This window comes from Balaenoptera acutorostrata, chromosome X, assembly GCF_949987535.1.
Source record: "Balaenoptera acutorostrata chromosome X, mBalAcu1.1, whole genome shotgun sequence".
NCBI classification, from domain to species: domain Eukaryota; kingdom Metazoa; phylum Chordata; class Mammalia; order Artiodactyla; family Balaenopteridae; genus Balaenoptera; species Balaenoptera acutorostrata.
This window is the reverse complement of record NC_080085.1, coordinates 66,171,414-66,315,592: the sequence shown is the minus strand read 5'-3', so window position 1 is coordinate 66,315,592 and position 144,179 is coordinate 66,171,414. Positions and strand designations below refer to the sequence as shown.

Genomic DNA, 144,179 nt, shown 5'->3' with positions numbered 1-144,179 from the left:
GAAGTGGGTCTCTTGTAGACAGCATGTATACGGGTCTTGTTTGTGTATCCATTGAGCCAGTCTGTGTCTTTTGGTTGGAGCCTTTAATCCATTTACATTTAAAGTAATTATCAATATGTATGTTCCTATTACCATTTTCTTAATTGTTTTGGGTTTATTATTGTAGGTCTTTTTCTCCTCTTGTGTTTCCTGCCTAGAGAAGTTCCTTTAGCATTTGTTGTAAAGCTGGTTTGGTGGTGCTGTATTCTCTTAGCTTTTGCTTGTCTGTAAAGATTTTAATTTCTCAGTCGAGTCTGAATGAGATCCTTGCTGGGTAGAGTAATCTTGGTTGTAGATTTTTCTCTTTCATCACTTTAAATATGTCTTGCCACTTCCTTCTGGCTTGCAGAGTTTCTGCTGAAAGATCAGCTGTTAACCTTATGGGCCTTCCCTTGTATGTTATTTGTTGTTTTTCGTTTGCTCCTTTTAATATATTTTCTTTGTATTTAATTTTTGATAGTTTGATTAATATGTGTCTTGGCGTGTTTCTTCTAGGATTTATCCTGTATGGGACGCCCTGCACTTTCTGGACTTGATTGACTATTTCCTTTCCCTTTTAGGGAAGTTTTCAATTCTAATCTCTTCAAATATTTTCTCAGTCCCTTTCTTTTTCTCTTCTTCTTCTGGGACCACTATAATTTGAATGCTGATGTGTTTAATATTGTCCCAGAGGTCTCTGAGACTGTCTCAATTCTTTTCATTCTTTTTTCTTTATTCTGCTCTGCAGTAGTTATTTCCACTATTTTATCTTCCAGGTCACTTATCCATTCTTCTGCCTCAGGTATTCTGCTGTTGATTCCTTCTAGAGAATTTTTAATTTCATTTATTGTGTTGTTCATCATTGTTTGTTTGCTCTTTAGTTCTTCTAGGTCCTTGTTAAACGCTTCTTGTATTTTCTCCATTCTATTTCCAAGATTTTGGATCACCTTTACTATCATTATTCTGAATTCTTTTTCAGGTAGACTGCCTGTTTCCTCTTCATTTGTTTGGTGTGGTGGGTTTTTACCTTGCTCCTTCATCTGCTGTGTGTTTCTCTGTCTTCTCATTTTGCTTAACTTACTGTGTTTGGGGTCTCCTTTTCACAGGCTGCAAGTTCATAGTTCCCGTTGTTTTTGGTGTCTGCCCCCAGTAGCTAAGGTTGGTTCAGTGGGTTGTGTAGGCTTTCTGGTGGAGGGGACTAGTGCCTGTGTTCTGGTGGATGAGGCTGGATCTTGTCTTTCTGGTGGGCAGGTCCACGTCTGGTGGTGTGTTTTGGGGTGTCTGTGGCCTTATTATGATTTTAGGCAGCCTATCTGCTAATGGATGGGGTTGTGTTCCTGTCTTGTTAGTTGTTTGGCATAGGGTGCCCAGCACTGTAACTTGTTGGTTTTTGAGTGAAGCTGGGTCTTAGCATTGAGATGGAGATCTCTGGGAGAGCTTTCGCCATTTCATATTACTTGGAGATGGTTCTCTGGTGTACCAATGCCCTGAACTCAGCTCTCACACCTCAGAGGCACAGGCCTGACACCCCTCTGGAGCACCAAGACCCTGTCAGCCACATGGCTCAGAGGAACAGGGAGAAAGAAAGAAAGAAAGAATCAAATAAAAAGAAATAAAGTTATTAAAATAAAAAATTATTAAAAATTTAAAAAACTTAAAAAGTAATTCAAAAAAAGAAAAGACAAAGAAAGAAGAGAGCAACCAAACCAATAAACAAATCCACCAATGCTAACAAGCGCTAAAAACTATACTAAAAAAAAAACAAACGGACAGACAGAACCCTTGGACAAATGGTAAAAACAAAGCTGTACAGACAAAATCACACAAAGAAGCATGCACATACACATTCAAAAATAGAGCAAAAGGAAAAATATATATATATCTTTCGGGAAGTCTGAGGTCTTCTGCCAGTGTTCAGTAGGTGTTTTGTAGGAGTTGTTCCACATGTCGATATATTTCTGATGTATTTGTGTGGAGGAAGTTGATCGCCACACGTTACTCCTCCACCATCCTGAAGGTCTCCTCCTCATTATTTTATATGACAGTGTTTTAGCCGTCTTTTTTTTTTAGCTTTAATTATTTTTGGCTGTGTTGGGTCTTCATTGCTGCGCGTGGGCTTTCTCTAGCTGCAGCGAGTGGGGGCTACTCTTTGTTGAGGTGCGCAGGCTTCTCGTTGCTGTGGCTTATTTTGTTGCGTAGCATGGGCTCTAGGCGCGCGAGCTTCAGTAGTTTCAGCACGCGGGCTTCAGTAGTTGCGGCGCGTGGGCTTAGTAGTTGTGGCACATGGGCTTAGTTGCTCTGCGTCATGTGGGATCTTCCCAGACCAGGGATTGAACCCATGTCCCCTGCATTAGCAGGTGAATTCTTAACCAGTGAGCCACCAGGGGAGTCCCAGTTTAGCATTTTAAAAAATCTGTATGTAGGTGACTTGGATTCAGACTCCAGCTTAAGAAAACTGTTTTGATTTGCTAAAATAGAGAGCTAACTTGGGCTAAAAAGGGTATGGACCCATCTTTTAGACTTTGGTCTGTCTCAGAATTCTGCCACGTAGTCTTGTGTTGTCTGTTTCCCTTATCATAAAGACAGTATGTTTAATAAAAGGTTATTAAATTTTCAAACCAGAAGAATATGATGTATACTCATGTACCCATCACCTAGATTTAGTAATTGTTAATATTGTGCCATATTTGCCTCTATTTTTCTGAAATATTTAAATTATAAGAATATGATATTTCATTTGTAACTATTTGAATATAAATCTCTAAATTATAGACATTTCTTATATAACCACAATACCATAAAATTAATGACTTCTTAATTTCCTAACAGCATCTAATACCACATCCATATTAATATTCAAATTATCCCACTTGTCTCAAAAAGTTTCTTACAGTTTCTTTGTTGAAACCAGATCCACTCAAGGTGCACACACTGCATTTGGTTGTTGCGTCTCTTCATATATTTCTTTTAATTTAGTGCAGTCACCTCCCCTCCCTTCATTCTGGATTTGTTTATTTCCTGGTGGTGAATTTGAATTTCCATATCTTATACATCCTCTAAACTGGAAATTCGATCCAAAAGTTTGATTAGATTTATGGCAGATATCTGTGGCAAGGATGTTTTGTAGATGATGTGTAAAAAGAGATTAATATTCTTTAAAAAACAGGAGAAGTCAGGTTATATGGAAAAAGGAGTAATAAATATCAAGTGCTTGTGCTATGTTCCTTTTAAATACATTATCTCTTTTAATCCTTACAATAGTCCTATTAGTTACAGGTGGTATTACCCCTTTGTAGTAAGGGAATTGGTTCTGAGAGATTACCCAATTATTAAGGAGCAAAGTTAGAATTCCAAAAAGGGTTTCTCAGAAAACTAAAAATAGAACTACCATATGACCCAGCAATTCTACTTCTGGGTGTATATCTGAAAAAAATGAAAATACTAATTCAAAAAGATACGTGCGGGACTTCCCTGGTGGCGCAGTGGTTGAGAATCTGCCTGCCAATGCAGGGGACACAGGTTCGAGCCCTGGTCTGGGAAGATCCCACATGCCGCGGAGCAACTAGGCCCGTGAGCCACAACTACTGAGCCTGTGCGGCTGGAGCCTGTGCTCTGCAACGGGAGAGGCCACGACAGTGAGAGGCCCGCGCACCGCAATGAAGAGTGGCCCCCGCTTGCCACAGCTGGAGAAAGCCCTCGCACAGAAACGAAGACCCAACACAGCCAAAAATAAATAAATAAATAAATTTATTTAAAAAAAAAAGATACGTGCACCCCAATGTTCATAGCAGCATTACTTACAATAGCCAAGATATGGAAGCAACCTAAGTGTCCTTCAACAGGTGAATGTATAAAGGAGATGTGGTAATATATGCACAATGGAAAACTACTCAGCCATAAAAAAGAATGAAATTTTGCCAGTTGCAACAACATGGATGGACTTGGAGGGTATTATGCTTAGTGAAATAAGTCAGCCAGAGAAAGACAAATACTGTATGATGCCACTTATATGTGGAGTCTAAAAAATACAACAAACTAGTGAATATAACAAAAAAGAAACAGACTCACAGATATACAGAACCAAGTAGTGGTTACCAGTGGGGAGAGGGAAGTGGGGAGGAGCAAGATAAGGGTAGGGGATTAAGAGGTACAAACTACTATGTATAAAATAAAAAAGCTACAAGGATATATTGTATAGCACAGAGAATATAGCCAATATTTTATAATAAGTAAAAGTGGAGTATAACCTTTAAAAATTGTGAATCGCTATGTTGCACACTTGAAACTTATATTGTATATCAGCTATACCTCAATTAAATATAATAAGATACAAATTCTTTAAAAGAGAGAAGGGGAAAAAAGTCAAACAAGGCACTTTATCTTTACATAGACAAAAAATTTTACTAATTTTACTGCTCTTTGTGCTTCAGTCTCTGGTAAAATATTGGGTGTGCCAAAAGATTCGTTAGGTTTTTTTCCATAAGATGGCTCTAGTAGTGCTTAGTTGTCTTTAACTTCATTTGAAACAATTTTGTTAGATTGTATAGTGACAGCTGTCATATCAGCTCAAATTTTTAAAAAACTTATCAAAATTGGTGAATTTTTGTGTAGCCATTTTTTTGTTTTTGTTTTTTTGTTTTGTTTTGGGGTTTTTGGTTTTAATTTATTTATTTTTAAAATTTTATTTGTTTTTGGCTGTGTTGGCTCTTCGCTGCTGCATGCGGGCTTTCTCTAGCTGTGGCAAGCGGGGGCTCCTCTTCATTGCGGTGTGCGGGCTTCTCATTGCAGTGGCTTCTCTTGTTGCAGAGCATGGGCTCTAGGCGTGCGGGCTTCAGTAGTTGCGGCATGCAGACCCTAGAGCATGCAGGCTTCAGTAGTTGTGGTGTGTGGGCTCAGTGTTTGTGGCTCACGGTCTCTAGAGTGCAGGCTCAGTAGTTGTGGCGCACGGGCTTAGTTGCTCTGCAGCATGTGGGATCTTCCCAGACCAGGGCTCGAACCCATGTCCCTTGCATTGGCAGGTGGATTCTTAACCACTGCGCCACCAGGGGAGTCCCTGTGTAGCCATTTTAATATTGAAGATGGAAGAAAAATAGCAACATTTTCAGCATACTATGCTTTAATATTTCAAGAAAGGTAAAAACGCAACTGAAACGCAAAAAAGATTTGTGTAGTGTATGGAGAAGGTGCTGTGACTGATCGAATATGTCAGAAGTGGTTTGTGAAATTTCGTGCTGTAGATTTCTCACTGGACGATGCTCCACGGTCGAGTAGACCAGTTGAAGTTGATAGCGATCAAATTGCGACATTAATTGAGAACAATCAATGTTATACCATATGGGAGATAGCTGACATACTCAAAATGTCCAAATCAAGCGTTGAAAATCTTTGCACCAGCTTGGTTATGTTAATTGCTTTGATGTTTGGGTTCCACATAAGTTAAGTGAAAAAAACTTGCTTGACCATATTTTTGTGTGCGATTCTCTACTTAAACATAACGAAAACGTTCCATTTTTAAAACAAATTGTGATGAGCGATGAAAAGTAAATACTGTACAATAATGTGGAATGGAAGAGATCATGGGGCAAGCAAAATGAACCACCACCAACCACACCAAAGACCCGTCTTCATCCAGAGAAGGTGATGTTGTGTATATGGTGGAATTGGAAGATAGTCCTCTATTATGAGCTCCTTCCGGCAAACCAAACGATTCATTCCAACAAGTACTGCTCCCAGTTAGACCAACTGAAAACAGCACTTGATGAAAAGCATCTGGAATTAGTCAACAGAAAACGTATAATCTTCTATCAGGATAACGCAAGACGGCATGTTTTTTTGATGACCAGGCAAAAACTGTTACAGCTTGGCTGGGAAGTTCTGATTCACCTGCTGTATTCACCAGACGTTGCACCTTCGGATTTCCATTTATTTCAGTCTTTACAACATTCTCATAATGGAAAAAAATTTCAATTCCCTGGAAGACTGTAAAAGGCATGTGGAACAGTTCTTTGCTCAAAAGACAGAAAGTTTTGGGAAGATGGAATTATGAAGTTGCCTGAAAAATGGCAGAAGGTAGTGGAACAAAATGGTGACTATGTTGTTCAATAGAGTTCTTGGTGAAAATGAAAAATATGTCTTTTATTTTTACTTAAAAACCGAAGGAACTTTTTGGTCAACCCAATAAGAGCAACAAATTGATCTTCACATATATAAATTGCTTTGGCTTATCATGCTTTCATTTTAGGTAATGAGAGGTATCCTTTGAGCATCAGCTAAAATTTTTTTTAAATACGTACATTCTCAGGACAAGTAATAACTTATTGGTCCTTCTATAATTATGACGGCCATATATCTAGAATTTTCTAGGACAATTCTGATATCAGATAATTTGTCCTGTCAAATTTGTCTTATGAATTTTTCAATAGGAAGACTTGGTTAAGGTATAAAAACTACTCTCTCTGTATGGGAATACATTGTGTTTTAAAGTGAGGGTCTGCTTTAGACCTTTAGAAAAGGTGTTGGAAGTAAGAGTAAGTGGTAAATTAACACCTAGTAGAGTCTTTTCTTGGTCCCAGTTAGCTGTCCAAGAGAAGAAAATATTTTGGTGAAGAAAGTGATTAAATGCTGTTAGATGTTACTGGTAGATGGATTGGATCAGGTCTGAGAAGTGACCATTAGATTTAGCAATGCAAAGGTCATTGGTAAACCAGGCACTTTGCTAAATACTTCCTGTGTAATATTTAGTCTCCATAGTAATCCTGTGAAGTAGATACTTATTAGGCCCATTTTGCAGACCAGGAAACTTAGATCCAGAGAGATAACTTGCTCAAGGACATAGGACTAATAAGTGTTAGAGCTAGGATTTAAACCCAGTAAGACTCTAGATCTGCACTGCTCAGTACAAGAGCCACTAGCTACATGTGGCTATTTACATTTAAATAAATTAAATTAAAGTTTTAGTTCATCAGTCACACTAGTCACATTTCAAGTGCTCAGTAGCTACCATATTGGATAGTGCAGACTCAACATTTCCATCATTGCCCAGAGTACTGTTGGAGCAGTACTCTAGAGCCTGTGATTTTAACCACTGTGATTTTAATATATATATATATATATATATATATATATTCTTTCATTTAAATTCTGCCAGTAAACTTTCCTCTGAAATTCAAAAGGCTGGCACAGGTCTTCTTTTGTTATCAAATCAGTTGATTCCCACAAAATTATACTGATGTTTATATTTCAAGCAGTCTGGTCATACATAAAATTGTTGTCAAGAGAAACATGGTAAGCATGGCTATATGTCCTTTCAGTTTTTTCCATTTTCATTTAGGGGAGTTCAGAGGACATAACTAATATGTTGAAGTGACAGTGATTCTGAATTAGTATAGGTACTTGAATGCCACAGTATCTGTGTATTAATATCCTAAAGTGTGTAACTGAGGTTGGCTGGTTCAAATATGTCTTGTAACACTTCCAGGAATAGGGACAGTGGAAAATTGAAGCTGTGATGCTTTTAGGGGAATTAAGTAGGTGAATGTCTCACTTCTGTCTCTTCAATTACTAATGTTTTCATGACTGAGCTTTTTACATCAAATTTATTACTTTGGACTCTTCAAGGAATATAAATTGTGGGAGAGATTTGGTCAATATAAGAATCATTAGGTGGCCTTATTTATGTCATTTTTTAAACCATTTTATATTTTAATGTTTTCTTTCTCTTTTTATCAATCATACTTTTTTTTTAAACATTCATTTATTTATTTACTTTATTACTTATTTGGCTGCACCAGGTCGGGTCTTAGTTGTGGCACACGGGATCTTTAGTTGCAGCATGCGGACTCCTAGTTGCAGCATGTAGGATCTAGTTCCCTGACCAGGAATCGAACCCAGGCCCCCTGCATTGGGAGCGTGGAGTCTTAGCCACTGGACCACCAGGGAAGTCCCTGATGTTTTCTTTCTTTAAATGTAATTTGAACTGCTAAATAACTGCTTTCCCTCTTATTTTCATATATTTTTTAGAGCACACCTATGGTTGAGTTAGAGGATGTAACAGTGTTAATAAATTAAAGAGATGATGTGAACTCCAGATTGTATAGCATAAGAATTGAGTTGAATTCAGGCTCTACTTGGAAAGCTGCAACCTCTAGAAAGTCACTACAGTCATATAAAATACAGAGTGACACTCTTTACCTCGCAGTGAATGGCATATGTCATGTATAAGAATTGTAATGGATCACCAGTTTTTAAAGGTTAAATGCTAAATATAGTATCTAGTTCTTTAAATGTTAAATTGAGTATAAAACATTTTTATCAAAGGAGATTCTGGCTTTTACCCTCCACCAGTGTCAGTTTGGCAGGCCTGCCTTTTCTTTCCTTGAAAGTTACAAGTTCTGTAGTTATCACTATCTTATTCATACCTACAATTTGAGAATCTGGATATATTTATAAATGCTCTTTGGCAAGGGTTATGTGCTCTTGACCTAAAAATCTGATATGAGGTGGTATGTGAACTTCATTCAATAGCTCTCTAGTTACTTATCAAATATGTTGCATTTTTTTCTTGTGTAGTTTGGGAAGAAAGAGGCTTTAAATTTGAAAGTAGAAACTTTTTTGACCAGGAATATTGTTTCTTTATTAAGAATCTAGACTTATTTAAGTAATAAAAGGAATTTTTTTCATAGCTTTTTGAGTGGGTCCTGTGGCACTTAAGTATTCTAGTGACATTTTATTTCCAGATATTATGAAACTCAAATTCAAAGTGATGGCAAGCAAAATATTTTGAAATATGGCAAACCCCTGCCCCCAGCTCTAGGCAAAGTCTTGATTGTTTTTTAAAAATTTTATTTTCAAGGTTGAATTTCAGAATTAATTAAACGGAAATTTTTGTCAGCTTGCCAAATACTTTAAACTTCTAAATAAATTAACTTAAACTTGTAGTTTATCATTAATTTTATTTTATTAATTGAACTAGTCATTTTGAAGCTCAAACTAATTTAGGTTGTTAGCTAGAATATAGACCATGCTTTTCCCAGCTTGTAAGCTTTTTCACTTATTTAAGGAAAAATAAAGTTTAGACAAAGAAAAGTAAAGGTACACATTTGGATGTAATTTAAACCTCATTTTGATGACTGTTGGCCTAGTGATTATAGATTCTGTTCCAGTATTGTTTTCAATAATAGTGTTACTATAGCAACTAATATAAATGCATGCTTCAAGGGGATAAAACAAAAAACCTCTCCACGATTATATTGTATATTGGGATGAAATTTTTCTTTAATAACTTTTATAACTTGCTCTAGACTTTGCAAAACTTTTTCCCAAAGAAATATTCTGAAGATCTTGTTACAAATACTTTTTTGCCCTCTTAATCTCATCATGTTTCTTGTATTGACAGTATGCTGCAATTAATTTAAATGGGAAAGATGTAGAAACAGTTTGTATCAGAAATCCTGTATCTTCTTTCTGTTATTTGTGTCTTACACAACACTCTGGAAGAAAGAAAGATTTCTGCTTTCATGCTTCTGAAATGTATAAATGAATCTTGTTCCTACAAAAGTCAGTTAACTTTTATGTAATGTCTTTTCTTTGTTAAAATGAAGATAGTGGTAAACATACTCGTCTGAGTCCTTGAGTATTGTCGGCATATTATTGTATGAACGTATAATAATACATTAAAATTTTTTAAATTAATTAATTAATTTATTTTTGGCTGCATTGGGTCTTTGCTGCTGTGGCGGGATTTTCTCTAGTTGCGGTGAGCGGAGGCTACTCTTCGTTGCAATGCACGGGCTTCTTTCTGTGGTGGCTTCTCTTGTCGTGGAGCACGGGCTCTAGGCGCGCAGGCTTCAGTAGTTGTGGTTCGTGGGCTCTAGAGCGTAGGGTCAGTAGTTGTGGCGCACGGGCTTAGTTGCTCCACGGCATGTGGGATCTTCCTGGACCAGGGCTTGAACCTGTGTCCCCTGCATTGGCAGGCAGATTCTTAACCACTGTGCCACCAGGGAAGTCCCTAAAATTTATCCATTAACCTATTTCATTGAAGATTTGGTAATAATTAAAAACTAGAAGTGGCATAAATGTCTTGATAAACTCTGAAGAGAATAATTAAATAGATGATAAAGTGTATCTATATAATGTACACACCTTGCAGCCATTAAAAACAATGAAAGTTTGTATTTAATGTAAAATAATGTTCATGGAAAGATATTAAGGCAGAAAAGTAGGTTTTAAATATAGTACAATCCCATTTTTATGTGAAAATGTGTGCACACACGTGTGTTAAGTGTAAATGTGTGGAGAGATATACAACAAATGTTACCAGTAGTTATCTCTAGTTTTTATAATAGATATTAACATCGTTTCCATTAAAATTTTTAAAAATTCTTTGAAAAGAAGGGAGTGCTGTAGCCAGTAGAAGCAATATGATTGATTTTTTGGCTTGATGTTAGCAGGGAGGTAATGTTTTAGGAAAAGGGTCCAAAATTTTTTAATGATAAAAAACTAAGTCACATGCACTTTTCCTCTGACTTGTTGACATTTTAGTTGACTGTGGGTAAAAATGAAAGTTATTGCACGGGCAGAAACTGAACCTCTATCATAATCTGACCTTAAAATTAGGCAATCATGTTTGACTTGATAGCATAGATCTTAAATCTGGAATTGGTGGGGAGAAGATATTTAAAGGTTTTAGAATGGGATTTCCTGAAATGAATATCTCCTGAAGATGAAAATGGTAAAAATAGTTCATGTCAGGTTCAGGCTAAGCATGAACTGGCCTTTCACAAGTTTTTGTCTAAGAATTGTGTTTGTTTCAGTTTTTATATTTTCTTTTATTAAAAAATTAACACATACTTGTTTTTAAAAACTTCAGAAAGAACAAAAGTGTTAAAAAGTGAGAAAAAATAGACCTACTTAAGTTTTTCCTTCCCCTGGAATCCTTTAGGGAATTTTCTTTTTTTAAGAGAATAGATCTGGGAAATGGAGGCACTATACCTCAAGAAAACAGTCATTCTTTACAGTGTGATAGAATGATCACTGGATAGGAGTCAGGAAATTTATCTTCTAGTCCCAGCTAGTCCTTAGCTCTGTGATTGGAAAAAGGTTACTTTGCCTCTCTGGACATCAGTTTCTACCAATTTCAAGATGATAAGTTTGGACTTTGAAATTACAGGATGCTAAGGACTAACTTGATAAAGCTCCCTGAAATCACAGACACTTTTTAAAAGGGTGTATATGGGTGTGTTTGTGTGTATGTGTGTGCATGTATGCACATTGCATACATGCATTTCTGGAAAGGCTTTTTCTCTAACCATAAAAAGTAGTTAATGTATGGATCGTGGTATTTATAATTGAGAAATAAACGTTACACTTGATTGACATAGTGTTTGGAAATCCAAAGAATTGGGTATTTCATTTATTCCTGCTATTCTTATCTCGTCCTGTTACATATGTGATGGTAGAATATTTCATCCATGTTTAACTTATAGTCACAACTAGATTAAGTTATTATCCAGTATTACGGAGAAACCACACAGCTGAAAAATAAATTCAGTTCCTAGCACACAGTTCTCCTGGTCTTTCCCTTAGGTTGCTGTCTTAGAGAAATGAAGTGATTTTTGACTATGGTTAAGAACATCACCTATTGTCAGACAGAAGTAAAATTAGGGACTATCTATAGAACATTTCTACCTTGTAATTTATTTGGTATTTTGTAGAACAGCTGACTTTCCTAATTGTACTTGGCATGGTCACTTGCTAAAAATATTAGTCAGTGTTATCTGGTTTTATTACATACCTCTCTCCTGAGTCATGCTTGGGGGGTAAGCATGGGAGACAACACATCTAAGGAAGCATTATCTTTTAACAGAATTTAATTCAGACTGCCCTATCTCCCTGCCTGCCTGGTCAGTAACTCTGAACTTTGGAGATCTATCTAGTGATGATAAACCTGTTCTATATGTCATAGGCCAGAGAAGTCAGCTTTGATGGCAGACTTCTACACTGGTGCAGGAGAGAAATGTTTTCTTAACATTTTAAAAGAGCTAAACTTATTAACATATATGTGTTCCACCAGTAGACTTTCTTGAGCCCTCTTGCTTGTATGGTCTTTTAATGTTTTCAACAAAAGAAATAGCACATGCCTTCAAAGTGAATTATAAAATCTCAATTACAGCTGTATCCATTAAGAAAATCAGTTCCTTTTCTTTCGTGAAATTATGAAGTGATTATTTATTGAGGTAGCAAGATAAAAAGTTTGTTAACATGATACCAAATATCAGAATGTTTGGAATTGGTGTCAGCATTTGCTGTTTTACAGAAAAAAACTTAGGGCCTCATGAGCTGAATTTTTCATCTTGAGTTATTTAACAAATATTTGAGCCCCTGCCCTGTGTTGGACGCTATACTCTAGGTATGGTTGAAGATGTAAAGACAAAATTCTTTTCAAGTGTGGGCTTTGTCTATGCTAAACTTATGGAGGCATTAAGCATTATTAGATGCAGATTAAATTTAAATTTAATGTGCTATATACCTCGCTGTACCTTCCTTTGGCCAGTCAAATATTATTTACGTTCTTTCACTAAGTTCACACTCAATTTAGAAAGTGTGTTCTAAGGAAACTTGCTGTTAGAAGCTATGGAAAATCCTTTTGTAAAGTGAATTAATTTGCCTTTTATATATCCAGGTTTTCATCTTTTATTTCTTAATAAACAACTTGTGAATATTTTAATTTTTTATTAGCAAGTAACATACCCATGGTTCACTTTAACCCCCTGCCCCCCAAATCTCCATTTGTGTGTGTCTCTCTCATAATCATAATCACACAGAGCAGGAGTTTGGTGTTCTTACTGAGTATATAAATGATCCCAATTTTTAAGCTTTTAGTTTTTTTAACCTTAAAAGACTGGCTTAAGACATTATGACTTTAAAAAAAGACACTATGATAATAAATTGATAAACGGTGTATATCAGTTTAAATTTGAACCATGGGTCCTTACAGTGTAATTTATATTTGACCTTCTTACAATTGAAATATAAGGATTGTGTGTTCCAGTTAAACTGTTCTGTAGCTGTTTTGATTAATTTAGATTTGGTTTTTGTTAGTATAGTGGTTGGTAGCTAAAGTGATTATGAAAATAAAGTTGTTAAACATGTATGAACAGGAGTAGCCATGATTTTTAGCACAGTCATTCATTCAGTGTAATCTCTGAGTTAAGCAGATTTCTGTTAGCATTTTTTTTATCAACTCAGAACAAAGCACAAAACAAAATGATATGAAAAAATTAGAAAAAGTTGGAGGAAAAAACCTTGAAAGATGAAAAGTAGTCATTAAAAAATTGAGCCCCTAAAACATGCTATATAAACATAACATTCTTACGTAAGAGGCTGGTGTTGCATGTATTGTGAATGTTTTCTAGGTAATTTATCATATATATCAGAAAAATGTATAGCAGCCAGTTTCTAGCTTCTAGTCTAACAGTGGACCAAAGAACTATGGAGATACGATCCAGAGGGAGAAAATAATTATTATTTCAACCCCTCTAAACAGGACACCATACTTGCAGAACTTCTTCAGATACATAAAGAACACATTGTAGGATATCATGAACATGATTCTCTTTTGGACCACAAAGAAGAAGAAGAGTTGACTGAAGAAGAAAGAAAAGCAGCTTGGGCTGAGTATGAAGCAGAGAAGAAGGTAGTTCATTTGAAATGCTTTTTTTTTTCTATGTTAGTCATTTAAAAGAACAATGGGGGAAGAAAAGCGTCACATTTGGAACAGGTAGTAATGTAGTGAATCTTCAGGAACAGAGTCTCCAAGTATGAGAGTCTGTTTATGGGCTTTTCGGTACCTTTGGTGATAGAGTGGGAGGAGATGAGAGAAGAAAATATTTTCCCCTTAAAGAGTAGTAACCTCATTTCTGATTAGCACTTGCTAAATTGAGAGATTAGTGGGAAGCTATATATTTAGCATCACTTAACTTCCATCAACACCCTCACAGTAGTAACAGACATATAGGAGCTTAGAGTTTGGAGGTAGGAGTAAATGTTGCTTTAGCATGTGTACCATGAAATCTAAGTTTTGACTGATTATCAGAACACAAAAATACTCCATTATTAGACATTAGTGTCAATCTCCAGCAGCAACTTTATTTAAAATAGTTCCACATCTGTTTTAAACACCACCCCCACTTGAGCAACAATATGCCTGAGCATATGGGAAACCTTATCCTAATGCCTGAATCCTTTTTAAACTCCTAACTCATTGTACCAAACTTCTTTAACGTTGTGATTTTAGTAGTCTCATCAGAATTCTCTGAGTTGCCCCATTCTGTGGGAATTATCAGAAAAAGGGTACACCTTTAGGGGTTAAAGCTTTCTATGTAAGAAGATCTTGGTTTCGGGTGAAAAGGGTGTTTTGTTTGTGTGTGAAAGAGTGTTAATAATTTCCTAGATCTGAGAATGTGGATTTTTTTCTAAACCAGTAGGTGATGTAGAATTTCAAGTTTTAAATCACAATGTGGAAAGTGCATAATTTTTTGTTTTTAGGGACTGACCATGCGTTTCAACATACCAACTGGGACCAATTTACCCCCTGTCAGTTTCAACTCTCAAACTCCTTATATTCCTTTCAATTTGGGAGCCCTGTCAGCAATGAGTAATCAACAGCTGGAGGTAAGTTGTGAAGTACAAAAGTAGTTTAACTTGAATTAAAGGCAATTTCAAGTGCCCTGTTGTTGAAGGTTCCCTATGCTGGAATATCACATTCTCCAAAAGATTACCTCTGAATAGACCAAGAAATTTTTCTTTTATTTGTTGACCTTTTTGAACCAGCATAGTATAATAAAATGTGGTTTGTTCAGAGCACAAGGGCATCAGGCCTTGAATTAATGTAGTTTGAATAATTTTAATTAAGGAACAATAGGGCATCTGACTGGCTAGGGAAATAGCATTTTCTTCAGTTATAAAATATTTTGAATAAACAGGATAAATACACACATTGATTTATATTCTAATGCAGTGTAGATGCAACATTAAGTATACGATAATGCACAGTATTATGAAATAAGTAATTTAAAACTAGAATCAGTTATGATTTAAATAAGAAGGACTAGGTTTTAATATACCAATAATTTAATAATTTAATCTGTGGTTTTCTTTTTAAAATGTGCTTATGGAGTCATTTAAATTATTAAAATATTGGTGCAATAGAACCCAAACTTTTATCTTCCTAACAAGACCCTCACTGATGAGTTTTACTCCATTTTATTGATGCTGAATTTTGCTGTTCTTTTCAATTATTTAAAGAGTTTTAAGACCAAGTGCTATAATTTGGCAAGAGAAAGGATCCCTATACTTTATAACTATGCTGACTTTTACATGCCCTTATAAAGTTATTTCTTGCATTCTTCTAGGACCTCATTAATCAAGGAAGAGAAAAAGTTGTGGAAGCAACAAACAGTGTGACAGCAGTGAGGATTCAGCCTCTTGATGATATAATTTCAGCTGTAGTAAGTTAATTGGCAATTGTTTATTCCAACTTGCAGTTTGTGTTCTTCCCCCCACCATTTGTTTTAATTTTTAATTGTTGTTTGATTCACTACTTCCGTGGGGAAAAGAGCGTAATCCTTATAACTTGATTTGCAACAGTAAAATACTAATAAACTGGATAATAGTGCCAAGCTATATATAATTCAGTTTTACCTGGATGTTGGCACAAAAGAGAAATGTAAAATCTAAGAATTGGGAAATCAGTTAATCATAGAAATGTATGCATTGTTTACATAAATGTACTTTAATTACCAGTTGCATGAATTAAATCCAAATAGGTTTATTCCAGACATAGGTAACCCTTGTGCAACAGTGGTCAACTTAGTACCCTGCTTTTACATCATTGTCTTCTTTAGAAAAGAGTAAAGGAAAAGGAAAAAAAAAACTTTAAAAATCCTCAATATCTTTAAGTACTTTAATTATTTTTTCTCAATTCTACTGCAATAAGGAGTAAATAGAAACTTTTCTTTTAGTGGAAGGAAAACATGAATCTCTCGGACGCCCAGGTACAGGCGTTAGCATTAAGTAGACAAGCCAGCCAGGAGCTTGATGTTAAACGAAGAGAAGCAATCTACAATGACGTATTGACAAAACAACAGATGGTAAGAATTTGGACTATCTCTAGGTTATGTTTAACTTCCTTGAATTTATAATAATCGGTTTGTGTGACATCTGTGTCAATAACCATTCCCTCATATGGACGGATGGATGGTCATTGGTTATTCCCAGAGAAACTTTATCCAAAAACCTAGTAATGTCAAATAAAGGTAATGTCTTTTGTTGCAAAGGAGCAACAACTTCCCAAATGGGTCTCCTTGAAGTTTACATAGACTCTCTTCCATATAATTTTATTTTTGTATATTCTGGACATCTAAAAAGGAATTTTTGCCAGACTTTTTACCACATTTACTATTTTTAAACAACTTCCACAAATATGTATACTTTTTAATATATTTAATTTGAGATAAAAAGTGGAGCTATATATGATACATGACACAGGTTCCTACTAAATTATGCAATTCTTTAAAAGACTAGCATATTCCAGGATCCTTGATCATCTTTCCTAGCATGGTCTTTGCCAGCCATCTGCCTTGCACTGGGAAATTTCAACTCTTGACACCAGGGAATCAATTTCTGTGGCATGAATTTTACTTAGAAAGCACTGTAGAATTATGTGGTTTTAAATTATCTTAGGAAATTTGAGCCATTCCAAGTAGGAGTTATTCCCACTGCAAGTGCCTTTTCCCTTGGGTGTTTGTCACTAAAAATGTTTGTCTGTCATCAGGTGAAATATTCAAAAGAATGACAAAGAAAGGAGACTTGACAAAAAAGTGCTGTAACTAATACTTGAGACTAATCACAGTGCAGGATGGGTTACTATGGCAACTAACCTAAATGCTGCTTGCACTACAATAGTCAAGTCATTAAGAGAATTTAGCCCTAAATGGTGTTACTAACCGGTTTCTACAGTAATGGTCCTGTGAATGCCATCAAATTAGTAATGGTGATAACAATAATGTGTTTTCCTTTTGGTATGGTACCCCCTTAACAAATTGATTTTAACTCAAAACTTGATACTGCCTCTTTGAGACAGGTCATGCACTTGTAACAGCTCTCTTTTCTCTCTTTAGTTAATCAGCTGTGTTCAGCGAATACTTATGAACCGAAGGCTCCAGCAGCAGTACAATCAGCAGCAACAGCAGCAAATGACTTATCAACAAGCAACACTGGGTCACCTCATGATGCCAAAGCCTCCAAATTTAATCATGAATCCTTCTAACTACCAGCAGATTGATATGAGAGGAATGTATCAGTCAGTGGCTGGTGGTATGCAGCCACCACCATTACAGCGTGCACCACCCCCAATGAGAAGCAAAAATCCAGGACCTTCCCAAGGGAAATCAATGTGATTTTGCACTAAAAGCTTAAAAGATTGCTAAAATCATAGAAAGATCTTTTATTTTTTTAGGAATCAATGACTTAACAGAACTCAACTGTATAAATAGTTTGGTCCCCTTAAATGGCAATTTTCCATATTAGTTTTAAATTTTTTTTAATAGGGCATACCATTTCTTCCTGACATTTGTCAGTGATGTTGCCTAGAATCTTCTTACACACACTGAGTACAGAAGATCTTTCAAATTGTTTTCAGTGAAAACAAGTCCTTCCATAACAGTAACAACTCCACAGATTTCCTCTCTAAATTTTTATGCCTGCTTTTAGTGACCATAAAATTGTCATAAAATGAATGAATTTATGAAAGAATACAGATTTATATATTCATTCTTTACATATAAAAACACACAGCTGAGTTCTTAGAGTTGATTCCTCAAGTTATAAAATACTTTTGTATGTATTAATCCATTTCTTGATTGAAGTGATTGAAATGGTTTTAATGTTCTTTTGACTGAAGTCTGAAACTGGGCTCCTGCTTTATCATGTATGTATGTGACTGAAAATTAGAAACTAAGGGTTATCTTTGACACAGAATTGTGTGCAATATTCTTAAATACTACTGCTCTAAAACTTGGAGGAGTCTTGCAGTTATCTTAGCATTGTATAAACAGCCTTAAGTACAGCTTAAGAAGAGAATTCCTTTTTCTTCTGTAGTCTTTCTGCCATTTTTTTTTTCAGTTATATGTGCTGAAATAATTACTGGTAAAATTTCAGGGTTGTGGATTATTTTCCACACAAGAATTTTCTCTCTCCTGGCACTAATATAAAGCACATCTCTTAACTGCTTGGTGTCAGTGCTAGTGCTTCATCCTGTTGCTGGCAGTGGGATGTGGACTAACAAAATCAAGTTCTAGCATTTTAGGAGGTTAAGGATGATGTTGTGGTTGTTAGCTTCACACCCTGTTTTATAAACAACATCAAAATGGCAGAACCATTGCTGACTTTAAGTTCACATGAGGAATGTGCTTTAAAACAATTCCCAGTACTGTCAGTATTGTGAAATAATTCCTCCTAAAGATAAGGTTCACTGGCTTCTATGCTCTTCTTCTTTTCTCTCATCAGTATGTTCTTTTTTCCCAACTAGGTTTTCTTACGTAAATTATGTTTCAAAGCTCGATTTTCTTTTTTTTTTTTAGTTTAGATCTGTGAGGCAATTTTCTGATCAAAATTAATCATCTCTAATGCCCTTTTTTAAGGTTTTACTAGAAAGTCATTACATTGTCGTTTTTCTTAGTCCAGGCCTGTAAAAATGACTTATAGGGCTTCCCTGGTGGCGCAGTGGTTGAGAGTCTGCCTGCCAGTGCAGGGGACACGGGTTCGGGCCCTGGTCTGGGAAGATCCCACATGCCGCGGAGCAACTAAGCCCGTGAGCCACAACTACTGAGCCTGAGCGTCTGGAGCCTGTGCTCTGCAGCAGGAGAGGCCGCGATAGTGAGAGGCCCACGCACCGCGATGAAGAATGGCCCCCGCTTGCCGCAACTAGAGAAAGCCCTCGCACAGAAACGAACACCCAACACAGCCAAAAATAAATAAATAAGTTAAAAAAAATTACTTATAAGCTTATTCATGTACAATTTGGTTGCTTGAGTTTCTTAAAGAAAAAGATTGTTAGACTATGAGAGTCAGCTCAACATGGCGAAACCATTTTTGAGATGGTGACGTAACATGTAGTGGAAATAGCCAGCGAATTCCAAAAAAGAGAAAGCTGGGTGGAGGATTTGCTCTAGGTATCACTGGATTAGAATGAGGAATGAGTTTAACATTAGCTAAAACTGTTTTGAATTGTTAGGATGATTAAGAGATTTCCACTTTGATCATGAAAAACTAGTGGTAAACATCCAGGAGTACTTAGTTTGTCATATAGAATTTTGAGGTTTGGTGGATCCACCCTCCACCTTCCCGTGGTGAGTTATCACTAACGAATTCCATGTATTTGGATATTATGCCAGCCATATAATCAAGTTTATTCAGTTGATTTGGGGGGGTGTTTTTACTTTAGAAGAAATGAAAGAGACAAGATTTACGAGATAAATATTTGAAGACAGTATACTTTGGCCAACTGTTATCAGTTGGTATTTCTACAAGTCCAGAATACTTTAAACCTGATTTACTAGACCTGTACCTGTGAACATTCATCATGGTCTGATTGCTTGCTCAAAGACACAGGTGTCAGAATTTTAGGCAACCTTCTAAACCTTTTTCATCATGAATGAAACTATGGTTTAAAGAATAATACATAGAAGAATGAATGGGAAATAAGAGAGTTTGAGATAAAACTTGGACCACTTTGCATACTCTTCTTCACTTGACATTTTAGCCACATAATATGTACTTTGAGTATAACATCAAGCTTTAACAAATATTTAAAGACAAAATCACATCAATAAGATACTAAAAGGCTCATTTTTATATTTGTTTTAGATGTTTTAAATAGTTGCAATGGCTTAAAAAAATGACGATTTAAAATGTTGCTTGTAATACAGTTTTGCCTGCTAAATTCTCCACATTTTGTAACCTGTTTTATTTCTTTGGGTGTAAAGCGTTTTTGCTTAGTATTGTGATATTGTATATGTTTTGTCCCAGTTGTATAGTAATGTTTCAGTCCATCATCCAGCTTTGGCTGCTGAAATCATACAGCTGTGAAGACTTGCCTTTGTTTCTGTTAGACTGCTTTTCAGTTCCGTATTGAGTATCTTAAGTACTGTAGAAAAGATGTCACTTCTTCCTTTAAGGCTGTTTTGTAATATATATAAGGACTGGAATTGTGTTTTTAAAGAAAAGCATTCAAGTATGACAATAATACTATCTGTGTTTTCACCATTCAAAGTGCTGTTTAGTAGTTGAAACTTAAACTATTTAATGTCATTTAATAAAGTGACCAAAATGTGTTGTGCTCTTTATTGCATTTTTACAGCTTTGAAAATCTGTGCACATATTGTTTCATAGAAAATGTATAGCTTTTTATGTGCTATTTAATGGTGGTTCTTTTGCACATTTAGTTATTTAATATTGGGAGGTCAAGAAGTTTGGTTTTTAAATCTGTTATATACTAAATTCTGTAAAAGGAGATCTCAAACCTCAAAAATAATTTACATCCCAGGAAGTCTATGTGTGTTTGTGTTAGTTTTGGTTGTCTGTGTGTAATCCAGTACCATTTCCTGCTTCCTAACTGCTGCGTCACTCATTTAAGTCAAGGAGGGCTACAACTCCACACTTGATACAAAAGCTGCTTACTATCCCGGAGCAATAGCAGGTTGATGGAAACCTTGTTACCTGACCTCCAAAGAAGGTGAATATTTTGTAGTCTTCCTTTAGCTATGCCCATTCTCCCTCTAGTATCATAAAATCAGATACATATTTCTGTGCCCTAAACAAAACTTTAAAGACAATTATTTACATACCCCAGTAAAAATTGTTTCCTTTGAGGGTGGCATGTTGTGAGATATTTTAGCAGTAAAATAGGTCATCCTTTTACATGCTTATTTCACTAAAAATTATGTTCAGGTTATTCCCCACCTTAGTTCACCAGACTTAATCTCAAGTGACTTTTGGCTATCTCCAAATCAAATCTACCCTTAGAGATGAAAATTCTTCCACCGTTGATTTTTTTTTCAAAAGTATATAATCTTTGCCAATCTCAAAGGAGTTACCAAGTTTCAGAAATGCTTTTTGTGTGTGCAACATTTTATATATGCTGTTATATGGAAGTGAATAAAAATTTAAAATCCAAAATATATACTGTTTCTAAGCTCAATATCTGCCAGGTAACCAAACTGCCCACATCACTCATGTTGGATCTAGTAAGAGAATGGCCCTTGCGGCCCCTAGTTTTACTCCCCAGAGTATGTACTACCATAAAATTTCTTTACAATATATACTGCCACCCTCTCTTTGGAATAACCTTCCTGACACCATTGTGCCTACTTGGCTGACTATGGAAATCGCTCTTCCTCCCCCAACTCTACGGATCTGTCTTTCTGATAGCGACCACTGCATACCTTCACCAAGGGAGGTGTGACAAGGAAGGCAGCATATAAATTGACACCTTTATTAAAAACAATAAAGATAAAGCTTTAAAGGAATGAAAGGGTGAGACAAATCCTAAACTACAGCAGCTCCTCTTTTAATACTCAGAACTGCCACATTTTCCAAGCAGTCTCTACCCAGCAGCACTCTTCCACATTCTGCTCCTGAACATTATGCCCTCACTTCTCCCTGATAGAAACACGTTAAGGGAGGGGGAGCTTGGCTCCAATCTCCTTTGGGTAATCATATCAGATGACTACTGAGAGACTTCTACCTATTAAGTAGACTCAGCCCCCTGCCTATAGTTCTCACATCAAATATGTGCTGGTTTTCAAGAAAGGTGACGAGAGATGACTTATCAGATGCAAGGATGGGATTTGTTTCAGGTATATGAGGAGAAAGTGTAGTATTGAAAGAAAAAGAACAAAGGTAGAGAAGGATCGGGAAAGACAGACTAGATAGGAGTGGATTGATGGAGGACCTTGAAATCCTGAATGAGTAACTCAATACGGAGGATTACAAGGGTTTGTGAGGGAGCAGATGTGTTCAAAGTAGCAGGTAAAGGTAGTGATTTGGGCAGGGGTAATTTGAATGGTTAGGTGAAGAAAGATTGCAGACAGGAAGATGGATAATTAGGCATTCAGTGACCAGACTACTGACAATTTTAAGGACAAAAGGCACAGTCATCAGAGCTTGTATAGGATAGTGAACTTCTTAAATTGTAAGAAAAACCTTATTTCCTTTTACCCTTCCCCAAGGAGCCCACTTTGTTCAGGATTTCTGATTTTACATGCGAAACTTCACTTATGCTTTGTTTACCCTCTCAAACATAGTGATAAATGCATTAGTGGCATTCCTGTTCTTTCACAATTTTTCATTACTCCTAATTAACCCGTATACATTATTTGCAGAAAGTGAGTTTAGTCCGTTTAACTAAGTCGAGTGTAATTCTACATCTTTCTTCAAGGTAACTCTTCAAAGGGCTAAATCCATTCCTGTTACTTTTCCTTGAGACCCATCCATTCCAAGGGCTAGTATCTCAGTTGGTAATGTTATATTTACAAGCTTCCCTTGTTATTTTCAAAGTGCTTTGTGCTTATTACGTGTTAGCCTGTGTACAACATATCTGTGAGAAAAGTGAGGAGAATAGTTACATTTTCCTCGTGACAGTTAAGCTAAAAGACCAAAATCAAATCTATTGGCACTTAGGAGGCAGAAGACATATTCTAGTCAAATTATCTGAGCCTTTCATATCTCATTTGGAAAACGGGACTATAATAATACCTTACTTTCTTGAAGGCAGGAGGCTGGACCAGGTGATTTCTTGAGGTCCTTTTCAGCTCCAAGAGTTAGGGTTTAGCTGTGAGCAAAGCACAGTTTGAAGCCAAAAGGCAATGTTTGTCTAAAGTTACACAGTAAGTTTGTGAACAATTAGAAATCCCTTCCCTTTAGCTAACCCTCTCCCCTACTAAGCTATACCTTTTCTTTTCCTCTGCTTAGAAAAATGAGAGGTCTGACAGGCATTTTAATGACAAAGCAGGTAAGTCAAGTTGTAATTGGCTCTAATTACCACTTCCACAAGCTGTAACCTCCTTTATCTTTTGCCCAGGGGCACTCTCAGAGCTGTGTTTCTTACTGCTTCTGGAACTCTGCAGAAAATGAAAAAGCATGTTTAAGGATCTGATTCTTATAGCTTGGTCACCTGATTGGGTTATATATTATACATGACAAAACATCAAGGTAAATATAAATCCGCTTTTGTAAAGTCAGCTTTTAAGCAAATAATTGGTAACTTCCCATTTGATTGCTCATAACTGTAAAGCCCAAATTAGGCCGATATTTAAATTGGCTGGTCTGGACAAAGTTTATAGTGAGTAGGAGGCAATATTTGTTTATATTGACTCTTACGTAACAACGCATATGGCATACTTTTTGAGATGTAGGTTTTATAATAGTCAAATCTTGTGAAGAAAACTACAAAAACTAATAGAAGAGTGAAATAGTGATCTTTTTTTTCTGTAGCTGCTTGTCCCCACCTGCCAGTAGCAAAGCAGGTAGAAGCTTGTGTCTGGCCCGCTGAATACATTTCAATGAAAACAAAACCAAACAAACAAGAAAAAGAAACGTGGTTAATATAATCATTTGAGGTATTGTTCGTTCATTACCAGCTCTTGGTAGGTTTTCAATAATACAGCATGGAGGTTGGCCTTCAAAGGCTTTAGTGATACAGGCTTGCTTGGACCCTATCCTTAGCAAAGTAAACCTCTTTTTCTATTAGCAAGTGTTTCCGTCCTCTCTTCCCATATCTTGCACACTCTACTGTATGTGCTAAGCTCCAATGAAGTACCTGCCTGCAATTTTTTTCCCTTTCTCCAAACTATCATCTCCCCACACCTCACCACACACACATCCCTTTATATTCTAATACCTCAGTGTCTCTGTGTGTGTGTGTGTAGGGGAATTATAGAATTATAATTTATAAATTATCATTTAGAATTATAATTTATAATTGTAATTATAGAATATTCTATAATTGTAGAATAACTATGGGATAATTATTCTATAACTATAGAATTATAAATTATACTTTATTATAATAAATTATACTTTATTATAATAAATTATACATTAGAATTATAATTTATAATTCCATAATTATAGAATCATACAGTGCTAAAGATGGTAGGGGTCTTAGAGACCCTGTAGCCTATCCCTCTCCCTTTATAGTTGGGAAAAACAGAGGTCCAGAGAGGGGAAGAGACGCCCAAGGGCACCCATGTCTTCTAGCCTCTATTCCACTTCTCATTCCACTCTGTTCAGATGCCTCTTATTACACTTGTATTCCAATTCATTTTTTTTCAATCTGTCAGACAACGTTAAGCAAATTTTCAGAATAATTGGTACTGAACTAAACTTTAAAATGAGAACTGTTTGTGGGAAGTAGAGGGGTATGTGAACCAAGATGACGGAAACAAATTCCTGTGTGATAACTGTACAATGGGATATTTATTTGTTTCTTCTTTCACCACACTCAGCACAGTTTAGGCCAATAGGATCTGGAAGCATTGTTCTGCTTTCTGGATCTCAGTATCCTTCAGAGCCAAGGATGGAATAATTCAGCCTTCCTCAGATGAGGTAGATTGATGTACCAAGTACTTCAAAATCCTCTATTTCAAATGAGAAATGCTGCTGTATTCACAAGGAAACAAAACAGAAAGTTCTGTGTTAGTGTAGTGACATCTGTCAGGATAGGGGCAACTAACTATTCTTGAGTTATAGAGATGTGCCAGAAGGATCATGAATAGTCATATTTCCAAAGAACTAAGAGACAGCAAAATGATCTTAATATGCTAGAATTTGGAAGCCAGGTTCTATTTTTATAAACTTGGACAAGTTACTTCACCTCTCTGAATCTTCTCTCGCGTGGCAATATTTATTGAATGCCTATTATGTGTCAGGCACTATGACTAGTCACTTTTATAATTCCTGTTTTACAGATGAGGAAATAGGTTTAAAATAATTAAATTATTCACTCAGTGTCACATGACTAACTGGAAGAGGCAGGATTCTGTTTTTTGCCATTGAGCAAGCTTGTTTTCAGGGCACTTCCTTCTGTCTCTTCAGTGGTGCCTAGAGGGTTTGGCTTTATCCTTTCATTTCCTTCTGTGATCCAAATAGAAGTGTCTGAAAAATCCAGTGTGAGTACTTTGAAATACTTGTTTTAAGATATCAGAACTCATTTTTAATACAGTGCCTTCCTCACAAGTTCAATTAGGCACCAACTGAGAATCCTAAAGATAGAACTATTCTGAACTAAGTTTATTTTTCATTTTTCCACCTGGTAAAGTCTAGGTACCATTCAAGCAAGGCCTTAAAAGAGCTAGAATATGGACATGCAGAGATTGAGGAGAAGGGCATCTCAGAGGAAACAGCAAACACAAACACAAACACAAACACATGTAGGCAGCAAAGAATAGAACTCCGGATAGTTCTAGGAAATGCCATGCTTCTGTACTTGTGCACAGAAGGTCAAAGCCCCATTTAAGCCAATAGTTTCTGGAATACACAAATTGTAATTAAGTGGCGTGGTAGGCTGAATAATGATCCCCCAAAGATATCCATCTCCTAATCACAGAACCTGTGAATATGTTAAGTTACTTGGCAAAGGAGAATTAAGATTACAGGAATTAAGGTTGCTAATCAACTGATCTTGAAATGGGAGCGTCTCCTGGATTATCTGGTGGGCCCAGTGTAATCACAAGGGTCCTTAAAAGTGGAAGAGGGAGGCAGAGGTAGAGTTACAGGCAGGTGTGACTAGGAACAGGAGGTCCAAAGAGATGCAATGCTGCTGGCTTTGAAGGTGGTTGGAAAGGGTCACGAGGCAAGGAATGTGGGTGGCCTTTGCCCTGGTGGTGCTCAGAAAGGGCAAGGAGAAGAATTCTCACCTAGAATTTCCAAAAGGGAACGCAGCTCTGCCAACACCTTGATTTTAGCCCAGTGAGACCTGCATCAGACTTCTATCCTACCTGCCGAACTGTAAGATAATAAACAGGTGTTGTTGTAAGCCACTAAATTAGTGGTGATTTGTTACAACAGAAACAAGAAACTAATCAAATGGTTATTTGTGTGATTACTTGATTAATGTCTTGCTCCCCTGCTAGATATGTGAGCTCTTTAAGGGCAGAACCCTGTCTATTTTGCTCACTTTAATATCCTCAGCACCTGACACAGAAAAAGTATGAGATAGTTTGATGAATTGATGTGTGAATGTCTTGGTGGTCATACATTACCTGAGAAAATTATGGCAATGTCAATACCATCAACGTCTGTTTCTGTGTCCCTAAATGTATATGTATGTCTGTTTCTCTGCCTTTTTCTTCGGGTCTCTTTGTCTTTCTCCTTCCCCTTCTTTAGTCGCCCTTCTCTCTTCCTGACTTCTTTTTTTTTTTTTTATAAATTTATTTATTTATTTTTGGCTGCGTTGGGTCTTTGTTGCTGTGCGCGGGCTTTCTCTAGTTGCGGAGAGCAGGGGCTACTCTCCGTTGCGGTGCTTGGGCTTCTCTTGTTGCGGAGCCCGGGCTCTAGGCACACGGGCTTCAGTAGTTGTGGTGCGTGGGCTCAGTACTTGTGGCTCACGGGCTCTAGAGCGCAGGCTCAGTAGTTGTGGCGCACGGGCTTAGTTGCTCCACGGCATGTGGGATCTTCCCGGGCCAGGGCTCGAACCCGTGTCCCCTGCGTTGGCAGGCGGATTCTTAACCGCTGTGCCACCAGGGAAGCCCCTCTTCCTGACTTCTGTCCCTATTTCTTAATGGGCCATAACAAAGAACTGAAGTACATCTTGTAATTCTCTATTATGTTTATGGAATAAGGTCATATTTTCTGTTCATGGTTTTTAAAAAGAAATAAGTTATATAGTTCATTGCACTGAAAAAATTGCTTTCTACTCAAGGGCCCCTTCATTTATTACCTATTTAATCGACATCAGTGGGCGAGTGACCCTTGATAGAAGTTTCTCATTTCTGACTTAGGAGGGTGTATAGAAACCAGGGGCAGAAACATTCCACAGAAGCTATGCCTTTGTACCTGATGGTGGGAACTCGTTCCCTGATTGCATGGCCCACATTAGCCAGATAACGTAATTTCCTCTCTTCTGAGAGGAAATTGTTTGACCTTGTCTACTTAGAAGAAATTGGATCCCCCCTTAGGATCAGAATTATTTAGTCTTTTCCCTGGTTCCATCTGCTGGCTACTGAGTTTGATCATAAAGATGTTTAATGTTTGAATGGTATGCACTTGGAATCCTGAGGAAAGCATTGGGCCTATTGTTAATCCACAAAGCTCAGCCTGTTCCACGAAGTAGAATGGCCTAAGGAAAGGTAAAACTTTTGGTGGGAAAGTTCTTGAAATTTCTAGTGTTCAAGAACATTTAGGGAAATCTTCACTCCTAGAACTGAAAGGACCTGTGCTAGTCCAGTGCTTCTCAAATTTTAATGTATGTGCAAATCACCCAGGGAGCTCATTAAACTTTAGATTCTGATAGAGTAGATCTGAGGTAGGGTCCAAGAATTTGCATTTCTAACAAGCTATCAGGTGATGTTGATTCTTCTGGTCCAGGGACCACACTTTGAGGAGCAAGAGGACAGCGGATCTAGGACAATCAGAGCTAGAGTATCTGCATTCTTCACAGGGGAAGCGGAAGGTGGTCATTTCTAGAACCAGAGCCTCATAGAAGGTGTCTGAGCGCCCCTCTCCTTTCAAGCAGATGGAGGGCCTAGGTCTCTCATGTGCTGGGCCCCCAGAACCAGGGGCTGGGGCAGAGTACAGCGAGTCTGGCCTTCCCTGTGTGTGTGTAGGAGGTTAAGGAAAGTGAGGCAAGCACGCGTATTTGGGTAATTAACCCTAGCTGCCACAGAGACAAAGCTCAAAAGCTCAGCCAAAGTACTTGCCTGACCCCTTGCTGTATGCGGGCACACATACTGAAAGACAATTTGAAAACCATTATTGGATGAATAGAAAAATGTCCGGAATAATATACACCAGAATGTTAAAGATGATAGGGAATTTTGTTTTCTTATTTTTTGCTAATCTTTATTTTCTGATTTTTCTGTAGCAAAAAAAATTGTATAAATTTTCAAAAGCTACTTTTAAAAAAGGGCACATATATCACTTTTACAACAAGGAAAAAGGTTTGCCAAAAGCAAAACAAACCCAATCATATCCTGCATGTGCCTTTTGCTTAAATAATAATAATAATCTAATACTTATCAAGTACTTACTATACTCTAGTTACTGTTCTAAGAGTTTTAGAAATATTATCTCATTTATTACTTGCAAGAATCCTGAGGTAGGTACCGTAATTTTTCCCATTTTTCCATTGAGAAAATTGAGGCACAGAGAGGTTAAGTGACTTTAATTAATTTTTTTTTGACTTTAATTAATTTTAAGTAAAAATGGCAAAGCCAGAATTTGAACCCAGGCACTGATGGCTACAGAGCCTGTGCTCTTAAACACTTTATATGACCTCCATTAGAATACATACATAGCATCTTTTTTAGACCTCGAAGTCTCTGCTACCCTAAAAATAAACACAAAGTGTTCTTTATTTACTTCTTCCTCAAGCCATGGCCCTATCTCCCTTCTTCTCTTTTCTGCTAAACCTCTCGAAAGCGTGGTCTGTACTTGCTGCCTACAGTTCCCCTCACCCTTCTCATCATTCCTCAGGTCCAGCAATATGCCTTCTACTCCTACTCCTCCACAGAAGATATCAATACTTTCTTGACAGGAACCCATGATATCCTAATCACCATATAACTTTTTCTCAAAAAGAAAAGCCCACAACGCTATGGACTGGAGCCACGACAAAGTCATGATCTCTAAATTCAGCTGTCTAGAAACCCTTCTAAGTGTCCCTAATCAGCTGCCTACTACCTTCCTCTCCATGCTCAGGAGATGGCGTTGCCTCCCAGTTCACTTTGAATGACAAGAGCATCAAGTCAGAACTTCTCGACCACCTTTCCACCCAGTCTCCTTCAAAAACTTACCTTTCCTTTTCCCTTCTCTCGTGTTTCAGTGTCTCCCTTCTGTCAATAAATGAATTCTTCCACCTGTGCTATGGAGCCAAGTTCCTCCCTCCTCCTTAGAGATTTGGCTCCATCCATCATCCCCTCTTTCTCCTATACCTTCCTTCAACCTCCAGCTCCCCAACCCTGATCTCTTCCTGATGCGATAACTGCAGTAGCCTCTTAGTTGGTCTCCCCACCCATACAATCCATCTTCCACACTGCAGTCAGAATGATCTTATTAAAACACAAACCTGACCATGTTGCATTTCCTTAGGTTGCTTCCCACCATATAGCTCATATAGTACATTCACCACTAAACTCCTAAAAGTTATCAAAACAACTGCTAGAGGGCTCGGCCTCGTTAGCCTAGGAGTTCTGCCCTCCCCATCCAGATTTGCCTTGAGGAGCAGTGTGGGTGCGGGGTCGGGGGTGTGGGGCGGGGGTGGGGGGACTCGTGATTGTTTTCTCTGTCAGTTAGCTTCAGGGTTTTGAGTCATTACTGTGCAGTCAATCACCGTATTACACTACACTATTACACTGTAAGCCCCCATCCCGTCAAGTCAAGTCAAAGAAAATTTGTTAGCACCTACTCAGTACCCTGCACTGTGTTGGATATGATAAAAAGTTATAGAGAACTTGCTGGTCTGGATCCTGGCATTAAGAAGCCTATGTATGTGTGTGTTTATGCCCCGTTTGTGAAGTATCTTTGTGCCAGGCACTATCCTAGGTTACTTACACCCGTAATGTCATTTAGTCCTGTATTATTGCCACCTTTTTATAGATGAGGAAACGGAGCCTTGCCAAAGGTCACAGAAGAAGAACGTGGAACACACGGGTTTCAAATCCAAGTCTGCCACCTGCAAAGCCCCTTCTTTTTCTTTTATGGCACTTCTTGCAACCTGCTTGGAAAGACAGAGCTGATGATCTTGATATGAAGACAGCACACTGGAGCAGTATACGATCGGGTGGTAATGTGTGGTACAGGTAAAAACAAAATGATGTGATACAAAGAGTCTAGGATTGATGTTCAGTAAACTATGGAGCCAGTTTTGATTCTGTCACTAATTAGGTATGTGCCCTTAAATATATTACCCTCTTTGGGTGTCAGTCTCGCCATTTGAAGAAATGCAAATGCTTTTTAAACAAATAGAAAGATGCTTAATCTCAGTCATAAAATGCAAATGAGCTAAAACAAATACAATTTTCATCTATATTTCATTGGCAAAGATAAAACAATTGTTTATTTTGTTGACAAGATCATGGGGAAACAGGCACCCTCATAAATTATTGGTGGTCGTATAAATTGGTACAACCTCGCTGAAGGATAATTTGGCACTATCTACTGAAATTTAAAATGCTCATCACATTTGTCCCAGAACATTTCACTTTTAGAAACTTATCTTACAGATATACTCACATATGTGCACAAAGATATATGTTTAAGTATATTCACTTGAATGTTGGTCATAGTGACAGAAGACTAGAAACAACCTAAATGCCCATTGATGGGGGACTGATTAAATACTGTAATGGCCTCAAGGCACTATAGATAATTATACATGCCCACTGTAGAAAAGTTAGAAAAATATAGAAAAATATAGAAGATAAAGATCATAAAAACCTACTGCTCGGAGACAAGCGCTCAACATTTTGGCTCCTTTACCTCTATTATTTTTTCTATTCATATTATGTATGTATGGTATATTTACATAATTGAGATCATAGTGTAATACAATTCCATATTCTGCTTTTCCCTTCAAATTATCCTGAGAGGATGTCTCTATGTCATTAAAATATTTATCAACGTAGCTTTAAATGGACTGCAGAATGATTGATCACAATAATGTACTGTAATTTATAGCCATTCTTCTATTGTTGGAAAGTTAGTTTTCTTTTTCTTTTATAAATAATGTTGCAAAGAACATCGATTGCATTTTAGAAGTAGAATTACTGGGTCAAAAAACATGAGAAATGTAAAGTTCTGGATTTATATTATCAAGTTGCATCATCAGTGTTTTCTCAACAGCAGTATATGATTGAAACTAGTTCTCTGCACCCTTGTTGGTTTTAAGTATTATTATATTTTTAAAAACTTTCTTAGTTTCATAAGAAAAATATATTTCATTGTTTTGCATTTCATTAATTACTTGTGAGGTTGAAGTATGTTGCTTATGTTTTTTACAAGTTGTATATCTTCTTTTGTGAATTGTCTATATATTTTCTTTGCCCATATTCTATTGGAAGCTTAGTGTTTTTGTTATATATTTGTATGGGTCCTATAGTCAGTATGTTAATGATAATAACTTTTTAAAATTTTGTGGTAAATGTTTCCCCAGTTTTTTTAACCTTTTAATTTTATTAAATTTTTTAATATTTAGCAGTTTAAAAACTTCTTGATTTTGTCCTTAATGATTCCATCCTTTACTTGTATGTTTAGGAAGTTCTTTAAGAACTAGAGAAATTTGGACATATTGAAAGGGAAAGGCTATGTGGAGGAGTTGGGATCAAGCGTGCAGAGGAAGGACATAACTTTCAGAGATGGAGGAACACTATCTGAAAGAGGAAGAAAGGAAAAATGAGTCTAAAGCCTGCTTGAAAAAGATTAAAGGAGACCTAAATAAATGGAAAGACATCCCATGGTCAGGGACTGGAAGACTTAATATTGTTAAGATGGCAACACCCCCCCAAATGGATCTACAGATTCAGCACAATCTCTATCAAAATCCCAGATGGTTTCTTTGTAAAAAATTTACAAGCTGATCCTAAAATTCGTATGGAATTGCAAGGGACCCAGAATAGCCAAAACAGTCTTGAAAAAGAAGAGCAAAGTGGAGGACTCCTACATCATGATTTCAAAACTTACAACAAATCTACAGTAATTTTGATTGTGTGGTACTAGCATAAGGATAGACACATACATCAATGGATAGAATTGAGAATGGAGAAGTAAACCCATACATCTATGGTCAATTGATTATCCACAAGAGTGCCAAGACTGTTCAGTGGGGAAAGAATAGTCTTTTCAACATACGGTGCCATGACATTTAGTTTACACATGCAAAAGAATGAAGTTGGGTCTCTACCTCATACCATATACCTGTGTCCAGAATATATAAAGAAATCTTTTTTTTTCTTTTTAAGTCTTTTATTTGTTTCTATTTCATCTTATACTCTTTTTAAAAATTTATTTTACAAACCCTTGTGTTGAGGGCTGACTTTCAATAGATTGCGGCAAGGGAGCTGCTCTGCTACATACGAAACCCTGACCCAGAAGCAGGTTGTCTACGAATGGTTTAGCACCGGGTTCCCCACATATAAAGAAATTTTATAATTCAATAATAAAAAGACATAAAACTCTTTTATAGATGGACAGATAATCTGAATAGACATTTCTCCAAGAAAGATATACGAATGGCCAATAAGCACATGAAAAGATGCTCAACATCATTAGTCATAGGAAAATGCAAATCAAAACGACAGTGGGATGCCATTTCACATCCACTAGGATTGCTACAATAAAAAAAGATGGAAAACAACAAGTGATAGTGAAGATATGAAGAAATTGGAACCCTCTTACATTGTTGGTGGGAATGTAAAATGGCACAGCCTCTTTGAAAAAGTGTTCGGCAGTTTCTCAAATGGTTGACCATAGAGGTACCATATAACTCAGCAATTCTATTCCTAGCAATTCTATTCCTATAAAAAGAAATGCAGTATTAACACATGCTGCAATATGGATGAACCTTCAAAACATTATGTTACGTGAAAGAAGCCAGTCACAAAACACCACATATTCTATGATTCCATTTATATGAAATGTTCAAAATAGGAAAATCCATAGAGACAAAGTAGATTAGGGGGTCACCAGAGGCTGGGAGGAGGAAGTAATGAGGTTTCAGAGTTTTTGTTTGGGGTGATGAAAAATTTTGGAAATAGAAAGTGATGATGGTTACATAACACTGTGAATGTAATTAATGGCCCTGAATTGTACACTTAAAAATGGTTAAAATGGGGCTTCCCTGGTGGCGCAGTGGTTGAGAGTCTGCCTGCCAATGCAGGGGACACGGGTTCGAGCCCTGGTCTGGGAAGATCCCACATGCCACGGAGCAACTAAGCCCGTGAGCCACAACTACTGAGCCTGCGCTTCTGGAGCCTGTGCTCTGCAACAAGAGAGGCCACGACAGTGAGAGGCCCGCGCACCGCGATGAAGAGTGGCCCCTGCTCGCCACAACTAGAGAAAGCCCTCGCACAGAAACGAAGACCCAACGCAGCCAAAATAATAATAATAATAATAATAAATAAATAAATAAATAAATAATTTAAAAAAAAAAAAGATCTTTAAAAAAAAATGGTTAAAATGGCAAATTTTGTTATATATATTTTACCACCATAAAAAATTCAAAAAACTGTTTTCTTTAAAAGAAAAAGGCTGGGACTTCCCTGGTGGTCCAGTGGTTAAGAATCTACCTTCCAATGCAGGGGACGTGGGTTCAATCCCTGGTCAGGGAACTAAGATTCCACATGCCGTGGACAACTAAGCCTGCACGCCACAACTACTGAGCTCACGAACCTCAACAAGAGAGCCTACATGCCGCAAACTACAGAGCCCACGCGCTCTGGAGCCCTGCACCACAACTAGAGAGAGAAAACCCGCACGCCACAACTAGAGAGAAGCCCGTGTGCCACAGCGAAATATCCTGTGTGCCACAACTAAGGCCCAATGCGGCCAAAAGAATTAAGAAAATTAAAAAAAAAAAGAAAATATACATATGGCCAATAAAAGAAAGAAAGAAAGAAAGAAAGAGGCCAAACTAAACAATACCAAAAAATGAATGCTAGGAAGCCACTACTAGATGGCTTAGGTCTTAGTAAAACATGAGGGAGGTTTCATCTACAGAGAGAGACCAGAGAATGCCTGATCTGGAACAGTCTGGAGCTGAGAGCTAGAGACAAATGGAGATTTGTAATATCTCACATGAACTAATGCAGTGTTTGCCACCTAGTTTCTTGATAAGAATTCCTTGGGGACTTAAATATACAGATCAGTGATTCTCAAAGAGTAGTCTAAGGATTCTTGGGGGTCCATGAGGTCCTTTCTTTCCTAATTACAGATCTAGGAGAGGCCAGATTTTCTCCCCATATTTCAGCCAAAAGAACATATAGCAACAAATTGAATGCAGAAGCAGATATAAGAATTCAGCTGTCTGCTATTAAGGCAGACATCAAAAGGTTTGGAAAAATGGAAAATAATACCACTCATTAAATTTTTGAGACTAGAGTTACTTTTTTCATAAAAATGTAATTTATGTTAATGTTAATGGGTTTGTTGTTATTTTAAATGAATTATTAGATAATTAAAATTGCTGAATTTTAATTTCTCATATGTTAAATACCAATAGCTATAATCCAAATAAATAAAAGCTCTCTGAGGTCCTACATAGTTTTTAAGTTTGTAAGGGCTCCTCAGATCAAAAAGTTTGAGAAACATTGATATAGATAAACAAGCCTTTCAGCTGGAAATTCTGATTTAGGAAGTCCCAACAGAGCCCAGAGTCTATTTTTAGACAATTTTACCAGGTGCTTAGCAGAAAAGTTTGGTTAACACTAAGCCAATATAAAGCTGTTTAGATGTTAGGGATTTTTATGATAGGCTACGGTGAATGCCAGACAGAATCAAAACTAAATGAATAAAAGGCCTGTTAAGTGGGAAAAGGCTGGTCTGTTTGAGGTTGATGTGACTGTATTTGTAGTGGAGTCATTTGATGACCCAATTTTCATAGCTTTACCTAGCAATGTTGGCAATCCAGGAGCAGAAGCAGAGAAAGTGGGCACTTTAAACTGAGTTGGATGGAGCTTTGGGTGTGGGCTCTCCAAGTTATTCTGTCCTGTATATATACATGACATTCAGATTGTACATTGAGGAGGCTGTGCCCTGGGTTTATATTGGAGGAGAGTTGTGGGATCTATTGGGTGTGGGTATAATAGCTTAAGGGGCAAGCATGGAGAAACCTATAGGATATAGTGTTAGGTGAGGTTAGGATGGTATGATGGGTTTTGGAAACTTGGAGCATTTACAACTGGTGGGACACAGGGAAGTTGGAAACAGACAGGGCAAGCATGCATCTGCCACGACGAGTTTACTAGGAGTCTAGTGTGTGGCATGTTAAAGAGGACTGTGATGGGGCTCAGAGTGCATGACTATAAGGAAGAGAAATGAAGAAAGAGGGTTCTGGATATGTGGGACCCGGGTGGGGCTGTCTATTCATGGTGTGGTCATGGGAGCCTGCAGAAGGGAGGCTCCTGTGACCCTAGGATGCACTGCTAAAATATAACTAAAATAGAAGTTGGATGAGGGCTGACAGATTCTGTTGGTTTGCTTCATTAGGTACATTAGACAGTGGAGTTTCCAAGTGGGTACTCTCATTATGTGTTCTTAGTAAGAGGTTGGCATTTGTATGGCATGGCTGTCTCATGTACCACCTTACCTTCTGGCACCTGTCCTTTGTAAAACCCCAGCAGAATCATACGTATGGAGAGGGGGTGGAGTGATGCATATGTTCATTCAGAGATATGTCTTCAAAATTAATACTGCTACTAATAAATAATGAACTAAATGTAATAGCAATAGCAAACATTTATTGAGCGCTTACTATGCACCAGGAACTGTGCTAAGCACTTTACACTTTCAATACATTATCTTATTTAGTCTTCACAGCAGTTGCCCTTGAGGTAGGTTCTGTGTTTATTTTCATCTTACAGGTGAAGACCCTGTGGCTTACTACAACTGAGCCACATCACATTCTCGTAGTTTTTTGATCATGCCTAACTCCTTCCTGCCTCTGGACTTTTACATATTCCTGTTCTCTATCCCTGGAAAGCTATTCCTACCCTCCTAGTCACCCTTCAGGTCTCACCGTAAGAATCATTTTTTCAGGAAGCCTTCCCCTAATCCCCTTAAAAGGTTATGCCTGCCTTGCTATGTACTCTCATAGCACCTTGCACTCTTTCTTTACAGCACGTGTTACAATTTGTAGGTTTACTTGTTTATGTCTGTCTTCCTGACTAGACCATATCAGGAGGAGAGGAACTACACCTGTCTTATTTACTGTTATGTCTCTAAAGATGAAAAAGTGCTCAACAAACACTCGTTGAATTAATGAATGAATTAATGAATTTGTTCAGGGTCAAAGAGGAAGTAAAGGATTCTGCATATAAAACAAGGTTGGTCTGACTTCAGGACCTGAAGAACATGTTATCTGCATGTCTTGTGCTACATTGCAACGATAAGGAACAGAGCTGATTCCATACTTCGTCTGGGAATTGGAAAGAGATTTAGAGGAGCAACAGCCTGTGCTGGGTTGCAAGAGTTGGGTATCTCTGCAGTTGACACCAGAGCCCTGGTGTAGAGGCCTATTAGAAAGGTCTTCCATTTTCTCTTTTGAGAACAGAGGGACCTCTAGGAATGACAAACTAAATTATGTTCTGTTCCTCCTGCTGAGCAAGGAAGTTAGTTAGATGACTGACCGTGAACGTGTCTTTCCAAAAGAAAAAGTGTGCTTCCTCACTGATCCCTTTCTCCCTAACATCCCACATTCCTCCTCAGCAGCTCCCTGTTGAAGTGCTGGGAAAAGGCAATGCAGCTCCAACTACTCCAGAGAGAAGGAAAGCAGCAGTCCCCAAAGGTCAGCTGAAGAGTCAGGGAGAGGAAGGCTAAACCCGTGCTCTAGGCAACTTGGACGAAGCCTGTGTGACTTGTGGCCCCACTAGAGCCCTGAGCCTGATGGATTTCTGACTATGTAGCTAGGGATTCAGTGGCTGAGCACCACAGTGACTTGAAGGTAAGATAAACTTGGGTTCTTTTATTATCTTAAGTCTTTCATTAAAGTCCTCTGGGGAGGGAGTCTGCTCTGATGGCTCTGATAAGCTCCTTGTGTCTGGGCCTGGTGGGTTCAGCCTCTGATTGTTTTTTCAGCATGAACAACATTCGGCTGTGGCAGTGGGGGTAAAAAGAGGGCTGGTAGGGAGGGGAAGGGGAGTCTTGTTGCCATCAGAACTGCTGTCAGGGTTGGCCCTGGGTTGAGCTTTGTTCAGAACCACAGAGCAGTGAAGCCAGCCCAGCTCTTCCCTCCCCTCACTCCCACCTCCCTGTTGCCAAACTTAGAGCTATCTCTTAGATGATAGGAGTCAAAGGTTTCACACATAAAATCTATGTCTTTGAGAAAAACAAAACTAAACTAAAACTCTGTCAAGGTTTCACATAGGATCGCAGTGGCCACCAGTTCTTATGCCAGATGTTTTGAGGCTGCGGAAACTCCTAGGGTAGTGGTTCCTAACATTTTGGGGGATCCTCTGAGAACCAATGGAAGACCAAATGTACACACACATAAAAATTTGCATACTGTTTTGGGAGTTCAGGCCCAAAGGGCCTTCCATGGACCATTAAGGACCTCGTGAACCCCAAGTTTGGAAACTCTGGTGTACAGTGTTTTTCTTGGCCTGGAATAGCAGTTGTGTAGCATTCCTAGGTCTTATATCCTCTTTCTCCTAGGACATTATAGGTGCCCAGGAGAAATCTGGGGGTCCCGTGGAGTATGTAATTAGTAAATAATGCCACCACATTCGGTCACTTTTATTTAGCATTCACCCTGTTCCATCCAAATGATGCAATATCCTTCTCAAGACTTTGTCTAGCCTCTGCTTAAACACTTCCAGTGACAGGGTACTGAGTATCTTTCTTAAGATACAGCCTAGTTTGTCATTGTGCATATTTAAATGTACTGGGAACTTAATAGTTCAGATGATTCTCATATGTAATGCATTTGCTTTCTCTAGCCCGGCATTTGCACCATATACATATTTGCTAAAGGTGTCTATGTCTTTGTCCATTCATTCATTTACTCATTCATTCTTTCAACCAACCATTCATTTATTCAGCAACCATTTCCTAAGTGTTTGTTTTGTTCCAGGAACACCCTAAACACTGGGAGGGGATGAAAAGATGAATAGTAAACAGTCTCTGTGCATGTTTTCATTCAAAACCAGAGGTCCAGAGCTTACTACTTTACAATTTCCTCTAGGTTGGCACAAAATCCATTACTTTAGCACTTTGGGGATATGGTGTCAATCAGCTGCTGATTGCTCTAGTGGTAGTAGGTCATCCATCTTACATTTTAATTTCCAGAATTTATCTTTTCCCTCTTGTTGACCATGACAACAGATGCCCACTGACATTTGCTGGCAATGTGCCCCATTCATTGTTATTCCTAAAGCTCAGTACAAGAGTGCCTCCCCTATGAACCCCTTCTGCATCTTGGAACCCTTCTTCTGTTCTTTTTCCCTCTACTTCTACCCAGGGGAAAAGGGTAAGGCCTGACCCTAGGATACGGAATCTTTCCCTTTTCATTACATTGGCATTTTCATTGTAAATCCTACCCTGTGTAGTATGGTGCTTGTGGCATTGCCAGGCCCATGTCAACTGCCTCACTAGAGTAACACTGGCCCTACTCACAGGGAAGTGCCAGCTTCCTATTGGTTAAAACAGATCTCACTTATCTCACAAGTCCTCAGAAGTTGGGGCTGTGTATCAGAAGTTCTAGGTAGCTGACCATAGGGAATATAGGTAAAATTTTGGTTTTAAAATAAAGGTGTGATGCACATTCAAAATGTGATAAAAAATGTCACACAGCTGATTTTTACCCTCCTCCCAGAGACCTCTAGAGGTGGTGTTTCTTCCCTGTAGCCCAACACAGACATTGCCATCAGCCTCTTGGCTCTCTAAATCCTCCTGTTGGTTCACCGCAGCGGGCATTACCCCTTTCAGGAAACTTTCCCTGCTCACCCCAGCCCTGTGTGATCTCTGCTTTGGTGGTTCCGTGGGCAAGCATTCTAGTCTGTGATCACATACACTGTGCAACTTCGCACTTTCTATCAATCATACAGTCGTATTTGCTCTTTCATGTGTGTATGCCCATATGTGTGGTTTCTCTGTTGGGTACTTAGATTTGGACGAACTTCTTTTATAGAGTTTTTGGTTTTGATTTTTAAGTGAGCCGCTACCTAAGCTATTTGTTTTACCAATCAGTTGGGGAAGTAGTGGATGTGACTGAGGAGCACCAGGAGGAACGATCCTAAACCCAAAACCTTCTCCCACCAGTACTTCATGGTGCCTGAGTACGCAATGAGACTTTTATTCCTTTGGTTCTTGTTTCCAGACAGCATTTGCTTTGAAAATGCAAAAAACCCTATACTCCCACCTCAGGAAATATCAGTCAAGAGGCCAGGGATTTCAAAGCAAGATATCTCAGAGGCTGCTCTGGAGAAGAGGAAGCTCCAAGAATGCCTTCCCCACTTCAACTAGAGCCACTCTTATTTTATGGACTGAATTTATCCTAAAACTTTCCTTATAGACCATTCAGATGCAAAAAGAATTCTTCTTGAAAACCATTCTTTTAGGGCACTAGATTTCAAACTTTATTGTGCATAGGAATCCTCTGGAAGGCTTGTTAACATGCAGATTGTTGGGCCCCACACCCAGTGATTCTGATTTGGCAGGTCTGGGGTACGACCTGATCTCTTACATTTCTAACAAGTGCCCAGATGCTGCTGCTGGTGAAGAGACCATATACTCTAAGAACTGTTGCTCTCTAGGAGAAACACTGGCAGAGGAGGGGGCTGGGGGTTTGGAGAGGGAGTGGGAGAACACCTCCAGAAGGGAAGTTGACTGGTTCAAAAAGAATCATTCTCCCTATTGATTGTTGTTTTTTTTTGAATCCCGTCATCTTCATATGTGAAGTAAGAAGCCACCAATTAGGGTTTCTGACCTTCAGGCTTTGGGCCCTAACCAAATCCCAAAGGAGGGTTTCTCTATACTTAGTCCTAAGCACAAATGGGTGCTTCCATAAGGGCTGTTGGTCCGGGCCTTCCTGAAGCTTTGATTCACCACTAAATTTAAAGTCATAGAACCAGAAGGAACTTCAGATAGGGCCCCTAGATGATAATGCTAATATTGTAGATAGTGGGTCACCTAGCCTAGGCAGTGTGATGCCAACATCAAGAGATTCTAATGAGTAGCGAAAGAAGCTAACCAACCTTCTAATCCTAAGTGTACAAATGAATAGAATTAGACAGTGGTTACAATATAAAGACAATTTTATTGCCAATAAAAGCCTTTACTAACTCATTTATCCTGTTTCAGTAGGACCTTATTCTTTCTGATGAAAATCCAGTCATAGCATCTCTCATTAAAAATAAAATTATTTTGAAATAAATAAATATATAAAATAAATAGCATATACATTTCATAAATAGTTTGTCCTTATGCACAGTATCCATGCTTACATTTTAATATCATTTTCTTACAGCCTACCCCATCTCCCACTTCCAATGGCAGGGAAACTGCATGTCAGGACAGATGAGAAATCTGCAGAGCCAGTGCAGGGATGGCTTGCAGCAGGGCTGTAGCCCCAAGGATTTTCTTAATGAGACTTCTCCAAAGCTCTGTAGGTAGCATCTATGGCAGATTCCTTGGTCTTTCATTTACCCACTGTCAAGGTATTTGGGTAGATTGTGGGGCAAGACACCTCTGGCCCTTGGTGGGGGCCCCCATTCTTTCTTGTGCCACCTCAGGGGAAAGAACATGAGTAAAGAAAAAAGTATATACAAGATTCCCTCTAGACCTCCCCCTCCCCCCACATCCCTCCCCAAAATAACCCAACCTTGATATACACTTTGAACAACAAGGGAACAGCTGGGTCGAGTTGAACAGTAAGTGCTTCTCTGTTATCTAAATTGATAGGAAAGAAGATTGAAAAGCTATGAGTATAGTGCTTCCAGAGACAACTGTGGCCCCAGAGTATACAGGTCACAGAGGTCACACTAGGGGTCCGTTACCTATAGCGGAAAAGGTCTCTGGACATGGAGGGCAACTTAGAAGGATCTACTGGCCTGGGTAAAAAGTGAGTGAATTTCTGGTGTCGTTTAGTCCTGTATCCCTCCCGGGGTGAGCCGTCTTTATTCAGGGCCACATAATACTGTCTCTCCGAGTCCGAGTGTTTGTACAAGGTGGAGGCATAGGTGTTGTACCAATTTTCTTCAAACTGTTCCCGGAAAACACATTCACGTGTGAGTTTCTTCTGTGAGGGTGAGAAAATAAAGCAGAGCCCATTATATGACTATTTCTCCCATCCCAGCTTGCTGGTGGAGAAACTAAAATAGTAATAGCACATTGATATTAGAATATTTCAGTCCTATCTCCCGGTATTCCTGAGGCATCTTCTTTCCAAACAGCACAAAACAGCCCTGTCGGTATCACTTCCACCCTCTTTTGTGAGCCACGCAAAAATGTTTCCGGTGATATTTTTTCTGAAGGCAGGAGACTGAAAGAGATGGGCTCCCCTGGCACTTTGAGCCTGAGAATTTCTGCTATGGCCTCCCAATGCCCCACTGGCACCCTTGAGTTTTCTCCCTACTTAGGGCTAATGATGTTCAAATCCACTGAGATTGCAGTCAACCATGTCAACTGACAGGCAAAGGCCTCGGATCTATATAAAGCTCCATGGGAGGTGAGCTGTGATCTCTCCTAATGAAGGGTCTCAGGCCTGTCAGTTGGAAAGCTCAGAAAAGATCTCCTTGAAAAGTTCCTCCAATCTGGCTACTTCAAGCTGGCAGCTCCTGGGTCTCTTGCCTCTGTCCCTTCTCACACTTGATCCAACCACCATACTACTTGCTGGGGTTTTGCCGATACTGAGTGCTGGGGACAGGCCTATCTCTTAGGTGTCAGGGAAGAATGTGCTCTGATTTCATGGGGTGCCGGCAGCCAGAAAGTATGCTCTGTGACTCAAAAGCCAAAGCCAGGAGTTGGGATCCTCTGAAAGGGTTAAGATCAGCAAAGTCACCATTCCCCAGCTCTGGGCTGGCTTCCAAAATAGTGAACATGCACCGCAGCCAACCCAGTCCTAGCTGGGGACTTTAGGGCTGTCACCAGACCCTGGAACCCTCACTCTTCATTTGTTTGTTTATTTTGTTTGGCCTTTTGGATTCAGCTGAAGCAATCTGGACATCGAGGACTGTGTCGTTAATCTCAGAATCCTCAATCTGAAGGCCAGCTCTCCCACTGCCTATTTCTGTGCCAGCCAGTTGGCTACTCCTCTGGGTACCCATCACAAATCAGATGTGCTCCTTGGGAGAGTTAATGCCCCAAACCCTTACCATCTACTGACAAACCAGTACAGCTTCCTATTATTATCAGATGAGCTGGCCCTCTAATGGAGAAGGCGAAAGCAAATGTACTACAGAAAAGCTTCTGTTTTGATGGAGGCTGAATGAGTGAAAGTGTTATGTAGCAAGTTCCTGGGCAGTCAAGAACTGACTAGAAGACACTAATCCTGTAAAGTTGACAAAAGTGCTTTCAAGTGCTAGATGAATGTTTTGCCTTACATTGTCCAAACACTTGTGGTAACAGCTTCCGAGGACAAAAAAACCTTAAACTTACCGACCCATAGAGTTCTCCTCGCTCGTTCATTCCTAAATACAGGCCAGAGTCCACTCCCCGGATGCTGATCAGCCCCACAGCCAGGCTGATAAACTCCAGAATTCCTAGAGCAAAAAAGTGAATGCCATTTCCATCACTGATATGAAGCTAGGAGGAAACTGTTCAGGTGACATGAGCTACTAGTCCTTTATGCCCAACTGGAGGCCAGCTCTGTGTGCCTTTGGTGAATTACCTGATGAAACCATCTTTTGCAGTAAGAATGGAACCTAAGAGAAGGCACTGAGTCTCTCTGGGCCTCGGCTTGTCCATATGTAAAATGGGGGACACAATCTCTGCCTCTATTCAACACTCTTAGGCATATTATAAGGAAAAGACCATGAGAAGGCTTTGGCTACAGAAGCTCCATAATTACAAGGTACTATTGCTGTTAAATACCACCATTTCAAGAACTGGGAGGGCAGCTTTCAAAATGAAAGAACGTGGCCAGGTTTCTGTATCTTCCCAAAGGCACTTCCCTCCTCCCCAGAGCACACAGCATTACCTTGCTGTCCTCTAGGCTGAACTTGTTTTGCAGCCTCTTAGCTCTCATGTCCTTAAAGCCACATGAGGCTGTCAACTGCCTGTAACTGACTCTAACAAAGGCCACACAGGCCACTCACCAAGTTTGTTCCTCCAGCCTATGGCAGGAAGCAAAATTTGGCCTGGTGAGAGCTTTCTCCTCAAAAGTACTCTTGGCCAGTGCAGCCTCAGGCTGACAAGCCTGTCATTCTCCCCTTCCCTCTTGAGGATTTTAAATTTATCTATGGCAAAGAGTTGGCAGGTAGTATTAGACTTGATACTGATGTGAGATGTTGCAGCTTTAAGGGAAAAGGGAAGATATTCAGAAATGTCCCTCTAGCTGACAAAGTTAGAGGTGAGGATTTGAAAACGTTTTCATTTACCCAGCTGCAGTAGGGGGGAGAAGAGAAATCGACTACTAAGAGGGAAAAAAGAACCAGAGCTGAAATCCTGGTGATACTGAAGACTTCACAGTTTTGTTCTAAGATAGCACATCTATTATTTGGATACAGATGTAATGGTCAACTAGATTTCTCTTTGCTGTTCTCTAACCATGTTTTTCAACATACAGACCAAAACGTGATACTATTGACTCACACAGGCATCCAAAGGTATGAAATGAGCTCATATCTGGCTGTCTTTCTCATCCAAAAATGTAATTCTTAAGGGTAATAATATTCTATGTAATCTACACAGGGAGTGCGACTGATTCCTTAAAGATCGCTTTAAAAAATTAAGTGGGCAATTGTGAAATCAGGTTCAGAACTCCAGTGGGAAGTCTCCTGAAGAGCCCCAGTGACTTGGGCTGGTGGGTGGGCATTCAGGTATGGAAGCTTTTAGGGCACACTCGGACCTATTTGGAGAATGTTAACGCTCTTCTGCTGCCATTGTAGAGAACACTCAGAACGTGGCCTTTGGCCTCTAGCATTGACATCCTCCAAGTTTTAGTCTCAGTCTGGTTGTTACTAACTCTTGCAGTACGAAAAAAGAGTTTTGGGAAAGGATATTGACACAAGATGGTAGGAGGGGAAGGGAAAATACCTGATGCCAAGTAGGGCTTAAGCAGATACTGATTTTAGTGGACCAAAACCTTTAGTTACACTGCACAGGGTTCTGATTTTGGTTCTGCCCTGTTTAACATTTTAATAAATGACTTATAAGAGGACATAGGGGGACTGTTTACCCTAGTTCCAGAAGACATACAGCTGAGAGGGCGACAATAAAACTCCAAAGAGATTCCAAGAGAATGGAAAAATGGGCTGACTCCAACAAAATAAGCTTTAATTGGAATAAATGTAAAGTCCTGCACTTTGGTCCCCAAACCAGTTACCCAAGATGTTTTGTGTTGGGGGTTTTGTCGGGGGAGGGTGAGCCTCAAATACAGTATGAGTCTATCATACTCCTTATTTCATGGCCTATTATCATAATTGGTCTGCGTAAAGGCTTTTTTATTTATCTATCTCTTTCTTTTTATTTCCATACGCTTCTCCCCCTCGCCTCCCCCCTTCAGGCAACCACGTATATTTTCTTGAAAACATGGACTGTTCTTTTGTGTTTTCATGCATTTTTACTAAATGCAAGTCTGCTCAGCTTTGGAATGGGGAGACGTGGCTTAGCAAAACATGCACAACAATGGCGTACAGAATTTGATTGAACAAGGTAACCTCAGTATGGCTGATTCATGAGATTATTAAAAAGCTAATGTGAAGCTAGTCATGTAAAAATTAAAAATTGCTAAAAGCTAACGTAAAAAAAATAGAAAAAAAGAAAAAAAAACTAATGTGATCTAAGGCTGTATTGATCAAGATCTAGTAACTGGCATAAGGGAGGGGATTGTCCCATTCTGCTCTGCCTCAGATCACAGTGAGAGTGCCGTTTTTAGTTCTACTGTGTTTAAAGAGGGCTATGGAAACACAGGAGGGTGTTCAAAGGAGAGTGGCCAGTATGGCCAGGAAACAAGAAGCCAGGTCATGATTCAGTTCTGGGTGCTAAACTTTGAGGGATACCAACCCGCTGAAGCCTTCGGTTCTTTGCTTAGGCAGCTTACTTCTGAGCTTCTGAGTCTTAGTTCCCTCATTCGCTATCTCATGTCTCTGACCACCCTGAGCTCATTAAGTAGCAGAGGGCAGCTTGTGATCTCACCATCCAAAACCTGGTATGAGAACAAATCATGAAACCCAAGAGGTGGGGCCATTTGAGTCACCACCGTTTTTCTCCAGCTCTCTGTTAACCCTGATGCCAAAGGACAGATCATAGAGGAAGTCACTTGGGTTGTGTCCAGTAACAGGGGTCTCCAACAGCTGGAATCATCCCTGCCCAGCTGTCTTTGGGCATCATTTCCCTTTGCCAACTTTCCTATTAGCTGGATTCAAACTGTGGGAACCCAGTGGCAGATGATGATGGAACAGATATTCCTAAACCTTCTCCTGAATTCCAGCCAGCATGAAGGGAGACAGAAAACAAGCCATTTTCACATTTTCCCAACTACAGCTGGAGAGGGGTGTTAACAGCAAAACGTTGAAGCAAAGTATTAAGTAGACAAAGTTTGTCCTCAGTACTTTCACCCCCTTCAAGGCCCAGGACCTCCCTCTCCCCTGCCTCATTTGACCTGTCCACCTCAGGTTCTGGCCTGTGTTCGACAGTTTCCAGACTCTTCTCTTCTTACACCTTTTGCCCCATGGCTTCAGTGAAAACAGATCTGTTCTGGGTCCCACTGCTTCAGAACCTAGCTAGATGACTGGCCTCGTATGTCATTTAATCTGGCTCCATAACTCGCCCGAATGCCCTCAGCCATCCTTTCAGCCCTTCAGGGCCAAGACAGTGCTGTTTTGGCACCTTGCCAAATAAGAACCATATCGCTCACAAACCAAAGCAGCTGCACGAGCCTGTTCCATCCCACCTGGCGGGAGGCCTCTCCTCCAGCCTGGCTCCCAAGCTCCGCTCTGCCAGCCCACAGGTGCCCCTCAGGAATGTCAGGATCCCTGTGAACCTCATGTAAATGCCACCAGCCAGCCAGGCGGGGATTGAAATACTCCTGGCTACTGATTGCAGAATGGGGGGGTGGGGTGGGGGTGGAGGAGGGGAGGGGAGGGGGAGCATAGGCTGTGCCAACAGGTTATTATTTGGAGCCGAGGCTGCTCTTGGGCTCAGCCTGACTCATTCTGAACACATGGATTCCAGGGTAATCCTTGGGGGCCCTGCTCTCCAATTACAACAAATAGCTATTTACTTTACATGGCCTTTGGAGACTACCTCCTCCCCCCAAGCAGAAATCTATAATATTTTATATCTTAAGTCTGGCCTACTTTACCCTGCTGGAATGTTGACTGCTAAAGCACTTATGGAATGTTAAAGTTTCGATTTATTGAATACCCTGGCTGATTAACTCAAATGTGGAGGGAGGAGAGAGTTAGCAAACTCAAACGCCACCTCTTTCTTTGCCAAAAGCTAAACTGAGAAAGAGTAAATGTGTGCTTGCAAGTTGGCAGGGGACGTTACAAAGACACAGCTTTGACCAGTTATCATTTCCTTTACAGGAAATACACGGAACTGCCAGGAAGCCAGGGAAGGAGGAAAGGGAAAAGGTGATGCAGAGGTGGTCTCAGTCAGTATGTGTGTGTGTGTGTGCGCGCTGAAGGCAAAACCCAAAATGAAACAGTTAAGCAGCAATGAAAACACCCCTTCCTCCCGCCAGTTTTATTTCCTTTGGTTTCTCCTTAAACTTAACACCCTTAGCAGACCTGGGAGATGAAAAGAAATCAAGATGTGTCCTTAGGGAGGTAATTAAAGACCATATCCCAAGAGCCTATTACTGCTTTATGTTGACCTTGTAGGTTACTGGGCTCAGTTTAGGCACAGAGTCAGACGAACACTTGTAGCTGCTGGGAGTCAAGCTCACAGTTTCTCCACCTCTGCAGCCCCCACCTCACAGTTCTCCATCATTTCAGAATTTTTATTCTACATCTCAGGAATGAGCTACCCCAATATCTTTAGGCCATTTCTGGGAGCTTTGGGGGGCTCTGAGGCCAGGGTGGGAGTCCCATTCCTTCTGAAGAGGGACAAAAGGGGACTGCAAAGTCACTAGTGATGGAAGGGAAAGGAGCTAAGTTAACCCTCCCTCTCCCCTCACCCCACCCCACCCTGTCACCCTTTTGAGGACCTGCTGCAAGTTTATACAGACACCTGCACCCCTCCATTACCCCCACCCCACACACAACCTACTGTACTCCAGCTCTCCAAGTGCATTTTTCCAAGATGACATAGACCTCATTAGGGTTCCTGCTTGCTCCCAGCAAGGAAGACCGGCCCTGGCCCTAAGTTGTTTGCTAGACTTAGCCTTGCCCAGGAACAGGCCTCTGCCCTGCTCCCCATCCACGCTATACTTTTTATGGTGCACTGGGGTGCAGCTCTAGCAAGGCACGGGGAATAGGAAGATAGGGAGGTTTGGGGGAATTGAAGGAGGATGGGAAAAAGATGGGAAGAGTATCACGCCTGACGGTAGGCAAAGCCTCTCACTGGCTTAGATGGTGTCTTTGGCCCATAGGGTCCTTGGGAGGAAGTAGAGGGCATTGGGAGATGCGGGGACCCAAGGAAAGGTAGCTGTCAGAGCACCGGAATAACAGTTTAGTAGAGGATAGGAAATTGAAAATGAAAATGGCCAAATTATTGAGGAGTGAACACATTTGCTTAGAAACCCAATGATCTCTGTCCCAGGTCAAGGTTTATATTAACTGTGTTCTGTATGTGAGACAGGCAGCTGTGCCCTTTGAACAATCTGCAGAGTAGCAGGCAGAGAAAATCCTGGATGGAGGCGGGGTGTCTTCTGCCCTGGGCCCAGGAGACACCTGTCTTGGGGGCTGGGAGTGGGCCCAGAACGGTTTCCTCACTGAGGCAAGGAGTCCAGAGGTAGCTCCGGCAAAAGCTGCCCCAGGGCTTGTGCCCTTACACAGTGGCCACCGGGAGGCTTTCCTAGTTTCTCTAATACCCAGCTCCCGCCGTGCTGTCTGGGTTGGCCCTCAACACGGGCAGAGCAACACAGAGGCAGGCAGGTACCACGGCTGCCGCGTCCCCGCGGGCCAAAATCGACTTGGGCGCGGGCCGTCCACAAGCCGTATCCACGGCCCACGAAGGCTCCAGCTTCAGGTAATCTGCCGCGACAACCCAGCTGCCCTGGAGGCTCAGCCTCACGCTGTAGCCACGGTCCCCGACCTCCTCGGCGGATGCTCCTATCCCTCTCCCAGCTCCACCTGCTTTCCTCGGAAGCGCAGCGTCCAGGTCCCAGAACAATCCCCTAGCTCCCGGGGGAGGGAGGGTGGAGTGGGGAAAGGAGAAGCCGCACCTCAAGGCGCCCCCGCCTCCTCCCGAGGGTGTCTGAGGGTGTCAGGCGCCCCGACGCCGCTGCGCGGCTCAAGTCCGCACCGTCGCGTCCCGCCTGCCCCGCGTCCCCGGCGGCCTCCCGCCTCGAAGGGCTCAGACGGCGCCGAGCCGAGGGGCGGGGGGCGGGGGGCGGTCCGCGGGCCCCAAGCCGGAGCCTCGAGCCGTCGGCTCCCCAGCGCGCCGTCTGCTCGCCTCCCGTCCCTCCCGGCCGCGTCCTCACCGAAGCGGCTGTGGTCGTGGCGGGTGCCGTGCACCGTGCCGTTGGGGAAGATCTCCAGGTGGAAGCCGGTGCGGCAGTAGAGCTGGCGGCGTCGCAGGATCCCCTTCAAGTGGGCGAAGTCGGTGGGCGAGCCGCGCTGCAGCTTCCCCTCGATCTGGCCCAGGCGCTCGTTCAGGAAACCTGGGGAGTCAGCTAAAGGCACGTTCCCCAGAGACGAGGAGAAGCCGTGCAGATCCCAGTCCAAGGAAGCGAAGACCCCCCCCACCTCAGCCATGGCGGGGCGCGCGGGGCCGAGTCGGGGCCGCGGGGCGCGAACTGCCTCTCCCCGCCGCGGGCGCGGGCGACTCGGCGGCGCTCGCTTGCTAGCTCGCTCCGCGCTCTGCCGAGCTGCAGTCGACGTCTGTTCTTGTCCAAGGAACTTCTCAGCGGCGGGGAGCGTGGGGCAGCGCGCTCCTGACCTTGCGCTCAGTCAAAGTGCCGCTTCCCCTCCGCATCCATCTCCCCAGGCCTCTCATAGCTGGCTTCGTCGAGCTATCAGATGCAAACGGCACTTTATATACATACCCACTCCCCTTACATTGACATATTGGATATTTAAATACAAGCCACACCTCAATGGCATCCCCTCGGAGATTGGTGTGTGGGTTCTTTTTTTTTTTTTTTCCTCCTCGTATCCTTTTGGCTCTTTTTGGGAGAGGGGGGTGGAGTGGGAGAGAGAGCGAGCGAGCTTCACTCCCTCTTTTATTATGAAAAAATGGCAGGAAAAAGCTACACATTGCAGTGAGGCATAACTGCTTTTGGCAGGTTTTTCTGAAACTGCTGATGAAATAACGGAGCCCAGTGCGTGGAGGCTGTTGGCGTCCACTGCCACTCAGGCCTGTTGCGTGGAGGTCTGCCTGTTGCGCTGGGGCAGCACCCACCTCCCACGCGGCCTCCGGCTGCTCGCCTTTGGAAAGTGGCGTGAGACCCGGGCTGGGGGGTTCACGCGTTCGTGAGCCTCTCTTGTTCCCCGGCCGGTCGGAGGCTGCAGAAGGGGCGCCTGGCCTGGGTCAGTGGCTCCCTGGTTTCTTTGTTCTGTGGCCCCCTAGTCCCACTCCCCACCTGTAGGTCGGCAGGGGGCTGAGGAAGTGAAGAATCCGGAAACGCATGCAGTTGCAAAATGTGGGATTGGGGGTGTTGGCGGTTCCTGTAGGCACCCAGGCTGGGGGCCTTAAGGGGTCTGGGAGGAGCGGGAAGCCCCACGGAGGAAAGAAGGCTTTTTTTTTTTTAAAGGGACGTTACAGCTTAGGAAAAGGAGGGGGAAGTAAGAAATAGAAAGCGATCTTTTTGAAAAATGATCTCCTCTGGCTTTCTGGGCGCGCTTTTACAAGGCTCTCGAGAGCAAGCTTGATGAGAGACCATTGGAAGTCTGGTGGGGGTTTTCCCCCACCTCTTTTCTTGTTGGAAACAGGTGTTTCCTCGCTCTGTCCTGTGCCCTCCTCGGAGATATTCTATCAGGAAGAGCGGCAGTTGGGGCGGGAACTGGAGGCAGCCAGGGCAACGGGCAGCGTTGAGAAGACCTGGGGAGCAGGTGCCCGGCCTGCCCCGCGCCCCGCGCCCCTACCCGGCACCAGAACCCTGGGGCCCCTCTCAGGGCCTCGCGCTCAGCGTCCTGCTCGCCTGCCTATTAAACTGCGTTGTCTGCAGTTTGCACCCGCATGGGGGCTCTGGCTACCTTCCCTGGCTCCGGGTCCCGCAGGAGAAACTGAAAGAGCGAGCACCCCATCCCCGCCACTCCTTTGCAGCGCCTCCTGCTGGAGAACCCGTGTCTCGCGGCGAGTTGGAATTCAGTCTCCAGGAGAGGATAAAACCGACTCAGCTCAATTCAGTTAGTGCAATTTGAGGTCCTGCTCCTCGGCTCACACGGGCACCCTGTGCTCAGTCTCCAGAACTGTAGCAATTCTTGGTTTGGAACATCGTGGCTTGGTTCTGGTGTGCCTCCCTAGCTCAGACAGAACCTCCAGAGCCAAGCACAAGGTCTGGCACGTGGTAGGTGCTCAGAAATCATCTTCTGGTGTGCACCCAGTAGCGGGGAACACAGATGCAAGTAATCTTCCGACTCTACAGGACACAGAAATGCAAAAGATGGCGTCTGTATTGGAGTATTTATGGATGAAATGGCAGGCTATCAACGATTTGCTTTAAAATAATCTAGAGTGAGAAAGCAGGAGGAATGGGGGTTTAGATGAGGTAATAACATTTTTCATGTTACTAATTATTGAAGCTGGGTGATGGGTACATGGGTGTTCATTATATATTTCCTCTAATCTCTCTATAAACACACAAACGTGAAATTTCCGTAATAAAAGCTTTAAAAAAATGGGACCGACATGAAACAACAAAGAAATCCTTCTTTCCTTCTTCATTCTTCCCTTCAAAGAGTTTGTGGATTTAGTGAGGAGGTGGGGAAGGTGGCGCAGAGGTTAAGCTAAGTATATAAATGACTAGAATGCAGGCAGTTTAAGGTGCACAGTACTGTGTGGATTCAGAAAGCAGAGAGAAGGTTGATCTCGGGGTTTAGAGCCGGGTTCTGGACCAAAGTGGCCTGTGTGATGGATGGGCCTTGAAGGGAAGATGGGGAAGATCTTGCAAATTCAGATGGGCCACTTCCAGGAAGGGGAAAATAGTAACGAAGCAAGTGGACAAATTTTAATTGGTAAAGACTAATTCCTGGGGGTTTTGGTGAATGTCAAATGAAATAATGTTGATGAAACTGCTTTGAGAAGTATGTGATGTAAAGGAGTTAGATGTCTCTATGATTATATAAATCACACATTGATAATGGTCAAAGCCCATTTCTTCAACAGTCACTTCAGGGAATTTCTACATTCTTTGTCCCCCAATATTCCCAAAGTCACCAATTGCAGTTGCATATCTGGAGTCCTACTTGTCCAAATGTCAGAGATATAAGCATTCCATTGCCCTTCTTGGGTTCTTTTTTTTTTTCATTTTTTAAAACATGTTTATTGGAGTACAATTGCTTTACAATGGTGTGTCAGTTTCTGCTTTATAACAAAGTGAATCAGCTATACATATACATATGTTCCCATATCTCCTCCCTCTTGCCTCTCCCTCTTTTGAGATTAAGCTGACTGATAATTCTGTTTAAGTAATGTTTCCATGAAGTATCCCAATTGACAGAGCACTTTCATGAAAGTTATTTAATTTTCACAACCTTGTGGAGTAGGCAGTACCATTATCCCTATTTTAGAGGTGAAGTTAAGTGACTAGCACAGAATCATATAGCTAATAAGGAGCAGAGTCATCATTTAATCTCAGATCCACTGGGGACAATTTACTCTCAATTTATGGGCCTTGGGATTATGCAAAGATTGGCATGTGAAGGACAGTGAGATTTCAGAATATTTTTGTTTATCGAATATCCTCAGCAGGACACAACCTCAGGGCAGCATTGTGCTGGATGTATGGGATGAGAGGAAAATGTACATAAAAAAAGAAGCGACCCTCTCTGGATTCAGGATGTCACTTGTAAAGTGAAGATAACTGTACCCTTTCACAGTGGTATTATGAAGATGAAATAAAATAACTGATGGAAAGTGCCCAGCATTCTGTCCAGCACACGGAAGATAGCTCAACACATCTGAGGTTCCGTCCTCCTTTCCCAATATCTCACAGGGCTAATGTGAAAAATTAAGCAACCTATGTGGAAAGGACATGGAAAAATAAAACTCCATTAAAAAAATGGGAGTTCTGACTCAGGCTGTAAGTGACCAGAGGCTGAGGGCAGCCTGTTGGGATCTGTTCCTTGAGGAAGGAGATGGTGAAGCTAATACTTCTGATGCTCACCTCCCCCTCCCCCTGCCCCAACACACACCTCGGAGAGGGGAAAAGATGTCTGGAATTGTTGCTCTGCCCAGTTCTTCATTTTCCCGACAGCTTATAAATGTTTTTTCCTTCCTAGTACATTTTCCCTGATAACGGGCAGCAGGAGCTGTACTGCTTGGCAAATCCAGCAGGGAGTGCAGTTAACTCCATCACTTGCTCCAGTTTATTTAGTACTTACTTTGGGTTAAGCATTGCCCTGGGCGCTTTACATGCATTATCTCCCTAAGCCTTATCAAAACTCTAAGGAAGAGTTTTGTTTTTTGTTTTTTGGCCACACCATGCGGCTTGTGGGACCTTAGTTCCCCAAGGGATTGAACCTGGGCCCTCGGCAGTGAAAGCATGGAGTCCTAACCACTGGACCACCAGGGAATTCTCTAAGGCAACGGTCCCCAACCTTTTCGGCACCAGGAACCGGTTTCGTGGAAGACAATTTTTCCACGGACCGGGTGGGGGTGGGGAGAGATGGTTTTGGGATGGTTCAAGCGCATTACATTTATCGTGCACTTTATTTCTATTATTATTACACTGTAATATATACTGAAATAATTATACAACTCACCATAATGCAGAATCAGTGGGAGCCCTGAGCTTGTTTTCCTACAACTAGATGGTCCCATCTGGGGGTGATGGGAGACAGTGACACCCGAAGTGTGTTGCTTATGTCCAGTCTACTCCGTGATCTCGTTTTGGCTTCTGTCACTGCAGAAAACCCTGCTTCACAAAGAAAGGATGCTGGAAATAGAAGCAGGCTTTTCACTGCTTTTGCGGCAATCTCATGATATTCCGCCTTGACTTTAATCCAGAACGTATGGAGAATTGAAGTTGTCTCAAACATACTTTTAAGGCCACCGTCATTTGCGATCTCAAGCAGTTGATCCTCTTCTAGCACGGACAAAGTCGCTTCACCTGGCTTATTCACAAATGGGTCGCGGACCCATTCCTTCCCAGTTCGGGGGTCTTTTGTGGTTGGGAAGTAATGCTCAAACTCTTTTGAAAGCTGAGATAGGTGATCATGCACCAGCTGGGAGAAAGAAGGCCCTGGATCAGTCTCTTTCAAAATCTCTGCTCATGTTTGAAACATGTCAGAAATCCCAGTGTTCCCTCATCGTCCCCATAATTCCAGTTTGGCTTTGAATGCAGCCACTTTATCTGCCCACTTGAACACAGTTGTCGTTCTCCCCTGAAGTGACAGATTGAGTTCGTTGAGCAGATTGAATATGTCGCACAAGTAAGCAAATTTTGCGACCCATTCTGTGTCACTGAAATGTGCTGCCAGTGGTGACTGTTTTTCTAAAAGAAATCTCTGGAGCGGCTCTCATAACTCAAAAACTCTGACAAGTGATCTACCTTTAGAAAGCCATCTCACTTCTGTGTATAAGAGAAGACGTGTGTGCTCTGCATCCACCTCCTCACAGAGCTGCGTGAACAGATGTGAGTTAAGGGCATGTACTTTAATGTGGCTGATAATTTTAATCACATCCTGCAAAACGTTGTTAAGTTCAGTTGACATTTTTCGGCTAGCCAGCATTTCTCTATGGATGACACAGTGCTTAGACTCACATTCAGAAGAGACCTCTTTGACCCGAGTAGTGAAAACAGAAAGCTGTCCAGTCATGGCAGCCGCTCCGTCCGTGCATATACCAACACAAAATGACCAATTCAGTTTTCCTGATATGTAATCATTCAAATACTTGAATAGTTCTCCAGCTGTGGTGCTGGTTGGCAACAAAAGTGCCCATAACATATCCTCATGCACATCCTCCTGAAAAATATGTCACACTAAAACAAGCATTCTTACCTTGTTGTCAACATCAGTAGACTAGTCAACCTGGATTGCGTACCAAGGTGAGTCATTAACCCTCTCTAACAATTGTGCCTCAGTATCCTCTGCTATTTCATCAGTTCATCTAGTTATGGTGCTATCCGGAAGAGGAACACGTGCCACCTTTTGAACTGTAGCCTCTCCTAAAAGTTCACGACAAATGTCCTTAGCAGCAGGCAGGATCAACTCTTCACCAGTAGTAAAGGGCTTCTTAGCTTTAGCAATGCAGTTAGCCACTAAGAATGATGCTCTCAGTGCAGACACATTTGATGAAGTGGCGGCCTTCAATAATTGCTTCTGTTCTTCGTGTTTTTTCTTTGGAAAAACTCCAAAGGCTTGTCTTTTAATGCAGGGTTCCTGGTCTCCATGTGGCGAAGCAGTTATGAAGGTTTCATGGCTTTGTTGGATAGCCGGTCGCCACATATTATACAAAGTGGGCTTGGAGAATGTGAATCACCTGTTGCAATGGACCCGTAATTTAAGAAGGGCTCTTGGTATTTTCTTTTAAATGCAGCTTTCTTTTTGTTGGCAGTCTTAGAGTCTTCTGCTGTCTCATCATTTGGTCTTTCCCCCTTTTCAAAGAAGCTCTCCAGCGACGTCTATTTTTTACTCATTTTGGCTAGGGTTAGCTTGTGGGCTTACCAAGACTGACTGAGACAAGCGCGCAGTGCGGGAAAGAGGCGTGAACGGAAGTGGTAAATCAAATAATGGGCGGGGGGACAGGAGAGAAGATGGCGGAAGAGTAAGACGCAGAGATCACATTCCTTCCCACAGATACAGTAGAAATACACCTACACGTGGAACTGCTCCTACAGAACACCCACTGAACGCTGGCAGAAAACGTCCGACCTCCAAAAAGGCAAGAAACTCCCCCCGTACTTGGGTAGGGCAAAAGAAAAAAGAAATAACAGAGACAAAAGAATAGGGACGGCACCTGCACCAGTGGGAGGGAGCCGTGAAGGAGGAAAGGTTTCCACGCACTAGGAGCCCCTTCGCGGGCGGAGACTGCGGGGGGCGGAGGGGGGAAGCTTCAGAGCCACGGAGGAGAGCGCAGCCACAGAGGTGCGGAGGGCAAAGCGGAGAGGTTCCCGCACAGAGGCTCGGCGCCGAGCAGCACTCACCAGCCCGAGAGGCTTGTCTGCTTAGCCGCCGGGGCGGGCGGGGCTGTGAGCTGAGGCTCGGGCTTCGGTCGGATCGCAGGGAGAGGACTGGGGCTGGCAGCGTGAACACAGCCTGAAGGGGTTAGCGCACCACAGCTAGCCGGGAGGGAGTCCGGGGAAAAAGTCTGCAGCTGCCGAAGAGGCAAGAGACTTTTTCTTGCCTCTTTGTTTCGCGGCGGGCAAGGAGAGGGGATTCAGAGCGCCGCCTAAACGAACTCCAGAGAAGGGCGCGAGCCGCGGCTATCAGCGCGGATCCCACAGCAACAGGGGCACAGAGGGAAAATCGGAGAGACTCCCGCACAGAGGCTCGGCGCCGAGCGGCGCTCACCAGCCCGAGAGGCTTGTCTGCTCACCCGCCGGGGCGGGCGGGGCTGGGAGCTGAGGCTCGGGCTGCGGTCGGATCGCAGGGAGAGGACTGGGGCTGGCGGCGTGAACACAGCCTGAAGGGGTTAGCGCACCACAGCTAGCCCAGAAGAAGTCCGGGAAAAAGTCTGCAGGTGCCGAAGAGGCAAGAGACTTTTTCTTGCCTCTTTGATTCGCGGCGGGCAAGGAGAGGGGATTCAGAGCGCCGCCTAAACGAACTCCAGAGAAGGGCGCGAGCCGCGGCTATCAGCGCAGATCCCACAGCAACAGGGGCGCAGAGGGAAAATCGGAGAGACTCCCGCACAGAGGCTCGGCGCCCAGCGGCGCTCACCAGCCCGAGAGGCTTGTCTGCTCCCCCGCCGGGGCGGGCAGGGCTGGGAGCTGAGGCTCGGGCTGCGGTCGGATCGCAGGGAGAGGACTGGGGCTGGCGGCATGAACACAGCCTGAAGGGGTTGGCGCACCACAGCTAGCCGGGAGGGAGACCGGGAAAAGGTCTGCAGCTGCCGAAGAGGCAAGAGACTTTTTCTTGCCTCTTTGTTTCGCTGCGCGCAAGGAGAGGGGATTCAGAGCGCCGCCTAAACGAACTCCAGAGAAGGGCGCAAGCCACGGCGATCAGCGCGGACCCCAGAGACGGGCGTGAGACGCTGGGGCTGCTGCTGCCGCCTCCAAAAAGCCTGTGTGTGAGCACAGGTCACTCTCCACACCTCCCCTCCCGGGAGCCTGTGCAGCCCGCCACTGCCAGGGTCCCGGGATCCGGGGACAACATCCCCGGGAGAACGCACTGCGCGCCTCGAGCTGGTGCAACGTCACGCCGGCCTCGGCCGCCGCAGGCTCGCCCCGCCTCCTCCGTACCGCTCCCTCCCCGCGGCCTGGGTGAGCCAGAGCCCCCGAAGCAGCTGCTCCTTTAACCCCGTCCTGTCTGGGCGGGGAACAGACGCCCTCAGGCGACCTACACGCAGAGGCGGGTCCAAATCCAAAGCTGAACCCCAGGAGCTGTGCGAACAGGGAAGAGAAGGGGAAATCTCTCCCAGCAGCCTCAGAAGCAACGGATTAAAGCTCCACAAACAACTTGATGTGCCTGCATCTGCTGAATACCTGAATAGACAACGAATCATCCCAAGTTCAGGAGGTGGACTCTGGGAGCAGGAGATATTAATTTTTCCCCTTTTCCTTTTTTTTGTGAGTGTATATGTATATGCTTCTGGGTGAGATTTTGTCTGTATAGCTTTGCTTTACAATAGCTTTATTTTACTTCACTATATTATAGCCTCTTTCTTTCTTTCTTTCTTTCTATTTTTTCTCCCTTTTACTCTGAGCCGTGTGGACGAAAGGCTCTTGGTGCTCCAGCCAGGCATCAGGGCCGTGCCTCTGAGGTGGGAGAGCCAACTTCAGAACACTGGTCCACAAGAGACCTCCCAGCTCCACGTAATACCAAACGGCAAAAATCTCCCAGAGATCTCCATCTCAACATCAAGACCCAGCTTCACTCAACGACCAGCAAGCTACAGTGCTGGACACCCTATGCCAAACAACTAGCTAGACAGGAACACAACCCCATCCATTGGCAGAGAGGCTGCCTAAAATCATAATAAGGCCACAGACACCACAAAATACACCACCAGACGTGGACGTGCCCACCAGAAAGACAAGATCTAGCCTCATCCACCAGAACTCAGGCACTAGTTCCCTCCACCAGGAAGCCTACACAACCCACTGAACCAACCTTAGCTGCTGGGGACAGATACCCAAAACAACGGGAACTACGAACCTGCAGCCTGTGAAAAGGAGACCCCAAACACAGTAAGATAGGCAAAATGAGACGACAGAAAAACACACAGCAGGTGAAGGAGCAGGCTCAAAACACACTGGACTTAACAAATGAAGAGGAAATAGGTAGTCTACCTGAAAAAGAATTCAGAATAATGATAGTAAGGATGATCCAAAATCTTGGAAATAGAATAGACAAAATGCAAGAAACATTTAACAAGGATGTAGAAGAACTAAAGAGGAACCAAGCAATGATGAAAAACACAATAAATGAAATTAAAAATACTCTAGATGGGATCAATAGTAGAATAACTGAGGCAGAAGAAAGGATAAGTGACCTGGAAGATAAAATGGTGGAAATAACTACTACAGAGCAGGATAAAGAAAAAAGAATGAAAAGAACTGAGGACAGTCTCAGGGACCTCTGGGACAACATTAAACGTGCCAACATTCGAATTATAGGGGTACCAGAAGAAGAAGAGAAAAAGAAAGGGACTGAGAAAATTTTTGAAGAGATTATAGTTGAAAACTTCCCTAATATGGGAAAGGAAATAGTTAATCAAGTCCTGGAAGCACAGAGAGTCCCATACAGGATAAACCCAAGGAGGAACACGCCAAGACACATATTAATCAAACTGTCAAAAATTAAATATAAGGAAAGCATATTAAAGGCAGCAAGGGAAAAAAAACAAATAACACACAAGGGAATCCCCATAAGGTTAACATCTGATCTCTCAGCAGAAACTCTGCAAGCCAGAAGGGAGTGGCAGGATATACTTAAAGTCATGAAGGAGAAAAACCTACAACCAAGATTACTCTACCCAGCAAGGATCTCATTCAGATTCGATGGAGAAATTAAAACCTTTACAGACAAGCAAAAGCTGAGAGAGTTCAGCACCACCAAACCAGCTTTACAACAAATGCTAAAGGAACTTCTCTAGGCAAGAAACACAAGAGAAGGAAAACACCTACAATAACAAACCCAATACATTTAAGAAAATGGGAATAGGAACATACATATCGATAATTACCTTGAATGTAAATGGATTAAATGCTCCCACCAAAAGACACAGGCTGGCTGAATGGATACAAAAACAAGACCCATACATATGCTGTCTACAAGAGACCCACTTCAGACCTAGGGACACATACAGACTGAAAGTGAGGGGATGGAAAAAGATATTCCATGCAAATGGAAATCAAAAGAAAGCTGGAGTAGCAATTCTCATATCAGACAAAATAGACTTTAAAATAAACACTATTACAAGAGACAAAGAAGGACACTATATAATGATCAAGGGATCGATCCAAGAGGAAGGTATAACAATTGTAAATATTTATGCACCCAACATAGGAGCACCTCAATACATAAGGCAAATACTAACAGCCATGAAAGGGGAAATTGACAGCAACACAATCATAGTAGGGGACTTTAACACCCCACTTTCACCAATGGACAGATCATCCAAAATGAAAATAAATAAGGAAACACAAGCTTTAAATGATACATTAAACAATATGGACTTAATTGATATTTATAGGACATTCCACCCAAAAACAACAGAATACACATTTTTCTCAAGTGCTCATGGAACATTCTCCAGGATAGATCATATCTTGGGTCACAAATCAAGCCTTGGTAAATTTAAGAAAATTGAAATCGTATCAAGTATCTTTTCCGACCACAATGCTATGAGACTAGATATCAATTACAGGAAAAGATCTGTAAAAAATACAAACACATGGAGGCTACACAATACATTACTTAATAACGAAGTGATTACTGAAGAAATCAAAGGGGAAATCAAAAAATACCTAGAAACAAATGACAATGGAGACACGACGACCCAAAACCTATGGGACACAGCAAAAGCAGTGCTAAGAGGGAAGTTTATAGCAATACAAGCCTACCTCAAGAAACAGGAAACATCTCGAATAAACAACCTAACCTTGCACCTAAAGCAATTAGAGAAAGAAGAACAAAAAAACCCCAAAGCCAGCAGAAGGAAAGAAATTATAAAGATCAGGTCAGAAATAAATGAAAAAGAAATGAAGGAAACAATAGCAAAAATCAATGAAACTAAAAGCTGGTTCTTTGAGAAGATAAACAAAATTGATAAACCATTAGCCAGACTCATCAAGAGAAAAAGGGAGAAGACTCAGATCAATAGAATTAGAAATGAAAAAGGAGAAGTAACCACTGACACTGCAGAAATACAAAAGATCATGAGAGATTACTACAAGCAACTCTATGCCAATAAAATGGACAACCTGGAAGAAATGGACAGATTCTTAGAAATGCACAAACTGCCGAGACTGAACCAGGAAGAAATAGAAAATATGAACAGACCAATCACAAGCACTGAAATTGAAACTGTGATTAAAAACCTTCCAACAAACAAAAGCCCAGGACCAGATGGCTTCACAGGCGAATTCTATCAAACATTTAGAGAAGAGCTAACACCTATCCTTCTCAAACTCTTCCAAAATATTGCAGAGGGAGGAACACTCCCCAACTCATTCTACGAGGCCACCATCACCCTGATACCAAAACCAGACAAAGATGTCACAAAGAAAGAAAACTACAGGCCAATATCACTGATGAACATAGATGCAAAAATCCTCAACAAAATACTAGCAAACAGAATCCAACAGCACATTAAAAGGATCATACACCATGATCAAGTGGGGTTTATCCCAGGAATGCAAGGATTCTTCAATATACGCAAATCAATCAACCTGATACACCATATTAACAAATTGAAGGAGAAAAACCATATGATCATCTCAATAGATGCAGAGAAAGCTTTTGACAAAATTCAACACCCATTTATGATAAAAGCCCTGCAGAAAGTAGGCATAGAGGGAACTTTCCTCAACATAATAAAGGCCATATATGACAAACCCACAGCCAACATTGTCCTCAATGGTGAAAAACTGAAACCATTTCCACTAAGATCAGGAACAAGACAAGGTTGCCCACTCTCACCACTATTATTCAACATAGTTCTGGAAGTCCTAGCCACAGCAATCAGAGAAGACAAAGAAATAAAAGGAATCCAAATCGGAAAAGAAGAAGTAAAGCTGTCACTATTTGCAGATGACATGATACTATACATAGAGAATCCTAAAGATGCTACCAGAAAACTCCTAGAGCTAATCAATGAATTTGGTAAAGTAGCAGGATACAAAATTAATGCACAGAAATCTCTTGCATTTCTATACACTAATGACGAAAAATCTGAAAGTGAAATTAAGAAAACACTCCCATTTACCATTGCAGCAAAAAGAATAAAATATCTAGGAATAAACCTACCTAAGGAGACAAAAGACCTGTATGCAGAAAATTATAAGACACTGATGAAAGAAATTAAAGATGATACAAATAGATGGAGAGATATACCATGTTCCTGGATTGGAAGAATCAACATTGTGAAAATGTCTCTACTACCCAAAGCAATCTACAGATTCAATGCAATCCCTATCAAACTACCACTGGCATTTTTCACAGAACTAGAACAAAAAATTTCACAATTTGTATGGAAACACAAAAGACCCCGAATAGCCAAAGCAATCTTGAGAACGAAAAATGGAGCTGGGGGAATCAGGCTCCCTGACTTCAGACTATATTACAAAGCTTTAGTAATCAAGACAGTTTGGTATTGGCACAAAAACAGAAATATAGATCAATGGAACAGGATAGAAAGCCCAGAGATAAACCCACACACATATGGTCAACTTATCTTTGATAAAGGAGGCAAGCATATACAGTGGAGAAAAGACAGCCTCTTCAATAAGTGGTGCTGGGAAAATTGGACAGGAACATGTAAAAGTATGAAATTAGAACACTCCCTGACACCATGCACAAAAATAAACTCAAAATGGATTAAAGACCTAAGTGTAAGGGCAGACACTATCGAACTCTTAGAGGAAAACATAGGCAGAACACTCTATGACATACATCACAGCAAGATTCTTTTTGACCCAGCTCCCAGAGAAATGGAAATAAGTACACAAATAAACAAATGGGACCTAATGAAACTGAAAAGCTTTTGCACAGCAAAGGAAACCATAAACAAGACCAAAAGACAACCCTCAGAATGGGAGAAAATATTTGCAAATGAAGCAACTGACAAAGGATTAATCTCCAAGATTTACAAGCAGCTCATGCAGCTCAATAACAAAAAAACGAACAACCCAATCCAAAAATGGGCAGAAGATCTAAATAGACATTTCTCCAAAGAAGATATACAGATGGCCTACAGACACATGAAAGAATGCTCAACATCATTAATCATTAGAGAAATGCAAATCAAAACTACAATGAGATATCATCTCACACCGGTCAGAATGGCCATCATCAAAAAATCTAGAAACAATAAATGCTGGAGAGGGTGTGGAGGAAAGGGAACACTCTTGCACTGTTGGTGGGAATGTAAATTGATACAGCCACTATGGAGAACAGTATGGAGGTTCCTTAAAAAACTACAAATAGAACTACCATACGACCCAGCAATCCCACTACTGGGCATATACCCTGAGAAAACCATAGGTCAAAAAGAGTCATGTACCAAAATGTTCATTGCAGCTCTATTTACAATAGCCAGGACATGGAAGCAACCTAAATGTCCATCGACAGATGAATGGATAAAGAAGATGTGGCACATATATACAATGGAATATTACTCAGCCATAAAAAGAAATGAAATGGAGGTATTTGTAATGAGGTGGATGGAGTTAGAGTCTGTCATACAGAGTGAAGTAAGTCAGAAAGAGAAAAACAAATACAGTATGCTAACACATATATATGGAATCTAAGGGAAAAAAAAAAAAAAAAGGCCATGAAGAACCTAGTGGCAAGACGGGAATAAAGACACAGACCTACTAGAGAATGGACTTGAGGATATGGGGAGGGGGTGGGGTGAGATGTGACAGGGTAAGAGAGTGTCATGGACATATATACACTACCAAATGTAAAATAGATAGCTAGTGGGAAGCAGCCGCATAGCACAGGGAGATCAGCTCGGTGCTTTGTGACCACCTAGAGGGGTGGGATGGGGAGGGTGGGAGGGAGGGAGATGCAAGAGGGAAGAGAAATGGGAACATATTGTATATGTATAACAGATTCACTTTGTTATAAAGCAGATGCTAACACACTATTGTAAGGCAATTATACTTCAATAAAGATGTTTGAAAAAAAAAAAAAATAATGGGCGGGCCACGTGCGGACTAAATTTCTTTTTTTAAACAGCTTTATTGGAGTATAATTGCTTTACAATGCTGTGTTAGTTTCTGCTCTATAACAAAGTGAATCAGCTATACATATACATATATTCCCATATCTCATCCCTCTTGCGTCTCCTTCCCACCTTCCCTATCCCACCCGTCGAGGTGGTCACAAATCACCGAGCTGATCTCCCTGTGCTATGCAGCTGCTTCCCACTAGCTAGCTATTTTACATTTGGTAGTGTATATATGTCCGTGCCACTCTCTCACTTCGTCCCAGCTTACCCTTCCCCATCCCCGGGTCCTCAAGTCCATTCTCTATGTCTGTGTCTTTATTCCTGTCCTGCCCCTAGGTTCATTAGAACAATTTATTTTTAGATTCCATATATATGTGTTAGCATACGGTATTTATTTTTCTCTTTCTGACTTACTTAACTCTGTATGACAGACTCTAGGTCCATCCACCTCACTACAAATAACTCAATTTTGTTTCTTTTTCTGGCTGAGTAATATTCCATTGTATATATGTGCCACATCTTCTTTATCCATTCATCTGTCGATGGACACTTAGGTTGCTCCCATGTCCTGGCTATTGTAAATAGTGTTGCAATGAACATTGTGTTCCATGACTCTTTTTGAATTATGGTTTTCTCAGGGTATATGCCCAGTAGTGGGATTGCTGGGTCATATGGTCGTTCTATTTTTAGTTTTTTAAGGAACCTCCGTACTGTTCCCCATAGTGGCTGTATCAATTTACATTCCCACCAACAGTGCAAGAGGGTTCCCTTTTCTCCACACCGTCTCCAGCATTTATTGTTTGTAGATTTTTTTTTTTAAAGAAATTCACGTTCATTTATTTATTTATTTATGTATGACTGTGTTGCGTCTTCATTTCTGTGCGAGGGCTTTCTCTAGTTGTGGCAAGCGGGGACCACTCCTCATCGCGGTGCGCGGGCCTCTCACCATCGCAGCCTCTCTTGTTGCGGAGCACAGGCTCCAGACGCGCAGGCTCAGTAATTGTGGCTCACGGGCCCAGTTGCTCCGTGGCATGTGGGATCTTCCCAGACCAGGGCTCGAACCCGTGTCCCCTGCATTGGCAGGCAGATTCTCAACCACTGCGCCACCAGGGAAGCCCTGTTTGTAGATTTTTTGATGATGGCCATTCTGACCGGTGTGAGGTGATACCTCATTGTATTTTGATTTGCATTTCTCTAATGATTAGTGATGTTGAGCATCCTTTCATGTGTTTGTTGGCAATCTGTATATCTTCTTTGGAGAAATGTCTATTTAGGTCTTCTGCCCATTTTTAGATTGGGTTGTTTGTTTTTTGGATATTGAGCTGCATGAGCTGCTTGCAAATTTCGGAGATTAGTCCTTTGTCAGTTGCTTCGTTTGCAAATATTTTCTCCCATTCAGAGGGTTGTCTTTTCGTCTTGTTTATGGTTTCCTTTGTTGTGCAAAAGCTTTTAAGTTTCATTAGGTCCCATTTGTTTATTTTTGTTTTTATTTCCATTTCTCTAGGAGGTGGGTCAAAAAGGATCTTGCTGTGATTTATGTCATAGAGTGTTCTTCCTATGTTTTCCTCTAAGAGTTTGATAGTATCCAACCTTACATTTAGGTCTTTAATCCATTTTGAGTTTATTTTTGTGTATGGTGTTAGGAAGTGTTCTAATTTCATTCTTTTACATGTAACTGGCACAGACTAAATTAAGTGTTGGATTCTGACTTAAAGCCTGCCACCAGATGCAGCTGTATAATTGAAGTACATCAACTCACTTACCACTATAAAGCCTACCACCAGATGCAGTTTAATTGCCACTTGCTACTCACTGATAGAGTTTTGATATGCCTGCAAGCAATTGATTTATTACTGTCTCTGTGCAGTCAGACCTCTCTGCTAATGATAATCTGTATTTGCAGCCACTCCTCAGCACTAGCATCACCGCCTCAGCTCCACCTCAGATAATCAGGCATTAGATTCCCATAAGGAGCACGCAACCTAGATCCCGCACATGTGCAGTTCACAGTAGGGTCCACGCTCCTACGAGAGTCTAATGCCACCGCTAATCTGACAGGAGGCAGAGCTCAGGCGGTAATGCGAGCGATGGGGAGCGGCTGTAAATACAGATGAAGTTTCACTCACTCGCCCCGCCGCTCACCTCCTGCTGTGCGGCCCAGTTCTTAACGGGCCACGGACCAGTACCAGTTGGGGACCCCTGCTCTAAGGAGTAGTTTTCTTCCCATTTTACAAACGAGGAAACTGAGGCCCAGAGATATTCAATAACTAGTAGCAGAGGTAGGACCTCTGATCTTAAGGGATAAATCTTTGATCTCAAGTTCGAACCTAACCACGACACTACACTGCCTCAATCTATTTACTTCAAAAAGAATTTGTATTTCTCCTTTGTCTTTTGTTCCTGTCTCCCCTCTCCTGCTTTCCTTGTAGGCAGCAGTCTAATGCAGCAGTTGCACATTCCATCTCCGGTGTCAGACCACCTGGGTTCAAATCCCAGCTTAAAGCCATTCTAGTTGTTGGAGCCTCAGTTTCCTCTTCTGTACAATGCAGATGGTGATGGTCCTCATAACCTCATAGAGGTGCTATGAGGTTTGAGTGAAATAATACACAGAATATACTTAAAACTGTGCCTGGCACATATTAAGTGGTCATTGTTCTTAATATTATTTACATCCTATCTGGCCCCAGTCATATTTCCTCCCCAGGTTCCCTCAAACTATGCTCATTTTTTCCTAAGGGAGAAATGAACTGGATGAGAACACTGGCCTAGTCACCCCAAAGCAATCAATTCCAATCCTATTACTCTTTCTGTGTGATATTGGTCCAGTCTTGTTCTCTCTGGGTTTTAGAAGGCCTGTCTCAGAAATGGGGTCACCAAACTGTCACCTCTGTGTGGGCAAGCAGGTAGTCAGGGAGTGGAAGTCTGAGAAAAACAGGAAATTGCTCACCTGTAGAGTTTCATTTATTGAGCATCCTAAGTACCAGGCATTATCTGATTGCCTTACATTTAAATCACATCACACCCCACAAGGTAGATATTATCATTCCGATTTTTAACAGATGACAAAACTGAGGGCTTGAGAGGTTAAGTAACTTGCTTAAGGTCACACAGCTTGTATATGGTGGGGCTGAAATTCAAACCTGGAGAGTAACTCCAGAAACCATGCTGTTGGTCACTACACTACTCTGAAGAGCGTTGGGGCCTTGTTCAAAAGAGAAAGTATTATATCATGACACAATCCTCTTCTGGACAGGGAAAACCCAGGTTAAAAGAGCAATACCACCCCCACTCCCCGCCCAGGTGATTTGTAGCTGGAGTTTGAGAAATCTGCAAAAAGTCAGACCACCTTCCAATCTCCCCACCCCCGACTCTAGGGCCCAGAGAGGAAAGGCAATCTCTTTGGTTTGAATGAGCCCCCTTCTTACCTTTCCGGTCAGTCTCCTGCAGTGACACTGAGCCACAAGTCTCCTTTGTCTCTGCTGTCATTCTTCTCTGGGCCTACCTGTAATGGGGGTGGGTAATGGACCATTTATTCTGGCTGTAACTTGCCATTAGTCGGCAGGTGATGACATCTTTGTGAAATGATCTGTTAATTCTCTGAGAAGAATGGGACACTGTGGAATGTGGCTCTAACCCTGGCAATCTGGGTCACTTCTCAACCTGGTGTATGTGACTGTGAATGTGGGTACAATGGTGGCTGTGTGTGTCTGGGGCTGGGTGTTGGGGGAGAAGTATGGGCAGAGAGTATGACTGTACTGGTTTTCTCAATACAATTGTGTGCTTATGTTTGTGTTTGTGACTGGATGCAGAAGAGTTTGCATATGTCTGTGTAACAGCAAGAGTTGTGGGTTTAAGGTGTGAATAAGTGGATTTAAGTATGTGAATCTACAGGCAGCCCCTGCTAATTTGCACGAAGAAGATATATGGTGGCTGTGAAGCTGAGTTCATTTGAATCTAAAGTCGTTTCCTTTTTTTTTTTTTAAACCCAAGGTGATTGTTTTGGTCCCACAGCCTGAGGGCACATTCACATCAGGAGATAGGAAAGCCAGTTGGGGGAGTCCTCTGAGGGCCCAGTTTCCTTGGAGCCTTGTTGAGGTGGCCTTGTAGAATCTCTTTCTTACATAAACCAAGGAACAAAGCAGAGTCTTAAGATCAGCTCTTTGCTTCCTGGCCTCTGATTAGCAGGACCTCCTCCCTGCTTTTCCTCTTTCTCCCTAAAGCTGTGGACTTCATCTTGTTTCTGCGAGGGATTTGAATCTCATCAGTTACACTCTGATTTCTGGGAAATGGAGCATTATTCACTGCATTTGAAGATTTAGAAAGGGACTAACAGTCCTGTCCTGCTCTCAGAGCTGCTGGTGCCACAAGCACAGGTTACAGAACCCTTGGCAAATTAAAAAAAATGTTGACGGGTACAAAGCGTGGAACAGAGTTAGCAAGGAAGTGTAGTTCAGTCAGTAGTCACCTGAGCAAGTCACTAGGGAGAAATGTACATTCCGAGGGGGTGGATTGTGGTCCTCGCTCTCGCTCAACTCACTGTCTGGGGCTTTGGCCAGATTATTTCTCATCTGTGGGCCTCCGTTTTCCTAACTATGAAAAGAGGGAGCTGGATTAGATCCGTCTTCTCAAACTTTTGTTTATTTCTTAACTGAAGTAACCCTAATGGCAGAGGAGCATGGGTGGAGGAGAGGGGTGGATGGGGGTAATCCAAAGCAGCCTACTGCAAGGTCAAAGTGTCCTTGAAGTGTCATGTTTTATCCTAAAAATGTGTTCAAAATTTGCATTCCGTTCCATGATATAGCCATATTTGTTTTGATAAAGAAATGTTTTAAATTTCTTATACTCAAGTAAAATTGACACTCTAAGAACATGCCATGTTTATCCTGTGACTCTGTGGACCCCCTTGGCACACTGCCATGGACCCCCAGGGGTATGCATACTCCGGTTTAAAAGTTTGGAAGTAAATGATTAAGATTCCTTTCCGCTCTAACACTCTGGTTCAATGACCTGGGAATACCTGTGGTGTCTTTGGTAACTGCTCCCCAGGATGCTAGAGAGGTTTTTTTTTTTTTTTTTACAGCTCCATCTGAGCACTCCATTTTCTAGCCAGTTATGCAAAAAGAATGGAAACCTCTGGTTTTGTTTCCAGAACAAGCGTCTCCAGTATGTCTTTGCTGAGCCCCAAGTACAGGCTCAGGCTTATGCTAAGTTGTCCTGGGGATTCTTATGGCACTACTGTGGCGCTTAATCTAGCTTCCATGAAGCAATAGGGGTTAAGAGTTTGGTGAGTTAAGTAGTAAACTGTGGGCTGTGGATTTTAAGTGCAGCAAGAGTTTGAGAAGTAGAACATAGATGTGCTTCCTGGAGGAGGTGATAGGATGATAGTTCAGGTAAATGGGGTAGAGGGAGAGCGACGATCCAGCTGGGAGGAGGGCGAGAGTAAAGGTCTGGAGGCTGTCAGGATCGTGGCCTGCTTAGGCCGGGGCCAGAGTCTTGCTCAGTGGCAGGAGACACAGAAAGCTGAAATGGGGTCTTTCTCCCTCTAGGCATGAATTATTAGCTACTTATCAGTTCACTGTCTTCTTTTTAAGGAGGTTGTGACTAGGGCTGATCCCCTCTCCTGCAGGGAGTAGGAAATCCCTGGAACAAAACAAAACAACCTTCCAAAAGGGATTTGGGGGAGAGAGTGGAGGATAAAAAGATATCTACATGACCTCATATACTGTCATCCAATCCAATCTGTGATTAGATGTATGTTTATTCTGTAAGCCATTAGATTTCTGTTCTTTGGGGTGCATGCCATTTCCTCTGGTTTTCTTTAATTTACTGGTAAAAATTCCCTTCAGGGGAGCCTGGATAGTACCTGCACAGTGCATGTGGTTCAGGGCAGCCTAGGGCGCAGGGGAGCTCCCAGCCCCTGTCTGCACCACCTCAGAGCAGAGTGTGAGGGCCAGAGTGAAGGAACACACCTAGAACCTGCTGGTGGCTGGGGATGGTGATGCCAGCACTGCCTCAGAGCCTAAGGAGAAACACACCCAAGGAGAGCAGAGTTGGTGGCAAGGGGAGGTTTCAACAATAGGCCCAGGTAGAACAAGGTTGTAGGCCAGTGGTCACAGGTGGCCCTGCAGGGGGCAGAGCCAGCATCCTGGGAGCCTGGTGGTGGGGTTCAGATAAGGGTCTAGGGAGCGAGCTGGTGTCAAGCAAGTGCAGTTGCAAGTGTCAGGGACACATTACCAATAGGTTACAAATCCAGAAAAAGTAAAAATATTAACATGACTAACAGAATTAAGGAGGTGAAGGAAGAGAAAATAAGCAGAAATGAATAAGTGCTGATTTTTTAAAAATATTGAGGCATGATTGACATACAAAAACCTGTACATATGTAAATATATACAACTTTGATGTGTTTGGGGATAAATATATACCCATGAAACCATCACTACAATCTATGCAATAAACCTATCCATCGCCTGCAAAAGTGTCTTCCTATCCTCTTGATTTCTTTATTATTACCGCTATTATTTTTTTGTCATAAGGACACTTAACATAAGATCTACTCTCGTAACAGAATTTTAAGTATACAATATAGGATTATTAACCATAGGTGCTACCCTGTAGAGTAGCCCTCTAGGACTTATTCATCTAGCATAACTGAGTGTGGAGTCCTTAATCTTTCCTACCAGGGATCCGATTTATAACATCTAAAATTGAAATGTAAAAATTTTAAAATTCCAAAGTACTTCAATTGCCAGAAAGGACCCAGGTTGGGTAGGCATTGGAAGGACTGGCAAGAAAACCCCCTCTCCCCTCAGTGTTGGAAGAATTTGGAGACCTAGGGAAACTACAGGGCCTCGGATATAGAGGAAATAAGACAGCAGCCCAATCGCAGGAACTGGGTACAAGGCACGTACCTGTACAGAAAGGAAGGGACAAGACCCCTGTTACTGGAACTGAAATTATGAGATCAGAGCAGGGCCAAATGCCACTCATTTGAGCCTCAGCTGGTAAGGTATGGATGGAGATATCTTATATTTCCCCCTGGTTCAGGACAGGATGAATCCCAGAGTCCAGGTTTTGTAGAAATGGGGGAAAAACCTACCAGTGAGGGTTAGGCGGCCTTAGAAGGGCCATGGAGCTGCACAGCTCATCACAGTGCCACCCAGGCAAGCTCCCATAGCCATACTACTGCTCAAAATCTCTGCCGCAGGATCCAGAGACATATGTTTCCTCATCGCCCCCTGCCCCTGTCCCCCTTGACACCACCCCAAGAATGGAGCACCGAAATGTCGTTTCAGGGCGTTAACTTCATTGGCTCTTGACTGTCTGGACCCCCCCAAAACCAGGCCTTTCTTGATTAGCTTTTCAGGCCCACAGTGGAGGATGAGGTCACCCTGGTGTGAGATGAAATGACAGTATCATGACTTGGCTGGCCATAAAACAACTGCTTTTAAAGCTAAATTTTGTAATCTCATAGTTTACCCAAGGGGTTGTGTAATTCAAAGCAATGACCACGAAGCTATTTGTAAAATTCTGACTTTCTTGTGAACCAAGTGTGGATTAGGGGATGGTTATGGCGGTGTGGGGGATGGAAGAGCTGAGAGCTGGGGAGACAAGCAAGGCCCAGATGGTTCAAGAGTGAGACCAACACTCATGGTTTCTCTTAATGTGATGGGGTCTCCTCTTCTGGAGATATAAAAAGCTTTGTCTTTTCAAGTGCCTTAAAGATTTCCAAAGCAGAGGGTGCTTAACCTACTGACCCCAACCTGGAAAAAAATAGTAAGAGAGAAAGAGAAAATCCTAGCAGGAATTGCTCAGCCTCCTAAACCATAACTGGGGCCAACTGGCTGCTTGCATGGGGCAAGATGTCTTACCCTCCAGCAAGGGTTTGGGGCTGGGCCAGCTGACAGTCTTAAAATTAGATACACACGATAACTGGTGGGTCTCAGGCTCTCTCTGAGTCCAAGAGTGAATTTGTGGAAGGCGTGAAATATCAGGTAAAGCACTGATAAGCAGTGGAGTGTACTGGAAGTAGAATCAGATCTGAGTTTGACTCCTGGTTCCATCCTTGGCTGTGTGGCTTTAGGCAAGGCAGTGAGTCCTCTCCAATTCTGCCTCTTGCTGTAAAATTGAAACAATAACTGAAGCTACCTCTTAGGTGATTTTGAGACTAAAATATGACTATACATATTTATCTGAAGCTCTGACAGTGAGTTAGTAACACAGTTATACTGGGTTATGTATGCCAGGGACCCTGTGGTTCTACATTATTGGGTCTTTTGATTCTTTTTTATTTCCATGATTGCTGACTATAGTGAAGTTTTTGAGAGGTGGGTTAGAGTGACTTTGAAGCAATAGAGGACTGTTTTATGAATGCATGCTTCTTCCTTGTTTGACTTTTCCCCTTCTATCCACCCATTATCTTTTTAAAGGATGAGAAGCAGCGTGGTGTGGAGCAGAAAGAGTCAGACGGATGGGGCTTGAACCCCAACTGTGCCACTTACAGGCCATTAGAACTCCAGATAAGTCATGTTAATGTCTCTGAACTTCACTTTCCTTGAAGGATTTTTGTTTTTTGTTTGTTTTTTTTTAAGAATCAAAAGAGATAATGCGGGGGCTTCCCTGGTGGCACAGTGGTTGAGAATCTGCCTGCCAATGCAGGGGACATGGGTTCGAGCCCTGGTCTGGGAAGATCCCACATGCCGCGGAGCAACTGGGCCCGTGAGCCACAACTACTGAGCCTGCGCGTCTGGAGCCTGTGCTCCGCAACAAGAGAGGCCGCGACAGTGAGAGGCCCGCGCACCGCGATGAAGAGTGGCCCCCGCTTGCCGCAACTGGAGAAAGTCCTCACACAGAAACGAAGACCCAACACAGCCAAAAATAAATAAATAAATAAATAAATTAAAAAAAAGAGAGATAATGCATGTAACATGCTTGGCACTTAAATATACAGAGAAGTTTTTATTCTCTCAATCATTGTTCAGAGATTTTAGATTTTTAAAGATGTGTGGGTTAGCTAAGGCTGTGAAAGGCTTATTAATACTCCATGGTTTCAAGGATTTGAAATGTTGATTTTTCAAGAAGATCCACTTTGAGAAATTATGCCACAGAAACATCCTTCCCAATGAACATGCAGACTCACAAGTTGCAGGTCTCCTCACCTGACATCTAGATACCTAGGTTGCTCACGTGACAAAGACTGCTGTTTGCTACTGAGTTCAGTATCTTCCCTTCAGAAGTTTTGTGTCTCTTGGGATTTTTCAGAACTTTCTGGAGATCCTACCATAAGGGCTCCTTCTTTGTATTCTTTTTTTGTCCCATTTATTTATTTATTTATTTATTTATTTATTTATTTATTTATGGCTGTGTTGGGTCTTCGTTGCTGTGCATGGGCTTTCTCTAGTTGCGGCGAGCGGGGGCTACTTGTCATTGTGGTGCGCGGGCTTCTCACTGCAGTGGCTTCTCCTGTTGTGGAGTATGGGCTCTAGGTGCACGGGCTCAGTAGTTGTGGCACACTGGCTCTACAGCACAGGCTCAGTAGTGTGGTGCACGGGCTTAGTTGTTCCGTGGCATGTGGGATCTTCCCGGACCAGGGATCGAACCCGTGTCCCCTGCATTGGCAGGCAGATTCTTAACCACTGCGCCACCAGGGAAGTCCCTCTTTGTATTCTTAAGGTCCTGTGGTGAACCGATGTAAACAAATTTGGTCCTGTACAATTATTAGGTTTTGTGAGTAGGTCTCGGTAGTCACCAATAGTGGGAAGAAGGTGAAGGGTTTAGCTACCTCCCCACGACCTTGCTGCTGGTTTAGAATAAAAGCAAGCATCACACCCAAATCTACCACACATGTAAATATTTATTAGCAAGCAGGTACAAAACAGTCATAAAACCTGTTCTAGAAGCTCAATGATACTTCAGACCTCTGTCCTTTTTGGTTCTTCTTGCATGAAAGGTTCACCTGAGGTAAATGTGATAATATTCCAGCCACAGATTCAATTAACCATTTAGTGGGGTCAGGGGACCAAGAATTATCTGGAAACAGCAGCAGGACCCAGGACCCTTTGGGAATCAGGTCAAGAGTACCCTCCCTAAAATGTAGAGACTACTAGATTTTAATACCCTGTTCAAGCAAAATATTCTAGTCTGTCCACATATTTTGAATACCACTAATTTCACCAATAAGAACCCAATTTTAACAACCATTGTATTCAATATTAGTTAACATGCCTCTATTATCTCCAATGAAAACTTATTTCTAACATTTATTATGCTAATTATCATAGTAATATCATAGTATTACTAGGAAGTAATGATAGTTGAAGCGGATAGCTGTAGTAGCCATCTCTGGAGCGTGGCTTTTGAGTGAGAGGTCTTGATTAAGGTAACCCTACATAGAGTATATATTTAAACTAATCACACAGAACATCACACTGTCTCTGCTTTAGTATTTTAAAGTAAATTACAGACATCATAGCAGGTGCCTCATTCTGATGATCCTGGAATCAATAGAAGCTGAAGAAGCAGAAAGTCTTTAGGGTTTCAATATAAGTGAAAGAAGAGAAATACAAAATCAGTACCATGAAGACTGCTGGAGAATATCTTCCTCAAAATAACACGAGAATTCAAGCTCTTGCCTTTGGCTTTCGTGAGGCTCCTTGGCTTCTGCCATGTTTTTTTCTTCCCCAAAAGGCAACTGTTGCTCAGTATGTGGACAGTTTCTGGAATGTTAAGTGCTCAATAGTTGGACTCTGCTAGGATTAAAGATTTCTTACCTCTGAGGCTTCTCCTCTAGAGAGTGGAGTCTGATCTGGGTGGAACCCCCAAATGCCAGATGTCTTGTGGTGACAACTGCTGGTGGCTGATTGCTAAAGAACAGGGCTGTGTACTTTTCAACTAAAAGAGGGAGCCACGTGCTTATGTGCAGTTCAAGATTCCAGGCATGTCTTCAAGGAAGGAAGAATTCCACTGAGGCACATGCCCTCTGCTTCTATAGTTCCTTCACTGGGCTGCAATGCCATCTCCAGGACCTCTCCTTCAGTGTATTAAGCCACTGGCGGATTTCCCTAACTTAAAAGTGAGTGCAAGATTAAAAGGAATGAACTATCGAAACATGCAACAACTTGGATGAATCTCAAGGGAATTAGGCTGAGTAAAAAACGTCATTCTCAAATGGTTGCATGTTGTATGATTCTGTTTATATAACATTCTTGAAATGACAAATTATAAAAATAGAGAACAGATTAGTGGTGGCCAAGGTTTAGGGAAGGAAGAGGGAGTGAGGCAGGTGTGAGGGATGAGGGCAACATGAGGGATCCTTGTGGCGATGGAGCTATTCAGTGTCTGGACTCTGGTGGTAGATACACAAACCTACACGTCATAAAATAGCATAGAATGAAACACACACATACACACACAAATAAATACAAGTAAAACTGGAGAAATCTGAAAAAGATGGGTAGATTGTATCAATGTCAATGTTCTGGTTGTGATATGGTTCTACAGTTTTACGAGATGTTACTGTTGGGGGAAACTGGATAAAGTGTACAAGAGACCTCTTTGTGTTATTTCTTACAACTATATGTGAATCCACAATTATCTCAAAATAAAAATTTTAATTAAAAAGCAGGAAATTTGGGGCTTCCCTGGTGGCGCAGTGGTTGAGGGTCTGCCTGCCAATGCGGGGGACACGGGTTCGAGCCCTGGTCTGGGGGGATCCCATATGCCGCGGAGCAGCTGGGCCCGTGAGCCACAACTGCTGAGCCTGCGCGTCTGGAGCCTGTGCTCCACAATAGGAGAGGCCGCAGCAGTGAGAGGCCCGCGCACGGCGATGAAGAGTGGCCCCCGCTCGCCGCAACTGGAGAAAGCCCTCGCACAGAAACGAAGACCCAACACAGCCAAAAATAAAGAAATAAATAAATATTTAAAAAAAAAAAAAAAAAAGCAGGAAATTTGTGGCAATGGTTGCACAGCCCTGGGCATATATTAAAACACACTGAATTGTACCTTTTAAATGGGTGAATTGTATGATATGTGAAGTATATCTCAATAAAGCTGTTAAAGTGGGTGCAAGGATCATCAGGGAAGCTAAGGAGTCCAAGGTAAATTACTGGCCCACAAAGGATGACCCTGACGGTGGAATTGTTATTTTGTTCAAGAAAACTACAAGCCTCTGCCTTCCCAGTCTTTCCCAGTTCCCCCCACCCCGAGCCAGTCCTGAATGGGGTATGGGGACGCCTCAGCTGCCTCAGCCCACTGGTGACTGGAGTGAGCCACAAGAAAGTCCCAAGTACCTTGCAGCCCTCTTATGACAGCCTTTTTCTATTCCCCACTGTGTGGCTCGGTTCATCTGCCTGGGTTTTGGTTCTCTGCTTGGACTAAGGCCCACTTGGTTGGGACCTTGATTCCCCACCTGGCTCTGGCCAAGTTCCTCCCCTGGAGGCTGAATGCTTTTTCCTGTCCTCTCCTGCCAGTGGCTGAGGTTCAGCTGTGAATGAATTCAATGCTACCATCTGTCTAATTTGGAGGGTAGCGGCCTGCTACCTAAGTTCTCTGGCTGTGATTGGGAGGGAGGTGCTCCTGGTCCTGCCTCCCCTCTGGGACCCCACATTCTGTCCCTAACGGACCCCAGATATCCACATGCCCTTTAGCCAAGTTGCGTTGTCCTGTTCCACTGCTTCCTCCCTCAGGGCCCAGCCTCAGTAGTCAGGGTGGTGACTTCTAGATCTCATCTCACCCGGTTCTAATGTCTTCCTCCTCCCCACTGGTCCATATTGCATGTCTCACACCTAAACCCACTCAAGTGACAGTAAAGTGTAATCTTGTTATCTTGCCCGTTCTGCAAAGAGCACACCCAGGAACTGTTGATACTAGCTGCCCTGGGTGAGATTCTAATGCTAAAAGCAACATGGACAGAGGAGTGTAGAGCAGGTGGAGCTGCTTGGTCCAGCCTTCAGCCCAGCACCTCTCTTTCCAGGGGAAATCTCCGTGGAAAGCTACAAATCAGCTACAATGATTTGGCAGGACCATTCCAGGGAAGAGACTTGTGTCCTGTCGGTGGTAGCTCCTTTTCTAAAGAGAGCCTGATGCTCTGAGTCCCATCCCAAACGTCCTGGAATCACACCTCTGGGCTCCATAATTTCTGACAATGAGCTTGGGTTTACCTTAGTTGGGCTTAAGGAGTTTATTTATTTATTTATAATTTTTATTTTAAAAAAATTTAAAAATTTTTTTATTGAAATAAACCCACAGACATAGAAAACAAACTTATGGTTACCAAAGGGGAAGGGGGGGATGATATATTTATATATTCTCTCTCTATATATATTTATATATCTATATATATATAAAATAGATAAGAAACAATGACATATTGTATACCACAGGGAACTACACTCAATATTTTATAACGTATAAGGGAAAAGAATGTGAAAAAATATATATATGTATGTATATGTATAACTGAATCACTTTGCTGTATACCTGAAACTAACACAACATTGTGTTTATTGATTTATTGGTTTACTTATTGGGTGAAGTGATTTTTTTTTTTTTTTTAAAGGATTTTCTTATTTATTTATTTATTTATTTATTTATTTATTTATTTATTTATTTATTTTTGGCTGTGTTGGGTCTTCGGTTCGTGCGAGGGCTTTCTCCAGTTGCGGCAAGCGGGGGCCACTCTTCATCGCGGTGCGGGGACCGCTCTTCATCGCGGTGCGCGGGCCTTTCTCTATCGCGGCCCCTCCCGTCGCGGGGCACAGGCTCCAGACGCGCAGGCTCAGCAATTGTGGCTCACGGGCCCAGCCGCTCCGCGGCACGTGGGATCCTCCCAGACCAGGGCTCGAACCCGTGTCCCCCGCATTAGCAGGCAGATTCTCAACCACTGCGCCACCAGGGAAGCCCCGATTTTTTTTTTTAAAGAAGGAAACTTAGCTGAGCTGTCATCATCATAACTCATCACCCTCAAGCAAATGGTTAGGCTGAAAGGACAGTCTAGAGACAACTAACTTTATCCCTAAAGTGGATAGCTGGGTAAGATTGGCCAGCAAGACTTGACAAATTTCTCATCACTCAGCAAGTTGCTCTTTGACATCTGACAACAGGAGTCAGTCATGGTGTATTATTAAGAGGACAAAATCTGAAGACTTTGAGTCATCATCTACATCTATATTCAGCTGTCACTTTTGCTATTATCAATATTTCTACTTCCTCACAATTTGCTGTGTCTCTCATTTGTTGTGGCTATGAAAACAATAAACACCCTTGTAAGGATTTAGTCTGAAGTAGTAAATTGGCTCCTAGAAAGATTGTTTTATGAGTAAAGCCTGAAAACTTCACTGTATGGATGCTGACATCTATTTTGACTTCCTCGAGGCTTTTTTTCCCTTCTCACTTCTTTATTCTCTGCTTTGTTCCAGATATATGAGGTTGCCAAAGAAGTGACCTCCAGATGAGTCAGGTGTTAGTCCATTTGGTTCTGGAGAGTGGGTCTCGCCTTGCTTCAGCAGTTTTATTGTTGGCTTTGACCCCCTTCTCCTCTGGGGCCAGTGAAGCCTCACTGCTATGGGTCAAAGGCAGCTGTCAGGTTCTAGAGCTGTAGATGTAGTTTTAGCCCAACTGTCTATGTGGACCTGCCCCAAGGGGGTAGTCTCTAGGGCCATCAAGAAGAGGCCTTTTTGCTTTGGTAGTAGATGGAAGTTAGGAAATGTGGCATCTTTCTTTTGAATATAATGAGACCATTTGGTATAGATATTTTCCTGCTAAACTGTCTCTGTTCAAGTACCCTGGGGAATGGCAGAGGGAACTAACATCTGTGAAATACATGGGTCAAGCAGCATACAGGCTGGGCTGGCCCAGCAATTCCTTCACAACCGTTGAAGCCCGAGGGTCCAGAGCCTGGGCCAGCATGTCTGGGAAAGAAAGAGGGGCAGGCCCAAGGGAGACCAATGAGAATGAATGTGTGTGTGTGTGTGTGTGTGTGTGTGTGTGTGTGTGTGTGTTCATGCACCTAAGACAGTGCAGAATGCGGGAAAGGAGAGAGGAGAAAGGGAGAGAGGAGAAAGGGCCCTATAACTTAGGGTCCCAAAGCATCCTCGGATGGCATGTTGTTCTTTTTCAAACATTCTTTCAGTCATCCTTTTTTCCTCCACATCTTTCCCTCAGCTTCTTTCCTTTCTTTTCTTCCCCACTTCTTCCTCTCCTTGTCTCCCTCTCCACCCTTTTCTCACTCCCCTCCTTCCCTCTCTCCGGGATAGTGAAGGACATCTGGACAGTCGAAGTGGCCCGATGCTGGAGCAGCATCTTTGAAAACAGGAGACTGTCATCTCACTGCCCTTTTCCTCTACAGTTCAGGATTTCTAGTGCATCCATTCAGGCCTTTTCTGTGTCTCTCCTTCCTGTTCATTTTGTGAGGCTGAATGAAAGCACATGAGCTGCAACCTTCTCCTCTGATAACCCTGTTTCACTGCATTTTTCCCTGACTCACTGGGGAGAATCACACATCTTTTTGGATGGAGCACTTGGCTGGAGGCAGAGGACCTGGCTCCCATTCCCAAGCTCTACTCTATACTTTTGGTGTGACCTTGAGCAAGTTCCTACCCTCTTTGGGGCCTTAGCTTCCCTTTCAATAAATTTGATAAACAGAAAGGAAAACCTTTGGAGCCCACACTCAAAAGTGATGCTAATTAGAATACTGGGGCTTCTAAGATCTTCCTAGCCCTTGCCCCACCCCCTCCTTCCTATCGCTCCTCCTCCCAGGAAGCAGTTACTTAACCGAAAAGCCACACCCAAGGGTATGGTCTGAGTAGAGGGACTGAGTTATTTTTCACTTCTTAGTGTAAAAGATATAATCACAGAGTTACCAAGCAAGAAGAAGGCAGGGGTAGGGTTCTAGAAGTGTAGGAATTTTGTGGATAAAGGCAAACAGTTAACCCCCTGACCTTTCCCAAGCCCCTCCACTCACAGGTCCAGGAGGAAGTGTTTGGATTGCTGTTAAACCCAGAGTTAGGCCTGGAAGTAGCCTGTTTTGGTGTGGTAGTTGGGGGTAGGGAACTGTCAGTCTGAACAAAACATACTTGATTGTACTGTGTGGGGATTTGTGGGCCCAGTGCCTCTTTCCTTATGACTGGGCACCTAGCAGCAGGGTTGTGGGTCTTTGGTTTGTCCAACTGTGAAAGAAACAAGAATGGGAGTCTCCACAAAGGCCTGCAGCTGCCTTCCAAGGAATTTCAGTGTATCTGGGAGCACAGAGGCTGAGTCATATTTTGGGAGAGGATTGTGTTTTTATACCCGCAATACAGGGTGTTGCCATAATATTAATCATTATTATGGTTAAAAACAAATAAACTCATCCTGCAGTTATGACAAATCTGTGTCTTGGCTCTTTCTTGCCCCTGCATTGTCTTTCTTTTAGCTCCTGCCTTAGGGAACCAGAGTTTAACTCCATATTGCCAGACTAGGCCACTGTCTTTCTAATATCATTTTTAGGGATGCAGTAAAGTACCTAATTAAAAAAAAAACTCCACATCTACTTACTAAGACCTACAATTCCACTCTGTCAAAATTCAAATGCCTCATTAGTTACTTCGATTTTTAATATTAATGGGCTTTTACTATTGTTTCCTGAGAGAAGGAGATGGGCTGAAAGGAGAGACCATGAGGGTCCTGGACACCTGGCCAGGGAGAGATCACCCTCAAGGGAAGAGAAAGACATACAAAGGGGATGTTGGAGCACTGCAAACAAATCACCAACCTGACGGTTTTTCCACAAACTATTTGTAGACAGAGGTCATCGCTACCACTGCAGGGGGTCTGTTCGTGGGGCGGGGGTTGGGAGGTAGAGGGACAGTAAGGGGAGGGAGGTAAAAAGAAGATGCACTTAAGTTTAATGAGCCATTTTCCCAGCATGGGCCTCAGGCCCTGGTTCTAGAGTGACAGACCCTGGCCTCAAAAAAAGGAGAGAGACGACTGCTTGCTCATGCATTTGGGCCAGTTTAGGCTGAGCCCCTGGGCACTGGGCAATTTCTGTGGGTCACACTTTGGCTGTAGGACCTCTGGTTCCCACTGCGTTGAGAGAGCTGAACCAGCTTGGGAACTTCTAGGTATTTGAGGGGAGGAGGAGAGTGTGTGAAGACTTGGGCTGAGTGACAGACCTGAATGTTAGAGCAAAGTGTGCCCTTAGATGTAGCCCATTCTGCCAGGCTAGACCCCCCTCCAAGCCTGATTGTATCCACTGACCCAGAAATACATTTTCCCTTTTTCTGGGCCCCACCCTATCTTGAACAAATAAAAGAAAACAGGCTCAAGTGATGGGGGAGGGGGTGGTGGTGGCATGAATTGGGAGACTGGGATTGACATATATACACTAATATGTATAAAATGGATAACTAATAAGGACCTGCTGTATATTAAAAAACAAAACAAAACAGGCTCAGTGCTACCCTACGTGTCTTTCACCTGGGCTTAGATGAAAGCTAGGGTGGAGAGTCTCCACTTATGGTCTCAAAGAACATTTTTCCTATCGTAGTCTTCACTGCTCTCCTACATCTACCTTCATTTGGGTTGTGGCAAAAGTGATACCTCCTCAGAGGCTTTCCGTCACTTCACTAGTTTGATAGCTCCTCCAACACCTATAGCCATATCACTCTGTTTATTGTCTTCATAGCACCTATTACTACCTCAAATCGCCATTTGGTTATTTGCTTGTTTTTTGTCCCTCCCCATCCTCCTGTCCCGTGTATGCCCCATGAGAGCAGGCACTGACTGTGTTTGGTCCCCACTTCGTCCCCAGAATTGAGAAGGCCTCTTCTCTGTCTCCTGAATACAACATGCATGTGCCCACTTTGTACCTTTGCTTAAAGTATTTCCCATCCCTGGAATGTATTCCTCCCTGTTTGTCCAATCCTTCTTGTCCTGCAGTGCTGGACTCAAGTCCCACCTCTTCCCGAAAGGCCCCCCTGATCACCTCAGCCCACAGAGAGCTTTTCCTTCTCTGACTGCTATAGCCCCGACTGTCTTTGCTATGTATTTTGCTAATTCTTTCTTTACTGTCATGTATTCCTTCCCAGTTGTTTCCTTTGCATTGGTCTTACCTCTCCAAGTAGATCGTGTCCACAGTACTTTGTGCTTGTGATCTGGTCTAGCTCTTCTGTCTTACTTTGCAGTAAAAATGAGTTTGCTCTTATTCAGTGATACAAATGATGCAGCAGGACACAGGAAACAGTTTATCTATGTGCGGTCCAAGGAAGACAAGCAGCCCTTCTTTCTTTCTTTATTTTTAACATCTTTACTGGAGTAAAATTGCTTTACAATGTTGTGTTAGTTGCTGCTGTATAACAAAGTACATCAGCTATATGTATACATATATCCCCATATCCCCTCCTTCTTGTGTCTCCCTCCCACCCTCCCTATCCCACCCCTCTAGGTGGATACAAAGCAACCAGCTGATGTCCCTGTGCTATGAGGCTGCTTCCCACTAACCATCTATTTTACATTTGGTAGTGTATATATGTCAATGCCACTCTCTCACTTCGTCCCAGCTTACCCTTCCCCCTCCCCACGTCCTCAAGTCCATTCTCTACATCCAAGCAGCCTTTCTTTAAATGCAGATTCCCAGGTGCTATCTCCAAAGGTTCAAAATGTGTAGTCTGGGGTGGGACTCTGGAGTCTGCATTTGAAAGAAGATCCTTCTGATGCACAAAGTTTGAGTGCCAGTGATTTAGAGAGACCCATCTTCATCCTGGCTCAGTCACTACTAACCAGCTATGTGACTTTGGGTGACTCACTTGTCCTCTCTGGGCTTTTATTTTGTAGGCTTTCATTGTAGGATGAAAGGGTTGGGCAATATGACCTTTCAGGTTTAAAAATCAGCAAGTTTATATTCTATGAAATCCTGGAAGGTAAATTCCTTGGCTTACATATCTTAGAATCTTAATTACAGCATATTCAAGTGTAGTACCTTAAATGTAGGAGGTGCTTAATAAAAGCCGATGAGTGACTGAATGGAGTGAGTGTCTGGAAGGCAGGAGAGGGGGACATTATGACAATTCAGGGACAATAGTGTAGTGAACCACATTACAGGCCTGGGTTAGAATCACAGTCTCTGCCAAGTCATGTGATCTCTCCAACTCTCCATTTTCTCATCTGTAAATTGGAGGTGTTAATAGTACCTACTGTATAGGGCTGTTGGAGGATGAAATGAGATAATGTCTACAAAAAGCTTAGCACAGTGTCTGGCACATAGTAAACAATACCGTTTTTTAAAAAAATACCTTTGTTTTTAATTAGGTCATCCCAATGAGGAGCAAATGATTGATTTCCAATGAGGCAGAATGTGAACTTCAACCATATCCTAGACTCCTCAGGTCTCCCCCTTTCCCACTGGCCCACAGGTTAAAGGGGAAGAAAATCAATGTTTTGGGAAGCTCACAGAGGCCTAACTCTGAGGGCAGGGCCTGGCAGCCTGGCTGATCTGACAGCCACAGCTGTGAGGACCTAACTTAGAACTTGGGAATGATGGTCTGGGATCTTGGAACATGCTATACTTTATCCATGTACCTTATCCGTGGGCTGGGAAGACTGGAGTGTCAAAGCATCATGATGTTTACCATCAGCGATATGGAGAGAGTATGGGTTTTGGAGTGAGAACATTTGGGTTCAAGTCTTAGTTTTTGCAAGAAGCGTTCCTTGACCTTGCGGTATCCCACCTCCCTATCTGGGTCAGGTGCCTTGTCTCTTCGTTCTCACAGTGCCTACTATTTCCCTTATCATGGTATTTGCTTCTGTTGTCACTACCTCCCAACTGTCATCCACAGTAGACTGAGCTCCTTGAGAGTGAGGACAATGTCTTGACCATCTCTGTGTCCTGGACAAACAGCATATTGCCTGAGTGGAGCAGATGTGCAGGAAATGTTTATAGAGCTCAATTCAAGTGAGGAGCTGATGTACTGTGGAGTTTAGCCATTGATTAGCTTTGGGCAAATTAATTAACCTCTTTAAGCCTATAAGAGGAGGATGGATAAACAATTTACCAGGGTTATTGTGAGGCCCAAGCACTTTGTAACCTGTAAGAGAATCACAGTTACTGCCTTTCAGGCCTCTTACCTGCCCCTTCCCACCCAGCCCTGCTGACCTTTACCTAAACCTATTTACCATCGCTTTAGGACTCTACTTTCTGTTCTCTAGGCTATTTTATCACCAAATCTGGAAAAGGATTCCATGCTAGTGTGTTAACGGCTGTTAATTGGACGATATATTTACATTTCAACAGGGAGTTTTCCCTGCTTCAGGAGGAATGAGTAATGGTGGATTCCAGGTGCTCATTCAGGGGAGGGCTGGGTTTAGTTGCTGTTGTTAGGGGGCCTCTTAAGGCATTTCTCAGATTGCCCTGGTAGGGGGTCACCTACTTTTCCTCTGCATAGGACTTGCCCTGTAGCACACACTGTGGTTTGCAGAAAATGCCTGAGGTGTCTAGGACCACCTTGGGGTCTTCTCTCGTGTGAGGCCTCCGAGAGCATAAAGAACCAATTTCTAGCAATTTACCTGCTCCTTCCCTGAGTTTTGAGTCACACTGACTCAAGAGTCCTGAGGAGCTCTGTTCCAGGCTTGGAGATCAGACCTGGGGCCCAGAAAAGCCATTAGTCTGGAAAGATTATTTCTGCTAATCCCCCTAAGCAGCTCCTGAGGCTTTTCACATGCTCACAGAATAGCCTGGGGCCTAGTGTTAAACTCCTTTGGAGAGAGGTGTAATTCCTAGTTAAAAGTTCCTCTGGTGCTATTAATGTTGAACAGAAATAAGTTTTGTGCCTGAAATATCAATGCCAAGGATCTCATGTGTGTTGAGGACCGGGGTGGGGGGTGAAGGTGAGGGAGTTACTGGCTGAGGCTAGTTTGTAGGTACGGGCAGGGCAAAGGGGTGGGGGTGGGGGAATGTTCTTTTGTGGGTTGTGGGCATAAGTGTGTATTTTGAGTGTGCATGCGCTGTATTCATGCTCTGTGAATTTGCCCTTTGGTTCTTGTCAGGATTCTCTACTTTAAGAGTTTGCTATGAAAAGAAATGGTTCTTCCTTGCTGCCTTATATGTAAGTAAAATCACCGCCTAATCTTAGAGCATTGTTCCTGATTGTGTTGAGGTCTGAAAATACCCAGGGCATGATAGGTTGCCACTCTAGGTATCAATGTTCTCCATTCAGAATGTGGGGACCTTGGGTAAATTTGGGGAAAGTGACCCAGGAGAGGTTGGATCAGAGGATCTGAATTTGCCAGGGGCTGGTTGTCTTGTGGCTGGTAGGTTATCGCAGGGCTTGCCTTCCATTTCTACTTGTCTGCCTCTTGCTCACTTCTCCAGAGGAAGACTGAAGAGGGAAAGAGGTGAACATCGCCTCCCTTCAGTTGGAAAATGTCTCATTTCCCAGTCTTTGTAGGGTCAGTGGTCAGCAGGTTGCCCCACACTCCAGCCCCTGCCAGGAGCGCTGATGAAGCCTCCACCCATATTTGTGTATTGGAATTGTACCCTCTCTCTGTGGTAGATTCAGATGGATCTTTTCTCTGAATGGGGCAGGCTTAATATATAAATGTGGATACTGGGCCAGGAGGGGATTGACAAGTGATTTGCTTTCAGTGCAGTGGGATTGTAGGTTAATTCCTTGTTGGGCCAAGGGCATCAGAACAGGAGCTCAGAGCTCTATTGGCAGCTGGGGTGGGGGTTGGGAGCAGGCTAAGAGGGACAGGATCTCCTGATGAGGGTACTAGCTGCCAAGTGGGAATCTGAAGGCCAAATCCAGCATTCACACCCCATGTGACTTGAACAGTGTTTTAAAACATTTGAATTGTTTTCCCCATTTAAAAATTCAGAAACTTGAAAATAATAGGATCACATAACACTGGGCAAGTTGCCTGCTTAACAGTACTCAGTTATACTGAGTAGTGGCTGCCACATTTGGGCAGGATCTGTACTTTCCAGTTTGCCATAGTCCCCCATTTCCTTATCGGTTGCATTATAACCTGTGTGCTTCTCTCACTTAGACTACCTGTCTGGCTCCTATAGACCAGTTTGTGATCCCTGAACTTTGAACACTCATCATGGTGGAATAGGCCTTAGGGGGAGATTCTGCTGCAGGGGATGGGAAACCAGATGAGTAGTAGGGCTGGAAAATAATGAGAAAGCCTGAAAACCTGAAAGGGGCAGCTGGAGATCATGATTTGGCATCCTGTCAGGCAGAGGGATCACAGCAAAAGGGAGCCCAGAATCTAGCATCTTGTGAAGACCCGGGCAGGAAGCATCGAGGGAAAGAATATTCTGCAAGTAGGAGGATAGAGCCAGACTGTTTGAGGTCAAGTGACTCCACCATAGTCCTACATAAACTCTCGATGACTTCCCTTTGTTCTAAGGATAAAGACAAACAGCTTTACTATGGTCAGCAAGGTGCTGCATGGTTTGGCCTGATGATGTTGAAGTTTATCTTGAGCCCCATACTTCTAGAAAACCTCTTATCTTTTTGTGACTCTTTTGTGTTAGGAGAAATGACTAACAGCAAAGGACCACCCCACCCTCACAAATTATAAGACAAGACCCTCCTTAACCCTTTCTAAATGACTCAGATAAGCTCCACCCCAAGTTTTCTCCATTTATTTTGATATAGTCCTCATTCATGAACATTCTCCCTATTGCAATAGCCTGAATAAAATCATCTCCTTAATTGTCTGTTGCATTTGTCTTTCATGGTTTTGGTGCCATGATTTGAATGGGATTGGACCTCACCTTCAGATTCATATTTACTCCACCCAGGTAATAAGGCCTCTCAGAGCTGCTTGTGCTCCTCTCCTGACTGGTGATCAGAGGATCCAACAGTGAGTCCAGCTCCAGATCCTGGGTTTCAGACTCTTGTCTACTGTTAGCACTCTAAGGATTTGATTTTGATTATTTTTGAGTGTTTGCTTGATCTCTGGTGCTGGCTTCTTTTGGTTTCGTGGTCTGACCATTCAGTGATCTCTGTAAGTGGATTACAGTTCTTGACTTATGATGGGGTTACATTCTGATAAACCCATCATAAGTTGAAAATATTGTGTCAATTATGCATTCAATACACCTAACCTTCCAAACATCATAGCTTAGCCTACCTTAAAAACATGCTCAGAACACTTACAAACTACATTTGGGCAAAATCATCTAATACATCTGTAGAGCCTATTTTATAATAAAGTGTTGACTATCTCATGTAATTTATTGAATACTGTACTGAAAATGAACAACAGAATGCTTATAAGTGTATCAGTTGTTTACCCTTGTGACTGTGTGGCTGACTGGGAGCTGTGGCTCAGTGCCGCACATGAAGGGGTATTGCACCACATATTGCTAACTCAGGAAAAGATCAAAAATCAAAATTCAAAGTATGGATTCTTCTGAATGCATATTGCTTTCATACCATCATAACACCAAAAAACGTAAGTCGAACCATCATAAGTCCGGGACCATCTGTAATGGTTTATAGAGATCTTATCTCTGTTGGGTGAAAGATGATGGTTAGTCTTTTCTGTTTTGAGCTCAAATCAATTAAGAATTCCGTGCCCATCAGGAAGAGAATGGCTGTTTAATATGGATCAGGGAGTTTTGTAATCTGTGTTTACACTTGACCCATGACTAAAATTTTAGAATTAAAGCAATAAGCTGTCTTTCTATCTATGTCTGTCTGTATGTTTATATGTAATTCAGAAAGGCCTTTACCTTTCATTGTGTGATCATGTAATATTTTTCTACTTCTGGATGGTATTACCAAATTAGATTGTAAAATCTCTTAAAGGAGCTCTATTCTGATTGGCTTAGAGATAAATAAGTGCTTGTATAAATTGAATGTTCCTAGAATTCCCAGAAATTAAGGAATTGTATTGTATTAGACACTTTCAATATGCTAAACAGAAGTGTTTTAACAGAAACTAATTCAAATATTTTAAGAATTCAAGTTCAGATAATTTAGATAAATATAGCAAATGAGAGTAGTTTAATATTTTGATTTAATAAAAAGAGCTATGCTTTTTCTTATTTATCAGTGTTGAATATGCTACAAGCATCCATTATTATTCTACTTGGGTATGTTCTTCCTAAATTTATATAAGTTTACTGATCAAGTAAGCTAGTATTACTTCTATTAAGTGTTTAACATTATGAAAACTGTAAATTTGTGTTTAACCAAATCAAATCATTATTCTGACAAACTCATTTCAAGAGTAATTATGTTTTGTAGCATGTTAGCTTGAAGATAATTTCCAAAATATTTAGGTAACTTAAAACCTTGAACTGATACTGAATCGAGTTGATTAATGGATATTCATTAAATACCTTAGATCATTTCCAAGATAGAATACTGAAATATTAATTACTAAGCATAATTTTAAGTTTATATACCTTTGTTTCTTATTTTTACATACTACAGAGAGGCTATATATACTTTGCAAATTTAATAAATGTGTTGGCTTTTGCTACTTTGAAAAGTAATGTAAGGGTTGTATATGGATATAGAAAGTTGTAGAAGATTTGTGGAAAGGGAATTTATTTTGTTGAGTTCAAAGCTGGCTAAGGCTTGATGTGCTTGTTTATAAGATTTTCAAAAAGACCTTTAGTGTTAAATATCTTACTAAGGCAAAAGTAGAATTGGATTTTCTCTCTGTTAAAACATCAATTTTTTTCTTGGATTATTGGTCTGCTCTTTTTTTAAAAAAATATTTATTTATTTAATTAAAAATTTTTTTTGGCGTGTTGGGTCTTCGTTGCTGCGCACAGGCTTACTCTAGTTGCAGTGAGTGGGGGCTACTCTTCGTTGTGGTGCAGAGACTTCTCATTGTGGTGGCTTCTCTTGTTGCAGAGCACGGGCTCTAGGCACGTGGGCTTCAGTAGTTGTGGTGCATGGACTCAGTAGTTGTGGCTCACCGGCTCTAGAGCACAGGCTCAGTAGTTGTGGTGCATGGGCTTAGTTACTCTGCGGCATGTGGGATCTTCCGAGACCAGGGCTCGAACCAGTGTCACCAGCATTGGCAGGCGGATTCTTAACCACTGTGCCACCAGGGAAGCCCCTATTGGTCTGCTCTTAATAAGAGGTTGTAAAAGATTATTCTTTACTTTCTGTGTAATCTGCCTAGTAGACAAAGATTCTGTGTCTTGCTAGAGTAACTTTCTATGGTTTATGTTGACTTTTTGATGTCCTTGATTATTTAAGAAAACAAAGTATTTCCCTTTTTAGGAAAGAGCTATGGTTCTTTACAATCATGTTACCTCCTATGTTTACTTTTCAAATCTTTTATTGTCTAGTTGGTCAAATAGGCATCCAAGTACTGTTTTTCAGTAACCCATGATCCTATTTTAAGTGTTCAAATATCCTGACAACTTTTGATATTTTGGATTCCCAAAATCTAATCCTAAATGATATCTTTTGCACCTACAATTGCCTTTCAGATTTCCCAGAGGGTCCCTGGGGGAAAAAAAGAATTTGTTCTTTTATCTTGTAAACTAGAATTGCTAGAAATAATTGGGTTTCTTTGATATATTACTATTGATGAGTTGCATGAGAAGAGTGGTTAAAACAGAGGAGATCCTCAGCCTTCTCTAGGTTAAAGTGGTATAGGTAAATGTTATTAATTTAAATATTTCAGAAATTGTATGCTGTGTGGGAAATTCCTAGAGAATTGTCAATGTCCTTGCTGTCCATGAAATGTATCTATTTGTCAGAGTCCTAGTGTTGCTTTGCCTGATACTAGAAATCAACAGTATAGTATTATCAGTCATAATTTCAGTTTTTAAAAAATGTTAATTTGGTTGCAACTTTGCTTATTTAATTTGAATATAGCATCTTCTAAGCCAATGATTGTTAATTGGGGATTCACGTCACTTAGCCATGGAGTTTTATTAATATAAGCCTGTTTAGGACCTACTCTAGGCTTGTAGAAACTCTTTACTTGATATTCTCCATATATTCTTAACATATTCATGCATGTTATGTTAGGATTACTATGTTATATTTGAGTAATTTTTCTTTGTAAAGATTATGTTAATCCATTTTTATTTCATAACTTAGATGCAACATTCACTCTTCTTTGAAAATTGTATTAATCATTATGTTTATAGATATTTTAAAACTTTTTTGGGGGATTGACTTTATTGTCTTGTTTTGCATGCCACAGAAACAACCAAATTTCCTTGACAGTTATTTTATTTTTGTAATGAACTCTCATTAGATCTTTCACTTTCAAGAATGATCAGTAGTAAACCACAGCTAATGTAAGTCTTTTGTAATCTACAAATACTTTAAAAAAATGTTTTAATTTGATGCTTCCTTGAAAGCATTTGCAATCAGCTACAGGCCAGAGTGCTTCATCTTCAACAAAGGACTGTCTCAAAGTTCCTTTGAAAAGGACTATGCCAGGTACTACTGGGTACAGAGTTCTGATGGCATCATTTAAACAACTTTGAGACATACCAATATACTGAGTTTGAATTTCCAGAACTCCAGTCAGAAAACAGATGGGTCCATGAGATCACTAACCAAGATAACATGGAACAAGAACAAATACATAGACCTGAATGAACAGATATGGGATGATTGTGGGTTATTGTTTTTTTTTTTTTGCCATGCCGTGAGGCTTGTGGAATCTCAGTTCCCTGACCAGGGATTGAACCCAGGCCATGGCAGTGAAAGCCCAGAATCTTAACCACTAAGCAACCAGGGAACTCCCAGATTGTGGGTTTTGTTTGGAATATTACTAATGTTTTAATGTTCTCTTTCCCAGATATATAAGGAACCCTCTTTTCTTTTGTCTTAAGTTATCTATAACACATGACAATTTAGTAGACTATGCTTTTGTAAACAGAAAGGAAATATTTATAAATGATATCTATTCACCCTGTTTAAACCCTCCAGAATTCTGAAACTTTTATTGAGTATTTTAATTTTCATGGCAATATGATTATTTGCATAGGCTCAGTAAGAATCTGTTGTCCTGGTTAACACGAGGTGATTGGAAACATTGCTTATGCAACCAAGGTCTTGCCCATGCAACCAAGGCCTTGCCCAAATGCTATATTTGAGAATGATGCTCACTGAATCAGATATGACCAGATGCTTTTTAGGAACTTGGATTGACTTTATGGAACCAATGGTTACACAGATCTCTTGGGGAAACTTGTTTGGTACCTGGTTTACAGGGTTCCCAGTCTTCCAGGTGAGTAAGGAAAGCCATTTCCTGGCAGGCCAGGAAAATGGGATATTTTGGAGACCTTGGAAAGAGAGGAATTTGCCCAAATTTATAGGTACTAAGGTGAAATCTGGTGGTGAAGTTCTTGATTTGGCCTCCCAGACTCAGGGCTTTTAAAATTCCAATCTGAGGTTCCTTATGAAAACTTCTAGCAAAGCCAGTTTAAGAAGCCCTAAATAGTAACTTATTCTTTCTGCAACTATGTAAATAATTAGATCAAATCTAATGAGAACAGCCTATTTGTGTGATCAAGAATAATCTTTCTCTGAGATTATCTTTCATGCAAAATGGGGAGATGGTAGAGGTAAATTTTGTGTTTCAATAGGAAACTATCAAATCTTTCTGGGTTATCAATTCCTGGTCCTGTTTATTGTCTTTGAGCTACTTTGCATCTCTTTGTAAATTGCAAGCAACTGATGACTATGCAAACTCTGTCTTGTCTGGTGGAGATTTAATTGATTTTTCCTCAACCATGGTAAACCAGTTTTGACACCTATCTGCAAACTGGACTGGATCACGTTAATTGTCAACCCTTACCAAATTTTCAATTCTTCTAGCTTCCTTCAATATCTGACTACAACCCTCCAAATTAACTTTCTAATTTTTCTTCCTCCCCTTGACTTGGTACACTGAGAACTAAAACCTGACAGTTTAGACTCCTATTGAAACTGTAGCTTGCCTTGCAGCTTGCCTTTTTATCCAAGATCTGAAGAAGATCTTCAAGCTAAAGCCTAGTAACTTGATACAAACTTGGAAGAAGACATCACTGCTGCAGACAATGCATCGGTCCATTTTCTCCCTGAACAAGCCACTGCCTGGACCATTAAAGAATTTGAATGAAATGTTTGAGTCATGTACACCCTTACATGAGAAGTAACTAAGATTGTGGGCAACATCACCAAGAGTAGCAACATCCTAGTTTCAAAAAACTCAATGAGTGGTGCTGTATAACCGAGATCTTTCTCTACTGGTTTCTTAGAATCTACTGGTCTGGTTACCTTAAGAATTCAACTCCTTTATACAACCAGTTATATTAATATTTCTCTTTTTTTCATTTTACATACCCTTCTTTAAGGATGCCTAATCTTTAGGATCCTAAAACAACTGATCTTTGCCACCACTCCTCAACAGATGGTTCAACAATTTTGAAATGTTGAACCATCTGTTGAGGAGTGGTGGCAAAAAAATGCTAACGAGAGTCCTTGAGAGACTATTTCTCAGGCCCTGTTTTACCCCATTCAGGAGGTTTGTGGTTGCCTCTGAGTGGTTCAGCAATGAATGATATTTATTTATTTATAACAAAAGGGGGGAACTGATGTTGTTGAATTTTATCTGAGCCCTGTGCTCCTGGAAAGCAATGATGCATAAGAAGTCTTCTATCCTTTTAAGACCCACCTCTACCCTTCCTCAATGACTTCCCTCTTTTATAAAAAACCTTGAGTTTCCTTCCTTTATTGAGATGTTCCTCATTTACGAATATGCTTCTTATTGCAGTAGCCTGAATAAAATTATCTCCTTAATTGTCCAGTGCATTTTGTCTTTTATAGGCGCCTACCTTTCTTTCCAGGCTTATCACCTAACTCTCTCTCCCTTGTTCACTATAGTCAAACCACACTGGCCTTTTTGTCCCTAGAGCAGGCCTAACTTCTCTCTGACTTAGAGCCTGTGAACATGCTGTTCCCTGTACTGGAATGTTCTTTTTCACCCCTCCCTCTCATCCAGCTCAGCTCAGATGTTACGTCTTCAGATAGGTCAGAGTGTCCCCCTCCATTATTGTTTCTCATAGTACAGTTGATCTTCATTATTTGTGGGTTCTGTATTTGTGAATTATTAGCTTACTTGATAAAATTTGTTTCTAACCTCAAACTCAATACTCATGGTGGGGTTCTGGTTCAAAGTGGCGAGGTAGGATGATCCTGAATTCACTTCCTCCCATGGACACACTGAGTCTACAGCTACATATGGAAACATTTCCTCTTAAAAATCCTAAAGTCTGGCTGAGTGATGACTACATTTTGGGCAAACGAGAAGGAAACCACATCAAAGCAGGTAGGAGAGGCTGGGATAAAATCTCACCATAAACCCCACTCCTGGCTCAGTGACCCATAACTGAGAGACAACTCAAAACCTGGAGCTTCTCCCTGAGGAGTGAAGGGTTCAAACCCCACATCAGTCACCCCAACTTCTAAGACAAGCACTTGAGAGATAAGCCCCTAAAACATCTAATTTTGAAAATCAGCAAGGCTCATGTTCCAAGACCCACAAGATGGTAGTGATCTGAGAAATGCCTCTTAAAGGGCTCAAACACTTGGGCTCACCCACCCCAAAGTCCAGCTCAGAGGGAGCTGATCATGCATAGACTTAAAATGAAGGAGGCTCACCTGCTTATATTAAAACTTCAGCCTGAGGGGCAGGCATGTAATTTGGCACACACATCTAGGATCCTGCTGGAAAACTCTCTGGGGATGGAGACTTATGGGTGACATCTTCACACTCTCCCTTTGCTGTGCTCCTGGAAAGAAGCATTTACACATGTATGGTGCCCCAACTTTTGTGGCTGCCACCCAGGGGATGCCTCTTGATCACCTGCCTCTGGAGGCCAGGGTAACTTGCATTCCTGGTCATATGGGACTATAATAATCAGTATCACCCAGAAAGGAGTTTATACCCCTGTCTGGTACCCCAGTTTTTTGACTCCTAGCAGGGGACACCTCTACATTGTCTGGCTCTGGTGGCCAGTGGGGCTTGCACTTGTGGGTCCCTCAGGACTGTAACCAATGGAGAAAGAATTCTTAAGCAGCTACCACCCACAGGTACAGCAAGAGGCAACAGACCCAAGAGCTCAATATTTCTGTGAAGTAGACCTATTAGCTAATCATCATGACTGTGGCCTGAGTGGCAGGCTTCTAATTAAACATGTATCTAGGGGCTGACTGTAACTCTTCCCAGAGACCTCAGAGGGTGGATGCTATCTTTACCCTAACCCTCTGGTATGCTCCATAGAGACAGTGTCTCCTGGAGGAGAGTTTTACATGCATCTGATGCCAGTGTTTTGTGGCTGATGCCCAAGGGACACTCCTTGATCACCGGGCTCTGGTGGCCAGAGGGGTTTGTGTTCCTGGGTCTCACAGAACTGTCGCAATCAGAGGTGTGGTTCTTGGCAGGCTACCACACCCAGGGCACTGCACAAACAGTGGACTAAGGTACACCCCCCCACCCACCCAGTCTTTCTGTGAAGGAGGCCACTTTGCTTCTCCTGGAGCTTTGGACTGATGGTAGTCTTCAAGTGTGGCACATATTTAGTGGCATATGGAGCTGTTCTCAAGGAACATAAGCTGTGGACACCATCTTTGCCCTTTCCCTCTGCCTTGCTCCAGCTTTCCAGTATCTCCCAGAAAGGAGCTTATACACCTCTCTGGAGCCCCAAGTTTTGTGACTGTCACCCAGGGGACATCTCCAAGATCACCTGGTTCTGGCAGCCAGTGAGGCTTAAGCTTGTGGTCCCCCAAGACTGTATATATTTGCATACTTCTAAAAGCTGCTGCCTGAGGGTCTGACTTCCAGTTAGCCTGAATCTAGGTGCTGAGATCCTCCCTTTGGGACACTGACAGGTCTTGGCACATCCTCAACTACTGGAAGCTATTAAAAATATAATTGAATGCTTGGACAAGCACAGAGGTCTGAGAGACAACAAAGGGCTTGGGCAGGGCTAAATAAAGAGTTTCATCTTCTGCATGAGAACACTCCTTCAAGATTGGCAGAGGGGGTTGTTTCATCTACTGCATAGAAACCCACACAGAGAGTCAAGAAAAGTGAAGAAATATAGCAATATGTTCCAAATGAAAGAATAAGATAAAAATCTCAGGAAAAAACATTAATAAAATGGAGATAAGTAATTTACCTGATAAAAAGTTCAAAGTAATGGTAACAAAGATGTTCACTGAACTGGGGAGAAGAATGGATGAAAACAGTGAGAACTTCAACAAAGAGATGGAAAATATAAGAAAGTACCGAGTGAAAGTCACAGAACTGAAGAATACAATAACTGAACTAAAAAATACACTAGTGGGGTTCAACAGCAGACTAGATGAAGCAAAAGAAAGGATCACTCAACTCAAAGACAAGGCAGTAGAACTCACCCAATCAGAGCATCAAAAAGAAAAAGAGAATGGAAAAAAGTGAAGATCGCTTAAAAGACTTATATGACAACATCAAACAGACGAACATTTGCATTATAGGGCTCCCAGAAGGAGAAGAGAGAAAGGGGCAAAATATTATTTGAAGAGATAGTGGTTGAATGCTTTCCTAACTTGGGGAAAAAAACATACATCCAGATCCAGGAGGTTCAGAGAGTTCCAAAAAAGATGAATCCAAAGAGACCCACACCAAGACACATTATAATTAAAATGTCAAAAGTTAAAGATGAGGAAAGAATATTAAAAGCAGCAAGAGAAAAACAACTTGTTACATGCAATGGAACCCCAATAAGACTACCAGCAGATATTTTCGGCACAAAATTTGCAGGCCAGAAGGGAGTGGCACAATATATTCAAAGTGCTGAAAAAAAAAAAAAGGCTTCCAACCAAGATTACTGTGCCTGGAAAAATTATCATTCAGAATCGAAGGAGAAATAGAGTTTCCAAGACAAGCAAAAGCTAAAGGAGTTCATGACCACTAAAATGTTGAAGGGACTTCTTTAAGCTGAAAAGAAAGGGTGCTAATTAGGTTAGCAAGAACACATAATGAAAGAATGAACCTCACTGGAAAAGTAAATACATAGTGAAGGTAGCAGATTAATTAATTATAAAGCTGGTATGAAGGTTAAAAGACAAAAGTAGTAAAAATCACTATGATTACAATACAGGCATACCTCATTTTCTTGTGCTTCACTTTATTGTGCTTCACAGAGTTTTTTTTTTTTTTTACAAATTGAAGGTTAATGGTAACCCTGTGTCGAGCAAGTCTGTTGGCACCATTTTCCCAAAAGCATTTGCACACTTTGTGTCTCTGTGTCACATTTTGGTTATTCTCCCAATATTTGAAATTTTTCATTATTATTATATTTCTTATGGTAATCTGTGATCAGTGATCTTTGATGTTACTCTTGTAATTGTTTTGGGGCTCCACAGAACATGCCCATATATGATGGTGAACTTAATTGACAAATGTTGTGTGTGTTCTGACTGCTCAACTGACTGGCCATTCCCCCATCTTTCTCCCTCACCTTGGGCCTCCCTATTCCCTGAGAGGCAACAATATTGAAATTAGGCCAATTAATAACCTTACAATGGCCTCTAAGTGTTCAAGTGAAAGCAAGACTCGTTTTGCTCTCACTTTAAATCTAAAGCTAGAGATGATTAAGCTTCTTGAGGAAGGCATGTCGAAAGCCAAGATAGGCCAAAACTAGGCCTCTTGCACCAAACAGTTAGCCAAGTTGTGAATTCAAAGGAAAAAATTCTTGAAGGAAATTAAAAGTGCTACGCCAGTGAACACATGAATGATAAGAAAGTGAAACAGCCTTATTTCTGATTTGGAGAAAGTTGTCGTGGTCTGGATAGAAGATCAAACCAGCCACAACATTCTCTTAAGCCAAAGCCTAATCCAGAGCAGGGTGCTAATTGTCTTCAATTCTATAAAGGGTGAGAGAGGTAAGGAAGCTGCAGAAGAAAAGTTTGAAGCAAGCAGAAGTCGATTCATGAGGTTTAAGGAAGGAAGTCATCTCTATAACATAAAAGTGCAAGGTGAAGCAGCAAGTGCTAATGTAGAAGCTTCAGCCAACTATCCAGCAGATGTAGCTAAGATAATTAATAAAGGAGGGCATGCTAAACAATAGAATTTCAAAACAGCCTTCTATTGGAGGAAGATGCCATCTAGGACTTTCATAGCCAGAGAGGAGAAAGCCAGTGCCGGGCTTCAAAGCCTCAAAGGACAGGCTGATTCTTGTTGGGGGCTAATGCATCTGGTGACTTGAAATTGAAGCCAGTGCTCATTTACCATTCTGAAAATCCTAGGGCCCTTAAAAATTATGCTAAACATACTCTGCCTGTGCTTTATAAATGGAACAACAAAGCCTGGATGACCTCACATCTGTTTACAATACGGTTTACTGAGTATTTTTTAAATTAATTAATTAATTAATTATTTTTAATTTTTGGCTGTGTTGGGTCCTCGTCTCTGTGAGGGCTTTCTCTAGTTGCGGCAAGCGGGGGCCACTCTTCATCGCGGTGCGCGGGCCTCTCACAATCGTGGCCTCCCTTGTTGTGGAGCACAGGCTCCAGACGCGCAGGCTCAGTAGTTGTGGCTCACGGGCCCAGTCGCTCTGCGGCATGTGGGATCCTCCCAGACCAGGTCTCGAACCCGTGTCCCCTGCACCACCAGGCAGACTCTCAACCACTGCGCCACCAGGGAAGCCCCTACTGAGTATATTAAGCTCACTGTTGAGACCTACTGGTCAGAAAAAAAAGATTCCTTTTAAAATATTACTGCACCTGGTCACTCAAGAGCTCTGATGGAGATGTATCACGAGATTATATTTTCATGCCTGATAACACATTGTCCATTATGCAGCCCATGGATCAAGGAGTCATTTTGACTCTCAAGTCTTATTTAAGTACACTTTGTAAGGCTATACCTGCCATAGATAGTGATTCCACTGATGGATCTGGGCAGAGTCAATTGAAAACCTCCTGGAAAGGATTCACCATTTTAGATGCCATTAAGAACATTCGTGATTCATGGGAAGAGGTCAAAATATCAACATTAACAGGAGTTGGGAAGCAGTTGATTCCAACCCTCATGGATGACTTTGAGGGGTTCAAGTCTGCAGGGTAGGAAGTCACTGTTGATTTGGTGGAAATAGCAAGAGAACTAGAATTAGAAGTGGAGCCTGAAGATGTGACTGAATTGCTGCAATCTCATGATAAAACTTTAATGGATGAAGAGTTGCTTCTTATGGATGAGCAAAGAGAGTGGTTTCTTGAGATGGAATCTGCTCCTGGCGAAGATGCTGTGAAGATGGTGGAAATGACAACAGAGGATTTAGAACATTTCATAAACTTAGTTGATAAATCCATTTCAGGGTGTGAGAGGATTGACTCCCATTTTGAAAGAAGTTCTACTGTGGGTAAAATGCTGTCATACAGCATTGCATGTTACAGAGAGATCGTTCATGAAAGGAAGAGCCATTATCGATGCAGCAAACTTCATTGTTGTCTTATGTTAAGAAATTGCCACATCCACCCCGGTCATCAGCAACCACCACCCTGACCAGTCAGCAGCCAGCAACATGGAGGCAAGACCCTCCACCAGCAAAAAGGTTATGACGAGACGATACAAGCATTTTTTTAGTAATACAGTATTTTTAAATTAAGGTATGTACATTGTTTTTTAAGACAGAGCGCTATTGTACACTTAATAGACTACAGAATAGTGTAGACATATCTTTTATATGCACTAGAACGCCAAAAACGTCACGTGACTCACTTTATTATGATATTCAATTTATTGCAGTGATCTGGAATCCCGTAATATCTCTGAGGTGTCCCTATAGTTAATAATACTGTACTGTATACTTGAAATTTGCTATAAGAGTAGATCTTAAGTGTTCTCACCACACACAAAAAATAATGGTAACTATGTGAGGTGATGGATGTGTTGTGGTAATAATTTCACAATGTATACATATATTAAATCATCACATTATACTCCTTAAAAATCACATTGGACAACCTAATATATACAATTTTTATTTGCAGTCATACCTCATTAAAGCTGGAAATAAAGTCTTTTTTTTTTTTTTTTTTAGAAAATTGAAAAAAGAAAGAAAGAAACTAAGTTGCCACATCTCAGGAAACCCCTCAATTCTGGGCAAATCAGAATGGTTGGCCAATCTAAGTTTGCATTTACCTTACCACTCAGATAAGTAAATTTGAGCTACTAATCCCTGAAGCCAATAGGGATCCTCCAGTCAAGATCCCCCAAACCCTTCTGGGAATACCATTTTCTCACCCATTATCAATACTACTGCATCTTAACTATTTCTGGGATGTACTGCTTTTATATCTAAGTAGTCTGTCTCTCTCTAACACACACAACACCCAAAAGACTCCCCTATTTCTCACGAGTACACAATTCACAGAGTAAGAAGCAATGTTTGACTTATCTGCTCTGGGTCTGTTCTCACTGCTTCAGATCTAGGCTTCATGGCCTTTATGACTTCTGGGCAGGGATTTTTTTATTGTTGCAATTTTAAAAACTGAGATAAAAGTTGCCATTTAAAAGTGATTTCAGTTGGTTTTTTTTTTAATATATTCACAATGTTGTACAACCATCACTCCTTCTCATTCCAGACCATTTCCATTACCCCTCAAATAAACCCTGTATGTGGGAAGAGATCTTTAAGGTCTCCCTCCACTATTGAATAAACCTGTTCTTCAAATGTGATAATAATGATAAAAACAATAGTTCCTGCATTTTCAATTGTTTATCTAATAAATGGAAATGGGATATATCAATCCAACATGTTGGGTCCCCTTTGCAACCAAAGAGCTCACATTTGAGGGTAGAATAACAAAAATAACGATTTCCTACGTTACATAATATAAGCAATAGTATTAACTGCTTCCACTTATATGCTGCTTTACAGCCTAGAAGGGGTTCTCACATACTTCCTCTCCCTCATACAACTCTCAGACTCATGCAAGGTCTCACAGCTGGTCAAGAGCAGAGCCAGAGCAGAATCTCTGGCTTGACTCCTAGTCAAATTCTCTCCCTTGACTTTATGCTGCCTCTCTGGCTGGGCTGATTGTTGGCCTAGCCAGTGTTTATAGAGTCAATCTTCATTTTGATATAAAGTTGACTAGCTTTTGATAGGACTCTAACTCCTGAGCTTAGTGTTATTTGCCTTCTCAAACTCCAACCATGTAGAGAGGCAACTGAGGATGACACCCAAAAGGGAGTTATGGCCCAAACTGAAGGCCCAACTTGGCACCTCCACCCTGAGGACAAGGGGAACATATACCCAGGGGAACAAATATCATTGGAAGAGCTCTAGTCTCACCAACCATACATTTCTCCTCTTTAGAGGTCACCCAGACTAAAATATACTCACTTATATTTCCCCCTTGATCCTGGGATTTCCTTATTCCCTCCTAGAGGTGTTAAGTAGGAGAAGCCAGACCATGTGGTAATAATGACATTGGCCCCTCATATCTGCACCAGGCTTTGTGTGGCTTTGTAATCCTCTTAACGACCCTGTGAGGTAGATTAACATCATCCCCGTTTTTTAAAAAAATTATTTTATTGAAGTATAGTTGATTTACGATGTTGTGTTAATTTCTGCTGTACAGCAAAGTGACTCAATTATACACAGGTATATTCCATTTCATATTCTTTTCCATTATGGTTTATCACAGAATATTGAATATAGTTCCCTGTACTATACAGTAGGACCTTGTTATTTATCCACCCTATATATTATAGTTTGCATCTGCTAATCCCAAACTCCCAATCCTTCCCTCCCTCAACCCCCTCCCCCTTGGCAACCACAAGTCTGTTCTCTATGTCTGTGAGTCTGTTTCTGTTTCATAGAACATCATCCTCATTTAACATAAAAGGCAATCAAGACCCAGAGGAGTGACAAGAAATTTTTTTTTGTCCCACAGTTAGGTGGAAGAGCCAAGAGTCAAAGACAGGTGTCTTGACGGGGACACGTGTTAAATATTCAACTCCCATCCTGTTAAGACTTGACTAGAGGGTTAGTCTCCTGGTACAGTCTTGTGATGGTTAGCTATGGGCTTCCTGGGCCCCAGGAAGTTATATCTTTTTAGGCTCCCAGCCCCGAATTCCAAGGCACCCAGTGCCTTGATATTGCCTACTTAACCCACACTTCTCCCACACCCCTAAATCAGGTCTTTCCCAGAAAATTTTACATAGATAATTAAAATAATAAAATTATTAAATACATTCTCAGCAGCATTTTCAACCTCCCACTTCACCTTTGAGCATACCTGCCATTCTATCTGGGGTCTCGACAATCATACTTTTTTCTGCTGGTTTATAAAGGGTCAGGGAGCCTCTCCAAGTTCCAAAGTCCTTACAAGAGGAGGCAGTCAGACTTGAAACCGATAACTGGTTCTGTTGTTTAGTTCATGACTAGAGACCTGGCTCCAGCTCTGGCTCTTGGCTGGCCTCTGTGAACAGAAAGAAGGAAACTCGTTTTTCATCCTTTCTTTCCAAAGTCCGATCTAACTGTCTGCACGCAAATTCCATGACGGAGTTAGGCGCTTTAGGCGCTAGCAGGTGGAAAGTGTTTCATTCCTGATGGGAATTCCTGGGCCCAAATCCTAACCCCTCCTTCCCTTCTCACAGAAACTCACAGGCCCCTGCTCTCCAAATACCCCACCATCTCCTAAGCAAAGCAAACAGAATCCTAGCTCAGCCTGGCCCCAGCAGCATCCCCCTTAAGTGCTGACTGCTTACCTGAATTAGGAACCAGGGCCACTAGGAACTGATTGAGCTTAGCTTTGTGGGGCAGTGGTAAGTGCCTTGGGCTGGAAATGAGCAGCCCAAGACTCCTAGGTCCACCTCTATCTCAAATCACTCCTTGTGAGGCCTAAGTTTTCTAATCTAGAAAGCAAAGGTAATAGTGTCTTCCTAGCCTGCCTCTATAGGGTTTTACACAGAAAATGAAAAATCCTTTTAAAAAATGACAGAAAGTATGGAACAAATTTGTTAAGCCCACAATCCCTCAGCCCCAGTCCCAGGGCACAGTCAATCCCTGGGACTGGAGATAAGAGTGCTCCAAGAAGGACAATGGAGCAGTTAAAGCATGCACTGCCTTCCCAGAACCCTCCACTCTGTTCCCTGAATCTGAAGGTTATTTAAATTGAGGCTGTTGCACGTGGCATGTGAAGACTGTGTGTGTGGAGTGCTTCCCAAGCAGACACGAGAAAGGTCTGGGCATGAGTCCATATGTGTATGAGCAAGCATTGGAGTAGGGGGACTAGGGATGCCAAGAGGCATAATGACTAATGTGCCTAAAGTGTATGAGTCACATCCATGTACAAAGCACAGCAGTGCCCATCCTCACCCCCTCACCCAGCCCTCTTTTCTACCTGCTATTAACTCACTCCTCCATCAAGACACCTTTGCTGAGGCTTGTGCAAGGAAAAGTTCCCCTCTCATTGTGATGCTGGCTTAGTGCCAGTCTACAAAGACAGCCAAGGAGCCCAGATTCTGTCCTCCAGGAGCTCATACCTGTAATGGGGGAAAGAGACACTCACAGACTTGAAGACGTGACTTGCTGTTTAAGACATGTTTGATCTGAGCTACCTAAGGGACATCTAGGTGGAGGTTTCACCAGCCAATTGAATATCTGAAGCTCCAGAAAAAGCGCCAGAAAAAGGTAAAGTCTGGAGGTAGAGATTTGAGACTCATCTTGAAAGAGATCATTGTTAAACCAAGGGAGTAAATAGGATTTGTCAGAGATATGAGGGATACCTTCTAGAGCAAGAATGGAAGAGGGTCAAGAAAGGGCTCCTGGGACCAATTATTCTGAGAAATGAGAGGAAGAAGTCGGATAGTTCAACCAAGGAGACTGAGAAAGAGCAGTCAGAAAGCAGAAGGAGAACCAAGAGAATGTCATCATGAAAATCTAGGGAAGACAGTTCTTAGAAAGAAGGTAAGCACAGAGAAAAGTGGTCAAGGAAATGAGCACAGAATAAAAACTACTTGATTTGGTGAGCTTTGAAAGAATTAAGACTTAAGGGCAAAATCTAGACTAATCTAGAACTAATATCTGAGAGGTAGGGTTGTCAGAGCTGGCATCCAGGTTTGAAAGATTTGCAGACCAATGACAGGATGGAGGGAACAGCCAGATTCTTACATGAATAGCAACATCAAGCAGAGGACTTTCAAGGAGAGGGAGATATCAAAGTCACCTTAGACTCCTTGGTCTCCTTCCTGTCTTCTTCCAAGCTTATCCCACTTCCTGCCCTGTTCTATCCTGTTTCTAATGGATTACATTGAACTTGACTGAAGAAATATAGAAGCACAGCAAATATTTGCCCTCTGATACCAACTGGGATCTCCCTACTGTCCAACACATTTTCTATGCATTTCATGTTCTCTCCCCCAAACAATGGTTTCAATTCTTGTCCACTTTCCTTAACTCATTGGCCTTCACCTATTCTTTCTTGGCAGATGATCTCATCTGCTATATGTACCTACAAGAAAGTCATATCAGATCCAAACTCCTTCCACTCTACCTCAGATATCTCAAACTTTATACCCTTGTTCTCACTCTTTTCTTTCCTCCTGTCTTTGAGGAGAACACCAGTGCCCCAATCAATGCCTTCAATTCAGTTCCCCCTAGTCTCCCTCCAGAGCTCTGCTCCCTCATTTTATCCATTCTCAGGTTGATTTGTGTGTGCATCTTGTCTCCCCAACAAAACCCTGAGCTCCTTGCGTCAGAGACTGTTACACTGTTCCATAGTTTCCACAGCAAAGCTTATAAAGAACAAATGACTTGAGAGAGCAACCTGATTTCAAGCATTCAATACATTACAAATCCTTGGAAAACCAGATTCTGAGAAGCAGTTTAGCATAGTTGTTAAGAGCACATACTTCTGAGCCAGATTACTTGTGTTAGAATCCTGTCTCCATTATTACTAACTGTGTGATCTTGGGCAATTCACTTTTTTTCAAATTTCCAAACATATAAAAAAGTTGAAAGAATTTTACAGTAAATACCCATATATCTACCTCTAGATTCTACCATTATTATTTTACTGGTTGCAGACATCAGCACACTTGCTCCTAAACAATGTAGCATACATATTATTAACTAGAATTTAGAATAATTTGTATTTAACTTCTCTGTGCAAGTTTCCTCATCTATAAAAAATGGGGATAATATTAGTAGCTACTTCAAAAACTTTGGGGGAGGGTTAATACATGTAAACACTTAGAATAGTGCCTGCGTATAGAAAGTAGTCAAAAAAGTTATTACTGTTTTGGGACTTCCCTGGTGGTGCAGTGGTTAAGAATCCACCGGCCAATGCAGGGGACACAGGTTCGAGCCCTTGTTCGGGAAGATCCCACATGCAGCAGAACAACTAAACCCGTGCGCCACAACTACTGAGCCTGTGCTCTAGAGCTCGTGAGCCACAACTACTGAGCCCACGTGCCACAACTACTGAAGCTCATGCGCCTACAGCCCATACTCTGCAACAGGAGAAGCCACTGCAACGAGAAGCCCGCGCACCACAATGAAGAGTAGCCCCTGCTTGCTGCAACTAGAGAAAGCCCGTGTGCAGCAACGAAGATCCAACACAGCCAACAATAAATTAATTAATTAAAAAAAATGTTATTACTGTTTTACCCCAACAAATCCCACGTATTCAATTGCTCCTAGGAGAAGCAGGCCAGTGTGCCAGTATTGCATCTCCTCATTCCCCCCTTATTGCCACATACACACAAATTCATGAATTGTCTTCTAGGTCTTCTGAGGTCTCCACACCAATAGGAGTTTATCCTTTTCCCCCAAAGAGACAACTTCCTTCAACCTTCACACCCCTAAGCACTCAGTCACAATGGCCTGAAGCCACAGAGCTTCCTTTTTGCCTGTGTGACTCCTTTTTCATCTGTCTTTGCTGCATCATGGTTAGGGTCACTTGGACAGAACACTTGCAAAGGGCTAGAGCAGTCTTTGTCAAAGGAAGTGTCTTTCTTCTACACCATACTGCCCTTGATTCTGTTTCAAATCACAGTCCAATCTAACTTGAAAAAAGAGGAAATATTTCCTCTGGAAATATTCCTCTGGAATATTTGCCCTGTAAGCCAAATAAGCAACTTAGGGTAGCAAGGAGGGTGTGGTAGAGATTATGACCAAAGGCATTCCTCCCCTCTCCAAGAGGAGCCATGTTGCTGAAGAGACTTGCCTAACAATCCAATCACACAATCCACCCACTTCCCTGAACAGTTTTCTCTCTGGGCCCCGTTGCCACACTTCTTGACCAAGCAAGCAGAATTCTAAGATGGTCTGCCAAGATTTCCCACTCCTGGTATACACATCTCCCACTTTTTCAATCAAACATTAATTTAGGTGGTGCTGTGAAGAGATTTTGCAGATGCAATTAAAGTCCCTAATCAGTTGACTTTATTTTAGGGAGATTATCCTGAGTGGGCCTGACCTAATCAAGTGAGCACCTAAAATAAGTCAGAGACATTCAAATCAGCATAGGTTATCCTATTGGTCTTGGAGAGGCAAACAGCTATGTTGTGAACTGCCTGTGGAGGAGGCCACATGGCAAAGACATGGGGGGCAACCTATAGTAACTGAGAGTGGTCCTCAACCAACAGCCAGAAAGAAAACGGAGACCTCAGTCCTACAACCACAAGGAAATACATTCTTTCCAAAATCAGTGACCTTACAAGAGGACACAAGGCCTCAAATGAAACTGCAGCCTTGATGTCAGCCTGGTGATACCCTGAACAGAGGAACCAGATAATCTGTACTTGGATCCTGACCCATGGAAGCTGTGGGATAATGAGATTGTGTTGTTTTAAGTCACTGAATTTGTGGTAATTTGTTACACAGCAATAGAAAACTAATACAGTGTGGAAATTCCTTATTTTCCCTTAGGTCAGTGAAGACAAGTTTGGAATTTGTCAGAAAGAGTTTTTACCAGGAAACCAAGGGCAAACAAAACAAACACCAACACAGATCCAGGTAATTTTATATAACATTGAACTCTGACCCAAGAGTTACTCAGACAAGTTGGCCTGTCTGACATAGCTAATGGAACATAACATCCCAGTTCCTTCTTCTTATACCTCAGCAATTCCTGGGGTGAAGGAGTCAGTGCTAAAGCAAGCCACTGAGACACAGAACCTCAGGTTCTGGGCTATGCCCTTTTTCACTTCCAAAGTCTACCTAATCTTTTTATTTTATTGCTTTATTTATTTTTATTGAGGTGTAGTTGATGTACAATATTATATAAGTTTCAGCTGTACAACATTGTGATTCACAGTTTTTAAACCAAATATGTTTTTTGTTGTACTACAACCCAAAGCCCATACCCTGTTATTTGTGGGTCAGCTTCTCATTCATTCATCAGGTTTGTAAAGAAGGAAGAAAGCAAGAAAGTAAGTAAACATTTACGTGGTTTGTCAGGATGCTTTTTTTTTTAACGTCTCTATTGGAGTATAATTGCTTTACAATGTTGTGTTAGTTTCTGCTGTATAAAAAAGTGAATCAGCTATATGTATACATATATCCCCATATACCCTCCCTCTTGCATCTCCCTCCCACCCTCCCCATCCCACCCCTCTAGCTGCTCACAAAGCACCAAGCTGATCTCCCTGTTCGATGCAGCTGCTTCCCACTAGCTATCTATTTTACATTTGGTAGTGTATATATGTCAATGCTACTGTCTCACTTCATCTCAGCTTACCCTTCCTCCTCCCTGTGTCCTCAAGTCCATTCTCTACGTCTGTGTCTTTATTCCTGTCCTGCCCCTAGGTTCATGAGAACCATTTTTTTTAAGGTACCATATATATGTGTTAGCATACAGTATTTGTTTTTCTCTTTCTGATTTTCTTCACTCTGTCTGTCATACAGACAGACTCTAGGTCCATCCACCTCACTACAAATAACTCAATTTCATTTCTTTTTATGGCTGAGTAATATTCCATTGTATATATGTGCCACATCTTCTTTATTCATTCATCTGTCGATGGACACTTAGGTTGCTTCCATGTCCTGGCTATTGTAAATAGTGTTGCAATGAACATTGTGGTACATGACTCTTTCTGAATTATGGTTTTCTCAGGGTATATGCTCAGTAGTGGGAGTGCTGGGTAATATGGTAGTTCTACTTTTAGTTTTTTAAGGAACCTCCATACTGTTCTCCATAGTGGCTGTACCAATTTACATTCCCACCAACAGTGCAAGAGGGTTCCCTTTTCTCCACACCCTCTCCAAAATTTATCGTTTCTAGATTTTTTGATGATGGCCATTCTGACCGGTGTGAGGTGATACCTCATTGTAGTTTTGATTTGCATTTCTCTAATGATTAGTGATGTTGAGCAATATTTCATGTGTTTGTTGGCAATCTGTATATCTTCTTTGGAGAAATGTCTGTGGTCTTCTGCCCATTTTTGGATTGGGTTGTTTCTTTTTTTGACATTGAGCTGCATGAGCTGCTTGTATATTTTGGAGATTAATCCTTTGTCAGTTGCTTCATTTGCAAATATTTTCTCCCATTCAGAGGGTTGTCTGTTCGTCTTGTTTATGGTTTCCTTTGCTGTGCAAAAGCTTTTAAGTTTCATTAGGTCTCATTTGTTTATTTTTGCTTTTATTTCCATTTCTCTAGGAGGTGGTTCAAAAAAGTGGGCATAGAAGGAACCTACAGCAACATAATAAACACCATATATGACAAACCCACAACCAACGTCATTCTCAATGGTGAAAAACTGAAACCATTTCCACTAAGATCAGGAACAAGACAAGGTTGCCCACTCTACAACTATTATTCAACATAGTTTTGGAAGTTTTAGCCACGACAATCACAGAAGAAAAAGAAATAAAAGGAATCCAAATCGGAAAAGAAGAAGTAAAACTGTCACTGTTTGCAGATGACATGATACTATACATAGAGAATCCTACCAGAAAATTACTAGAGCTAATCAATGAATTTGGTAAAGTAGCAGGATGAAAAATTAATGCACAGAAATCTCTTGCATTCCTATACACTAGTGATGAAAAATCTGAAAGAGAAATTAAGGAAACACTCCCATTCACCATTGCAACAAAAAGAATAAAATAGCTAGGAATAAACCTACTACCTAAGGAGACAAAAGACCTGTATGCAGAAAATTGTAAGACACTGATGAAAGAAATCAAAGACGATACAAACTGATGGAGAGATATACCATGTTCTTGGATTGGAAGAATCAACATTGTGAAAATGACTCTACTACCCAAAGCATTCTACAGATTCAGTGAAATCCCTATCAAACTACCTAGTCTTCTTGAACAGAAAGGTCCTTTCTGTTTCTGTCCTGGAGGTTTCTGAACCCTGTCTTTGGGGTTACATACCCTCCTGCACGAAACTTGCTGTCACCTCTCCAGCCAGTCAGAGAGATTTTCAGGACTCTGGCCACTGGAAATCTTACCTTCTGTTCTGGCCTAGTCTGCCCTCTGGTCTGCGGACCATTGACTGAAGCTTATTCACCAGCCAGTTTGTAGATTTGTGCTCTTTACTGAAGTGGAAACAACTGCCAATTGAAACTTCATTGAGCTGCCTCCTTCTTCCCTACTTATAAGATCAAACGTGCCTCTAGAAGCTGCTTTATTCTCTTGGAACAAGGTGACATTCTTCAACTCCAGTCTCTGAAAAAATTTCCATGAAAATTCCCTAAGATCATGCTCAGAAGGTACAATTCCAGTTTGTATAATATTTTCCAGGATAAATAGCAATGTACAATCATCAAATTTCAGAGCTAGAAGGGACATTAGAGAGCATCTAACTCTGGTATCCAAACATGGCTTGTCAAGAGAATACACTGGGGAGTTTGTTTGGTACAGATCCTGTGTTCCACACCCAGATATCAGCATTCAGGACACCTATGGTACAGTTCAAGACTGTCCTTTCAAAAATGTCTCCAGATGATTCTGATGCTCAACTAGCTTTGCAAACCAATGCTTCTATTCTTCTTCCTTCCAGATATGTGGCGTTCTTCTTCTATACCACTGTGAGTTACAGCACTTTCGAAGGCTGTCAGCTCTACCCTGGGTTCCATTCACTGTCATCTTACTTTTTGAAGCCATGAATGGTAAAAGCAATGGTCAGCAATAATGATTTTAGAAAGAAGAAAGATATTTAATCCTCACAAAACTCTGTGGTGTGGGAGTATTATTGTTTCCATTTTATAGATGAGAAAACTGAGGATTCAGTAACTTGTTCAGGGTCACATAGCTAAGTGGTGGACCGAGCAATGGAAAGCAAATTCTCCTAAGTCTAGTGTTCTTTTTGCTACTTCCCTGATGACTTTATTAGCCAAGTGATGGTGACTTCCCAGTGAGACTGGGGAAAGGGCTGGAGTACAAGGGAATATCAGGCAGGGACTAGGGACCAAGACAAGGGAACCTAGGGAAGTGGTCCTCAATCTGGGATGTTTTTTGTCCCCCAGGGCAGGGGTCCCCAATCCCCAGGCCACGGACTGGTACCGGTCCATGGCCTGGTAGGAACTGGGCTGCACAGCTGGAGGTGAGCAGTGGGCGAGTGAGCGAAGCTTCATCTGCCACTCCCCATTGCTCGTATTACCACCTGAACCATCCCCCCCTCCCCCCACTGTCCGTGGAAAAATTGTCTTCCACGAAACCGGTCCCTGGTGCCAAAAAGGTTGGGGACCGCTGCCCCAGGGGACATTTGGCAATGTCTGGAGACATTTTAAATTGTCACAACTGGGTCAGAGTCTGCAATTGGGTAGGGGTGCTATTGGCACCTAATGAGTAGAGGCCAAGGACGCTGCTAGACTTCCTATAGTGCACAGGGCAGCCCCCCATCCCCATATACACATATGCACACCAATGAATTATCTGGCCTAAAACGTCAAGAGTGCCAATGAAATCTTGGCCTAGAGTGTAAGAAAATGGTCGAAGATAGGGGTAATATGCTTATTTTAGCTAAAAATAGGGAATAAGGTAGAAATGAGGTAGAAATAAGGTAGAAAATAAGTCCAGAGCCCAGGCACCACAATGCCCAGCCCCTGGCCAAAGGGGTCTCAGATAGCTGTGGAGGTCTTTTGCTAAAGAGTCCTAAAAGTGATGCACCAATTCTCCCTTTGTCTGGAACTTTTGAAAGGGGTCTTTAGAACCACAGTTCCCATCAGTTTTAGAACAGTTCAGACTACTATGAGTGAGAGTAACTTACCCTCACAAAGGAGAGAAGACTCAGCAGAAAGGGACATGGAGAAAAAAAGCAGAGAAACAGAAATAGAGACATGGGCAGCATACAGAGAGAACAAGCTTCAGAATATGCACAGGAAATAGCCAAAAGAGATTCTACTTGGATACTCACAAAATAAATCATGTAACTGGGAAAAAATTAATCTAAGAAAGACAAATGTTTCTGAGGTAGGAGGAAGCTGAAGAACGTCAGGGCTGAGAGATAACTGGCCTTGCTAACCAATGAGCCAGGGGTTGGCCTTAACCTGTGGCGAGTTGCAGAAGTCATTCTGGTGATGCCTGGACTGTCCCAAGGTCCAACTGGGGCACAGGGAGATCTGGTTCTCTAGCCAGGGTTCTAGTCATTAGGAAAAATACCCTGAACTGGACAGACTGGCAGTGGGAGGCCTAGAGAAGATCTTGAAATATGATCCTGGAGAATCAACCAGGATGATTGGTGAAGACCGAGGAAAGAAACTAAATCTGGACTGGAGCAAGCGTGAGGAGGGAAATGATAGCAACCTGCATGTATTTGGACTGTGTAAACACAGCTAAATGGAATGGATAGGGGTGGGGGTAGCGGGATGATGAGCAAGAGGGTGCTGAATCTCAGAGGGAGAAGGGACCAAAAAGGGATTTAAGAACACTAAAGACCATCTCTACCTGCATTCCAAATGTGTTTGGGCTGGTCCCGGGTGCCAAAAACAACTCTTGCTTGGTCAGTGGAGAAGGTAAATCCCAGGTCATGATCATATTTGTATCAGACCCTACCACCCAAACTTTCTTTACCCAGAGTTGTCTCTAGAATATAGTAAACTCTCAAGGCAATATAGTTCTCTGGGGAAGGAGAGGTCTTTCCAGGTAAGGTGGACACAGAAGGCTTTACAAAGGTTGATTGCTTGACTCCATTTTTGAACAAATCTTTACTAAAGGCCAAAATGTACAGAAGATTGTGCTAGGAAATGTTGGGAATACAGAGGAAATGTTGGACATTTTCCCTGTCTTCCAATAGTGTATAACATCCTTCAGGAAAACATGTCAACAGAGCCATACAATGTTAGTTGCATCACTGCTTATCACTGATAAAGGCAGTCAGTACATGCAAAGAAGTCCTAGGATGCCCAGACAGTCTGACAGTGAGGGTACTGAGACCTAACGTCCAGTGAGACTTCTTGGAGGAGCAGGGCCTTGAATGATAAGTAAGATTTAATGAGGCTGAAAGAAAAAAGGAAGGTTAGTCTAGGGGAGCAGAACAACCAAGAACATAGTTTGTGTGTAAAACAAGATCTTACTAAGGAATAAGGGTGGGAGAATCCTTCCTAATGACCTTCAAATCATTCTCCAAAGGTGACCACAGAACAGGTTACTTACCATTTCTGCTTACGTATAAGGTCAGCTCTCAAACAATCCTTTACTAAGTTAGATAAAGACTTCCCTGACTTGGCCCTGTGCTTATTATGACTTCCTTTCCACAATGACCCAACTGGCTGGCTCCTTAAGATGGCTTTCTGATAGCTGGATTATCTTCTACCTTCTGGGATTACTAAATGAATAAATATTTGTCTAACTGTGTTAGGTCAGGGCACCTAGAAAGACCTGAGTGATTCAGTTTCAATACACATAATGTGGAGATGTGTTCCAGGCCTGCCTGGGGAATGTTAACAGATATAAACCCCAAAAGGAGTTGTGACTACATCTGAGAGGCAGGTTAGGGCCTCCAATGGAAAGGAGGAATAAAACCCCATGCCCCTTCTAAATCTGTCTGGTATTTGTAGCCACCAGGTTACAGGAGCTGCTTTTGACTGTTTTCACTATCAGCACAATGAAAGGATGTTAAACTACTTAGAGGAAGGTGGTACTTTGCTTTGGCACTTGAAAAGTCTTACTCTCAATGGAAAATCCTTACATTATACATTGAGTATAGTCAACACTATAGGACAAGAGTTACTATAATGGAAAAGGGAAACAGACTGATGGTCCCTCCTACCGCAGTCTGCAACCTTTCTCTGTAATGACCTGCCTGGATCCCTGCCCAGGTATTCCTCTGTGCCACACAGCCAAGGGCACTTTGTTCATTCATTCACTCATTTAATTTTTCATTCAACAATTTTTACCAAGCACCAGCACTGGGATATCAGGTACTGGGGATCTAATCAAATGAAAAAAATCCTAGTCCCTGTTCCCCTGAAGCTTACATTCTGCTGGAGGAGACTGACATTTAAAAATCACACAAATAAACATATACTTATAATGTGTGATCAGTACTATGAAGGAAAAGACCAAAATACAGTTGATTCTCATTATTCACAGTAGTTACACTCTATAAAGTTGCCGCCAACACTAAATTAGTGAATTCTGAACCACTGCTCCTGGCGAAATACAGGCTTAAGTTCCTGTGAGCCCCTGGTCACATGCTTTTATCAACTGATCAACACATAGCTTTGTTTTATGTGTGCCTCTGTTTAAAGATAGTTTATTTAATATAAGTTGTTGAGTCATGAACATTTAACTCATGGCCAACATCACTGTAACTCAAGCCTGAATGAAGCTTATCAAACAGACATATTTTTTCTGTAAGACATCACAATCTTGTACTTAGGAACACTAGACAGCACTTCAGCACTACGCATGAAGGCCATTTTAAATAGCAAAATCACCAACAAAAAGCACATAAAAGGGGAAGAACATGGCACTAAATAGATTGCAAAAAGGACTCTTGTTTACAAAATGAGAGCTGAAACAAAAGGCAGAGTATTGCCCTGTTCAACCTCAGCTGGGAAGACATGCCTTGGACAACTAAAAATCTTCACTGCTCTATGCCTGTTCATGAATGATTGCCAAAGTGCCATGAATATTTAAAAATTTTAAAATTCAATTTATTTAAATTTTAAAAAGCTCACCCATTTCTCCTACCCCCACCCTCTACCTCTTGCAGTCACCATCTGTTTTCTGTATCTATGAGCTTTTTTTTTTTTTAAGATTCCACATGTAAGAGAGATCATATGTTATGTGTATTTCTCTGTCTGACATTTCAGTTAGCATAATGCTCTCGAGGTCCATCCATATTGTAGCAAATGGTAAGATTTCATTCTTTTGTATAGTTGAATAATATTCTGTTGTATATACATATACACAATTTCTTTATCCATTCATCCATTGATGGACACTTAGGTTGTTTCCATGTCTTGGCTATTGTAAATAATGTGGTGATGAACATGGGGGTGCAGATATCTTTTCAAATTAACATTTTCATTTTTTTCAAATAAATACCCAAAGTGAAAATGCTAGATCATATGGTAGCTCTATTTTTAATATTTTGAGGAACCTCCATACTGTTTTTCATAGTGGTTGCACCAACTTACATTCCCACCAGCAAGGGCAGAAGGGTTTCCTTTTCTCCACATCCTCCCTAACACTTGTTATTTCTTGTCTTTTTGATACTAGCCATTCTAAAAGGAGTGAGGAGATATGTCATTGTACTTTGATTTGCATTTCCCTGATCATTAATGATGTAGAGCATCTTTTCATGAACTTGTTGGCCATCTGTATGCCTTCTTTGGAAAAATGTCTATTCAGATCTTCTGCCCATTTTTTAATCAGTTTTTTTTTTTGCTGTTGAGTTGTATGAGTTTTAAAATATATTTTGGATATTAGCCCCTTATCAGATATATGATTTGCAATTATTTTCTGTCATTCAGTAGGTTGCCTTTTCATTTTGTTGATGGTTTCCCTTGCTATGCAGAAGGCTTTTAGTCTGTTGTAGTCTCACTTGTTTATTTTTGCTTTTGATGTGAGATTTAAAAAATCATCACCAGGACCTATGTCAGAAGGTTTTCTTCTAGAAGTTTTATAGTTTCAGGTCTTATGTTCCAGTATTTAATCCATTTTGAGTTAATTTTGGCATATGGCATAAGATAGTGGTTCAGTTTCATTCTTTTGCACGTAGTTATCCAAACCTCTCAACACTATTTATTGAAGAGACTGTCTTTTCCCATGTATATTCTTGGCTCCTTTGTCATAAGCTAATTGGTCATATATACATATTTTTTTTCTGGGCTCTCTATTCTGTCCCATTGATCTATGTGTCTATTTTTATGCCAATACCACACAGTTTTAATTACTATAGCTTTGTAATGTAGTTTGAAACCAAGCATTGTGATGCCTCCAGCTTTGTTCTTTTTTCTCAAGACTGCTTTGACTATTCAGGGTCTGCTGTGCTTCCATACATATTATAGGATTATTCTATTTCTGCAAAAAGTACCATTGGAATTTTGATAGAGATTGTATTAACTTTGTAGATTGCTTTGGTTAGTATGGATATTTTAACAATATTAATTCTTCCAACCCATGAGCGTGGAATATCTTTCCATTTATTTGTGTCTTCAATTCCTTTAATCAATGTCTCATAGTTTAGAGTGTATAGGTCTTTCACCTGCTTGGCTAAATTTATCCCTTGGTGATTTATTCTTCTTGAGCAATTGTAAATGGGATTGTTTTCTTAATTTCTTTTTTTAAAAAATTAATTAATTAATTTATTTATTTTGGCTGTGTTGGGTCTTCGTTTCTGTGTGAGGGCTTTCTCCAGTTGCAGCGAGCAGGGGCTGCTCTTCATCGCGGTGCGCGGACCTCTCACTGTCGTGGCCTCTCCCATTGTGGAGCACAGGCTCCAGACGCGCAGGCTCAGTAGTTGTGGCTCACAGGCTTAGTCGCTCTGCGGCATGTGGTATCTTCCCGGACCGGGGCACGAACCCGTGTCCCCTGCATTGGCAGGTGGATTCTTAACCACTGTGCCACCAGGGAAGCCCCTTAATTTCTTTTTCTGATAGCTTGTTATTAGTGTATAAAAACACAACAGATTTATGTATATTGATTTGTATCCTGCAACTTTACTGAGTTTGTTTATTAGTTAAAATAGTTTTTTTAACATCTTTATTGGAGTATAATTGCTTTACAATGGTGTGTTAGTTTCTGCTTTATAACAAAGTGAATCAGTTATACATATACATGTATCCCCATATCTCTTCCCTCTTGCGTCTCCCTCCCTCCCACCCTCCCTATCCCACCCCTCTAGATGGTCACAGTTATAATAGTTTTTTGATGAAGTCTTTAGGGTTTTCTATATATAATATCATGTCATCTGCAAATAGTGACAGTTTTACTTCTTCCTTTCCAATTTAGATGCCTTTTATTTCTTTTTCTTGCCTAATTGCCTTGGCTAGGACTGCCAATAATATGCTGAAAAAAAGTGGGGAGAGTGGATATCCTTCTCTAGTTCCTGATCTTAGAGGAACTGTTGAGTATAATGGTAGCTGTGGGCATCTCATACATGAAATGTATTATGTTGAAGTCTGGTCCCTCTATACCCACTTTTTTGAGGGTTTTAATCATAAATGGATGTTGAATTTTGTCAAATGCTTTCTTTGCATTTACTGAGATAATCATATGATTTTTAGCCTTCATTTTGTTAATGTGGTGTATCACATTAATTCATTTGCAGTTGTTGAACCATCCTTATATCCCTGGAATAAATTCCACTTGATCATGGGGTATGAAACTTTTAATGTATTGTTGAATTCAGTCTGCTAATATTTTGTTGAGGATATTAGCATTTATGTTCATCATGGATATTAGCCTGTAATTTTCTTTTCTTTCTTTCTTCTTTTGGTAGCATCCTTGTCTGGTTTTGGTATCAGTGTAATGCTGGCTTTGTAAAATGTGTTTGGAAGAGTTCAAACCTCTTGTATTGTTTGGAAGAATTTGAGAAGAAATGTTACTAATTCTTTGGTTTGGTAGAATTCACCAGTGAAGCTGTCTTGTCCTGGACTTATATTTTGGGGGAGGTTTTTGAATACTGATTCAATCTCCTTACCAGAAATAAATTTGTTCAGATTTTCTGTTTCACCATGATTCAGTCTTGAGAGGTTGCAAGTTTCTAGGAATTTATCCATTTCTTTTAGGTTGTCCAATTTTGGGGCATATATTATTTATAGTAGTCTCTTATGATCCTTTGTATTTTTGTGCTATTGGTGGTAATGTCTCCTCTTTCATTTCCGATTTTATTTATTTGTGTCCTTTCTTCTTTTCTTGCTGAGTCTAGCTAAAGTTTTGTCAAGTTCATCTTTTCAAAAAAGCAGCTCTGGGCTTCCCTGGTGGTGCAGTGGTTGAGAATCTGCCCGCCAATGCAGGGGACACGGGTTTGAACCCTGGTCTGGGAAGATCCCACATGCCACGGAGCAACTAGGCCCGTGAGCCACAACTACTGAGCCTGCACATCTGGAGCCTGTGCTCCGCAACAAGAGAGGCCGCGATGGTGAGAGGCCCGTGCACCGCGATGAAGAGTGGCTCCTGCTTGCCACAACTAGAGAAAGCCCTCGCACAGAAACGAAGACCCAACACAGCCAAAAATAAATAAATAAATAATTCTAAAAAAAAAAGCAGCTCTTAGTTTTATTGATTTTCCCCCTACAATTGCTTTAGTCTTTATTTCATTTATTTCTGCTCTAATCTTTGTTATTTCCCTCCTTGTACTAATTTTGGCCTTCTTTTGTTTTTCTTTTACTAGTTCCTTGTGATGTAAAGTTAGGTTGTTTATTTGAGATTTTTCTTGTTTCTTGAGGGAGACATTTGTCACTATGAACTTCCCTCTTAGAACTGCTTTTGCTGTATCCCATAAATTTTAGTATGTTACATTTCCCTTTTCAATTGTCTCAAGGTATTTTAAAAATTTCTCTTTTGATTTCTTCTTTGACTCATTGGTTATACAGTAGCATGTTGTTTAATCTCCACATATTTATGAATTTTCCATTTTCATCTTGTAGTTGATTTCTAGTGGCATACCATTGTGGTTGGAAAAGATGGTTGATATGATATCAATCCTCTTAAATTTATTAAGACTTGTTTTGTGGTCTCACATATGATCTATCTTGGAAAATGTTCAATGTACACTGAGAAGAATGTGTATTTTTTTGCTTTTGGATGGAATGTTCTGTAAATATCTAAGTTCATTTGTCTAACACGTTGTTTAAGGCTGATGTTTCCTATTGATTTTCTGTCTGTCTGATCTATCAATTGATGTAAGTGGGGTATTAAAGCCCTTATAATTATTGTACTACTGTCTATTTCTCCCTTTAGGTCTGTTAATATTTGCTTTATATCTTTTAAAAAAAATTTTATTGGAGTATAATTGATTTACAATGTTGTGTTAGTTTCAGGTGTACAGCAGAGTGAATCAGTTATACATATACTTATATCCACTCTTAGGTGTTCCTATGTTGGGTGCATCAATATTTATAAATGTTATATCCTCTTGTTGGATTAACTCCTTTATCATTATATAATGCTCTGCTTTGTCTCTTATTACAGTCTTTGTTTAAAGTCTATCTTGTCTGATATAAGTATAGATATTTCAACTTTCTTTTGATTTCCATTTGCATGGAATGTCTCTTTCCATTCTTTCACTTTTAGTGTGTATGTGTTCTTACATAGAAAATGTCTTTTGTAGGTAGCATAAGGATGGGTCTTGTTCTTTTTCCATCAAGCCACTCTATGTTTTTTGAATGGAGAATTTAGTTAAATTACATTTAAAGTAATTATTGATAGGTATGTGCTTATTGTCATTTTGTTAATTGTTTTCTAGCTGTTTTTGTAGTTCCCCTCTGTTACATTTTTCTTCTCTTGCCTCTTCTTTTGTAGTTTGATTACTTTCATTAATGGCATACTTTTATTCCATTCTCTTTATTGTTTCCATATTTACTATATGTTGTTGCTTTGTAGTTACCATGAGGCTTACATATAACAACTTATATCTATCATAGTCTATTTTAAGTTGATAACAACTAAAGTTTGACCCCACTCTAAAGTGCAACATTTTTATCACCTTGCAACCAATGTTTTATGATATTTTTTAACATCTTTATTGTAGTATAATTGCTTTACAGTGGTGTGTTAGAGTCTGCTTTATAACAAAGTGACTCAGTTATACATATACATATGTTCCCATATCTCTTCCCTCATGCGTCTCCCTCCCTCCCACCCTCCCTATCCCACCCGTTTAGGTGGTCACAAAGCACCGAGCTCATCTCCCTGTGCTATGTGGCTGCTTCCAACTAGCTATGTATTTTACGTTTGGTAGTGTATATATGTCCATGACACCCTCTCACTTTGTCACAGCTTACTCTTCCCCCTCCCCATATCCTCAAGTCCATTCTCTAGTAGGTCTGTGTCTTTATTCCCGTCTTGCCCCTAGGTTCTTCATGACCTTTTCTTTTTTCTTGATTCCATATATACGTGTTAGCATAGGGTATTTGTTTTTCTCTTTCTGACTTACTTCACTCTGTATGACAGTCTCTAGGTCCATCCACCTCACTACAAATAACTCAATTTCATTTCTTTTTCTGGCTGAGTAACATTCCATTGTATGTATGTGCCACATCTTCTTTATCCATTCATCTGTTGATGGACACTTAGGTTGCTTCCATGTCCTGGCTATTGTAAATAGTGTTGCAATGAACATTGTGTTCCATGACTCTTTTTGAATTATGGTTTTCTCAGGGTATATGCCCAGTAGTGGGATTGCTTGGTCATATGGTAGTTCTATTTTTAGTTTTTTAAGGAACCTCCATAATGTTCTCCATAGTGGCTGTATCAATTTACATTCACACCAACAGTGCAAGAGGGTTCCCTTTTCTCCACACCCTCTCCAGCATTTATTGTTTGTAGATTTTTTGATGATGGCCATTCTGACTGGTGTGAGATGATATCTCATTATAGTTTTGATTTGCATTTCTCTAATGATTAATGATGTTGAGCATTCTTTCATGTGTTTGTTGGCAATCTGTATATCTTCTTTGGAGAAATGTCTGTTTAGGTCTTCTGCCCATTTTTGGATTGGGTTGTTTGTTGTTTTGATATTGAGCTTTGTGAGCTGCTTGTAAATTTTGGAGATTAATCCTTTGTCAGTTGCTTCATTTGCAAATATTTTCTCCCATTCAGAGGGTTGTCTTTTTGTCTTGTTTATGGTTTCCTTTGCAGTGCAAAAGCATTTAAGTTTCATTAGGTCCCATTTGTTTATTTTTGTTTTTATTTCCATTTCTCTAGGAGGTGGGTCAAAAAGGATCTTGCTGTGATTTATGTCATAGACTGTTCTGCCTAGGTTTTCCTCTAAGAGTTTGATAGTGTCTGGCCTTACATTTAGGACTTTAATCCATTTTGAGTTTATTTTTGTGTATGGTGTTAGGGAGTGTTCTAATTTCATACTTTTACAAGTTCCTGTCCAGTTTTCGCAGCACCACTTATTGAAGAGGCTGTCTTTTCTCCACTGTATATGCTTGCCTCCTTTATCAAAGATAAGGTGACCATATGTGCATGGGTTTATCTCTGGACTTTCTATCCTGTTCCATTGATCTATTTTTCTGTTTTTGTGTCAGTACCATACTGTCTTGATTACTGCAGCTTTGTAGTATAGTCTGAAGTCAGGGAGCCTGATTCCTCCAGCTCTGTTTTTCTTTTTTTTTTTTTTAATTTTTAATTTTTTTTATTTTTTCCTCTCTGAACTGCTTTTGCAGCATCCTAAATGTTTCAGTAGGTGGTGTATCTATTTTCATTTGTTTTGAGGGTTTTTTTTTTAATTCACTTTTTAAAAATTTTTTTTATTTTATTTATTTAATTTTGGCTGTGTTTGGTCTTTGTTGCTGTGTGTGGGCTTTCTCTAGTTGTGGCAAGCGGGGGCTACTCTTCGCTGCAGTACGCAGGCACTACTCTTTGTTGTGGTGCGCGGGCTTCTCATTGCAGTGGTTTCTTTTGTTGTGGCAGCTCCGTTTTTCTTTCTCAAGATTGCTTTGCGGGGCTTCCCTGGTAGCGCAGTGGTTGAGAATCTGCCTGCTAATGCAGGGGACACGGGTTCGAGCCCTGGTCTGGGAAGATCCCACATGCCACGGAGCAGCTGGGCCCGTGAGCCACAGCTACTGAGCCTGCGCGTCTGGAGCCTGTGCCCCGCAACGGGAGGGGCCGCGATAGTGAAAGGCCCACGCACCGCGATGAAGAGCGGTCCCCGCACCGCGATGAAGAGTGGCCCCCACTTGCCGTAACCAGAGAAAGCCCTCGCACGAACTGAAGACCCAACACAGCCAAAAATAAATAAATAAATAAATAAAGTAGTAGCTATAAAATTAAAAAAAAAAAAAAAAGATTGCTTTGCCTATTCGGGATCTTTTGCGTTTCCATACAAATTGTGAATTTTTTTGTTCTAGTTCTGTGAAAAATGCCAGCGGTAGTTGGATAGGGATTGCACTGAATCTGTAGATTGCTTTGGGTAGTATAGTCATTTTCACAATATTGATTCTTCCAATCCAAGAACATGATATATCTCTCTATCTATTTGTATCATCTTTAATTTCTTTCATCAGTGTCTTATAATTTTCTGCATACAGGTCTTTTGTCTCCTTAGGTAGGTTTATTCTTAGATATTTTATTCTTTTTGTTGCAATGGTAAACGGGAGTGTTTTCTTAATTTCACTTTCAGAATTTTCATCATTAGTGTATAGGAATGTTAGAGATTTCTGTGCATTAATTTTGTATCCTACTACTTTACCAAATTCACTGAGTAGCTCTAGTAGTTTTCTGGTAGCATTTTTAGGATTCTCTATGTATAGTATCATCATCTGCAAACAGTGACAGCTTTACTTCTTTTCCGATTTGAATTCCTTTTATTTCTTTTTCTTCTCTGATTGCTGTGGCTAAAACTTCCAAAACTATTTTGAATAATAGTGGTGAGAGTGGGCAACCTTGTCTTTTTCCTGATCTTTGTGGAAATGGTTTCAGTTTTTCACCATTGAGGATGATGTTGGCTGTGGGTTTGTCATATATGGCCTTTATTATGTTGAAGAAAGTTCCCTCTATGCTGACTTCCTGCAGGGATTTTATCATAAATGGGTGTTGAATTTTGTCAAAAGCTTTCTCTGCATTGATTGAGATGATCATATGGTTTCTCTCCTTCAATTTGTTGATATGGTGTATCACATTGATTGATTTGCGTATATTGAAGAATCCTTGCATTCCTGGGATAAACCCCACTGGATCATAGTGTGTGATCCTTTTAACGTGCTGTTGGATTCTGTTTGCTAGTATTTTGTTGAGGATTTTTGCATCTATGTTCATCAGTGATATTAGTGTGTAGTTTTCTTTCCTTGTGACATCTTTGTCTGGTTTTGGTATCAGGGTGATGGTGGCCTCATAGAATGAGTTGGGGAGTGTTCCTCCGTCTGCAATATTTTGGAAGAGTTTGAGAAGGATAGGTGTTAGCTCTTCTCTAAATGTTTGATAGAATTCACCTGTGAAGCCATCTGGTCCTGGGCTTTTGTTTGTTGGAAGATTCTTAATCACAGTTTCTATTTCAGTGCTTGTGATTGGTCTGTTCATGTTTTCTATTTCTTCCTGGTTCAGTCTCGGCAGTTGTCCATTTCTAAGAATTTGTCCATTTCTTCCAGGTTGTCCATTTTATTGGCATAGAGTTGCTAGTAGTAATCTCTCATGATCCTTCGTATTTCTGCAGTGTCAGTTGTTACTTCACCGTTTTCATTTCTAGTTCTATTGATTTGAGTCTTCTCCCTTTTTTTCTTGATGAGTCTGGCTAATGGTTTATCAATTTTGTTTATCTTCTTAAAGAACCAGCTTTTAGTTTTATTGATCTTTGCTATCGTTTCCTTCATTTCTTTTTCATTTATTTCTGATATGATATTTTTTATTTCTTTCCTTCTGCTAACTTTGGGGTTTTTTGTTCTTCTTTCTCTAATTGCTTTAGGTGTAAGCTTAGGTTGTTTATTTGAGATGTTTCTTGTTTCTTAAGGTAGGATTGTATTGCTATAAACTTCCCTCTTAGAACTGCTTTTGCTGCATCCCATAGGTTTTGGGTCGTCGTCTTTTCATTGTCATTTGTTTCTAGATACTTTTTGATTTCCTCTTTGATTTCTTCAGTGATCTCTTGGTTATTAAGTAGTGCATTGTTTAGCCTCCATGTGCTTCTATATTTTACAGATTATTTCTCGTAATTGATGTCTCATCTCATAGCGTTGTGGTTGGAAAAGATACCTGATACAATTTCAGTTTTCTTAAATTTACCAAGGCTTGATTTGTGACCCAAGATATGATCTATCCTGGAGAATGTTCCATGAGCACTTGAGAAGAATGTGTATTCTGTTGTTTTTGGATGGAATGTTTTATAAATATCAATTAAGTCCATCTTGTTTAATGAATCATTTAAAGCTTGTGTTTCCTTATTTATTTTCATTTTGGATGATCTGTCCATTGGTGAAAGTGGGGTGTTAAAAGTCCCCTACTATGATTGTGTTACTGTCGATTTCCCCTTTTATGGCTGTTAGTATTTGCCTTATGTATTGAGGTGCTCTTATGTTGGGTGCATAAATATTTACAATTGTTATATCTTCTTCTTGGATCGATCCCTTGATCATTATGTAGTGTCCTTCTTTGTCTCTTGTAATAGTCTTTATTTTAAAGTCTATTTTGTCTGATATGAGAATTGCTACTTCAGCTTTCTTTTGATTTCCATTTGCATGGAATATCTTTTTCCCTTCCCTCACTTTCAGTCTGTATGTGTCCCTAGGTCTGAAGTGGGTCTCCTGTAGACAGCATATATACGGGTCTTGTTTTTGTTTCCATTCAGGCAGTCTATGTCTTTTGGTTGGAGCATTTAATCCATTTACATTTAAGGTAATTATCCATATGTATGTTCCTATTCCCATTTTCTTAATTGTTTTCGGTTTGTTATTGTAGGTCTTTTCCTTCTCTTGTGTTTCTTGCCTAGAGAATTTCCTTTAGCATTTGTTGTAGAGCTGGTTTGGTGGTGCTGAATTCTCTTAGCTTTTTCTTGTCTGTAAAGGTTTTAATTTCTCCATCAAATCTGATTGAGATCCTTGCCTGATAGAGTAATCTTGGTTGTAGGTTTTTCTCCTTCATCATTTAAAATATGTCCTGCCACTCCCATCTGGCTTGCAGAGTTTCTGCTGAAAGATCAGCTGTTAACCTTATGGGGATTCCCTTATGTGTTATTTGTTGTTTTTCCCTTGCTGCTTTTAATAGTTTTTCTATGTATTTAATTTTTTATAGTTTGATTAATATGTTTCCTGGTGTGTTTCTCCTTTGATTTATGCTGTATGGGACTCTCTGTGCTTCCTGGACTTGAATAACTATTTCCTTTCCCATATTAGGGAATTTTTCAACTATAATCTCTCAAATATTTTCTCAGTCCCTTTCTTTTTCTCTTCTTCTTGTGGGACCCCTATAATTCGAATGTTGGTGCATTTAATGTTGTCCCAGAGGTCTCTGAGACTGTCCTCAGTTCTTTTCATTCTTTTTTCTTTATTTTGCTCTGCAGTAGTTATTTCCACTATTTTATCTTCCAGGTCACTTATCCGTTCTTCTGCCTCAGTTACCCTGCTATTGATCCCTTCTAGAGAATTTTAAATTTCATTTATTGTGTTGTTCATCATTGTTTGTTTGCTCTTTAGTTCTTCTATGTCCTTGTTAAACTTTTCTTGTTTTTTCTCTATTCTATTTCCAAGATTTTGGATCATCTTTACTCTCATTATTCTGAATTCTTTTTCAGGTAGACTGCCTATTTCCTCTTCATTTGTTAGGTCTGGTGGGTTTTTACCTTGCTCCTTCATCTGCTGTGTGTTTCTCTGTCTTCTCATTTTGCTTAACTTACTGTGTTTGGGGTCTCCTTTTTGCAGGCTGCAGGTTCGTAGTTCCCGTTGATTTTGGTGTCTGTCCCCAGTGGCTAATTTTGGTTCAGTGGGTTGTATAGGCTTCCTGGTGGAGGGGACTAGTGCCTGTGTTCTGGTGGATGAGGCTGGATCTTGTCTTTCTGGTGGCAGGTCCACGTCTAGTGGTGTGTTTTGGGGGTGTCTGTGGCCTTATTATGATTTTAGGCAGCCTCTCTGCTAATGGATGGGGTTGTGTTCCTGTCTTGCTAGTTGTCTGGCATACGGTGTCCAGCACTCTAGCTTGCTGGTCATTGAGTGAAGCTGGGTCTTGGCGTTGAGATGGAGATCTCTGGGAGACTTTCACCATTTGATATTACATGGAGCTGGGAGGTGTCTTGTGGACCAGTGTCCTGAAGTTGGCTCTCTCACCTCAGAGGCACAGCCCTGATGCCTGCCTGGAGCACCAAGAGCCTTTCATCCACATGGCTCAGAATAAAAGGGAGCAAAAATAGGAAGAAAGAAAGAAAGAAAGAAGATAAAATAAAATAAAATAAAATAAAATAAAAAAGTTATTAAAATAAAAAATAACTACTAAGAAAAAAATTTTAAAAGTAAAAAAAAAAAATGGACGGACTGAACCCTAGGACAAATGGTGAAAGCAAAGTTATACAGACAAAATCACAGACAGAAACATACACATACACACTCACAAAAAGAGAAAAAGGGACAAAAAATATATCTTTGCTCCCAAAGTCCACCTCCTCAGTTTGGGATGATTCGTTGTCTATTCAGGTATTCCAGGGATGCAGGGTACATCAAGTTGTTTGTGGAGATTTAATCCACTGCTCCTGAGGCTGCTGGGAGAAATTTCTCTTTCTCTTTGTTCGCACAGCTCCCAGGGTTCAGCTTTGGATTTGGCCCCGCCTCTGCATGTAGGTCACCTGAGGGCATCTGTTCCCCGCCCAGACAGGATGGGGTTAAAGGAGCAGCTGCTTCGGGGGCTCTGGCTCACTCAGGCCAGGGGGAGGGAGGGGTTCGGATGGGGGGTGAGCCTCCGGTGGCAGAGGCCTGCATGACATTGCAGCAGCCTGAGGCGCGCCGTGCGTTCTCCCAGGGAAATTGTCCCTGGATCATGGGACCCTGGCAGTGGCGGGCTGCACAGACTCCCGGGAGAGGAGGTGTGGAGAGTGACCTGTGCTTGCACACAGGCTTCTTGGTGGCAGCAGCAGCAGCCTTAGCGTCCCATGCCCATCTCTGGGGTCCGCGCTGATAGCCACGGCTCGTGCCCGTCTCTGGAGCTCCTTTAAGCAGAGTCTTAATCCCCTCTCCTCACGCACCAGGAAACAAAGAGGGAAGAAAAAGTCTCTTGCCTCTTCGGCAGGTCCAGACTTCTTCCTGGACTCCCTCCTGGCTAGCTGTGGCACACTAGCCCCCTTCAGGCTGTGTTCACGCCGCCAACCCCAGTCCTCTCCCTGGGATCCGCCCGAAGCCCGAGCCTCAGCTCCCAGCCCCCGCCCGTACCGGCGGGTGAGCAGAGAAGCCTCTCGGGCTGATGAGTGCTGGTTGGCCTTGATCCTCCTTGCGGGAATCTCTCCGCTTTGCCCTCTGCACCCCTGTTGCTGCGCTCTCCTCCGTGGCTCCAAAGCTTCCCCCCCACCATCCCCGTCTCTGCCAGTGAAGGGACCTCCTAGTGTGTGGAAACCTTTCCTCCTTCACAGCTCCCTCCCAGTGGTGCAGGTCCCATCCCTATTCTTTTGTCTGTTTTTTCTTTTTTCTTTTGCCCTACCCAGGTACGTGGGGAGTTTCTTGCCTTTTGGGAGGTCTGAGGTCTTCTGCGAGCATTCAGTAGGTGTTCTGTAGGAGTTCTTCCACATGTAGATGTATTTCTGATGTATTTGTGGAGAGGAAGGTTATCTCCGCATCTTACTCTTCCTTCATCTTGAAGTTCCTCCTCCTGTTTTATGATTTTGATGTCACATTTTACATCATTTATATTGTGTATCCCTTAACAGATTACTGGCACACATCAGAAATATTGTGGGTTCAATTCCAATAAAGTGAGTCACATGAATTTTTTGGCATTCTAGTGCATATAAAAATTATGTCTACACTATGCTGTAGTCTATTAAGTGTGCAATTGCACTATGCCTAAAAAAATAATGTACATACCTTAATTAAAAATACTTTAGGGAATTACCTGGCAGTCCAGTGATTAGGACTTGGTGTTTTCACTCCAGGGGCCCAGGTTTGATCCCTGGTCGGGGAACTATGATCCTGTAAGCTGTGTGGCACAGCCAAAAAACATACTTTATTACTAAAAAATGCTTGCATCGTCTCGCTGAAGCAAGTCATAATCTTTTTCTGGTGAGGAGTCTTGCCTCCATGTTGCTGGCTGCTGACTGGTCAGGGTGGTGGTTGCTGATGACTGGGGTGGATGTGGCAATTTCATAAAATAAGACAACAATGAAGTTTGCTGCATCAGTTGCCTCTTCCTTTCATGAACGATTTCTCTGTAGCATGTAATGCTGTTCCTGTCCAGGAAGTTTTCAATTGACTTTGCCCAGATCCATGAGAAGAATGACTATCTATGGCATCTATAGCCTTACAAAATATACTTCTTAAATGATAAGACTTGAGAGTTGAAGTGACTCCTTGATCCATGGGCTGCAGAATGGATGTTGTGTTAGCAGGCTTAAAAACAATATTAATCTCATTGTACTCTCCATCAGAGCTCTTGGGTGACCAAGAGCAGTAATATTTTGAAATTACTGTCAATGTGCTTAAGCATTTCTAGCTTTTGATTTAAAGTGAGAAAAGCGCGACTCTCTCTTTCACTTGAACACTTAGAGGCCATTGTAAGGTTACTAATTGGCCTAATTTCAATATTGTTACCCCTCAGGGAATAGAGAGGCCCCAGGTGAGGTAGAGAGACAAAGGAACGGCTGGTTGGTGGAGCAGTCAGGACACACACAACATTTATCGAGTAACTTCACCATCTTATATAGGCACTGTTGGCGGTGCCCCCAAACAACTACAATAGTAATATCAAAGATCACTGATTGGATCACCATAATCAATATAATAATGAAAAAGTTTGAAATATTGAGAGAATTATCAAAATGTGACATAGAGACATGAAATGAGCAAATGCTTTTGGAGAAATGGTGCCAATAGGCTTGCTCTGATGCAGGATTGCCACAAACCTTCAATTTGTAAAAAACACAGTATCTGTGAAGCACAGTAAAGCAAAGGACAATAAAACAAAGTATGCCTGTATAATCACCATGCTCCATGTTAGATCCTCAGAACTTACTCATCTTATAACTGAAAGTTTTTACTCTTTGACCAACAATCTAAGTGTCCATGAATGCATGAATGGGTAAAGAAAATGTGGTATAACTGTAAAATGGAATATTATTCAGCTATGAGAAAGAAAGAAATTCTTCCATTCATGACAAATGATGGACCTGGAGGACATTATGTTGAGTGAAATAAACCAGACATGGAAAAACAAATACTGTATGCTATTGCTTATATGTGGGATCTAAAAAAGTCGAACTCACAGAACCAAAGAGTAGAATGGTGGTTACCCGAGGCTGAGGGTGGGGAAAATGAGAGATGGGGGACTTTCAATGTTAAAGGTGAAAATGTCTTGGGCCTATTTGCCCTAAATCAAGTTGCCCTAAAACTAGCAACCCTGTTAGCAGATATGGTGACAGGGCCTGAGGAATGCTTTACAACCCTTTGGTTTAGATGAAAGTGAAATGTTGTCCCTAATTGGGATAGGAGAAAACCATTCAGAAAGGAAGCCAGAAGGAAAAAATTCTGAGGGATACTGGGCAATTAAAGCCATTGTCAAGATGCTGGTGAATGAGAAACTGTCAAGGATGACAAGGAATATCTTCTGGTTGTAAATGTGGGCCTTATAAGTGATAATCCATAGAAGATAAAATTTTTGGAAGCAGCAGCAGTTTTGCTTCAGAGCATAAGGACTGCTCATACAAACTAGGAGATGGGGAAGAATTAGGTTCCTGGCTCTCTGAGTGTAGAACTAGATTGGTGGCTCACTCCATTTTGAGGCTGACAGAGGTTATCACACCTAGATCTGAAATGGTCAATTGAAGTTAAATTTCCTTTAGGACCTGTGTTCAAGATAAGGCATTAATTCGAATGTTTACAAAATGCCTAGAGTGTGTTAGGGATAAAATGATAAACAGGATTGATGTGACCTTTACCTCTACGGCAGGTAATCATTTAAATGCTACAAGAGAAGTATGGGGCCTCAGAGAGAATATAGGAGAGACACCCAACATATCTTGTGAATCTGGGAAAGCTTTCCAAAGGAAATGAAGTCGAAGCATAAGCCTGGAGGACAAATAAGGGTTATCTAGGTGATCAGATGGAGGACAGGCATCCCAGCCACAGGGAACAGCATGGGCAAAAACAAGGGAGAGAACATATGCATTTGAAGAATTATGGTATGGTCCAGTATAGCTAGAGTAGGTAGGTTGTAATTCTCCAAGCGTGATACGCCAACCATTTGCACCGGAGTTACATGGGCTGCTTCTTAAGAAAATAAAGAGTCCCAGACTTTCTGTATCTCTGTGGTGGGATCTGTAAATCTGCATTTCAATTTGTTTCCTTGGTGATTCTGATGCACTATAATGTCCTATATAGTCTATATGGCAAGCTTCTAGCTATACATTCATATATCAAGAAAAATAATATGAATGTGAATGTGTGTGTGTGTGTGTGTGTGTGTGTGTGTGTGTGTGTATTTAGGAGCTAAACAGAAGATTAGAGAGGGATTGAGACACCAAATTTTTGAAAGGCTTCTCTCAAGTCTTTTTCATAAGTCAAAAGACCTTTCCTAAGGCCAAGGCCTCTAGGGCTCAGCCACTCCAGACCTCTCTGCTGGGCTGAGGTGATCGATATCTAGGTACACTTGTAATCCATTTAGGGCACACTGGTTGGGCAGCTCTGCTGTTGACCATGATAAGGAGTACAGACTTTGTTTAATAGGCAATGGGGATCCACTGAAAGGTTTTAGGAAGAAAGTAACTTGAACTGATTTGCTGTTTAGAAAAATTATTCACTTTACAAGAGACTGGATTAGAGTGGGGACAAGATTGAAGATGGGGAGATTTTTTAGGAGAATATTGCAATAGCTAAATTCTTCAACTTATCTGGCCTGATAAATAAAAATATATGGTTTTATTCCATGATTAGAGGTTAACAACACTCTCCTCATCCCCCTGTTTTCTTTATGCCTGATATAATCAGGTACTGTCATGAGTATCAGGAGCTTCAAGGAAAAGATTTTGTTCCATATTTGAATTTAACTGATTATGATGGCAAACATTCTTTCTCACACCTGAAGTTTCTTAAAATGGAAATATAAGAAACTGAAGGTAACGGAGGTCTTCCCTTATGGTTGGCACTGGGTTCTGTCCATGGGACCCCCTTCATTGAATGGGAGAGGTGAGATCAGAATCCCTGAGATGGAGTGCAAAATCAGAAGTCAGGAAGATGCCAATTGGTGCATAAACCTGAAGAAGCAGAAGTGCCAGAAGGCAAGACATAGCTGGCAATGGGAAAAAATGTACCCAAGGTAAATGGGGCATATTCTGGCTGACTTTTGTCCTGCTCTACCAGTTCCCTTGGGATCTATGGACACTGATTCCTTGCTTCTGTGGATGGTAACCCAGACTAAGGTAATCACAAGGGAACAAAGGGATCTGCAGAGGGCAGTGGTGTATGAACCTAGGAATTTGAAAAGCTACTTGTCTATGAAGCATTTCTCATTTGGGGAGGGACTGATTCATGTGGGGAGGAACCTGGTTCCTGGAGATGTGTGATGTCATCTGACCTCCTGGAGCCTGCATGGCCTGCTCAGGGGCAGTTTTCCCACCCTAATTAAGACTTTTGCTGCAGGTCAAAGAAACAGCTGCTGCTATCCAGAGTAAATTAGTCACAAAGAAGCCTGCTCCTCATTCTGTCTCCTGGCTTCCCATAAATGCCTGAAACCCAGCCTTGGAGTTGGTATGTACTTTTAATTATTTCAAGAGCTGGCATCGCTTGCCTCATAGTAAAAGTGTCATGAAATTACTGTAATGTTGCATGAGTTTGAGTCATAAATCTTATTCACTTCGGCTACATCTCATACCTTAATTCACTAGAGTATAAAATGCCATTTACACTGGTTCATAGTTCACTTAATCATAATTAAATGACCTCAGAGGGCAGTAATTCGTTGAGACTCTGTCTTTGATGTGACACAAATAACAAATTTGGTTTGCCATGTGGACAGGATCCTCCACACTTTTATATTGGCCACGGACCTCATGGAGCATATAATGTTGGCTTTTTGGTGTGGGCATGTGCTCTGGTTACACGGAACATCTGGGCTACAGATGTGGTTGGAGGGACCAGCTAAATGGTCCCCTTCGGAATTTTGTTGCACCATCTTCAGGACCCTCTAGGACTTCCCTTGGTCCTTTCAGTTCTCTAAAAAATGAGTGTTTGCCCAGTGTTCAGCCTAGATAAGAGATGATGAGGGCACTTCCTTTTTCACCTTCTCATCCTTGTGTTATTCTCTTTCTAAAATGACTAAGGGATCAGTGGCTCAAGGGCTTTCAAACTTTACCTCTAGGTGTAAGGCTCCCTAAGCTCATGTCCCTAATCATGATGTGTTTCCTGGGATCCAGATCCTCAAGACCAACAGCTCTAGGTGTCGTTACCATTTGGACACTCCACTTAATTTGCACAACTTTGTTGTCTTCCCATCAAAATGGATTCCTCTTGTTTTCTCCATCATCATCAGTGGCACTACCATCCTTGTGAGTTCCCAAGTTCTAACCCCTGAAGCTCTTGATAAGTAGAATAGTTCCTCCAAACCCCAAAGATGTTTGTGCCCTAATATCAGAAGCTTTGAATATGTTGTTACATGACAAAGAATTAAGGTTGCAGGAATTATTAAGGAATTAAAGTTGCTAATCAGCTGACCTCTGGATGGAGAGAGTCTCCTAGATTACCTGGTGGGCCCAATGTAATTACAAGAGTCCTTAAAAGTGGAAGAAGGAGGTAAAGGGAGAGTAACAGGCAGATGTGATTAGAACAAGAGATTCAGAGATGCAATGCTGCTGGCTTTGAAGGTGGAGGAAGAGGGTCATGAGGCAAGGAGTGTGGGTGGATTCTAGAAGCTGCAAAAGGCAAGGAAAAGTATTCTAGTCTAGAACCTCCAAAAAGGAAGGCAGCTGGTTGACACCTTAATTTTAGATCAGTGAAACCCACGTCAGACTTCAGACCAACAAACTGTAGGATAATACATATATGTTGTTTTATTTATTTATTTTTTACACGTTTATTGGAGTATAGTTGCTTTATAATGTGTGTTAGTTTCTGCTGTATAACAAAGTGAATCAGCTATATGTATACATATAGCTCACATCCCCTCCCTCTTGCATCTCCCTCCCACCCTCCCTATCCCACCCCTCTAGGTGGTCACAAAACACCGAGCTTATCTCCCTGTGCTACGCGGCTGTTTCCCACTAGTTATCTATTTTATATTTGGTAGTGTATATATGTCCATGCCACTCTCTCACTTCTCCCCAGCTTACCCTTCCCCCTCCCGTGTCCTCAAGTCCATTCTCTAGGTCTGTGTCTTTATTCGTGTCCTGCCCCTAGGTGCTTCAGAACTTTTTTTTTTTATATTCCATATATATGTGTTAGCATACTGTATTTGTTTTTCTCTTTCTGATTTACTTCACTCTGTATGACAGTCTCTAGGTCCATCCACCTCACTACAAATAACTCAATTTCGTTTCTTTGTATGGCTGAGTAATATTCCATTGTATATATGTGCCACATCTTCTTTATTCATTCATTTGTCGATGGACACTTAGGTTGCTTCCATGTCCTGGCTATTGTAAATAGAGCTGCAATGAACATTTTGGTACATGACTCTTTTTGAATTATGGTTTTCTCAGGGTATATGCCCAGTAGTGGAATTGCTGGGTCATATGGTAGTTCTGTTTTTAGATCTTTTAAGGAACCTCCATACAGTTCTCCATAGTGGCTGTATCAATTTACATTCCCATCAACAGCGCAAGAGGGTTCCCTTTTCTCCACACCCTCTCCAGCATTTATCGTTGGTAGATTTTTTGATGATGGCCATTCTGACTGGTGTGAAGTGATACCTCATTGTAGTTTTGATTTGCATTTCTCTAATGATTAGTGATGTTGAGCAATCTTTCATGTGTTTGTTGGCAATCTGTATATCTTCTTTGGAGAAATGTCTATTTAGGTCTTCTGCCCATTTTGGATTGGGTTGTTTGTTTTTTGATATTGAGCTGCATGAACTGCTTGTAAATTTTGGAGATTAATCCTTTGTCAGTTACTTCGTTTGAAAATATTTTCTCCCATTCTGAGGGTTGTCTTTTCATCTTGTTTATGGTTTCCTTCGCTGTGCAAAAGGTTTTAAGTTTCATTACGTCCCATTTGTTTATTTCTGTTTTTATTTCCATTTCTCTAGGAGTTGTATCAAAAAGGATCTTGCTGTGATTTATGTCATAGAGTGTTCTACCTGTGTTTTCCACTAAGAGTTTTATAGTGTCTGGCCTTACATTTAGCTATTTAATCCACTTTGAGTTTATTTTTGCGTATGGTGTCAGGGACTGTTCTAATTTCATTCTTTTACATGTAGCTGTCCAGTTTTCCCAGCACCATTTATTGAAGGGGCTGTCTTTGCTCCATTATATATTCTTGCCTCCTTTGTCAAAGATATGTTGACCATATGTCTGTGGGTTTATCTCTGGGCTTTCTGTCCTGTTCCACTGATCTCTATTTCTGTTTTTGTGCCTATACCATACTGTCTTGATTACTGTAGCTTTGCAGTATAGTCTGAAGTCAGGGAGCCTGATTCCTCCAGCTCTGTTTTTCTTTTTCAATATTGCTTTGGCTATTCGGGATCTTTTGTGGTTCCATACAAATTGTAAAATTTTTTGTTCTAGTTCTGTGAAAAATGCCATTGGTAGTTTGATAGGGATTGCATTGAATCTGTAGATTGCTTTGGGTAGCATAGTTATTTTCATAATGTTGATTGTTCCAATCCAAGAACATGGTATATCTTTCCATCTGTTTGTATAATCTTTGATTTCTTTCATCAGTGTCTTATAATTTTCTACATACAGATTTTTTGTCTCCTTAGGTAGGTCTATTCCTAGATATTTTATTCTTTTTGTTGCAATGGTAAATGGTAGTGTTTCCTTAATTTGTCTTTCAGATTTTTCATCATTAGTGTATAGGAATGCAAGAGTTTTCTGTGCATTAATTTTGTATCCTGCTACTTTATCAAATTCATTGATTAGCTCTAGTAGTTTTCTGGTAGCATCTTTAGGATTCTCTATGTATTGTGTCATGTCATCTGCAAACAATGACAGTTTTATTCTTCTTTTCCAATTTGGATTCCTTCTATTTCTTTTTCTTCTCTGATTGCTGTGGCTAAAACTTCCAGAACTATGTTAAATAATAATGGTGAGAGTGGGCAACCTTGTCTTTTTCCTGATCTTAGAGGAAATTATTTCAGTTTTTCACCATTGAGAAAGATGTTTGCTGTGGGTTTGTCATATTATTATGTTGAGGTATGTTCCTTCTGTGCCCACTTTCTGGAGAGTTTTTTTCATATATGGGTGTTGAATTTTGTCAAAAGATTTTTCTGCATCTTTTGAGATTATCATATGATTTTTATCCCTCAATTTGTTAATCTGGTGTATCACATTGATTGATTTGCATATATTGAAGAATCCTTGCATTCCTGGGATAAACCCCACTGGATCATGGTGTATGATACTTTGAATGTGCTGCTGGATTCTCTTTGCCAGTATTTTTTCAAGGATTTTTACATCTATGTTCATCAGTGATATTGCCCTGTAGTTTTCTTTTTTTGTGACATCTTTGTCTGGTTTTGGTATCAGGGTGACGGTGGCCTCATAGAATGAGTTTGGGAGTGCTATATTTTGGAAGAGTTTGAGAAGGATAGGTAAACATTCTCTAAATGTTTGAAAGAATTTGCCTGTGAAGCCACCTGGCGCTGGGCTTTTGTTTGTTGGAAAGTTTTTAATGACAGTTTCAATTTCAGTGCTTGTGATTGGTCTATTCATGTTTTCTATCTCTTCCTGGTCCAGTCTTGAAATGTTGTACTTTTCTAATAATTTGTCCAATTCTTCCAGGTTGTCCATTTTATTGGCATAGCATTGCTTGTAGTAATCTCTCATGATCCTTTTATTTCTGTGGTGTCAGTCATTACTTCTTTTTCATTTCTAATTATGTTGATGTGAGTATTCTCCCTTTTTTTCTTGATGAGTCTGGCTAAGGGTTTATGAATTTAGTTTATCTTTTCAAAGAACAACCTTTTACTTTTATTGATCTTTGCTATTGTTTCCTTCATTTCTTTTTCATTTATTTCTGGTCTGATCTTTATGGTTTCTTTCTTTCTGATAATTTGCAGTTTTTTTGTTTTTCTTTCTCTAATTGCTTTAAGTGTAAGTTTAGGTGGTTTATTTGAGATATTTCTTGTTTCTTGTGGTAGGATTTTATTGCTATAAACTTCTTTCTTAGAACTGCTTGTGCTGCATCCCATAGGTTTTGGGTTGTCATGTTTTCTTTTTCTTCTTCTTTTCTTTCTTTTCTTATTTTTTTGAATTTTATTTTATTTATTTATTGTTTTATACAGCAGGTTCTTATTAGTTATCTATTTTATACATATTAGTGTATATATGTCAATCTCAATCATCGTGTTTTCATTGTCATTTGTTTCGAGGTATTTTTTGATTTCCTCTTTGATTTCTTCAGTGATCTCTTGGTTGTTTAATAGCGTATTGTTTAGCCTCCATTTGTTAGTATTTTTTACAGATTTTTTCCTGTAATTGATATCTAGCCTCATAGTGTTGTGGTTGGAATAGATGCTTGATAGTATATCAGTCTTTTTAAATTTACTGAGGGTTGATTTTTGACCCAAGATGTGATCTATCCTGGAGAATGTTCTGTTTGCACTTGAGAAGAAAGTGTATTCTGTTGTTTTTGGATGGAATGTCCTAGAAATATCAATTAAGTTCATCTGCTCTAATGTGTCATTTAAAGCTTGTGTTTCTTTATTTATTTTCTCTTTGGATGACCTGTCCATTGGTGAAAGTGAGGTGTTAAGATCCCTTATTATTATTGTGTTACTGTTGATTTCCCCTTTTATGGCTGGTAGCATCGGCCTTATGTATTAAGGTGCTCCTATGTTGGGTGCATAGATTTTTACATTTGTTATACCTTTTTCTTGTATTGATGCCTTGATCATTATGTAGTGTCCTTCCTTGTCTCTTGTAATAGTCTTTATTTTAAAGTCTATATTGCCTGATATGAGTATCACTACTCCAGCTTTCCTTTGATTTCCATTTGCATGGAATATCTTTTTCCATCCCCTCACTTTCAGTCTGTATGTGTCCCTAGGTCTGAAGTGGGTCTCTTGTAGACAGCATATATACGGGTCTTGTTTTGTATCCATTCAGCCAATCTGTGTCTTTTGATTGGGGCATTTAATCCATTTACATTTAAGGTAATTATTGATATGTATATTCCTATTACCATTTTCTTAATTGTTTTTGGTTTGTTTTTGTAGGTCTTTTCCTCCTCTTGTGTTTCCTGCCTAGAAAAGTTCCTTTAGCATTTGTTGTAAACATGGTTTGGTGGTGCTGGATTCTCTTAACTTTTGCTTGTTTGTAAAGCTTTGGATTTCTCTGTCGAACCTGAATGACATCCTTGCTTTGTAGAGTAATCTTGGTTGTAGGTTTTTCCCTTTCATCATATTAAATATATCCTGCCACTCCCTTCTGGCCTGCCGAGTTTCTGCTGAAAGATCAGCTAGTAACCTTATAGGGATTCCCTTTTTATAAAAAATTAATTTATTTTCTTGTATTTATTTTTTTGGCTGTGTTTTGTCTTCATTGCTACACACGAACTTTGTCTAGTTATGGTGAGTGGGGCCTACTCTTCATTGTGGTGTGAGGGCTTCTCAATGTGGTGGCTTTTATTGTTGCGGAGCATGGGTTCTAGGCATGTAGACTTCAGTGGTTGTGGCGCACGGGCTAAGTAGTTGTTACTTGTGGACTCTAGAGCACAGGCTCAGTAGTTGTGGCACATGGGCTTAGTTGTTCCAAGGTATGTGGGATCTTACCGGACCAGGGATCGAACCCGTGCCCCCTGCATTGGCAGGCAGATTCTTAACCACTGTGCCACCAGGGAAGTCTCTGGGGATTCCCTTGTATGTTATTTGTTGCTTTTCCATTGCTGTTTTTAATATTTTCTCTTTGTATTTAATTTTTGTTAGTTTGATTAGTATGTGTCTCGGCATGTTTCTCCTTGGGTTTATCCTGTATGGGACTCTCTGTGCTTCCTGGTCTTGATTGACAATTTCCTTTCCCACGTTGGGGAAGTTTTTGGCTATAGTCTCTTCAAATATTTTCTCAGACCCTTTCTTTTTTTCTTCTTCTTCTGGGACACCTATAATTAGAATGTTGGTGAGCTTAATGTTGTCTCAGAAGTCTCTGAGACTGTCCTCAATTCTTTTCTTTCTTTTTTCTTTATTATGTTCCATGACAGTTATTTTCACTAGTGTGTCCTGCACCTTATTTATCCGTTCTTCTGCCTCAGTTATTTTGTTATTGATTCCTTGTGGAGTATTTTTAATTTCAGTTATTGTATTGTTCATTACTGTTTGTTTGCTCTTTAGTTCCTCTAGGTCCTTTAAAAACATTTCTTGTATTTTTTCTATTCTGTCTCCAAGATTTTGGATCATCTTTACTGTCATTACTCTGAATTCTTTTTCAGGTAATTTGCCTATTTCCTCTTCATTTTTTTGGTCTTGTGGGTTTTTATCTTGCTCCTTTGCCTGCAAGATATTTCTCTGTCTTATCATTTTGTTTAGTTTACAGTATTTGAAGTCTCCTTTCCCTAGGCTGTAGGGTCGTAGTTCCTCTTGCTTCTGTTCTCTGCCCCCAGTGGTGAGGTTGGTCCAGTGACTTATGCAGGCTTCCTGATGGGAGAGATTGGTGCCTGCGTTCTGGTGGGTGGAGCTGAGTCTTTTCCCTCTGATGAGCAGGGCCGTGTCAGGTGGTGTGTTTTGGGGAGTCTGTTAGCTTAATATGACTTTAGGTAGTCTGTTTGCTGATGGGTGGGTTTGTGTTCCTGTCTTGTTTGTGTTTGGTTGAGGTATCCAGTGCTGGGAGCTGCTGGCAGTTGGGTGGAGCTAGGTCTTGGTTAGTCTTTCCTGGGGCTGGGAATTCTCTCGTGGTCCAGCATCCTGGCTTCTTGCTCCCACTCCAGAGCCTCAGGCCCGACTTCCCATCAAGGAGCCAAGACCCTGCAAGTAGCTTGTGCTGGCAAAAAAGGATATTAAAAAAGAAAGACTAACAAAACACCAGACAAATGGTAAAAAGTAAAATCAAACAAACAGAAACAGAAACAAGGAACGACTCATACATACAAAAGAAACAAAAACTTAACCAAATAAATCAAAAAGGAAGAGAACAACCAACTAAGCAAAAGAACCCCAAAAGGAAATCAAAGGATTAAAAAGAAACCTGACAAAAGCACAGAACCAAAAAACAAAGCCAAAGCAGAGTGCCGACTGAAGAATGAAGCAAAGAAACAAAACAAACCAACAAAAATGATTAAAGAAAAAGAAAAAAACAAGAAATGGGAAAGAAGACAGAACACCAGAAAAGCAATGTAGAAATAGAATTATAAGAAAAATAAAATAGAAAGTATATTAAAGGAAAATAAAGACAAGCAAAACCCCAGAGAAATGATAAAAATAAAATGAAACAAAGAAAAACAGAAACAAGGAAACACACACACAAGTAAACAAAACAAAAACAGAACCAAATAAAACAAAAGCACCTAGAAAATATCCAGACAAATAGAAGAACTCAAAAACGAAACCAAACAATTAGGATTAAAACTAACAAATACACGCATCCTAAAAACAAAATCAAAGCATTGTGCAAACTGAAGAATAAAACAAGGAAACAGAACAAACTGATTAAAATGATTAAAAAAGTAATAATCATAGTAGAATAAAATAAAATAAAAAGGGAAGAAACACAGGACAGCAGAAAAGTAAAGTAGAAATGGAAATATATAAAGAAAGAGAGGCCGCCATCGCTGCTTTTGACCCCGCTCCGCCGGGCTGCGCGCCAGCCCAACGCCCCCCGAGCCCCGCAGCGGGGACACCGGGTCGTTCACGACGCCTGCTGTCGATGATTAAACCAAAGGTTTGGATTATACTGAAAAAAGAAACTTCGCCGGCTATAACTGTGGAGACTGCAAGTTTGGCTGGACTGGCCCCAACTGCGATCAGAAGAAACCCCTGGTTGTCCGGCAGAATATCCACTCCTTGACCCCTCAGGAGCGGGAGCAGTTCTTGGGCTCCTTAGACCTCGCAAAGAACACGCCGCATCCGGACTACGTGATCACCACACAACACTGGCTAGGCCTGCTCGGGACCAACGGGACCCAGCCACAGATCGCCAACTGCAGCATTTATGATTTCTTTGTATGGCTCCATTATTATTCCATTAGAGATACATTATTAGGGCGCCCATACAAGGCCATAGATTTCTCACACCAAGGCCCCGCCTTCGTTACCTGGCACCGCTACCATTTGTTGTGGCTGGAAAGAGATCTCCAGCGCCTCACTGGCAATGAGTCCTTTGCTTTGCCCTACTGGAACTTTGCCACCGGGAGGAACGAGTGTGACGTGTGTACAGACCAGCTGCTTGGGGCTGCAAGACAAGATGATCCGACTCTGATTAGTCAGAACTCCAGATTCTCCAGCTGGGAAATTGTCTGTGATAGCTTGGACGACTACAACCGCCGGGTCACCTTGTGTAATGGAACCTATGAAGGCTTGTTGAGAAGAAATCAAGTGGGAAGAAGCAGTGAGAAATTGCCAACTTTAAAAGACATACAAGATTGCCTGTCTCTCAAGAAGTTTGACAATCCTCCTTTCTTCCAGAACTCTACCTTTAGCTTCAGGAATGCCCTGGAGGGATTTGATAAAGCAGACGGGACCCTGGACTCTCAAGTGATGAACCTTCATAATTTGGTTCATTCCTTCCTGAACGGGACAAATGCTTTGCCACATTCTGCTGCCAATGATCCTGTTTTTGTGGTCCTTCATTCCTTTACTGATGCCGTTTTTGACGAGTGGATGAAAAGATTCAATCCCCCTGCAGATGCCTGGCCTCAGGAACTGGCACCCATTGGTCACAATCGGATGTATAACATGGTTCCTTTCTTCCCTCCGGTGACTAATGAGGAACTCTTTTTAACTGCAGACCAGCTTGGCTATAGCTATGCCATTGATCTGCCAGTTGAAGAAACTTCAGATTGGACCACAACCCTCTCAGTGGTTATGGGGATGCTGGTGGTCTTGGTTGGTCTTTTTGCACTGCTGATTTTTCTTCAATATAGAAGACTTCGAAAAGGATATACACCCTTAATGGAGACACAATTAAGCAACAAGAGATACACAGAAGAAGCCTAGATGCTCACGCCTTACCCTAGAGAAGAGGCTGGCCAAGGCTTAGTTCTGACCCTGACAGTGAGCAAACGAATCCTCACTGTTTTTCCTTTCCTTGAAGATCTTTGGCATAGCTCCTCCTGTTGTGGGATGACCCCAAATACGGAAGATGCTTAGCTGTAGTTTCTGGTTCGTTTTGTTTATCTAACAAACAAGCTAAAGTGCTTGAGGGTGTCTCTACCATCAAACAAAGGTAGAGCTGATGATGATTGGTGGTATTTATTAATAATTCCCCATATTGATTAAGCCTCCTCGTGTTCTGAGAGCACCTCCAAAAATCGATAGAGTGGATTCATTGAAATTTGCAGGTCAGTGTAATTTGAGAGCTGGACAAGATCATGGTTAAATCTTTCTCAGCCCACGCATCTTCATTTGTAAAGGGATGGGGGCAGGAAGGTGCAGGTGCTACATGAGTCTCCACGGCCTCTTTTAGGTATAAACATCCATGATTTTAGGTGCCTTCCTGATCATCTTCCTGCGGCTTCTTTTTCTTTTCTCTTGTTCTCCCCAGCCTTTAAAATGGCCTTGAAGATGAAAATAGGCCTTATTTTCCATACAGGATGGAGAATGAATGAATGAATGATCAATTTGGTTCTCTTTCATAAATTAGACTTTACAGAGTTTATAAAGAGTCTGCAGTTCTTAACAGCAGAGCTATCCCCAGAGTCAATAGCTGAATAAACATTGATCCTATAGTGGTAAACGAATAGATGAGGGATTAAATTAGTTTAAATTAATCTGGTTGATTAATATACTGTTTTGAACTTATTAACTAATACAGAGTCACTCTTTCCAGGAAAGTCTGACTGGAGAAGGCTGGTGAGCCTATCATCCTGAACATGAGACAATTTGAGTGTTCCATTGCTCTGAGGTCTCATTTGGCTGACCCCAAACCGATTCCTTTGCTAGGGAGCCTCAGATGAAAACTTATTCACGCATTTGGCTTATTTTTAAGAGTTGACTTTAAATTCATTAATGCTGCCCTGTACTGACGTTACTTACAAATGCTAATCAAGTCTTATCATTTAAAAGCAAACCATCCATACAAAATACGACAATTCAGAATTAAATGGTTATGACCCACTAAGTAATCATCAGATTATGAGAGATAAGAATGAGGCAGTCTTTACGAAAATGTTTAGACATATCAAGATGATCCCTCCTTCTGAGGAGTTAATGGTTTTTGAGATCTTAAGGCAGTTTCATCTGTTCATATCTGGCATCCATGCAGTAGGAGGGAAGCCACAGAGGTGGCCCTTCGGTCCACTCACTGCAGCTCCTCTCTACTGGATGGATGTGTGTAAAGAATGGGGGTTAAGAGCACCCTGGAGCCTTCTCCATATGGCGGGGCTAGAGGGTGCAAGATTTACCAATATCCAGTGTTATCCCCTGGAATAAGACTGCAGAAGCCAGAGAAATGGACAGAGCTCAATCTGAACTGAATTTGAGTGAGTCTCGTAAAGTATATCCGAGAGTAGGCTCAGCAGAGGAGAATCAAGACAGCCCAGAGTCCTTCACGGGGTGAAGCCCTGCTTGGACCTCTTTAACCAGCGCCACATGCATAAATCTCAATGCCTGCCTTTAATAGAATTCATGGAAAATTCAGCAATGTGTTATTAACATGGTCCACTCTGGCAGGTTTATGTTCTGAACTCAAGGTTGTTGGGGAACACATTTTTACATCCTGTTTTTAAACCCAAAGAGAAATATCTTAAGATGAAGATATAAGTGTGCGTGGTAGGTATGTTCCTGAAAAGTTGTGTATAAATCAATTATACATTAAAAGCACCAGGGGAAATTACTTTTTATGGATGAACTATTATGAATAATTCTATAAAGCACATAACCACCTCTAGCTTATCCTTCGAGTATATCAGAATTTTCATACATCATATTCTCATAAGATTTGTTTAAAAGCAAGATCTATCTGTGGCAGAAATAAAGACTAACCATTTATACTTAGCTCCTTTTAACTATAGTGTGTGCAACTTTTCATAAATATTATGTTTTATGATGCCTTCCTAAGAGAACTAGTTTCCTAATTTTGTAGTTCATATTAGAGGAATAAAATTTTCTAGCATTTTCTAACATTACAGTAAATCAATGATGACTGCCTTTCAGCAAATCTAAAGGTAGAATAAACCTGTAGAGTAAAAAGTTGGTATTTACTTACAGTGAATGCTATGCAGATAAACTCAGAAAATATCACTCAGCATTGTACAGCCATACGTCTCAATGATGGGGGGAAATATTCAACCTTGAAGAAAATGAACAGATTGTTTTATATGCTTCTATCTGTAGTATTAGAAAAATTGTGTGTATATGAATTATGATTTTAAAAGAAACACTTTTTAAAAGCTAACATTCAAAAGTGAAATGAAATCCAATAACATCTTTCCTTTGTGAATTAAATTCTCTTCTAATTCTAAAATTCTTTGACATAAATTTGTGTCTTGCTCTTAGGATTTAACATTGCTAATTATAATAATCCTAATGAATAATTCTAATCTCACATTAACAAGAAGTAGAAAACTTACTAAAGAGGAAAATAAAAATAAATATTGTTTTGCAGATTAAAAAAAAAAAAAAAAAAAAAAAGAAAGAGAAATATATGAAAGAAATAGAAGAAGAAAAAAGATAAGGGGAAAGGACACAGACAACAGAAAAGCAAAGTAAAAATAGAAATATTTAAAAAATAAAAATAAAAAATAAGTTATAAACATGGGGATCCCAAAAGACTAAATAAAAAAATACTAAAACAATAATAACAAATAAACAAAAAAAGAAAAAAGAAAGAACCCCCCCCAAAAAATGCCAGAACCAATAACAGAATGAATCAAAACATAATAAAATTAATAGTAACAATTATATTTTCCTGGGGTCTCTGCTGTAAGTGTCCTTGCACACACCACGAGCCACAGCCCACTTCTGCCTCTGGGCTGGTGTCTGGACCTGCTGTGGGCCCTGTGGGGAGCACTCAGACTCTGATCTGGCCCAATTCCTGTGTGTGCTTGCCCCCAAAGTCCACAGCTGCTGGAGCTAGACCGTTTTCATTTGTGGGAACACTCATTGTCTACTCAGATATTCCATAGACACAGGGTCTACCTAGCTGGTTGTGGGGATTTAATCTGCAGCTTGTACAGCTGATGGAGAGATTTTCAATCTTCTTCATTAGTCGCCCCGTCCCTGGGGCTCAGGTTTGGTTTTACCCTCACCTCTGTATGTGGTCCACCCACAGGAGTCTGGTCCTGAGTCTGCCTTGGAGCTCTTGGGTCTGCTCCTGTGAGGATAGGGTGCAGGCGTGGTATGACTGCTTGGATCGTGGGAGTCCCAGTGGTGCCAAATGAGCAGGGAAGCCGGCAGCCATGGGTGCAAGAGATACGGCCCTAGTGAGGGCCTTTTGTCATGCCTGGCATAAGGTGTGTGAGGGTCAGCCCTGGCCAGGCTTTTTCTGGTGCACAGCAGGTGCATGAGGGCCAGTCCTGAGAGGGCTTTTTTTTTTAAAATTGCCCTGCAGCTGGCACATGAGGGCCAGCTCTGAGGGGGCTTGTTTTATTGCTTGGCAGCCAGTGGGCAAGAGCCAGCCTTGAGTGGGTTTCTTTTATTGTTGTTGACAGGCATCAGCATGTGGGGAGAGAGAGGTTACCACAGTAGCTCCTCCCACTGTGTGTGACTCAGCAGTAGTGCCCTGCTTCCATGGCAGTCTGGCCTTCCTCTGTAGGCATTCCCTGCTGTGGATTTCCTCCCTCCCCTCCCCTCAGTCTATCTCCCCACATCCAACAGCAGTTCTTGCTCCAAGCCTATTCTCCAATCCCCACAAACGAGCTCCCAGTCTCCTTGCACACCTGTGAACACACGTCCCAGTCTGGGGCACGTAGGGCCGTGGTACGCACCATCTGCATATTTCTCACTCTGTCCCGTCTGCCACAGATCGGCCACTTCACCCTCTTCTGACAGCCTCAAATGCTTCCCTTCTGTCCCAATCGAGTTCCCAGTCAGAGAGGGGGTTTCCCCAAATTCGGGAATCTCTCCTCTGCTTCAGCTCCCCTGCCCCAGGGTGCAGGTCCTGTCCTGCTTCCTTTCCTCCTCCTTCTTCTTTCTTTTTTCTGTCATACCTAGTTATGCAGGGATCTTTATAGTCCTTTCCAGTGTTCAAGGTCTTCTGCTAGTTTTCAGTTGGTGTTCTGTGAGAATTGTTGCATCTATAGATATATTCCTGATACATCCTTGGAGAGAGATGAACTCCGTGTCCACCTACTCCTCCGCCATCTTGAATCTCTCCTTCTTTTTAAAGGCTGAATAATATTACATTAGTGTGGTCCATTTGTTAAAATTTATGAACCAATATTGATACATTGTTATTAACTGAAATCCATAGTTTACATTAAGGTTCACACTTTGTATTGCAGAGTTCCATGGGTTTTGACAAATGCATAATGTCAAAATGTATACAACATTACAGTATCATACAAAATAGTTTCACTGCCCTAAAAATCCCTTTTGCTTCACCTATTCATCCCTCCCTGCTCCCCCAATCCCTGGCAACCATTGATCTTTTTACCATCTCCATAGTTTTGCCTTTTTTGCAGAATGTTATATACTTGAAATCGTACAGTATGTAGCCTTTCCAGATGGGCTTCTTTCACTTAGAAATATGCATTTAAGTTTCCCTTTCCCTTTTTTTGGCATTTGGCGTCACAAGCAGGCCAGAGGCAGACTTGAGTATAGCCTCAGGGCCTTCTCCCACTTGGGATTTCTGCTAGGCATTGTTTTTGGAAGACTTTTGAATAGTTTTTCATGAGGAACCCAGACAGGATGGGAAAATAAGCAGACAATAGTGCCAGCCACTGGATGTGTCTGCCTAAATTCTAAATAACAGCTGTGGTAGATTGTTAAGTAATTGTTCCTAATGAGTCATGCCTCCTGGGATCTATGCACTTTTATGGTTCCTTCCCACATTGATGCTTGGCCAATTATCTTGCTTTGGCCATTGGAATATTAGCAAATGTGACACAAACAGAAGCTTGCAAAATCCTTGTGATGTGTGGTTGCCATCTCTTGCTCCAGGGAACTCTTCTGCCACCATCTGAAATATACCATGCTTTGAGGATGAGAGATCTTGAGGATGAGTGACCATATTGAGAAGCCCATCTGACAGGCAGTACCCACTGCCACACATATGAGGAAGGACATCTTAGACTATCTAGCCCCAGCTGAGCTATTTGATAGCTATAGCCACATGAGTGACCCAAGAGAATCCAGCAGAAACAACACCCTGCTAAGTCCAGCCCAATTTCCTGATTCCCAACATTTGTGAGCATAATTAAATGGTTGCTTTTTGTTACTAAGTTTTGAGGTGGTTTGTTACATAGCAATAAATAATTGCTGTAATAGCTATCTAAATTTGAGTTACCTGTTATGGGTCATTGATTAAAACTGGTCTGCCTGTAAACGTGCTGCCAGGACCTGTCTGAGTACACAGAGGAGAGTAATTAGACATGGAGGGAACCAAAAATTTACATTCTTTTGAAACTAGGAAATGCTGTTCTTAAAGATGTCTCATTTTTTTGAACTCTGAAAATATCTTCCTGCTAATTTGTTTTGTAACTCTTTGGTCATTTGATTTAAATCTCTATAAATTCTCCCTCCCCACTTC

The 144,179-nt window shown here is 41.2% G+C and overlaps 3 protein-coding genes across 12 annotated transcripts in view; 2 read left to right on the top strand and 1 right to left on the bottom strand.

Annotated features, from left to right (window-relative positions):
• Positions 1-20,425, top strand: part of ATRX (ATRX chromatin remodeler) — a 245,445-nt gene extending 225,020 nt beyond the window's left edge. For all 10 annotated transcript variants that reach the window (XM_057537602.1, XM_057537600.1, XM_057537595.1 and 7 more), the window contains 5 exons: positions 13,562-13,711; positions 14,563-14,688; positions 15,429-15,524; positions 16,038-16,166; positions 17,196-20,425. In XM_057537602.1, the coding sequence (XP_057393585.1) occupies positions 13,562-13,711; positions 14,563-14,688; positions 15,429-15,524; positions 16,038-16,166; positions 17,196-17,474 (780 nt within the window). In that variant the 3' untranslated portion in view covers positions 17,475-20,425. The remainder of the gene's footprint in view (positions 1-13,561; positions 13,712-14,562; positions 14,689-15,428; positions 15,525-16,037; positions 16,167-17,195) is intronic.
• Positions 20,426-40,825: 20,400 nt separating this feature from the next.
• FGF16 (fibroblast growth factor 16) lies at positions 40,826-49,272 on the bottom strand. The gene is made up of 3 exons (XM_057538471.1): positions 48,752-49,272; positions 42,598-42,701; positions 40,826-41,239 (listed from the first exon to the last, which is right to left on the bottom strand). The coding sequence occupies exons 1-3, from the start codon at positions 49,023-49,025 to the stop codon at positions 40,994-40,996; spliced, it is 624 nt and encodes a 207-aa protein (XP_057394454.1). The 5' UTR covers positions 49,026-49,272; the 3' UTR covers positions 40,826-40,993.
• LOC130706267 (L-dopachrome tautomerase-like) lies at positions 49,024-138,615 on the top strand. Its single transcript, XM_057537654.1, has 3 exons — positions 49,024-49,387; positions 50,202-50,618; positions 137,214-138,615. Exons 1-3 carry the CDS (start codon positions 49,024-49,026, stop codon positions 138,485-138,487), a joined length of 2,055 nt encoding a protein of 684 aa, XP_057393637.1. The 3' UTR covers positions 138,488-138,615.
• The last annotated feature ends 5,564 nt before the right edge of the window (positions 138,616-144,179 follow it).

Coding starts and splice junctions, on each gene's coding strand:
- LOC130706267 (XM_057537654.1), top strand. CDS start 49,024: ATGGCGGGGCGCGCGGGGCCGAGTCGGGGCCGCGGGGCGCGAACTGCC. Junction 49,388..50,201: donor TGGCATCCCCTCGGAGATTG/GTGTGTGGGTTC, acceptor TGTTGGAAACAG/GTGTTTCCTCGCTCTGTCCT. Junction 50,619..137,213: donor AACCGACTCAGCTCAATTCA/GTTAGTGCAATT, acceptor ATTAAACCAAAG/GTTTGGATTATACTGAAAAA.
- FGF16 (XM_057538471.1), bottom strand. CDS start 49,025: ATGGCTGAGGTGGGGGGGGTCTTCGCTTCCTTGGACTGGGATCTGCAC. Junction 42,702..48,751: donor CCACGACCACAGCCGCTTCG/GTGAGGACGCGG, acceptor TTTTTGCTCTAG/GAATTCTGGAGTTTATCAGC. Junction 41,240..42,597: donor GAGGAGAACTCTATGGGTCG/GTAAGTTTAAGG, acceptor TCACCCTCACAG/AAGAAACTCACACGTGAATG.